The 126773-nt window shown below is 41.6% G+C and overlaps 1 protein-coding gene, 1 long non-coding RNA gene and 1 pseudogene across 6 annotated transcripts; 2 read left to right on the forward strand and 1 right to left on the reverse strand.

The window, feature by feature from the left end:
• Window positions 1–15877: 15877 nt before the first annotated feature.
• CACUL1 (CDK2 associated cullin domain 1) lies at window positions 15878–97661 on the reverse strand. Of its 3 annotated transcripts, XM_038578933.1 has the most exons (9): window positions 88179–88560; window positions 64516–64642; window positions 63304–63406; window positions 40210–40305; window positions 38149–38251; window positions 32315–32404; window positions 28798–28936; window positions 21952–21995; window positions 21346–21523 (listed from the first exon to the last, which is right to left on the reverse strand). In XM_038578933.1, exons 1-9 carry the CDS (start codon window positions 88543–88545, stop codon window positions 21483–21485), a joined length of 1110 nt encoding a protein of 369 aa, XP_038434861.1. In that variant the 5' UTR covers window positions 88546–88560; the 3' UTR covers window positions 21346–21482. The 3 variants fall into 3 exon arrangements, with proteins under 3 accessions (XP_038434862.1, XP_038434860.1, XP_038434861.1); XM_038578934.1 differs by lacking the exons at window positions 28798–28936; window positions 88179–88560 and adding an exon at window positions 97442–97661 and having other exon boundaries at window positions 15878–21523; XM_038578932.1 differs by lacking the exon at window positions 28798–28936 and having other exon boundaries at window positions 15878–21523; window positions 88179–88576.
• LOC102157249 lies at window positions 46016–46323 on the forward strand (annotated as a pseudogene).
• On the forward strand, window positions 88711–115540 carry LOC111093061. Of its 3 annotated transcripts, none has more exons than XR_005380696.1 (5): window positions 88711–88906; window positions 102503–102588; window positions 102879–103168; window positions 105990–106048; window positions 113210–115540. It is a non-coding gene; the product is annotated as an uncharacterized LOC111093061 (long non-coding RNA). The 3 variants fall into 3 exon arrangements; XR_005380698.1 differs by having other exon boundaries at window positions 102513–102588; XR_005380697.1 differs by lacking the exon at window positions 88711–88906 and adding an exon at window positions 97740–101666.
• The last annotated feature ends 11233 nt before the right edge of the window (window positions 115541–126773 follow it).

Raw genomic sequence — 126773 nt, forward strand, 5'->3', positions numbered from 1 at the left:
CACAAAAGACACACAGAGAGAGAGGCAGAGACATAGGTAGAGGGAGAACCAGCTCCCTAATGTGATCCCAGGACTCCAGGATCACGACCTGAGCCAAAGACAGATGCTCAACCACTGAGCCACCAGGGGCCCCTATCCTGCATTTAAAAAATTTTTTTCCAAATAAGAAGAAAAAAAGAGGGCCTCAGTCCATTACCAGGAAGAAAGCAATGCTGATTCCATGAAGCAAACAAACACAACGGCTCCTAAATATGTGACAAGATGCTCAGATCGGTCAGTATCAGAGAAATACAAATTACACTAGACTGAGCTCCCGTAGTTTGCCTGTTTGACTGAGAATAAGCCGGAAAGTTAGTAGCACCCGTAGGAGAGGCTGTGGGTAGACAGACTGCCGCAAATACACCAGCAGAAGTCGAAACTGGTTGTTACCCCTTCTAAGCAGGGAGAGGTGGCAATAGCAAGCCCACATTTAAATGCACATGCTGTTTTTCTCAGTGATTTCAATTCTGGAAATTAATCCTAGAGATAAATTTGTTCATGATCCAAACGGCAGACGTGCAGGACTTTCACTGCGGCCTCTATGTACCAGGCAAAGACAGGAAGCAACCCCAATGTTCAGCCAAATACATCAGTGCGGTGGACGCCAGGCAGTGGTGGGAAGGAATGAGGCCGAGGTCTCTGCCCTGTAGGGAAGAGGTGTCTGAGCAAGGCGGAGGGCAGCGTAGGGAGGGGGATGAATTAGAATGCACGTGCAGTGTGTATTTGCTTCTGTTTGCATATTTTCAATATAAAGGAATTACCCAAAGCTAATTAATGGGATTGGTTATCAGCGAACAAAGGCAAGGTGAGGAGATTCTGGGTACACCTTTTTTAGAAAGAGAGACAGAAGACAGGGTGCAGACATCCAGAGCTGGTGGGCAGGAGGAGAGGTGGGTGCTCTGAGAGGTGGGTGCTAGGTGCTGGCACCTGTGGTCCTCCTGAAGTTCCAGGAGGTAAGCATCTCCTCGAAAGCCCCCCTTGGCTCCAGGGGCCAAGCCTCAGCAGCGGTGCCCTAGTCCCTTGCCTCACCCCCACAGAAAGTTGGCACTCCTGGTTTCCCTTGGCCCCCAAGCCTTCCATCATTTCTCCGCCCAGGCAGTCTCCAGGCCAGCACTGTCCAAGAGACCCTCTGCAAGATGGAAGCCACTAGGTGGCATGTGGCTATTGACTGCTTGAAAGGTGGCTGGGACCACTGAGCAATGGGATGTTTCATTTAATTTAAATTTCATTTAATTAAACAGCCTCATGCACCTAGTGGCTACGTACTGGACAGCACTGCCCTCATGGCATCTGGCTCTTCAGTCTGTAATCATTTCTGTTCTGAATGGCAGCTAAGAATCGTTAAACCAAATTTATTTTTTTTAAACCAAATTTAAACTGTGCTGCACACGAGCTGGTGCATGGTGTCATGAGGCAGAGAAGTGTGCAAGGCATTCAGACAGGATGCCTAAAAAGATGGTCAAGTCAAAGGAAGAGAGGTGATGGGAGAGGGAGCAAGGAAGGGAGAGAGGAGAGAGGGAAGGGAGGAGGGTAGGAGGAAGAGGGAGGAGGGAGGGAAGAAGGGGCACAGTGCGCACACCAGTGTGCTCCGTGGAAGCTTGCCTCCTTGCACGGCCTTGCGGACCGGGCACTTCTGTGGGTCTGTGCGCCTGAGCAAAGGATAAGGCTGCCCTGGGGAGGGGTGAGCAAGAGCCAGTCTGAGACATGAGAGAGGGCCCACCTGCTGCCTGGGAGAGACTTAGAACCTCCACCAGGACAGGCGAGGAGACCATCCACCCTCCTCATCCACCCTCCTCTGCAGGAGCCAGGCCCGCCTCTGCTGTTTTTCCTGCTTGAAGGCCTGGCTCAGAGGGCAGGGGGTGCTGGGGCTGCGTGGAGCAGGGGAGGAGGGTGGTTAGCTCTTCCCTTGCAATTTCCCCACCTGAGCCTGACAGGAGGCTCTTGAAGACCATTCGTCTGCCGTGTTCCATGAGCTGAAGTGGGGGGCATTCGCCTCCACATGGTGGGTGCATGATACTGACCAAGGGACACTGTCAGCCTCCCTGGGGTCCTGGGTCAGAGGGGTGGGACGGGACCGACCCTGGAGTCCCCGACATAGGCTCAGAGGCTTTAGGCCTCCCCCTGGTTTCAAGGACAGGACACTCAACAAAGAATGGAAGGAACAACTAACTTAACGGGTTTGGGTTCTGGAGCCCGACCACAGGGGTCTGCACTGTGCCTGCCAGCTGTGCCACCTCGCACCTAACCTCTTTGAGCCTCACATGGCTCTGGGGAGGCAGAAACAGATCGGGAAGTGCTCAAGAAAGGGGGGCTGCTATGGTGAGGATGAGAAATGCACCTGACCCCGGAAGACTGATTTCCACCTGATGGGCCGTTGACATCAGTCTGGTCCCACTGCTCCTGCTGGGTCAGCGTTGTGTCTGAAGAGAGAATTCTGAGCAGCTGGTAGTGTGGCCTGGTGTCACTCAGTGCCACTTGCCAGGGGTCCCCCTTCCCAGAGCTCCCAGGGTCCTGCCTGGCATATCTGCAGTCCCCAGATCCTATGCTTCTTGCCTTTGGGGTTCCTCACAATAGGGGGCCCCAAGAGTAGAGAGGATAGAAGGCAGCATGGGGAGACTCCCCATAAAGACCCTGACTGCCCAATAGAGCCCCCCATCCAGTGCCAGGCAGCCAAAAAACCTCTTGGCAGGACGCATCCTGGGTCAGTGCTCCACATCCTCGAATGTCAGAACCACGGCTGCCAGCACTCATGGCCCCTGGTGATGGGCTCACTGGCCCAGGACTCGGGGAGCCTAAAAGTCCACACAAGACCCACCTTATTTCCCTGCAGAGCCTGGCCTCATACCAAGAGGCCAGTGGAGCCCCTTGGGTGACACCCTCCTCGTGCCACCCCCTGTCCTCCCCACCCCAAACTCAGAGATTGTGAAATACAAGGACAAGAGGAGGGATCCTACCAAGCTCAATCTCCTTCCCTGGATGATAAAAGGAACCAGGCCTCGTTGCCAGAGTAACCATTCAAAATCCATTTATTTGAGGAAATCAAGAATCCTGTTTATGCCCATTAATCTATATTAATACGGCCCTTGACTGCAGAGGGCTCTGGGGGACTCTGTTCCAAATTCCAACCCCCCCCCCGCCACTCCTTCCCATCCTATCCCCAGCTAGCCGGGCTGTCACACCACCCTAAGTGGGCCAGCAGACAACAGGCTCCCCTGGGCTGAGCAGCCACTGAAACGTGGTCTGTGCACGCTGAGCGGCAGCAGGGCTCACGAGGCTTGCAGGAGAGGAGGGAACCCTGGCCAAGCCCCTGTCTGGGGAAGCTCAGAACACTTGGGAAGAAAAGCACCGCCAAGTCCAGAAAACAGGACTCGTGTACCCTACATGCTGGGCCCCCATTGGAGTGTCTGGCTCCTCCTGGCTGTGGCCAACGGCTCTGTTATGAGAACCCTACAGCGGGGGGACAGGGACCACCGTGTGCCCCCGTCAGCCCCCCACCCCAGGTCCTGGCACCAGAGTGGGTATTCAGCACATGGTGACAGGTGAATGAAAAGGTCAACTAAATTGGGGATTCTAATTTTAGCCCTGGATGAGAAAAGTTGAAGGTGACTAAGAAATAGCCTTTAATTAGACCACATGGAAATTCAAATCTTAGACCCCATCAAGCCTGCGTCCCCTTCCGACATGTGGTGGGCCCCACGTGCCTTCAAGGCACCTGGAATGTGAGGCTGAAATGCAGGTGTCTGGGCCCTGCTCCAGACTTGCAGCATCAGATTCGTAGAGGGGGGAGGTCAGGGGAGTAGCAAGCCTCCTGTGTGCTAGCTGTGTGCCCCAAAGCTCAGAACCCCCTCTTCTTGCCAGGGAGAAGACAGAGGGCAGCCAGTTGGCAAGGACCCCTTGCAAGGTGATGTCAGGAGAAGGCCTGCGGCCCAGCTCTGATGAATGGGGGGCAGAGAGAGGTGGTTCCAGATCTCAGTTTGTTGGGGGGCAGGTAGACCTAAGGCTCTGGGCTTTTGCTGCAAGATAGGTCTCAGCTGCACGTGAGCGGATGGGGATCCAGCAACCCTCTTCCCAGTGGAGCAGAAGCAAGCCAGGCAGGCAGGTTCTTCCCAGTGGGGAAGAAGCACAGCTACTGGTCTGGGGTCCCCTGCCAGGTGGTGGCAGCAGAGAGGACAGTGTAGGGGACAGTTCAGGTGGGGCTCTGATTAGGGCCTGGCCATCTGGGCCAGACCTCCTTCCTGGGGTAGCTGTTGGGGGAGCCCGAGATGACCCAGGCTGCTCAGCTGTGTTTGCCTCTCGGGTCCCTTCTGGTTCCCTGCCTCCCTCTGTCATTTCTCCCTGTTTCTGTGCAAACAAGGGGGCGGAGGGCAACACAGGAGCTCCCAGACCGAACATCCCAAGTCCTTCCATCACCTCCTTCCCCGGCTCCCAGCTTCCCCAGACTCCAGGCTGCCTGCCCACATGCAGTTAAGTGCTAACTCACCCTCTGTTTCATTAATCACATCTTTAACTGCCCATCAGGGCCAATTAGACTCAAATTAGACTCCCAGGGTGGCCATGAAGAGTTCATAGTGTTACAGCTGCAGAGCGAGCCAGCTCCCACAGCATTTTCGGGGCGGGGGGGGGCGGTGGGGGGGAATGATTGGTTCCTATGAAGCATCCTGAAAAGCTGAGGTGGCTCAGAGCCCCATTCCCACTCTGGGGTCTGCAGTGTGGGCCAGGACTAGGCACAGGCTCTAGGGACAGACCCAGGTTGGACCACATCTCTATTCTCTGGTAGCTGAGGGACGTCAGCTGGGTTACTGAATTTCTCTGAAACCCACTTACCCCTCTGTAAAATGGGACTGAAAACGCTAGTGGGGCCCCTCATGGGACTCTTTTAGGGATCAAATCCCATCATGTATACAAAGTGCTTGGCTCACAGCCTGACAACAGACGCAATAACTGAAAGCTACTGTTTTTACCCAAGGACTTCCATTCTGGGACCACAGCTTAGGTATGGGTCTAATAAGATGTGTAGACGCATCGATTACCATGGAGACCGCCTAATCTAATCCGTGGGGGCTGCTCGGTGGCTGCTTATTGAGTTGAAGGAAAACAGGCATCTAATTTTAGCCCAAAGAAGAGAAAGTTAAAAAGCAACTTGAATAGTGGACTTTGGCTAGACAGTGTGATCCTAACTGCTCTCGCTCCCTGGCGTGTGATAATGACTTGCCATTAAAGGGAAGAAGCCACGCACACTCCCTGCTTTTCAGGGGACCACCACTAGCCCCACCTCCAGTCCGAGCCCCCGGTGCGGATGGGGGAGCAGCGGCCCCCAGCAACCCTGCCCTGCGAGGCAGCCCTGACATCCGCCTGCCTCCAAAGAGCCGAGCTGTTAACCGGCAGCCTGCACCGAGCGTCAGGAAGCGAACCCCACTGCAGCCAGCACAGCACCAGCTGCGTCCCGCCAGGGGGCAGGGGACACATGACGGGTGCCACACAGCGCTGCGACATCACCCCTCCAAGGCACCCCCTCCGCGCGGGCGCCGCCAGGCCAGGCGCAGGTGCACGGCCGGAGCAGGTGGAGGGGCGCTGGCCCGGGGCTGGTGCGGGGAGGCCTGGAGTTATGGCCCGCTGACTCCCCAGGACCGCAGCGCAACAGAAGCCCCCCTGGGCTCACACAGCCCTGCCCGGGGCCCCGGACCAAACCTCACGTGGAGAACAGCAGGGCCGAGGGTACGTGACACCCCGTGAAAATGCCCGATGCACGGCTTGGGACAAGAAGACTCGCCCGCTGGGCTGTTCCCTGGAATGACCTTGTTTAGAGATGGAAACTGAGGCCTGCAGCGGGCTGCCGAGCTCCGGGGGGCTCCTTCCAGGTGCCACGTGGTGGCTAATGAGGCACCCCCCGCTGTTAGAGCCCCCTTGGCGCGTCCCCTCCCTCCAGGCCCACCTGGCTCCGGCTCTCCCAGGAGGTGCCCCGCGCCCCGAGCCCCGATGGTGGCAGGTCCCCCTGGAGCTCCCGGGGCGGCGGCAGAAGGACGCCCACTGCTGCCTGGGGATTGGAAACGCGGTTTTGGCCCCGTGGGCACCAGGGCAAAAGCAATTTACAAATAATCAGCGGGAGGAGAGCGGCGGCCGGAGGTGCTTTGCGGTCGGAAAGCAGGGACCGCAGCCTGGTGACTCCCTCCTGGATGCACTATAACGGCGCCCTTTACTCCCCAGAGAGAAGATGCAGAGGAGGATATCATCGTCTCTGTATTTTAAGTGTGGTTCGGGTGTTTGTTTTTTTTTTTTTAAGATTTTATTTATTCATGAGAGACACAGGCAGAGGGAGAAGCAGGCTCCATGCGGGGAGCCTGATGCGGGACTCGATCCCGGGACCCCAGGATCACGCCCTGTGATGAAGGCAGCTGCTCAACCGCTGAGCCTCCCAGGTGCCCCTTAGACGTGTTAATGTATCTGTCCGCCACCTTGTTTCAGAAAAGCTGCAAAGTGGGTAACAAAGTCCTCCCTATGGGGAAGGGATCTCGCACAAGAAATCTTCAAGGGAGGGGGGGTCTAAGCCAGGGCACCGGGGCTGCAAGCAAGGTCACTGGCTGCCACCCCTTAAGATGGGGGAAGGGCACAGTGGGCACAGGGAGGGTGGTCACCAGGTGAAAGGAGTGCCGAGAGCCAAGCACTAGAGCCCCTGCCCCTGCCCCCCACCCCCGGGATCTCAGCGGCAGGACCCCCACCCAGTCCCTGCTGTCTCTGCTCTTGGCAAAGTTTGGCTCCTGCCCATTTCAGCTTCAGATTGCACCACACACCATCCCAACTCAGGGAAGAAAGCCCGAGTGGCTCGCGTTACCTGCCCACCCAGCACTTCACCAGCAGTGCCCCCAAGACTGTGGGGAACAGGAGAAGCAATCCCCCGAAGTGAACTACAGGAAGAAGGGAAATGGAAGGGCAGAAAATCCAAACAATGATGGTCACCACCGTGGGCCAATTTTTTGTTTTATAGTTGGAGAGACTGGAGGTCAGAGTGGTTCAGCGACTTGCCTGGTGAATTACTGGTGCAGCCAAAAATCTGCTCCAGGTTCTAAGCCGGGCTCTCCCTACAACAGGGTTCAGTCTCCCCTGCGTGTGTTTGACCTTGGCTTAGATCTCTCTCCCTCCAAAGAGCAAATAATAATCAGCCGCTCAATTTTGCGATTTCTGGCTGTGCTGGCAGGGCAATCAGTTTAGCCTCGGGAGTCTTGGCTCTGCTGAGAGAGCTGACTCGTGAACCCCTGCTGGGCACCTCTGCTTCTGTGTGCCCGAAAGTCTGGTCTTCTCTGAGGCTGGGGCACTCAGCGGGGGCTCTGTCTGCAGGCCGATCGGCCACCCAGAGCTCCGAAGGCACTGGCCAGCAGAGAATGCTGCCGGCACGAGACAGCCTGCAGGCGGAGGGCACAGCACCAAAGACAGGAGGCCGAGTTCGTGCCCCTTGGACACCTCCGCCATCCGGACAGCTGAGCCATCGAGGAGCACGGCCCCCACAAGGAAGCAAGTGAGCACCTACTGCCCTTGCCTGGCTGTGTTCTGGTTACATCTTGCAGCCCTTTACACCATCCTGTGTGTGATCGTTGAGGACCAGCTGCTATGTCACCAGCAGGTGACCTTGGACAGGTCACTTCACATCTGTGAGCACCAGCTTTGTCACCAGAAAATGTGGCTGCTGTGGCCATCATTGAGATGATGCACAGGGTGCTTGACACAGTGCCTGGCACACAGCCCACACTCGGTGATAGAACAGTGGAGTAACCCCGGTGGTAGTTGTTATCCTGAGAACTGAAGGATGAGAAGCATCTGAGCCATGGCAAAAATGAAAGCTTGAGCCCTCCGGCTTTATGGCAGGAGAAACCGAGATTCAGAGAACTGAAGTGACCTGCACAGGGACACACCAGTCATAGGCCAGGAGCTAGCGGGCCCAATGCACCTCTGTGTATATTCTTTCAACTGCACCACGCTGCCTCTCCGAGGTCCTGGTCGGAGTCCCAGCTCTGCCACTTGCTCCCCTAACCTGAGTCTCAAGCCCTGCATCCCCCACCCTGTGTCTCTGGGCCATGATGGCTCCCTGTGGGGCCCTGGCCCAGAATGGCCTGATGTGACTGGCAGTCTCAGCTCTTTTTTTTTTTTTTTTTTTTTTTTAGTCTCAGCTCTTAAAAATGCCTTTATATCTGGGGCGCCTGGATGGCTCATCAGTTAAGCGACTGACTCTTGATTTCTGCTCAGGTCACGATCTCAGGGTCGTGAGATCGAGCTCCAGGTGGGGCTCCATGCTCAACAGAGGAGTCTGCTTGAGGTTCTCTCTTCCTCCCCGCCCCACCCAGCACTGGTGCATTCTATCTCAAATAAATATTTTTTTTTAAATGCTTTTACATCCAACCTTCACTGGAGCACCTGCCTCTCACTTGAATGTTCCCATTTTTTCTCTCCAAGGCTCCCCTGTACCCCTGCTGAGATAGCGCCCCCAGTGGAAGAATCTGCTTTCCTCAATTTGATCTCCTCGCCTGTATCTGCATGAGGGGCTGGGGTCTTTAACCTTCTTGCTGAGTGTGTGCTTCTGAAGCACCTCCCCACCTCACGCTGCCACCTTGGGTCAGCTGGAGAACTCCAGGTCTGTGGGGCGTGGGGGGTATCTGACTAAACCCAGGTTATCCTTGGAAAGCCTGAAAGCAGAGGGTGTGAGTAACCCAGAAGAGAGGAACACGCCACCCCCACCCCCACCCCCGAATGCTCAGGGAAGACCCCCCAGCTACAGGAGACCTAAGCGCCAAGGACTTCGACTGCCCCTCTTTCAAAGCTTCCTCTGATGGGTTGATGGGTTACCATGTTGTTTTAGCTAAAGCTAAGCTGGTAGTACCAACATCAATCCAATTCTCCAATCCTTGATTGGGAGCCAAAAATATATTGTCGACACCAGCAAGAGGACAGGAAGAACAAAACACAACTCTTGTTAGGCTCAGACCCTTTGATTTGAAGACAAACACTGAGGTCATCTCAAAGCAGATTGTTCATGGTGGAGCTTGGAGATCAGCCATCAGGCCCCACAGCCACGTGCGCACTGGGATCATGCGGCTCCCTGCGTGGCTTCTGAAAGAGGAATTTGAAGCTCAGATTCCTTGAGAATTGTTCTTTCATATCCCTTTAGAACCCATGGGAGTTATTAAAAACTCTTTTTTGGGAAATAGTTTTTGATTTATGGAAGAGTTGCAAAGTTAGTACAGAGAGTTTCTGTTAATCCTTCCCCCAGCTTCTCAGAGGGTTAAAACCTTATGTTTGGTTTGTTTATCAAAATTAGGAAATTGTTGGTACCACACTATTAACTAAGCCGCAGGTTTTACTCAGAGTTCTCCCAGCTTTTCCACAAATGTCCTTTTTCAATCCCGGATCCCACATTATGTTTAGTCGCCATGCCTCCAGAGTCACCTTAATCTGTGACAGATTTTTTGGTCTTCCCTCATTTTTCATGACCTTGACACCTTTGACGAGGGAGCTGCAGAAAGCCCCTCACTTGGGATTTGTCTGGCGTTCTCGTGTGTAGACTGAGGTCATGGACTTTGGAGAAAACATCAGAGGTGTGAAGTGTCTTTCTCTGCATCCTATCAGGGGGTACAGGTTACCTAAGTGGACAGATGAAGTACCTGGAGGAGCAGGAAGTACTCAAGCAATATTCCAAGAGGCGTTCTTGGGCTTATGGACACCACAGCCCGTGAAGGAGCCCACACCTGAAATCTCTCGCTTCCCAAGAGCTCCACTGGACCTCATGCCAACTGATGGTGCTGCCTGAGTGGCTGGCCCCATTGAGAATTATGTGCTCCTGGCCTAGAAGATCAGGAAAATGAGGCAGCAGCCACATGGAGAGCAACCTTGCCCACAGAGACACAGACTTGGGAAACCCAGGACTTCTGACATGGAAAACAGTGAAGCCATGACAGGTGCCCCTGTGAGGGGGCCAGGGTGGGGGGCGCTGGCTTCTACATGGTCACTCAGGCCAGACCCTGCCTGCAGAAGCCCCAGTTTCCAGCCCTACAAGAATCCTCCCACAGCTGTGGGCTTTGACCACCTTCACGTAGGCCCTGCAGGACAAACCCACACTCCTGACCTCTTTTTATAGGGTGTCCTCAGCTCCACCTAACAAAGCACCAGAGAGGCAGACACGTGCAGGGAAGGGATGTTGCAGTGGTCCAAAACTTAGTGGCTTAAAACACTGCACATATCTCATCGTTTCCATGGCTCAGGAATCTGGGCACGGCTTAGCTAAGCTCTTTGCATCAGTATCTCTCACGAGGTGGTAATCAAGGTGTTGGCTAGGGTGGAAAATCATCTCAGGGTTCAGGGCAAGATCCACTTCCAAGTTCACTCAGTAGTTGGTAGAATTTGGTTCCTTGTGGGCTCACTTCTTTGCTAGCTGTTGGCCTGATGCTACACTCAGTTCCTTGCCATGTAGGCCTTTGCAATGGAGTGCACACCTGTAAGACAGAGGTCACAGTCTTTTGTAAACTAATCACAGAGGTGGCACCCATCACTTGTTGGATTAGAAGTGAGTCATTATGAGGTCCAGCTCATACTGGGTGAATGTATACCAGGCGGTGAGGATCACTGAGGGTCATGTTAGAAGCTGCCTACCACACTTCTGTAGAATGGGGCTAATAACTCCCTCATGCTCCACGAAGCACCGGCCATACAGGCAGATAGCTGGTAAACTGCAACCATTACCATAAAGTAGGTGCTTGGTTCACATCTATTTCCTTTCCCTCTTCTACACTGAGCCATCTTTTCATTGATAAATGTGTTTACCAAACACCAGCTCAACTAACATAGCCCTACTTTTATTCCCTGATGCCATCTCACCTTTACCTTGTTAAATACCATCACCCTAACTGGCTTTGTTATGGGTGAAACCAGTCATACCCAAGAGAGAACTTTCCCCAGCCAGAGACATGGTTTTCTTGGGCCTACATTCAGCTAGCTCAAGCTCTTTTTGGCTTTTTGTTAGTTTCTGGGCTATTCCAGCCAGGGGCATGCCTATATTCTTGTTGGTAATGGATTCTGGATTTGGACCATCATGACTTTGAAGCAAGAGTACATCAGTTCATTCTGAACAAGAGGTGGTACACGTTGGCACTTGTGTACTTGTGTGGAAAACAAAGTTGATGTAGAATCAGAAGGGTTGCTTTTAGCATCTCCCAGAGGCTCCCGAGTAGCAGTAGTCATTGCCCTGTGCAGGACATCCCAGTACCTAACAACTGCCAGCGGCCGTTCTTCTCTTCCGCTTCCTGGCAGGGACCTGGCTCAGTTCAGGGTCCATCTTCCTTGAGGCCAGCCACAGCCCCAGAGGCGAGACCTATTTAAGTCTACTGTGGTAGTCCCAGTCTCCTTCCCAGTTATTAGTTTGGGGATGTCTATGTATCCCAATTTTTCCTATGGGAAAAAAATACCTGGAGAACAAGGTCTTCTCGAGTGGCTGGCCTCGTGTCTGGCAGCCGTAGCAGCCAAGTGAAGACCCTGAGGCGTGCAATTACAGAATGAAGCTAACCTGAGGCTGGACGAGACCTGCCTCCCTGATGATGTGAATGAGGTGCTGTATTTATCAACCCTGGAGCTGTCCAATCTTAGGACTTCTGTGAGCTAATTTAACTCCCTTAATTTTAAGCTCGTGGTCTCTGAAGTAATAAGCGAGATGATCCACGGAGGTACAGGAAGATAACATGAGCTATATACATTTTTAAGAGTAAAGGAGCTTTACCCAAACTCCATAAACACAGTGCACATGTAAGTGGTTAGGGAGCACGCAGAAAACGTGAGGTCTGTTGCAAGAAGCAGCCAGAGCTCCACAATGCGGAGGCATTGACAATGGTGCCATCCTCATGGAGAACATAGTAGTTTGTGTGCCTCATCAAGGCAACTGGACTCCCGGATTTTATCTTACATAAGAGCACGCTTATAGTATTTCATAATATGGGGAAATTTAAATCCTAAAAAAGGTTGCTAGTTTTCTTAAAAGTATTGTCAAACTTAAAGGTGACATATTATTTATTGAGCAAAAGACAAATGCTTGCAATTTGCCGACCTTTCTTGTGGTGACAAGTGCCTGTCAGTAATATGCAATGTAAAAGGTATTTTAAAAAAGAACAGATTTTATCTGACCCTCTAAGGTAAAAATGATACTCTGACACTGAGAAAGTAGCTATCTTTTCCAAAAGAAATTCAGTTGAAAGCATTTTGAAAATGGTTACACAGGTTTCTGGCTTCATGAAAATGTATTACCAAAAACTGCCATCTGTAAAAACTTTCATAAGGACACACTTAAAACTTGGGAAATGAAACCCAAAAATGAGTTTCAGTAAGTTTTGAACCCATTTTTTTTCTTAACCAACAATAAAAATGCCACACTTGCAACTGAGCAACAAGGTACTGACAGTGAGAAAGATGGAAATTTATTATAAAGATTTCAACAAACACTTTTGAAGACTAGTAGATGGAATTGAAAATGAGCATTGTTTCTCGGTAAGCACAGTCATTTGGATCCACAGATCTTAAATGAAGTGGCTTTGTTAGCTACAATAGCCATTAAAACCCAGCATTGAAATAAACTTACCTTAGAACCAGAAATTAAGTAATTTTTATCACAAAATGTTAAAACTAGAAGTTTCAAAAATAATGAAGCATTTTTTAATCATATAGCTCTCACTATAAGAAAAAAAGATTTAGAAAGAGCAAAAGGTATTTTTACAATACACACAAAAGAGATTTTAAAACATTTTCACCTTTTTTTCTATTTTTGTCTTATGTGTATTAGTATAGTACGTAAACATTAATTTAAAAATATACATATCTATATACACATGCTGGGGAGGTGCTCTACATGACTCGGGTGACTGGTTTGGACAGCAATGTTTCATGCCGTTGCTAACATCCTTAGAACAAACTTCTCAATCCCCCCAAATATTAACTGTATTGTCTTCTTTTAGAACGTATTCTCAGAATTTTAGTCCAACTGGAATTTGTTTTGGTGAATGGTCTGATGGGAATAAATTTAATTTTCTCTACTTAAACCAGCACCTTTTATTGAGTAAAATCCATCATGGTTGGAATTATTTCAAAAAAGCCACCTTTAATGTATTCTAAATTCTTAAAAGCATTTGAATTCATTTTTAAAACTATTTTTCCGTTGAATTGCCTAATTTTATATTAAGTGTAAAAATTTAATTGCACTTGAAAGAAAAAAAATTTTTTTGGTACAGCAAGTTCCCTTTTTTCTCCCCTTTCAATGAAGATCCTCCTATTTTCATGTTATACTTCCATATGTATGAATTTTTAATTTATATTAAAAATAAATATTCTTTGGCATTTGGATTGGCTTTGCACCGAATATACATATTAACTCAAGAACTGACATATTTACAACGGTCAAATCAAAATGTTCCTATTATCAAGTGCTTATAAGCCTATGTTCCTCTCTGCTTTCCTTCTACCCCGCCCCTAAGGAAATCATGATCTGAGGTGTTAATTTTCCTTTAGTTTTACTAATCATGAATCATTCTGATGTCCTTAACAGGATTTCTGAGATTCACCTATGATGTGCAAAGCTCTACATCATACTCACTGCTCTCCAGAATTCCATTGCACCCATAGATTTCACTTACTCATTATACCGTGGATTGGCCCTCTTCCTCCTTATTATAATCAACTGTTGAGACATTCCCATGCGTTTCCTGGGTGTATACACCCACACAGGAGTTTCTCTGAGTGTAAATCCTTGCCTGTAAGATATATCTGTGGTCAACTTAACTAGATAATACTGTTTTCCAAAATGACAGTAACTGACATGCCAACAGCAGCAGATGAAAAAAGATGTGCTATTCTAATTCTCTCCAATTGTTGGTATTTCCTGACTTCTTTAGTGGTTGCCAATTTGGTGGCCAGGGAATGGTACTTACAGGTGCATTTCCTGATGACTGATCAAATTAGCCATCTTTTCAGGATTATGGGCCATTTCTGTTCCTTCTGTGAAATACTTGCACCTTTGTACATTTCTCTTCTTTTTGTTACTGATTTGCAGATAGCTCTTTAACAAGTTAGATATATTGTGAATATCTCTATCATATTCCACCTTGGGCTTATTTTTTCACTCTGTGGAATGTTCAGTAAACAAAAGTACTATCACTGTAGCCAAATTATTCATCTTTCACTGGTTTGCACCTCCTCCTTTGTTTACAAAATCCTTCCCTTCCCCAAAGTCATAAAAATATTCTTCTACATTGTCTTCTAGAAATTTTATAGCTTTAACTTTCCTATGTGAACCTTTAATCCATCTGGGATTGCTTTCTGTGCTTGGTGCAAAGCAGAGGTCCCATTCACTTTTTTCATTTGTGAAAAACTACTGAAGCCCCCATTTATTAAATAATCCATTCTTCCCTCAAAATCTGCCACGACTGCCCTTTTAAAAATTAAGTTCTCATACTAAGTGGATCAGTTTCTGAGCAGTTCATTTACTCGTAATCTCTTTACTGATTCCACATTGTTTTAATCACATTTTGATAGTTAACATTTTTTTTTTTTAACTTCTTTAAAATGTCTGAGTTTTTTTGTTTCATTTTAGAGTAAGTTTTAAAGTCTGGTAGTGCTAGTTCCCTCACACTTCATTCTTTTTAAATAATGTTTTGAATATCCTTGGCTGTTTCATCCACTTTACATTCTAGGATCAGCTTGCCAAGTACCACAGTGAAAATCATTGGGACTTTTTGTTGGAGTTGCATTAATCTATTAACCAATTTGGGCAAAGAGTTGAGACCAAGATGATCTTCTCCATCAGTCTCTCCATTTATTTAGGTCAATGAAGGTGTTGGTTTTTGTTTTTTTTTTAATCATTTTCTCACTAAAAGGTATACATGGCTCTTAAGATTTATTCTCACATACATACTTTATATTGTTTCTTCCTACTGTAAATTGTTATTTAATTACATTTAAATTTTTACGATGTTACAGCTTATAGCTGGATGCATGGAAATGTAATTGACTGCATATTGATTTTGTTCCAGCGACCTTGATAAATTTAAGTCTTTTAATTTGCCTTATAGACTCAGGATTTTCACAGACAATCTGATCATATTTTAATCCATTAACAGATGAGTCACACTGAATGATTTTATTTTTCTTTCTTTCTTTTTTTTTTGATTTTCTAATATTAACCAATTTGCTTCCTGGGATAAATCCAATATGGTCATCATCCATTATACTTTAGATACAATATGAGATTTGGTTTGCAAAAACATGCTTATTTTCTTATTTAAAGGAGCAGGGAGCAGGGGTGTTTTATATATCTCTATCAGGTCTACTTTATTAATTGTGCTCTTTAAATCTTCCATGCCCTTCATCATCATGAATTTTGACATCTTTGTGATCTATTAATTAAATGTTTAAGATGCCTATTATATTGGTAGATTAATCTATTACTCTTTGTAGTTGTGGCCATTTCCTAAATATCTTTTGGGGTATATTACTAGTCACTTAGGTACATAATTAAGGAGTTTAGAATTGTTCTATCCTTCTAGCCAATGAAACCCTTGCTCAAGGCAGAGGCTCTCTATGATGAGTAATCTGGGGAGAGAAAAGGGCTTAACATGGGGAGATGGAGATTGAGAAAATAACCTTACTAAAGAACAGACAACTCAGTTAAGCCATGACAGACTTTTGCTCTCAGATTACCTGTACAATATTCCTTCTACCAAACCATGTTCTTTGAAATCCAAAATGTTTCACAATTTTAGATTATGAAGACATAAGCCAATAGAGGAAATAAATTAAACACATATCAACACACACAAAGAAATGACTCTAGTAAAGTTTTATGCTCAGTTAAAAAAAAATCTGCTAAGAGAAGGGAGAGGATTTAAATAACTCCCTATGTGGCTGAAACAGAGAAAAAGCTGAAGGAGGAAACTGTCAAGTGATTCCAATGCAGAGAAGAAGACAAGAGAGTCACAGAATCCTGCCATGTGTGGTAATCAAAAAGAAGGTACCAGTATAACACAGCTTAGGTTTTAAAAAAGAGGAGGATGACAACTAGTATTCTGAGAACACAGTAGGAAGGGCACTCGCAAAGACAAAGCGAGACTAAAACTAAAACTAAAACTGTCAAGTGAGATTTCAAAAAACATAGGAGATAATACTAATTCCATAGCAAGAAACCACAAAGGGTTATTTTTTAAAAGCATGGTATCATCAATGCAAAAACCACAAGTCAGAAACTTTTGATAAAGGTCCACAATGTGCCTGTGTTTAAAGAAGAAAAACGACATATATATGTATATGTGTATAAATGCTACATACATACACAGACTAGGTAACTAAATGTATATAATTAAATACATACACACACACGCACACATTTTTTTTTTATCACTGGTACAGCGGTCAAGATGGACAACCACCCTGTCTCACAGAACACAGAATAGACATGTGCTGAGTGTCATTATCATTTAGGAGGCATTATGAATATACTGTAAGCAAAATCATATGTTCTGTATTATAACAAAGTTCCAGTGAACCAAGTATCAACAGAACAAGGCAAGGACATCTGTACAAGATTTATTTCATTAACCACAATGTTTTTGAGTGATGGTATACACCCTAATACACAAGGAGTGAATCCAAATCCATCAAAAGTTAAAGGTCAGAGCCAAAGTCAGTGGCTTTAATCCCCAATCAATAAGAGTTTCATCCACCATTTTGTTTTTCTTGAATAAAAGAGTTGGTATACAGAACACCCTGTTCTAAGCTCCACCATGCTTTCCAACAAATAAGCACCACCAGGGACTAGACTTGATTGCGTCATCCTTGCTCTGGCTGGGTTGGTGGGTGGCAAGAGCCTCTTGCCTGTGTTTGACTTCCCATTTATTCATAAGCATTCCTGTTTCCGCCATAGTTCCCCACAACTTCACATTTGAATAATTTCTCCTGAATTGCATGGTTGTAATATTGACAAACAGGGCTAATGAGAGCAATTAAATTGCCATCTGTTTAACAAAACATACCCTTCTAAGAGAATATCTACAATCTTATTGCATTTAGTACATCGTTACCACATTGAAATGACATGTTAGAATCAATACAAAATATTTATTTTTTTCCAAACCACAAAATTTACCCCAGAGCCACACTATAAATTCCCTAGAATTATAAACCATTAACATTTTTCTAAACAATGCAGTCCAACCAGAAATGAAGATAATTTCCAACCAGCAGGGGTACAATGCATACTGAGGTCCTCTAAGAATGTACTTCTGATGAGTATTTTGTCGAATTCTCCCACAGCCACACCATCAACATCAGCAGAAATAATATATGTACTTGTGCCACTTGGCTCTGGAAAGAAGTTCAGAATAGGGTCTTGGCCAGGGTAGAAGGGAAAGTGTCAGTGACCTGGTTTATCAATGATGGGCACAAAACAGGAATTATTACCTTTGAAAAACAACAGGGTCTCCTTTCATCAATTCTGGTGGCCAGAAACTGGGGCAAATTTCAACAAGGTAATGAAAGTAACAAGAAAGCCCTTTCTCCAAGAACTCCTATAACTTCTATTTTAACTTCTGATAAACATGAACTTCATCTTATGCAATCTTACTGAAAACTGCAACCACAACCAAAAAGGTCCTATAAACCTATTCTAGGTGTCGGTCAAGGGATTCACATCCAGATCTTACAATCTATAGTCCCCTCAAGAGGCTTAGACCTGGACTAAAGTAAACATAATACTCTAAAGTCCAATGAGACACCATAAAAAAATACAACTCAAAACTTCCAAACTGACTAGATACCTAATATAGGTTTTTTTGTTTTGCTTTTTAGTTTTGAAATCTCAGATTAGTGTATGTTCATAAAACAATGTTCAGTTATTTTTAATAGCTGCTTATTAACTGAATTTTAGCTCAAGGGCATTGCCTCTATAATAATCATGAAAATAATTAACTGCCACAAAACAGAAAAAACAGAGACAAAAATATAGCCAGTCTCAATAAGAAAAGAAGGCAAAATCTGGAAGGGCTACTCTAGAGATTAAACAGGCTTATTTAAATACTATGATACAAATGCTCCTGCTCACTTTATTCTGCAGAAACCAATCGTGTTTGCTAGATCACCATTACCTTTGCTAGTACGTGTGCACAGACCACCACTCTGAAGTTCTCCTTTTGTGCTGAAAAACCTTCAAATCCCCTGTTCGGTCAGTACAGAATATTGCAAGGCGATGCATGTGCAAACTCTTCCTGAGGAATTCTTCATGTGTGCAAATTTGCAACCCGACAGAAAGCATGGCATATATAGCAAGGGGAGTGGCAGCTTTAGGGGCTGTAGCACTGGAGACGTGCACGCAGTGTTAGTGGCCATGGACATCTATCCATTCTCTTGCAACCTCACTTAACCAATCAGTTTTCATCCTATACCCCAAAGAAAGGGAAAGGAACTGCCTCAGAATTGTGAAAGAGACAGAAAAAAAAAGTAACTTTCTCACAAAATTTAGTAATGCACAACACATGCATCCAAGTTTGTGTTTCTTCTAACTCTACCTAAGTACTAGTTGATTAAGAGTCACTATACCAGGTTTTGCTTTCTGCACCACAGAAAACAAAGTAGAAGTTTGTGTCAGGCTAGGGTGCAGCCGTGACCACAGAGAACAGGAGATGACACCATTACTTGAGCGTAAGGCCAACTTTTCAAGTAAGTACCGTCTTTCAAAACAATCGTCATTTACTATGACATGTCTTTACTCTAAGGGGACTGAACTGACTTTCTTTTGGAGAGTCTAGTTTCAGGCTGCACGTACACACCAATCAAGCTCGCCAAATCAACTACGTGTTGACTAATAAGGCAATCAATGCACAATTTTCTGTCCTCAATGATTTGAGCCTCACAAAAGCCAGTATTGAACTGAGGTGGAGAAACTAGATACTGTACTGGCAAAAAGAATACAAGTAAACATGAGAAGAAAATACTTTCTGGTCAACTGGGCTTAGTCAATACAAAATGGAGGGCAGATCTACTTCCTCTCATGCTACAAACTTAGAATTTTGTTTAGAAACCCAATTAAACAAGCAAGGCCAATTTCTACTTAAAGAAATAGGTTTTTCATCCTGCAATGTACCTCAAGGGGCCACGGTGAGTCACAAAAGTCTCATGCACTAGGAGGATGTGTGTATTCTTTCTATAGTGCCTTCCATTCACGGCTCTGCAGTGCCAAGCCCAGGCCCAGAGGGAGCTGCAGTCACTGTGCAAATATTTAGAGAAGCTAAATTCTGCAAACTTTGCCCACTTGTTAATACACACATAATAATAAAAAGACAGTATGAAATATTTCTCCATTAACTTAATAATGCAAAAGCATATGAAGATTTTAATGCCAATTCACAACATAATACAGTGCTTTTATAGAGAAAGTTCCATTGTTGGCCAAAGAATACTCTCCCAGAAAAAAAGCATTTGGGCACATTATTAGGATAATGAAGAATTCATCCACATTTAAAGAAACATCCCAATTTTATTCCTTTCAGAATTATTATTAAAACCACTCAGTAGAGACATTAGTCACAGGTGTTATATATAAGCCCACAGCAAGCATTCCATGGCAAAAAGTAAAATTTGGACTTCATGATAGAATGGAATTCTTCCTTAACCCCAGAATGTCGCTGGGGTAGCAAATCAACCTGTACAGGGCACAGTGAGAGCCTGTATATATTCTTACAGTAATTCAGTGTTTATTGATACAATCTAAGATGCTCATAGAGTTAATTCAAAGTCCTCTGCAAAATCCACCAACTCTGGTTGATAAGTACTTAAAAAATAAATCTGACAACCTTTATATGTTTACTTCTCTGAACGATAATTGTACAGAGACTTCTATTAGATGACTTACTTGCTCCTATCATCACACTTCAATTTCTCCCAACCAGCCTGTTCCCAAAAAAAAGACAAACTGAATTGGCAGAGGCCAACTTTAAACACCTGACAATCAGAAGTGTGACAGTGTCCCTGATAGATCTTGTTTTGCCCCTAAGTTCTCTGAAGAGGTAAATATAGTGTGACATCACCAAATCAAGTCAAGCATATGCTCAATTTAGATTCAAACAAAATTGAGAAGAAAAATATTTTCACCTGCCACATCTATTTCTCTTTGCCTTCCAAAAACAACTAGAATAAGCTTTAAAAGAAACTAAAAGAAACTAAACAGAACTGTGGGTGTAGAAAAAAAAAATACATAGCTGTGTCACAGCTGGAAGGAAGCTTGAAACAGCGGTGCTACTTCTCTATTATACTTGAAAATAATGCTAAAAAATATGCAGACTGCAGACTTTTTTAAAGTACCTATCTCACCCATTTAAAATGAAATGGATCAGGAATCCCACACCAATTATTATATTTGGATTTAACAACCATATCTGCTTCCTACAGCATCACAGTAACTAGCTGTCACCACTGGAAATTTCTCCACGATACTAAAAAGGGAGCTTTAGTGCTAAAACACAGCCCACCCCTACACTAGCATAATGCCAATACTACAGCAGTTGGTGAAATCATGTGAAGTGACAGAGGGAATGGATATGTTCTACAAGAGTTGGTCCCCAACATGAACACGAATATGCCATGGGGAGGCAGAGGGAAGTCTGACCAATGAGCAACATGCTTCTATCTCCCCACTTAGCATCCTGCTACAAAGTCAACTTGAACACTTAGTGGGGGTTAGTCTGTGATACCATAAACTTTTTCAGGAAGCATGTGTGAGTTGAACAACATGGTCACAGAGTTGCAAAGTGCACAAAGCTCAAGGCACAGAGTAGAAAAAAGTTGTGAACTGGTAAGGGGGAAGTTATAGCAGAAGGAGAGTTAGCATTTTCCTTTAACAAGACTTTCTAATGCTAAACAAAGACCAACTCTTTAAAAAGGGGGTTGTTTTGGTAATGGGTGAAAAACACTGTATCGTAATGATCTGTTTGATTTTAAAGCAAAAGAGATCCTGATGTGTAGAGCCAATATGCTGAAGTGCCAAGTCCACAAATGAACAAAACAAGTGCTTAAAAAAAAAAAAAATTCTTCTGCTCTTATAATTTTGGAGGAAGCTGCTGATGTTTGGCTGCTGGATTTCCCTTAGCAATGGTCACTTTTCAAGATGCTTGTTCCTCACAGAATCTGTAGATGAACTCATTAAAAGATTGTCCCATTTCAAAATCATCCCCAAGTCTAGCAGCAACTGACTGTTTTTTGTTTTTGTTAGTTTTTTGTTTTTTAAAATTACAAACCAAAGTAAGAAGTCCAACATCCTCTTCCAAAAACAACTTCGTAACAGACTCCTGAGTGTCTGCAGGCCCCCCACTGTGCTCTGAATACAGTCTCTGCAGCTCCAGTGTGTCCTCTTTTCAAGAAGGAAAGTACATTCAATACATTCACTATCTGTACCCTCTGGAACTTGCACATGCTGATGAGCTGTCTGGGAAAAAAATTGCAACAGGAAAAAGTATGAATAGCAGATGGCATTTGATAATGGTAAGAATCTGTTTATTTAACATCTATTTCTCACCCCTCTCTCAAACCCCAAAAGGAGATTAAAAAAAAAAAAAAAGACTGTAGTGAAAGGGGCTGTGTTATCAGGGACTAAGGTGGGGCCATCATCCCTTTCTAGTAGAAACTCTAGAATCTGGGAGGCTCTTGGCAGCTGCTGAAAACCATGGCCACCAACTAGACTCCAGAGCTGCCACAGCTTGTGAACAGTCTGGCCTTGGCCTTGATCACACAGAGTGCGTCATGAGGCCATCATCAACAAGACTATAGATTTCATTATACTCACCACACGGTCACCACCAGAAGCTGCCTTACATAACAAAACCATCAGAAATAATAAGGAACATCATTACTTACTATAAGCCAACTCATCCCCAGCTCTTTTCCGGGACTGGTCACCTCTGGGGATGAGAAAAGAAGAGGGGATCAACAGAACATATGGACATCTTCATATACCAAAACAGGAGACATGAAAAGACAGAACTGGTAACAGAAGTAAAACAGGTATTTCAATTCTAACAACTATCTTAAAACAGACATTAAACTTAAATAGTAGTACGGTCATTTATAAGCAGAATATTCTTATCTAAAGGGTGCTGCCTTTTAAATATAGAAAGCTATTAAACGAAGGAAGGGTTATCTATAAAAAGGCTTACACTGGGTTTTAGAAGCAGGTTGAGGCTAAAAACGTCTTTGAAGATAAATCTGGATTCTGCTACCAACATCCCTAGTGACCTGCATATGCTAGAACAAATTTCAGATATGAAATACAGGATAATCCAAAATGTTCCCCCCAAACACCCTTCTCTTAAGTAGCTCCACACCCAGTGTGAAGCCCAACATGGGGCTTGAATTCACAACCTCAAGGATCAAGACCTCAGCTGAGAACATGAATCGGACGTTCAACCAACTAAACCACCCAGGTGATCCTCCTCCAAGAAAGCCTCATTATAAGACCAAATGCTACTTACAGCTTTTGAAAAATCTCAGAATCTTTATGTATATAATATATATACCTTTCCTACAGGTGGAAAAACATGAATCTTCACATGTATTAAGCAGTTCATCTTCGATAGGAAGTTCTAGTTCCACTTTACAGATAAGGAAAATAGAGGTCCTGATTAGGTCCTAGGCTGCCTATAAATCCTAGTTTTGTCTCTCCAGTTTCTCAGACAATAATCCATGCAAATCACTAAAATGCTCAAGTAATGAGTAATAACTAATTTGCTAGCTTTTTCTTGCTCGGTCCCTTAGTAGCTTCTACACAGTTCATCTCCTCTTTCCTGAAACACTTCTGGCTCCACTCAATACTGTGCTTGGCCACTGTTTCTTCTCCGTCTATCTATTTTCCTTAGTCTAGGACAGCGATCATACCAGTCCTGTGACTTGAAATACTATCCATATGCCAATGACTTCCAGATTTCTGTCTCCAGCTCTGATTTCTTCCCTACACTTCAGACTTGTGGGTCCAACTATCTCATCACCACTGTCACTTGGAAGATTGATAAATGCTGCCAGTTTACTGTGACCAGAATGCAATCTGACTCCACTCCATCCCCATTCTTTCAGTCTTCCTCAACAAATGGCACCTCTAGCCACGAATTACTCACACCAAAATCCTACTTATTCTTGATTTCTTTCTTCCTCTCACTCTAGAGCACTCTGTAGCAAAACATAATCCAAAATCAAACACTCCCCATCAACTACATGGCTACGCTCCCAATTCACGCCGCTATCATCCCTTCCCTACACATCTCCAAGTCTTATTATTAGTCCGGACCATAGCTAGAGCAATCTTATGTAAAAGCATAAATAAGATTATTTCATGCTTCTGATTAAAGTCCTTCAGTGGCTTTCCATCACAGTTAAAAATCAATTCAAATTCATTTTCCCAGTCCTGTGAGACATGGCTTTTGCCTCTCTACCCTCATTTTATACCTCTATTCACTATGTCAGTCATGCTGGCTTTCCTTTCACCCTAGGACATGCCATCACTTTCTTACTTCCCATCTTCTCTGCCTGTAGCACTCTTACCACCAGTTAGCCATGTGGCAGTCTACTTATCACTCACTGGAATTCTCCCTCTCAGAAGACATTTCATGTTCCAGTTAGCTGGATCAGCCCATCATACATGCCCTGGTCATTCACTCACTCTTTATCCCATGCTCTGTTTCAATTTCTTCACAGCACGTTTTACTATTTGAAATAATTTATTTACATGTTTGTTATTTATCTCCCAACATTAGAACATAAGCTCCATAAAAACAGGAACTTTGCAGTCGTGTCTACCCAGTACCTAGAACAGTATCTAGCAGAAAATAAATATTTACTGATTTTACAAATCAGTGAAAAATTCATAAAAGGCCTCTAGAGACAGACTATGAAGATGCTAGCCCAAGTAATTATTTCATGCTTTGGAGTGATCTTCTAGATTAGCAAAGTTTCCCACTCCCCTTCTCTGGCTGTGTTCAAGACCATGACAGAAACCTCTTGCTGGGTGAGGTGAGGAGTCTCAATGGTCAGCAGGAAGAGAAAATACCCAATGGCCTCTGACGCGTCTTCTCTAGGCTGGGCATTTAGATAAAAACATGCACCACATTTGGTATGCACCAGCCTTAGGCAGCCTACGGAAGTCTCAACACATGTGCCTTAACACTACTTTTTAAACACCTCTCCTGTTAACGCTATGCCTACAAAACCAGCTGGTATCCTGTATTATTATTATTTACACTTACATATTATCTTATATGAGTACCATCACAGCACTATTCACCAAATATTCTGAAACAAATAAATTAATGCTGGTCAAAAAGGTAGACATAGGATTTTATTTCCAGAATCTCAACTTCTACAGAAAATCTTCATTCCCACCCCTGAAAGGTTAAATAAAAACTGAACGTGCAAAAGTAATAGAAGAAAAATACAGACGTGAAAACAACAGAGGACGGAGAGAGAGAATATAAATATGATATAGCTAGAGACTGCCAAAAATATGACCTAATGTCCCAAGTCTGGAAAGCTATGGCTGCCCTCAAAACGGGACCTGTTACTTAATGAAAAAGTGCCAATTCTAGAGTGACCCTCTAAGCTAAAAGATAACAATATCCCTATAAAGTTCTATTTTGTTCCAGAAATCCAAGTAGCAATTACCCTGCAAAATACTTGCCTTTAAAAGCTATTTGGTACAAGCTTTGAAGAGGCCCATAGGCTGGTTTGAAAGAGAATGTTCCATCTGAGGGCATGCATGTTAGAAGTTCCCAAACAAGCTTTCCTCCATAATGTAATCTCAGACACCAACTTGCACTCCCCCGCCCTCCAATAATCAATTGAATTACACATGTAACTGATAACAAAATACTGCTTTTAGCTTATATGTTAATTCTAGCTTAGAAGTAAGTATATTTCCATGTACCTAAAGATGTTGCACATAAACTTCAGTTCAAATGACAAATGCCCATTAACCGCAACTAAGGATATAATTGACAACATTCACATCATTTCAAAACACTCTGAAGACATTCGGTGCCATCTACATCAAAGCTGGGTGCTACCTTTCAGGACTATACCACGTAAACAGAACACAGTCTTAAATGAAAAAAACCAGTCTGCCAAGCTAAACAGGAATCATGTGACTGGTTAGACATAAACCATAAAATGCTCAATTGGGAGAGCCAATAACAGAATTCTTGTTAGATAGCCTGTACTATATTCTCATGGTTTTCTGCATCAGTGGGCACCATTTCTTCCAAAACAATCCTGGTCAAATAATCAAGACAGCATCAAGTCTGGCAGTGCCGAATACGGAAGGCCCTTACACAAGAGCTGGAAGTGCAGGCAACTTTCTCTTGGCTGCTAAGTACATGGTGTGTGCACATCCTTTCTGACAGTTCTGGGCCAGCTCAGCAGTGGAATGGACTAAGTCCTAGAATGTCAGGTAAGGCAGGACCAACAATGTGCAAAGTACCCGCCTAAATAATTTGTGCGACAGACTTTAATCCTCACAGTGAATGTATAATATGTTGTTAACTCAGAAATTCTAGAAATGGCCCATTTTGATTTATACAATAAAACAGTTTAGGGCAGCCCCGGTGGCACAGCGGTTTGGCGCCGCCTGCAGTCTGGGGTGTGATCCTGGAGACCAGGGATCAAGTCCCACATCAGGCTCCCTGCATGGAGCCTGCTTCTCCCTCTGCCTGTGTCTCTGCCTCTCTCTCTCTCTCTGTGTCTATGAATAAATAAATAAAATCTTTAAAAAAAAAAAAACAGTTTAACCTTATCACCTCTAGGAATACTAATGTTTAAATTTCAGGCAGAAGTTGTATGAAAGAATTCCAGCGAGAGAATTCCAATTTACACCAAAAATCCAAGGTACTTCCCTGAATATGACCAACCTGGCCTTGGCAGAAGGGTGCCATGTATCAATGTTCCACGAGCCTATTTATGGAGTCAGTTACTCATTCATCCCAAGCAAATTTTAAGAACTACTATACACTATGCAGCCCTGCACTCTGTTCTCTTCTTCCAGTTCCAAAATTAGGGTTAGGAAAATATCTCTGGATATGTTTACACAGTTCCACACTGTTCTGGAAGGTGAATTCAAGGTGTTCAGAAAAATCCACAAGAGCTATCTTCATATATTGCCTCACAGAAATAAGTTTTCGGAAGGCTGCTTACTTTTTAAAGGCATCAATAAACCCACTTCTAAAATTAAAAGCAAACATTCAAATAAAAACATGAATAAAAGCATAAAAGACTTCATTATGGTAAGCCTAGAGAAAGCCATAAAAGGTATACTCAAATTATTTTGCATTTAATTAAGAAAAAACTTTTAACTATAATTCAAAATCCTTAAGCCCTAAAGAAAAAAATCTGATAAAGTTACACAAAAATAAAAAACTTCTCCATGACTTAAAATAAAACAAAAAAACAACCATAAACAAAGTCATAGACAAACTGAGAAAATTAACTATCTTATCTTGGCCAGAGAATCAATCTCTCACCACAGACACAGCTAGAAAATTCAAGAGAAAAGGCTAGAATTCAAGAAAAAAAAAGGCTAACAAACAGAAAAGTGAGCAAAGGGCATAAACAGGCAGTTTACAGAAAAAGAAATACAAAGCTGATAATATTCTCAGCCTCATTCATAGTAAAAGAAATGCAAATTAAAACAACTCTGAGAAATTATTTTTCACCTGCCAGACCAGTGAAAATCTACAAGCGTAACATTCTCTTACAGCAAGGCCATGGAGAGGACTTCCAAACTGCTACTGGATGTGCAAATTGGCATAATGCCCTGTAGAAGAGCAATTTGGTGACATTAATCAAAGTTACAACTACATTTACTCTTGACTCAACAATCTCACTTATGGGAATTTACTCTCTAGACAGACCTGCAAGGGGTACAAAATTATGCACCTACAGGGTATTTATCCCAGCATTCTCTGTCACAGCAGGATAGGAAATAATTCAAGTTGCCAATCCACAGGGGACTGGTTAAAAAAAGTTCTATCTACACAATAGAATGAGTAAGGAAGGAGTACAAGTAAGAACATATATTGTATCTGCTTGTATCTTTCTATGAAAAAGCAGCAGTGAAAAGAATCATAATGTATACTTTCTATATCATGACTTTTGAACCACATGAATGTAACAGCACTTCAAAAATAAGTAAAATTACTATGGCATTAAACTGCCTCAGTCTGGAATGAAAGTAATTCTGCTATTAGAAATACTGCAATTAATATCAGAGAACACCTAACACTGGGCTTCAGGGAGAATAATCAGCTGCCTACTTTCCAGTATTTTCTATGGCTTTGCCTTCCCTTAACTTGACCCAAGAAAGTCAGGCCTACTAGATGGACCTACACAGCTTCCGTGAGTCTTTCCCATGTGAGCTGCCAGTGAGTAGGTAAATGACCCGTGGACTACTCAGTGCCCCCATTCTTACAGGAATACGGATGGCACCAGGACAAAATGGGAATAAATACCAAGGCGTAAGGCTGCAGAGAAGAGATTTTCTGCTTTCTTTCTTGACCTGGGCTGAGACTAGAGACAATAAAAAACGATCTTGCTCAAGACTGATACTCTGAGATTTAGCTTGACCTCAGAACCTATAAAAGAGATTGTTCATCCACAGCCCTAGTCAGATAAGCAAGTCAATGTTCAGCCTACTATTTGTGATACCTCAGGGAGAAACTCAGGTGTCTAAACTTTCCATAACTTTCTTCCTTTAATGTAAGGAATTCAAATAAGAGAAGATATGTAAAAGCGCTAAGAGTAAGGATTATGAAAATAAAAGGCCTTACTGCATCCTTCAATGATTTGGTGACACAATTGGGTGTTTTCCCATAGCATAATCTATTTCAGTTGAAAATATACACTTTGTGGGCAGCACAAGTGGCTCAGTGGTTTAGCGCCACCTTCGGCCTAGGGCGTGATCCTGGAGACCCGGGATCAAGTCCCATGTCGGGCTCCCTGCATGGAGCCTGCTTCTCCCTCTGCCTGTGTCTCTGCCTCTCTCTCTCTTTGTGTCTCTCATAAATAAATGAATAAATAAAATCTTTTTTTAAAAAAAAGAAAAGAAAATATATACTTTGCAAGATTTTCTGGGATACAGCTAGGATACCGAATTGCAAATTTTAGAAAAGTCAGCCAAATACACACACACACACACACACACACACAGTCAAAACCAAGCAAGCAAGGCAAATTTTCTGAACATATCTAAAGAGATAGTCTACTTTTTTAAGAAGAAATAAGTAGAATTTGGGGCAAAAGTAGAAATATGAAAAACAGAATCAAAAAGCTGCTTTACTAGTTTAGTCATCAACTAGTCATTTGCTAATAAGATCAGTCATAAAAGTACATTATAACTAACCATAAAATTTCACCAATCTTTTCCCAAACATTGAGAACTAATGTAGAGGATCACAACTGGAAGAGTGCTTGTAGACTTCCCAGCCTAACTAACCACCCAATGAGAACTCCTTTCTTCCAAATCCATTTTTAGTGAAGAGCAGCTTCCATTAAAACCAAATTCTAGCTTCACCATTTCCAAAGACAGGCAGCTAACCACCTCCCCCAGCAGCATCACCTTGATTGCCTGGTGGCTCTTTCCCATTCTAAGAACCCTGGCCCTAACCCCTGGACTAAGGAAATGGACATATTTTGTCAAAAAGGGGGGGCGGGGGATAAAAAGCTTGCCTCGTAAAACCATTCTGTATAAGTTCTCTTTGAAGTTTCTGATCTTCAGCAGCATATTCAGAAAGTTCAGATTCCACCGCCGGAGGGAGAATGTTTGGAATAAATTTAGAAAACAGAGTTGGAGCCATCTGAACCCACTCTGGAGGGAAGGAAAAGATTCATTAAGGAAATCATAAAGACAAAATAAATGAAAAAGGGAAAGTTTTCTTTTATTCACAGAAAGAATAAATATTAAACCAAACTTAAAATGGGGGGGGGGGGAATTAGTGCAATTCCATTCTTATAAGGAATATAAACAGGTTAAATATCCTTTCTAAAAAAGAATTTATAGTACAAAGAAAGCAGATATTTTTACATTTTGCTGATTTAACAAAACTTTATGAAAATCCCTTGAAAATTGGTGAACGGACCTACTGAAAATTCTAAATATGGGAGGGAAAACACATGAGTGAGATAACCAAAGAATTCTGAGTCGGATGGTACTTAAGAGGCAAGGACTTGGTGGAAATACGAGCCCCAATAAGCATTAATTAAATAAAACAAACAAACAAAACGACTCTTAAATACAGAGAACTAGTAGTTGCCAGATGGGAGATCGGAGGAGGAATAAGCCAAATAGATAAAGGGGATTAAGAAGTACACACTTCCACTTCTAAAACAGTCACAGAGATGAAAAGTACAGCACAGAAAACAGTAAATAATATTGTAATAAAGTAGTATGGTGACAGATGGCAGCTACGCTGATTGTGGTGAGGACTGAGTAATACAGACAGAACTGTCTAATCAATGTTGTACACCTGAAACCAATATAACATTGCTTATCAACTTTACTTCATTACAAAAAACAAAAACAAACAGACATACACATATGTATACATGTATACTGACTCAAGAATACATAATAGTACAGGTCAATAAGCAGACATACAGAAGAAGTACCACAAAAATGGGGAATGAGGTTTGAACATGTAATAAGTGGGCTGAAAGATAACCAGTTTTTTTGAAATAAAAACCTATTTTGGCCCACATTAAATTATAGCAAATTAAATATCTACTGTATTAAAAGAGAATCAAAATGGTTATCTAACTATTAAGAAAAAGATAAAATATCAAGAGAATACTACAGAAAAATAAACATTCAGCTATCAAAACAAAAAAAGGCAAAGAGAAGATGAAGGAAAACATAGGCATCATATGTGACATAGATGAGTCAGTACCCTTTTTATAAAGCATTTTTATAAATCGGTAAGACCACTTTATAAATGAGTGAAAGACAGGACTAATAATATATAAGAAAAAAACCAGAATAATAGCCTTAATATTCAGAACTCAAGGTAAAATAAACACTCTCTTCCCCTTATTCCATGAACATTAAATATAAATAACACCCACCTGTATCAAGGGCATGCTAAAACTAGCACTCTACTTCCCTGTTGCTGGTCCTAATTTAGCATTGTTACCCATTTTCGATTGTTTTAATCCTACCCTTTCAAATTTTCCCTTTTGGAAAACGTCTTAGTTGTATGAATCAAAAACCATAAAATGTCAATCTAGATTTAATCCAGTGAACTCACTTTAAAATTTGAGTAAATAATTCTAAATCTGGAAAAAAAAAAAAAACATGTTTAATGCTGTGCAATGTTGGGTCATCGGTTAAATAAAAAATGTCCAACAGAAAAGTTAGACATGACCAAAACAAAACAACAAAAAAACAAGTACCACACAAAAAAAAATACCAGAGCCAATCCACTCACGTCTTGTATAAACTCAAGGCAAACTGTTCTCAATAGTGTCCCTCCTTCCAACTCAATTCAAATGTACCTTTAGAGTCTCCATTCAGTGTCCTGGAGAACCACTGATCTGTCAGTGAGAGGTGGCAGGAGTCAAACTGATCTGCCATTTTACGAAACTCCAGGCAATCATTAAAATAAAGATGAAGAAGAAAAAAAAATAAAAAATAAAAAATAAAAAATAAAATAAAATAAAGATGAAGAAATCAAAGAAAAGTGTGTGTATTAAACAAAGAAGGGCAGGATGGGACAGCTGGCACTGTTTCTAAATTAAGCTTCTAAAGATAAGATCAGACGGAAACACACCAAAAATCCTAATAGTCATAAGAATCTCCAAGGATTAGGGCCCAGGAATTAGTTTTAAAAACTTTCCTGGGTGATTCAGATGCGTTCATTATACAAAGACCAGCACTTGAGAACCACTGCAATGAACACAACTTTTACATTTAAAATTCAACTTTTATAATATTCTAACCTTTATCTGTCAGGTGAATAAAACTACTTTAACAAACCAGGAACACAATGGGTACTAGCAAGACACGTAAATGTCAAAATATGTTTAATAGTACCTCAGAAAATGCCTAGGGCAGCAAAAGGTTAGTCTCTGATAAAATTCTCCTTTTCAAAAGGACAGCTCTCAAATACAGAATTCTCACAAGTAGTAAGAATCCTATTACAAGAGCTTAAATCTGGATAAAACAGCATTTGGATAAATATGTATCTGTAAGTTTTTCTACCTTTAGTGATTAGTTTTATTCTGCAATTTTGTTATTTATGATAAAAACCAGAGCTGATAAAGCTGCCTACTTGAGCTGATAAAGCCACCTACTTGGGAGACAGAATTTAGAAATTTGTCATACTGTACTTGGATGCCTTCCAAAATTAAAAAATAAGATCATTCACAACCTAGCACTTAAAAATTCATGAGCCATTTTCATCACATTTAGTAAAATGAACGCAAAACTGTGAGAAACTAGAAACATCAGTTTATTGGACACGTGTAATAAAATATTTTTGCTATTTATATAGGTAATTACTAAGAAAAACTTGTTTATGAAGTTATGAAGAAGAGAGGAAGACCTGATGCATATTCAAGTTAACATTACATCTGGATATTCTAGAAGACCCTAACTGCTTAAAGTAGCCTGGGAAAGAAGGTACTTTCCTTTAAATTCACAATGGCTTTTTTAAATTCTAAGACAGATACATTAAGATAATTTACAAATCATGCCTTTAAATGTAGTAATCTTTGATTTTTGGCTCTGCTATTCTCCTCCTCACAATATACTTATAAAATGACTAATTTTTCCAACACTTCTCGATGCCTTGCCAGTTACAAAACAGGCCTAGGAAGATGTAGTCATGGCAATATATGTCTATGTGTATCTGGAGTGTTGGGTATAGATGAAGGAGAAACTCCACAGCAAAAAGGACAGAGATTAATTAACACTAGACATGAGATTCAATTTTATCCTAAATGTCTGCTACCAATTATTTCTTGTATTTCCTAAACTAGTTAGTTTTCAAAATACAGAAAGAATTCCGGGTGAGTCTGGAGTTTACATTTGACAATGATGAGTGTAGTATCTACTCAATTTTTTTTGTTCTAACAAATCCAATTGCCATTAGGTCTCAAAAAACACATACGGAAACACTGCCCTCTTGGATAAGCCTGGAGCTGTCATAAACAAATAAGTCCAAGCCCAAAAGAAATGATGACTGTTTACCTGGTCTGAGAGTGTACAGGCCTTTCACAATATTTGCCATAGTTGAAGGTGTGACCTGAAATGGTGTTGACTGGGCTTCTAAGAGTAAAGCTGAAAGAAGAAGAGAAAATGGGTTATAAAGTGACAGAACACACTGATTGTCAAGGTTTCTCTATTATTATTTCTTCCAAAGACAAGAGGCAAACACGTCCAAGAACAGAACAGTCCCAAAGGACTAACCAAGTCTATACCCTAAGAATTTTTTTAAAAAATCCAATGCACTAAAGCTCAATCTAACAAGCAAATATATGCAGGTCTGTTGGAGCACTAATGGAGATAATTCAATTCATGGAGGTTCTGAAAATAAGCTTTTGGAAAGCAGTGTTATACTTAGCAAGTGAGTGAAAGTGCTTCCCATTAAGTTCATGAGTCAGAAGATTTACATTTGGAAAATAAAATGTTCTCTAAATCCCCAATCATTTCTCTTTCCCCAAATCACCATATTTGAACCCCTTGGGATTTTTCTGAAACACACATTATTGGTAATTTAAGTAACTGCAATAGGTGTCAGAAACTCACATTCCCAAATGCTACAGCTACACATACTTCTTCCTTCCTAAATGTAAAGGCAAGACGTTGTCTGGCTCTTCCTCACTTTACTGACTCTCACAACCACGTGACCCCAACTGACCACACCAAGAGTCACAGCTTTCTTTTAGGTTATCCTCTCCAACAAAAATTTTATTAAAACATTTTTAAATAAATAGGAATAATTCCTCTAGATAACATTAACAGATATGAATGTATTTCATCATCTTAGTGGATACAACAGATAACACTAATTCCAAAGAGTTCATTTTTACTTTCTCTCTCAAAGACCACCTGCAATTTACCACCCCCCAAACCCGTAAGACTTAGCATAATTTTATTCTAAGCCAGGCTTCTTTGCCTTTTCGAAAATGAAAACGCCTCCTCACTTGGCCAGCAATGATTTTATAGTTTTCAAACGTAAAATGGGAGTTACATTTGAATTTATATGATGAAAGCCAGAGGTGTATTGTTCAAGTGTATCCTTCTGATTATATCAGCAGTAGACAGTAATAACTCTGAATGGCACAGATAAATTTTAAGGATGACAAATGTTAAGCACTACAGAAAATCATGTTTTAGAATGTAATGTTTAAAAATTGCAATTTAAAATTTTAGGGTATGGGAGTCTCTTCAAATCAAGGTTACCTCTAATTTCAACATGTGCCACACACGTAGGCTCTATTTCTATTAATTCATTTTTCTACTTTTTGACCAATTGTTTTGGCCTTCGTAAGCTTTATTTCCACTAAAACTTCACATTCAATCACACATTTAATATGTAATCAAATATATATTTGTAAATGAAAAAATGATGCATTCACAGATTAAATTATACATAAAATACATTAAAATTAATTTGAGATGTATTCATAAAAAGAATTACATTCAATAACAAATAACTACAGAATTGAGAAGGTCTAACAGTTCACTAAAATCTTCTCCACCTACATTATTTTTAGGAGAATAGTGTTTAGGAGATTTTCTAGTTGGTTTCCTCTTTTAAGGAAAAAGAAGAGAATCTGGGGGTGGGGTAAGACAGCAGCTTGAGACCAGGAAGAAAATTATTTCTTGAGGATTTAATAGGTGCTATGTACTTTACAAGTATAATTCTCATAAACTTGACTTAGGATTTACTTTCTCACAAGCTTAATTATCATCTACTTTTTTTTTTAACAGATAAGGAAACTGAGGCTAAAAAGAAAATTAAAAACACTGCATAATTCATCCAAAGTTACAGAGCTATCAAGTAGCAGAGAGGTCTGAGAACCTGTGTTTCACTCTAAATTCTATATTCTTTCTAGTTTACCATGCCATCACTGAAATACAGATCGTATATGTAACAGGTACCAGTAAGGTGTCATCTTAGTGTAACAGTTTTCTCCCCAAAATCACATAATTAAAAAAAAAAAAAAAAAAAAGGATCCTCCAACAATTCCACTGACTGTCAATTTTAAGTTAACAGTTTTAAAACTAGAATAGGGCTTTAGTGAACTTCCAGGACTAATCTCTTTCTTTACAGTTCATGACATTGCAGTCTAGAGAGATTAAGTGCTGTCCTAAAAGTCACACAGCTTCTTAATAGCTGAACTGGAACCAGAACCAAGTTCCTCAACTCTTTCAATTACTCCTCAGTTATCAACTTACCAAAGACCTTCTCTTCTGTTTTAATTTGAGAATTCTTAAAATCAAAACTAAAATTAAAAATATTTTTGACTTCCAAGAAGTTCAAACTACAAGGGTCTGAACTAAAAGGCAGAATCTAAGGATAATAACTGATAATCGCAGAAGTTTTTAAAGCCCTCTGTCAAAGTATAATATAAATCTTCTACTACAACTCAATATATTACATTTTCTCAAGAAACTTCTACCATTAACTGGCCCATTTTGTCATATTTATTCTGAATCATCAATATAGAAATACTACAGATGCCCTGGCTAATGGAGATCCTAATATTTCTGTTTTCAAAGTTTAATGCAAAGTAAAAATTACTTTCAAAGGAAAACAATTTTACTACCAGCCAAAAGTAGAAGCCGTTTTATTTTGTAAGCACATGTATACAGAAAGATGGCAGAAAACAGCTTTTATTTGCAGCAAGAAGTCACTGTCTTCATTCACAAAACAATTCTTAAAACAGGGCATTAAAAACAAAAAACAAACAAACAAAAAAAAACAGGGTATTTACCAGAGAGGGTGTTCATTTTGCTTTGTTGTAAAACCAGGTCCCTAAATTCTTTCAGAAGGCCTCCCATGGAGAGGTGTGTCCACATCCACTCACCTGGAATCTGAGCTCTAGAACTACCTGCCTAACAGAACACAGTAAAAGTGACACTGCCAGTTTCCAGGCCGAGGACTTAAAGAACTGGCTGACTCCATTTCCTCTACCTTGGGACACTTGCTCTGAGTGAAACACAAGAGAGGAAAAACTGCAGCCACTATAACTCGCTAGTCATACAAGTAAGTCATCTTCAAAGTCCCCAACCCCTGGGTGAATCACATCCACCAATGCAGAGTACAGAGGAGATAAAGTGCCCTACCTACCAAGCCCTGCCCAGATTGCAGATCTGTGAGCAAAATGAAAGACTTTATAAAAAAAAACTATGTTTTGGGGATCCCTTGGTGGGTCAGCGGTTTAGCGCCTGCCTTTGGCCCAGGGCGTGGTCCTGGAGTCCCGGGATCGAATTCCGCATCAGGCTCCCTGCATGGAGCCTGCTTCTCCCCCCTCTTCCTGTGTCTGTGTCTCTGCCTCTCTCTCTCTGTGTCTCTCATGAAAAAATAAATAAATCTTTTTAAAGAAAGAAAAGAAAACTATGTTTTGGGGTAGTTTAATAGAGTTAATAATAAAATGAAACACCAGCATTTTCAAGTGTATCTAAAGCCACAAAAGGAAATTAACTGATCAGAATTTAGAATACAGATTTGGAGTGTAGTTGTTTTGTTGGCATGAGGGAGGGACAAGTATAGGAAAATGCACAACTAGAGACAAGAAATCAATTCTTCATAAGCTGTGTTTTTCCAATTTAATTAATATTAATCTTTTTATGCCTCAACTTCTCCATCTTTAAAATGGAAGTAATGATTACTATACCTTAGAGTTATGAGAAATAAATGTTAGTATCCGTAAAGTATCTAGAACAGGTCCCACTAACATAATAAGCAGTGAATATATGTATTTTTTAAAAATCTTCTTGAAGACCATCTACATAGCATTACTAAACACTTAAGAATATCCCTTGTTACAGAGGCCAAACCAATGAAGCCAGGGGTCACTGTCTGAATCTCTTACTTTAAAGGATTGCCTGGTAATTGCTCAGTAAATATGCGATAGGCTCAGTTTTATACAATTTACAAAAGTTTTGGAGTGCCTGTGGCTCAGTCGTGTCCAACTCTTGATCTCAGCTCAGGTCTTGATCTTGGGATCATGAGTTCAAGCCCTGCATTGGGCTCCATGCTGGGAGTGGAGCCTACTCAAAAAAAAAAAAAAAAAAAAAAAAAAAAAAAAAAAATTAAAAAGCTTAAAGAACTTACCAGTTTACATGGAAGAGAAAGGTGTATCTACCTTTAAGTATATTTTTGAGTGAAAATCAAACTATGTAATAAACAAGAAGAGGATTACTTTTTTTAAGAAAATAAAGTACAAATTAATTTAAGGTTTAAAAGGAAAAAAAAATTCATTTTTTTCCTGACTTTATGTGGAGAGGCCTTTATATGGAGACTTCACAGGGTGTGATCTCATAAAATGACCATGAATCTATGGAAAGCTCACATGGATCAGAAGAGAGATTTCTCTTGCCAGATTTGGACTACTATATTCTCTTTGAATATTCTCTTTGCATATGCCCAATAAAACTGATTTCCAAATTAATGACAAATATAAAAACATATTCACAGAGAAAATTAAAGCTTTTGTACTTTAGAGAAATTGTGTCATTCCTCTAAAGAATTTTAATAGGGAAGACTTCAAAATGCTGTGTTCTATCTTACAATGAAAGCAAAGACCATGTCAACATCAGAGATAATACTTAAGAGGTTATTAACAGCTGGAAAATCTCATGAGATTATGTTTAAAGATGTTTATAAATATCTGTCCAGCTTTTTTTAAAAAAGTCATGCTCCCAAGATTTTGGTCTCTATTCTGATTTTAAAATCCTTAATGCGGATGCCTGGGTGGCTCAGTGGTTGAATGTCTGTCTGCCTTCAGTTCAGGGTGTGATCCTGGGGTCCTGGGATCAAGTCCTGTACTGGGCTCCCTGCAGGAACCCTGCCTCTCCCTCTGTGTCTCTCATGAATAAATAAAATCTTGAAAAAAAAAATCTGTTGGGAAGATAATGATGAAATAAACATTACCTTCATCTACCACATTATTTGAAAACTTGGCCTTTTTAAAATACTGGACCAATGTTTAATAATTCCTTCTCTTAATTTAAACTCAAAAATAAAAAAAAGTTTATGGTCAAGCTTAGAACAATTCTTCTATAAATTCTGGTAAAAGTTCACTGTGGTAGAAACTAATTATGACAATTAGAAAAGCAAAAAATAAATAAAAATATAAATTCAAGTATGTGCCAAATTCTAAAAAATAACTTCAATGATATGTCACATAAAATATGAACTTTTAAAAGATGCTTGAGTGAGACATTAGGTTGTAGGGACTTCCTAACTCCACTAGAGAGGTATACTCTTTTAGGAAAGGTAGGATAAATGAGGGGGGTAGAGGGCCCAAGAATAATGTGAAAAGAAAAACTAACTGAATTTTTATCTGCTTACTTACAAATCTACGTTACTATGTTAAACCTTTTACAAATCCCAATTCATAGAAAAAAACTCCTGAGGCTGAGAAGCTTGCCTAAGACATAGTTAATAAATGATAGTCAGAAAAGAGAAGGGATTTTACACCAGAGAGTAAAAATCAGAGAGTTCTGTGCTACCATTTCAAAGATACAACATTGTACTCCTTCTAGAATTACCAGTAACAAAGTTAGGGGTGAATCCCTTAATAATATTTCCCCCATTGTCATGGAGGAAAAAAAGGAAGTATCAGGCCAGATATAAAGGCATTGTCCTATGACCTGGCTAAGTTGCTCCCAGCTCTCTGGGGGACTTCAAGTCACATTTTCAATTCCTCTGGGTTTCTAGAGAACTGGAATTCAACACCTCTTACTATATGATTCAGAAGATGTCAACACTGGACTGTACATGAATTCTCTGATCAAAAATCAAAAAGATCATTGCTAGTTATCTCATCCCTAAGGGTTGAATTACTTACGCATTAGGCTGTAAATGTGCTTTTCTGCAACATGTTCCGTAAACAGCTTTATAAGGTCATCTTTTAGGTCTCTGTTAAGCTTGGTTTCGATGTAAAACTTATTCTGAAAAAGAAAATAAATTATTTTTTAGTGCTTAAATTAGGGGGAAATGATTTAATGAGCTGAAGCACTTAAAAAATAAATTACTTTAGGAAACAATTCATAAAGGTATCAATTAAAACATAAAAACTCAGTATCAAAAAACAAAAGCTCTGCTACTATCAGTTCTGTCTTTCTGGCATGGGCTTAAAGCACATAAAGATAAAATGCTATGAACCATACACCTCCAAAAGAACAAAGGAAGACACTCAACATTAACTAAACAGAAATGTAGAGGCCAATGGACCACACTGTGTGACAGGCACATAATACGCCCTTTAAAAAGACTACATCACCATCAAAAAGCAACAACAGGAAACGCTAATAAAAGGTACTCCATTTATCAATAATCTAGGCTGAGAGCAGGCAGTAGACATGCACTGGTTGACTCAACATACAATCCACTTCACTGATTAGTCTAAGTTATTCAGCTTATAGCATTCTTAGGAATGGTCTTTGGTTCAAAAGCAGACACATGACCCAACATAGAGCAATCAGATTGAGAGAAGCCTAAGCTTCAGTGCAAAGAATCTTAATACTCATGGCCATGAGAACAAGATAAAACTGATGTTGTGTACATCAAGGAGACAAGAAAGAACCTGAGTTCCTAGTAACACTATTGAACCATGGGATTCAACCAACACTAGAGACTGCCGTGTTTGTGGGGTTTTATTACAAGAGATTAATACTTTTCCCTATTTACTTAAATCACTTTGAATAGGGGTTCTGTTTTTTGTAGCCAAAAGCATCCCTATCAGAATGACTGGCAAGTCAAGATTTTGTTCATGTTTAAATGTTAACTCAATGTATAGATGTGGAAAATAAAAACAACGTTAACAAGTTATTCACTGATTCTCTTAATTCTTTAACACATTGTGAAAATTATAAAAATAACATGCACATAGCAACAAAATAAAACCATTCAATAAAAACCAGTCTCCCACAGCAGACCCTCTGTTGCATTCCTAAAAGTCCCATTCGGCTGGGAAAACTTTTATATCTTTCTAAAATGCTGCTGGCATGTATATGGATATGCCTTTTTTCCCCCTAATAAAGAAAAAAAAAAAAACACTTGCTATGAAGAAATATCACATATTGCTTTGCATTTTGCTTTTTCACCTAATGTATTTGGAGAAGATTTCTCTCTAAACATATGTACATGTCATTACCTTTAACTGCTTATTTTTCTACTGTAAATATTTCCCACAAATGATTTAAGTAACAGTCCCCTGCTGATAGTACAGATTTCTTTCAATGTTCTGTTTTGTCTTTTCAGCAAAGTTTACTTTATGGAGAATAAATCATTTTGAAGATTAGTATTCCACATATAGAAATCTTTATGCTAAAGAATGTAGGATCAACCAAACATCCCATTTCCTAATCTAATAAACAGGAATTGGGATAATGTTTGCTAAGGGCCCCTGTCTTCTTAGGAGAGAGAAGGGGCTAATCAACAAAGTGAATAGTCCATAAATTATACTCGTGGCATATTTCTCCAAATGAAAGAGATCATCATAATGGAAGAAAATTTTGTTCTATTTTTTTTATGTAATGATTTATTTGGCATTTATCATATACCATGTTTTTAGATAGACATCTTAACTCTCTACTTTCTGAGGACAAGATATCTTTCTTGTATTTTATTTTCCAAGCACAGTATCTTCCATATGGCAGAAATAAAACAAATGCTGAGTACTGATTAATAATGCCTAATTGTCTATTCAGCAGTGTTATTTATGGAATTTTTAAACAGTAAAAGGGTAAACAATTCTATGTCAACACAAACATTACTGAAATAGATTAATTTTCATTTTTAACACAATACATAGAAAAGATAAACAGAACATGCTTATTAACTGGATCTATCTGTACTTAGATCAATAAACTGAGATATTTGGAAAGGGAAAACAGCTCTAACTTACCATATATATGAAAAGAGGCACAATGCTCTGCAATGCTCCCATATACTGTCCAAGAGCTATATTAAATCTTTCAATATAGAGATCTGGAGGGCTGGCCTGTGAGAAAGAACATAAATGTAATCATTCTGGGAAACCAAGGTAAAGACCTTCCATTCACCACAATCTAAAATGCAAACAGACTCAGAAGTCTGAGTTAAAATTCTTATTGAAATTCACAATAAAGAAAAGGAGAAAGCTTATATTCTGAAAGTCATTTAACACTTCTATCTTTGTTCCAAATTCTGCTATGCAAAACTAAGGTTTGGTTTAGCGGTCTTTAAAAACTGTAACTTGGGATGCCTGGGTGGCTCAGTGGTTGAACATCTGCCTTCGGCTCAGGGCATGATTCAGGGTCCTGAGATCAAGTCCCACATCAGGCTCCCTGCAGGGAGCCTGCTTCTCCCTCTACCTATTCCTCTGACTCTCTCTGTGTCTCTCATGAATAAATAAATAAAATCTTTAAAAAAAATTTTTTTTTAATTAAAAACTGTGTAACTTTACCATGTTAGTTAAAAGGCTTGCTTGGTTAATTGGTAAAAAGTTCACAAGTTGTATTTACTAAGATAAATGAGTTTAAAAATTATCACTTAACTATGGACATTTCCTATAGGAACCAAACTAGATTTGGGCCAAGAAGAAGAAGAAAAAGAAAGAAAAAAAAAAACCTCCAGGAAATGGTATAGGCTTAATATACTATTAGAATGGATGTTGAATTTTTATAATTACCTTAGGCACAGTAATGTTCTGAGTTCTCTATCAACTTAGTTGTAAGCCACTTCTATAGCTAACCAATTAGCCAGAAAGTAGGGACTTAAATGGTTCACATACATCTGTAGCTCTGGAGAACAATAAAATAAACATAATACATGTCCGGCTTTTAACTCATTGTTACCAAAAATTCAAATCATAAAGCCATCAAAAGAACACTTCCAGTTTTACTGTGTGTTATAGGCTAAATTAGGTGTCCCCCTTTCCAAATTCACATGCTGAAGCCCAAACCAGTGTGGCTGTCTTTGGAGTAAGGAAGCAATTAAGGCTAAATAAATGAAGTCGTAAGAGTGAAGCCCTGATCCTTTGCAACTAGTGTCATAAAAATTGAGACCAGGCAGTTCACTATCCCTCCTCTTCTCTTCTCTCTTTCCCTCCATCCTAACTCACCCCCTAGCACACTCAGAGGAAAGGCCATGTGAGTAGACGGCAAGCCCGTAGCTGTCTACAAGCCAGGAAGAGTTCTCATCAGAGACCAAATCAGCTGCTACCTTAATCGTAGACTCCCCAGCCCTTGAGAACAGGGAGAAGTAAATTTCTGTTGTTTAAACTACCCAGAGTCTGTGGCACTTTGTTATGGCAGCCCCAGCAGACTAAGGCACTGTGTTTTATGAAAGCACATCCATCTACTACTTCATTTTATTCTCTAAAGCTAAATTAATTAGGCACTACTTTAATACTGAAGAAACACACAACTGGACAAGTCATATGTCTAAGATTAGAGTTAAAGAGGATAGATTCAAGTCTTCCAGGTAAGAATTCATTCCAGGGCCACAGAATTTGGGAGATGGGCATGGCACAAACCATCATGCAAATGAAAGTGATTCCAACCCATGGCAGTCTCATTACCTGATAACCATACCCTGTACAGAAAGTCTTACTTTCAAACAAGGAAACCAAGGAAATGTCACACTGAGAGATTCCTAACAATGAAATTATAAAACCACTTCAGCTAACCTGTTTTAGAAATGTCCAAATGTCCCAATATTATTTTTAAAATAAGATTTAATTCATATTTTTTTCAGTTCTACTTAGATATTAGAATATGTGTAGTGAACTGTCCTTCTAATTCATCTTCCATTATTACATATTGAGAAATTTGCACATACTAAGTCCTTTACCTTTATTTTTCATAGTTCTCCTAATTACCTGCAAATTGAATGTAATTTCCATTCTACATATGAGGCTATTAGGGCTCAAAAGAGTCTACAGTGCCACAGCATATAAGCCCAAGAACTAAGACTCAAACCTTGGTCAATCTGAGTCCTTCCATCTATTTACAGTACATTCCATTTTAGCACCCTGTAACCTTTAGAAAAATTTAGGTCATGCTGTCTGTTTTCATATCCTGTTCTTCTCACATGCAGCCCAGCATAGCACACCCATGGCACTATGAACAGTTTGGTGTGCTGTTTTAGATCCCCTCAACTCTTTTCTTCCGAATGCCTTTATCATCACCCCCTAATCAGTCACCCTGGCTAACTTCTATTCACTCTTCAAAATTATGTGTCACTTCCTCAAAACTGTGTATGAGATATACGGCCCTCAGCTAGGGCATTCCACTTCTTCACTTTTCGCACTAGGTGGTCTCTGCCACTAAACTTCAAGCCCTGGAGAGCAAGACTTGTATCTTATCTTTATACCTCCAGAGCAGACCGCAGAACCTGGAACACAGCATGTACACATAAATGCATTTCTTTGCAAGGAAAAGTCCTGCTTAAATCTAAATTTGCTTAAATCTAAATCTAACCTAACCTAGCCTTGTTTCGATCTAAACGGCTTTCAAATTATATAACAAGCTTGTATTGACATTAGGCAATTCATTTAACCCTCTGAATTTCAATTTCCATAAATATAAAATAGGAAAATTGTACTACTTCCAAGATGTGCCAACAATCAAAGAAAATAATATGCATATGCTTTGACAAATGTCAAACATTATAAATGCACATGCAACTACTGAGGGTAAGTAAACTTATGAATTAACTATTTGTCTAGTACTTTGGAAAAACCTATTAACATCATTAAAGTCATTCTTTGTTAACGAAAGAAATTGGGGAAAATGGTTCTACATTGTGGGCAAACTTTTAACTATAACTAATGGACAGAATCACATGTAGTATCTTTTTCTAAACTGCTGCAAAGAACTCTGGAAATGATATTTCAGCATTCAAAGAAATAAATTTTAGAAGTATTATATGAGAAAAAGAAAATCTGAAGAATTTTTGCATTAAAATAATTTTCCCTCTTCATAAAAGGACACTTTATTCAAAAGTTAAAAGTATGAACATGATCAAAAGGGACACTTAATGGAAGAGAGAATAAATAAAATTAAATTCCTTAGTTATTCTTTTCAAGAATTCCCAAAGCCTCAAAGGTTATGAGTATTAAAAAGCACTTTTTGTACTAAATCAAATGTCAGAACATTTACTTAGCTTTTTAGTTCTACATTTCATGCAGCACTTACTCAAAACCTTTTAAATGACAGGACTATAAATTATAACAGTCTTTTAAAATAAATCCAATCTCTTTACGAGGAACTAGAAATAACTGCCATTAAAAAAAATAACAAATTGTTCCTCCTTAAAACTTAAGTTCAGTATACCCTGGGCCCCATTGGGGAAATTGCTACGTATTTGATTTATATTATTTCAACATGAATGTATTTGGCTTGGACATTAAATGAATTTTTTTACGTTAAAATAAGCAAGCTTCATTTCCTTCTTGAAAGAAAGAAAAAGAAAAAGAAAAAGAAAAAGTGCCAGAAAAATACCCATTGCTCTAAACTTGCTCCAACTTTTCATAACAGAGCTAGATTCCCTGAAATTTGTAACATAGCTGGTGGAAATGCTTCAATTTCTTGTTTTTGTTTAAATGAGTAATACATTCATCTGGTTTAAAATTCAAATGCATTCAAAAGGAAGTAAAAAGTTTACCTTTATTCCTTCCTCGCTGAACCAACACTTAATTCCTTTATATCCTTCCAGAAGAATTTTACATACATACATGAAGAAAGTCTCCCCATTTATATCCCTTTACACACAAATGCTAGCATAAAACCACACCAATCTATACTTTTCCTAACAATAGATCTTGGAGACTTTTATTCTAGTGGTTCTCAAACATTTTGGTCTCAGGAGCTCTTTATAACTCTTAAAGATTATTGATTCCAAAAAGCTTTTGTTTATTATATGGGTTATATCTAATAACATTTACTATATTAGAAATCCAAACTGAGTTTTAAAAATATGTATTAATTTATTCTAAAATGACAATAAAATGTGCATTTTAACATTTTAATGTTAAAATTCTTACATATTTTTAAGCTAGTTATATGTAAATAACTATCTTCTCAAAAAGGTAAGAAAAATAGCATCTGCCTTAATAGAAGACTGCTACATTCTCATATCTGCTACTGTATGGAATGAGTTGTGGTATGTTGTTTTAGTTGAAGTAAATGAAGAAAATCTAGCCTCACACAGTTATATAGGCAGAAAAAGAAGGTGTATTTTAATATCCTCTTCAGATAATTGTGGATATTTTTCTTTGAAACATAACAAGTTTCTTAAAGGTTAGTTGCAACAAGAAGTCTGAAACTATCAATGAGAGCTCTGTACTCACTACATTAAAACCTATTGGTCTATCTTCTACTTTGAATGGATCCTTTAATACATTTTATAACATCAGAAATTGGTCATTGTAAAATACTGAGTTGCATATATTTTCCATATGTTGACATATTTCACCACACATCAAGAAGAAAAAATTGTATTTGTTACTATCACCACCTATTTTATTTTATTTTATCCGAAAAAATTGTATTTGTTACTATCACCACCTATTTTATCACCACCTATTTTAGTCTTTTTAAGTACTGGGAAGCCATTGAGGTCATGGTAATAGATACAGGCTTTCCAAATTCTAATTTTCACTTCAAGGCTTGAATTTTATCATTGGCAACAAATACTGTCAGTTGCTTTCCTTGAAGTGATAGGCTTCATTTCTGAGAAAATATCAAATACCAAAGTCTAGTTAAATAACCATAATTTGTCAGCAGTCAGCCATTCTTCCAAATAAAAACCCAGTGAGGACTTCTCACTTTCCTACACACTTCACCTCCTTTATATGTTCTATAGGGGAAAAGAAAACCCAGGTAGTTTAATTCAAAACTCATACAACCACACAAGTGCTATATCATAAAACAATCACTGTACTTTGGTATATAGCTTCCAATTTCTTCACACAGATTATTTTTTAAAGTATACTCAAAGTCACAATAAAATGGTGAAATAAAAATAAAAATTTTCACTGTTTCATCTAGGATATTCTTAAGTAAAATGATTTTGTTTTCTACTGCAAATATGTGGAAGTGAAGATCTGTGGAAAGGCATTAACAGTCTGCCTACCATTCCTTGTGAACAGTCAGAACAAATATCAACACACAGAAAAGGGTAAATAACATCTTAGTAGTACAAGAAAGTTTCAATTTTGCAAACCCCCTGAATGGATTTCAGTGATCCTGGTGGTCCTCAAACCACATTTTAAGAAGTCTGTTCCTGGGCAGCCCAGATAGCTCAGCGGTTTAGTGCCGCCTTCAGCCCAGGGCCTGATCCTGGAGATCTGGGATCGAGTCCTGCATCGGGCTCCCTGCACGGAGCCTGCTTCTCCCTCTGCCTGTGTCTCGGCCTCTCTCTCTCTCATTAATAAATAAATAAAATATTAAAAAAAAAAAAAAAGAAGTCTGTTCCTATGGAACACCTGGGTGGTTCAGTGTTGAGTGTTCGCCTTTGGCTCAGGGCCTGATCTCAGAGTCCTGGGATCGAACCCCATATCTGGCTCCCTGCATGGAGATTCTTCCTCTGTCTGTGTCTCTGCCTCTTTCTGTGTCTCTCATGAATAAATAAATAAAATTTTTAAAAAAGAAGAAAGAAAGAAATCTGTTCCTCTAAGTCCAAAGTTTGAAATGTACTATTTAGGGAAAGGGCGCAGGGTTTGAAAAATGGCAGATGAAGTGGACCAGCAACAAACTATCAACACTGTAGAAGAGCCCCTGGATCTCATCAGGCTTAGCCTGGATGAATGAATTTATGTGAAATGAGAAATGACTGAGAGCTTCGAGGCAGATTACATGCTTATGATCAGCATTTATATATGATATTGGGAGATGTGGAAGAAACTGTGACTACTATAGAAATTGATGAAGAAACATATGAAGAGATACATAAATCAACAAAATGGAATATTCCGATGCTTTTTGTCCGGAGAGATGGTAGGGTACTAGTTGCTTCTCCATTAAGAGTTCGCTGAAACAATGAATTTATTGTGTATGGAATATAGGAGATTTTGTATGATTGCCTCTTTAAATGTAGAAGACATCCAAAAGAGAAACTTGCATATATTTTGATATTAAGAAATGACCAAGGGGGATCCCTGTGTGGCTCAGAGGTTTATTTTTATTTTTTCTTTTTTTAAAGGTTTTATTTATTTATTCATGAGACACACAGAGAGAGAGAGAGAGAGAGAGAGAGAGAAAGCAGGCTCCACACAGGGAGCCCGACGTGGGACTCGATCCCGGGTCTCCAGGATCATGCCCTGGGCCGAAGGCGGCACCAAACCGCTGAGTCACCTGGGCTGCCCCCGGCTCAGCGGTGTAGCGCCGCCTTTGGCCCAGGGCCTGATCCTGGAGTCCTGGGATTGAGTCCTGCATCGGGCTCCTGGCATGGAGCCTGCTTCTCCCTCTGCTGGTGTCTCTGCCTCTCTCTCTCTCTCTATCATGAATGAATAAATAATATCTTTAAAAGAAAATGACCAAGGATTCTTCCACTCCTGAAATGAGTTGATTTGCAGATAATTCAAAAATTCTTAAGCTAAAGGGCATTTAAATTTTTTTCCAACTCTTTCAATAAATGTGATCACCAGGATGTAGAACTCTTTCCTCAGGAATTCATTTGCTCTGCTGTTTTCTCAGACAATTTCTGATATTTTTTTTCCTTTAAATTAAATTTTTTAATTAAAAAAATGAAATTTACTATTTAACCAAGCTTGTTAATTGATAGCTTGTTGCTAATCCTCTGTTATCATAATGCTGCAATTAATAACTTCATACAGATGTTATTTTGTAGACAGTGCTTTTTAAAAAATTTTTTAAGTGAAATAAAGAACTAGATGATAACCTTATGGATCATTGCATAGAAACAAAATAATTTGACACCTAATTTTGAAGACCTACCCTGCTTAATATGACTAGCATTATATATATATATATAATATGTAACATATACATATTATATATATTTAGTTATTAAGTATATTCCTTAGAGCAAGGAGGTAAGGATCAGATTTGATATACCACGCCAAGCTTTCATAGAATGGAAGGAAAACAAATTTGTTATCCTTAATTCTGAAAGCTAGATAAGAAGATTGGGCAGTTATTCTGATTAGATGCATATTTAATTTTATAACAACATGATTTATTTAAATAATTTTCTAGCCATAGACTTGAAAATACTATGATCTGGGTCAATACTGCCCAACAGAACTTTCTGCACTCTAACTGTCCTCTATCTGCACTGTCCAATATGGTAGCCACTAACCATGTAGGTCTACTTAGCACTTAAAATGTATTTAATGAAACTAAGGAACTGAGTTTATTTCATTTTCACTTGAATACGTACATGTGGTTAGGGGCTACCAGAATGAATACAAAAGATGTAAAATACAAACAAGTTCCTCAACTTCAGATTTATATACCTCCTCTTCTACCTCTGCCTCCAGCCCCATCCTACCAAAATGAAACATGAAAAAATTTTAGGAATATGTGCTTTTTTGTTCACAAAAACATCCTAATTGTCTTCAAATAAATGACTTTTGCATGTTAAAATGAAACAGGGCAGAAGGAAGGATGAGAAGGAAGAGTAAAAAACATAACAAGGCTACTAACCTGTATCTTTACAAAAGTAATACATGTTTACTGATATTTTTAAAAGATCAAAAATACTATTATAGAAAAGCATCATCAGTAAATAACTACCAACATCAGTAAATAACTACCAACATCAGTAAATAACTACCATTAACATTTTCTTCGGTTCTTGTGTATGTGTATCTTACCAAATACAGGATTACATTATTTTATAATCTGCTTTTATCATTCAGCTATAATATCATCAACATCTGCCAAGTCAAGTATATTTCTACAACATAATAAAAATCTGGACACACCACTGTCTATTTCTGCCCCTTCTCATGAGATACTTAAACTATGCTTAACTTGCACAGTTTTTACTTTCCGGGTCTGCATGGATACTTCTAATCCAGATTAGAACTTCAGTGGTGCAAACGTGTTGAGTGGCAAAATGTGCTGAATGGCTTTAGCAACAACACAATCTTATATTTAAACATAAGATGACGCCATTCCTTGCTTAAGAGAGACCAGGTTCAGGACCATGTGCATTTCCACAATCTCAAAGAATGTTGTTCTCCTAATCATCTGAAGGGCTTGTTAATGATACAGAGTCCTTTGCCACACCCCAAAATCTTGACTCAGAAACTTTCCAGAAGGGTATATTTTGAATGAGAACTGCAGGGGACTCTTTAAACAGCCATTTCAGCAGCCATTAAACATTTAGAAAACTCAAGTTTAGACCATTTCAAAGGAAAAGAAGTTTTATGGGAAGGATATCTAGAGGATTGGAGAGAGGGCTGAGCAGTAATTATCCATGCAACATAAGGCATTTATTGCAGGACAATAGCGACAATTTAGATGCAAACTATACTGAAATTAGTAAAAATATGATACAACATATTTAACATTAGTGATAAGACCCTACATGAATCTTTCTTTTAAATTTAACAGCTTCTTGACTGCTGTCAAATTCAGTGCTTATAAAGTTATTAAAAAGTGAAGTGCCACATCCACATCAAATGCAGAAAGCTTGGAGAGTACATCAGTCCCACTCTGATGATAACAAAAGAACTTAGCTACACTACATAGTTTTCCAAGCTCAATCAGAGACTTCAGGTCTCTATGTTTTATAACAGTACTGTCCAACCAGATGAAATGAATTCTAAAGAGTGACCAGGTCTGGGGCTCCTAGCTGGCTCAGTTAGTAAAGCATGAGACTCTGGAGCTATGTGTCCAAGCCCCATGTTTGGGGACAGAGATTACTTAAAAAAATAAAATCTTTTAAAAAAATAAAAAGTGTACATCTCTTCTAAGGAAAGAATGGATAGTTTCTCCATCGGTTGGCTACCATAAAGCTGGTTAAGAAAATAGAAGCTATAATGAATCATTAAATGCCAAGTGTAAACTAACAGTACAGAATCCCCATGAGCCTCAACACAAGGGCTCGTTTGCAGTAGGTCTTTAAGAGAAAACTGAATTAAAAGTCCAGACTCTGTGATCCTGGATTCCTTTAGCTTATCCATACAACAATGACTAAGCTAGGTGACACAGCAGTTACAAAAGGTCCAAGGATTATTTAATAGACGAAAATATCTAAAGAAGTCAGATGGACTAGGACGACTTCTCACTTTCCTACACACCTCACCTCCTTTAACACTTGGCAAAAATTACCACTAACCCCTAATGTGCTTATATTTTAAAGGAAACTTTTTTATCTTTTTTTTTTTTTAAGATTTTATTTATTTATTCATGAGAGACACAGAGAGAGAGAGGCAGAGACACAGGCAGAGGGAGAAGCAGGTTCTATGCAGGGAGCCCGACAACATGGGACTCGATCCCGGGTCTCCAGAATCACACCCCGGACTGAAGGTGGCCCTAAACCACTGAGCCACCAGGGCAGCCCTCTTTATCTTTCCTAATTTAAGTACAAAACTCTATCTCAAAACAAAGTTTATTTTGAAAAGAATACAACTCATAGTGCACTCTGTGCACATGATATAAACAACCGCAAATAACTACTCTTTAAGTGATTTCATTCTCTTGCTCATCACAAATTCCATTTCCAAGATGCTGCTTTAACTTGAGTAAGTAGATGGTTCTAGTAATCTCAGCTGGTTCTAATACGCTCTTTATCAATAAGTATCTTATTGGATCTCTCTTGGATCTGGCACTATGTTAAGCCCAATGAAGACATAAGAAGAAAACACAGTCTCTATCTTGAAAAATTATAGTGAACTTATTAAAATTGTGGTCTACTAAGTTTCTCATTGGCAAATTCTATGAGACAAGTACAACTTTGCTATAACTGCTTAAACTTTTAGTTTGGATTAAAAAACGATATCCAAATAAGTTATCCAGAAAAAAAAAATCAGTAAAATACACATATGAAGAGCTACTGACCAGCTGGCAATATTTATTTTATATTGAAATCTACATAAAGATAACAGGCAATTTTCTTATTATCTAAAGTAATCCTCAATTGGTGAGGAGTGAGTAACGTATTTGGGGGAATGAAAGTTTTTCTAAAAACACACTTTGTAGATTCAACATATACAGAAATTATAGCCTTGAAAAAATATATAAATATCAAATGACCACATGCAAGACAACCAGCTGAATTATGCTGCCACCCACTGGACAGAACACAAACAGCAAAGCAAACCTTGCTCTGATTTTTAACACCAAAAGAACCTGGCTTAGTTTGTTGGCAGTTTGGCAGTAAAGCTTTTATGCACATCAGGGAAATACAAATCAAAACCACAATGAGATACTGCTGCCAAATTCAGTGCTTATAAAGTTATTAAAAAGTGAAGTGCCACATCCACATCAAATGCAGAAAGCTTGGAGAATACATCAGTACCACCCTGATGATAACAAAAGAACTTAGCTAAACTACATAGTTTTCCAAGCTTAATCAGAGACTCTTATACCAGTCAGAATGGTGAAAATAAACAAGACAGGAAACAACAGTCACACCAGTCAGAATGGTGAAAATAAACAAGACAGGAAACAACAAATGTTGAAGAGGATGTGGATAAAGAGGAACCCTCTTGTACTGCTGGGAATGTGAACTGGTGCAGCCACTCTGGAAAACAGTGTGGAGGTTCCTCAAGAAATTAAAAATAGAGCTACCCTACGACCCAACAATTGCACTACTGGGTATTTACCCCAAAAAAACAGATGCAGTGGAACATTGGGACACCTGAACCCCAATGTTTATAGCAGCAAGGTCCACAATAGCCAAACTGTAGAAGAAGCCTCAATGTCCTTCAACAGATGAATGGATACAGAAGATGTGGTCTATATGTACAATGGAATATTACTCAGCCATCAAAAAGGACAAATACCCACACCTGCTTAGACGTGGATGGAACTGGAGGGTATTATGTTAAGTGAAGTAGGTCAATCCGAGAAGGACAATCATCATATGGTTTCATTCATATGGGGAATATAAGAAATAGTAAAAGGGATTATAAGGGAAAAGAGGGCAAATGAATGGGAAATAATAGAGAGGGAGACAAACCATGAGAGACTCCTAACTCTGGGAAGCAAACAAAGGGTAGTGGAAGGAGAGGCAGGCAGGGGGATGGGGTAACTGAGTGACAGGCACTGAGGAGGGCACTTAAGGGGATGAGTACTGGGTGTTATACTATATGTTGGCAAATCGAACTTCAATAAAAAAAAAAAAAGTAAAGCTTTTATGTGTAATCTGGTGTCTGGGAAGAGCAAAACAAAGTTAATGTTGACTAATTATGGCTTAGTTTCTATTCATTTCCATTACTACTAATAAGTTTGGGAGTCAAATTATATGTACCTCAACCAAGACATCAAAACTACTCTAATCTTACTAAAATAAATGGTTAAAATGTAATTAGTTGACAAATACTCATTTAAATCGCTCCAAATTCAGTCCTATTGGGAGAATAAAACTTGCACATTTTTCTTCCACCTGTGTTTGTGGTCTCTTCTGGGGATCTGAACTCAGGTTAGTATTAGTGGTGGTATTCCTAACGCTTTAATGTTACTGGCCTGGTACGGGAACCAAGTCTGTTTCAACACTCTGTACATGTACATAATGTATAATGTAAGTTACAAATCACTGACAAACTGCTGAAAGGAACACACTTGTTAATGGGTTGATGGCTGTAAAGCTAGCAGATCAAAACATCAAAATAGTTTTTATGCAGTGAAAGTGAAAATATACTCTCAACAGGATAAAGCACATTAATACATAAATTTATCAACCTACATGGGAGAAAAATGCCTTCTGATTGCTCTAAAGGGTTCTGGATTCAGACATACATAAGAATAACCAAAATATGGAAGTGTCACTTAAGACAGTTTAAAGAGTAAAGAATGTTATATCCATTAAATTCAATTATCCAAATGGTGAGGCAAACAGGATATTCTAAATATTGTCAATTCACATACTTATCATACCAGTCAAAAAAACAATGCCTAAAGTCTCAGTGACTTAACAAAGTTTGGATAAATAAAATGTAGTACAACACAATGTTATTCATAAAAAGAAATGAAGAAAATCATGATATAAATGTGAATGAACCTTGAAAACACTGTAATTAAGCCAGACACTAAAGGTCACATATTGCTTAATTTCATTTCTATGAAATGTCCAGAATAGCCAAATCCACAGAGACAAAAAGTAGATTGGTGGTTGCCAGTGGCTGAGAGAAGGGGAAGGACAGGGAATCACTGCCAATGATGACTGGGTTTTCTACGGTAACTCAAATGTTCTGAAATTAGCAGTGATGGCTGCACAACTTCATGACTACAGTAAAAACCAGTAAGTTTGTACATTTTAAAAAGGCGAATGTTAGGGTATGTGATTGTATCTCAAAAAAAATTTTTCTAATGGATTAAAAACCAAGAAAAAAAATACATAGCAATACTTTCTTTCTCGGGTTACAGGCTCATCTTGAAAGTCTGCCCCATGTCATACTTACCCTTGGGATCCAAGATAAGGGAGCCTCTACCATCTGAAACACTTGGCAGACAAAAGAAAACAGAAAATTGGAGAGCTGATCTTTAAGAGCTTCAGATCTTTGGGTACACACTTCACCATACACACCTCACTTTATTTCACAATTCACAGGCCAAAGTCAGTTACTTGGCTAAGTCTAATTTCAATGGAACATAGACATATACTCTTTCCATGCATTCAAAAGTAAGAGAAATGCAAACATTTGGTCAATAGTAATATGATCAGCATATTTACTTAATGAGTACTTAACTAGTTCGAGATTACAATAGGCCAAAAGAAACCAACACTAGTACATCAGGATTCTGGCTCTCAAACAGTTCACAATGCTGCAAAGATGGCATCCTAAACTAGTGCCAAAGTGCTAAACTAAGGACGACAGTAGTAACACAAAGGGCTACAGAAGCAAGGAAGAGAAAGTGACTCATTAAAAGCATGCCAGAACACTGAAGTTAAAAGCTCAGCAAACCCTAACTAAGACAAGGAGAATGCCCCCTTTGCAGAAAGAGGGGAGTTGACCCTCAAACAACATGGTCAGTTTGAACTACATGGGTCCACTTATTCATGGATTTTTTTTCATACAGTATGGTATGTAAATATATTTTCTCTTCTTTATGATTTTCTTAACATATTCTTTTCTCTAGCTTACTTTATTGTAAGAATACAGTATATAACACATGCAACATACAAAATCTGTGTTAATCGACTGTTTCTGTTGTAAGGCTTCCACCAACAGTAGGCTATTAGTAAAGTTTCGGAGGAGTGAAAAGTTACACTCTGATTTTGAACTACATGGGGGTTGGTGCCCCAAGCCCCCGCATTGTTCAAAGGTCAACTATACTGGCAAAAGAAACCAAATGAGAAAATACATAAATATGAAAACACACAGCCTGTTTAAATCTTAATAGCAAAATAATGTTAGATTATCTTGCTGAGTTCAGTGTGAAGAGCCCTGAAATCCTTGCTTAGGAGTATGGTCTTTTGCTCATTAGCTAAATAGAGATTCAAAGGTTAAGAAAACAGAGGAAAAAAAAAAAAAAAAAAGAAAACAGAGGATGTGAGGGGGTGCCTGGGTGGCTCAGGTCAGGTCATGATCTTAGGTCGTGGAATGGAGCCCTTATATCAGGCTCCCTGTCAGTGACTCTGCTTGAGATTCTCTCTCCCTCTCCTTCTGCCCCTCCCTCCTCAAATAAATAAATCTTTTAAAAAAATGATGTAAGTCTGAAAAAAAAAACCAAAATGGACTGAGGCAAGGTGCACAGTCAAGGTACAAACTAGAAACTTTCTCTATTTTTCAGCTCAGTACCAATGAGGACCTAAACTAGGCATGTGGCATGGGATAAATTTGAGTTTCTTTTTAAGGGGGAAAATTATCAAGACTTGTGATTCCTTTCCAATCTCTATCCTATTACTCATCACATTCCAGTGTATTAAAATGATCATTATACCTTTCTCCTAAGCAGAATAAACTCACATCTTAATTATCTCTGCAGCCTAAGCATCTAGCACATGTGCTCGCACATGGACATTGTGTTTGCTGACCTGAACATTCTCAAACCACTGTCATCCTCCTTCTCTACACCTCAAGTCCCCTTTAGCAACAGCCAACATTTCTATGGAAACCAAATCGATCTCTCAATCCTCTCACCCTGCCTCTCTTCCAACTGGCCATGGTTTTAGCTACATACTGTTTCTCTGATCCCTGCAATGTATCCTAGAAACTTCTTTCTCCTTTCTCATTACCACCAAGTCCACAATTTCTCATCCAAGATTCCTGGGGCCAGATATGTGCCATAATTCAGAACTTTTCTGATTTAGAAGGTAATCTTGAGACTGGGAATATCAATGCATTGGTATTTCTAGGAGAAAATATAAAACACATCAAAATACCTGGAAAAGAAATATATGAATGCTCCCCTCAAGTTCCTCACGGGTTTAGACCAAGTTTTACTACCATGTGAGTTTTGACACCAAACCTACAAAAAGAAAAATCCATTTGCAAAACTTTTTTTTGGAATTGCAGATAAAGAACCACAGACCTGTAATTCACCTCGTCTACTGCAACCACTATTTTCCTACATCTCATTCCTTCCTATTCCAACCCATCTTGTAGTCTCTTGTATTTCACATCAATCTTTCTAAGAAACAACTCCTGGCATTCAAGGGTTTCTACAATTTAGCTCCAACCTGCCTTTTTTCAGCCTTATCTCCTCCCAATCTCTCTCAAATGTCAGACCACTCCTTACTACCCAAGCCTATCCAAAAACTGCCTTTACTTATGAAGTGCCCTCAGCCTAAATAGACTCCTCCCCAAACATCTACCCATTCTTCATAGCATTTCATTTTTTAAAATTTATTCATGAAAGACAGAGAGAGAGAGGTAGAGACATAGGCAGAGGGAAAAGCAGGCTCCCCATGGGGAGTCTGATGCAGGACTTGATCCCAGGACCCCAGGATCACACTTTGAGCCAAAGGCAGACACTCAACCACTGAGTCACACCCAGGTGCCCCCTCATGGTGTTTTTTTGTTTGTTTGTTTTTTTAAGATTTTATTTATTTATTCATGGGAGACACAGAGAGAGAAAGAGGCACAGACACAGGCAAAGGGAGAAGCAGGCTCCATGCAGGGAGCCGGACATGGAACTCAATCCCGGGTCTCCAGGATCACACTCTAGGCCAAAGGCAACGCTAATCCACTGGGCCACCGGGGCTACCCAGGCGTTTCACTTTTAATGCCACTTCTTCTTTATTCCTCCATCTGGCTGTGATTATTACACCTTTTCTCAGACAGGGCACTTTTCTTATTGTGCTTTGTATCACCATTCCTTGAATACTTATCATTCCAAAGGCCTACTAGCAAAGATTGTGACCTAATTCTTTGAGTTTCCTTTGCATTCGTTTTCTAATTTCTCTTTTTTTTTTTTTTTTTTTTTTTATGATAGTCACACAGAGAGAGAGAGAGAGGCAGAGACACAGGCAGAAAGAGAAGCAGGCTCCATGCACCGGGAGCCTGACGTGGGATTCGATCCCGGGTCTCCAGGATCACGCCCTGGGCCAAAGGCAGGCGCCAAACCGCTGTGCCACCCAGGGATCCCCCCGTTTTCTAATTTCTTGAGATAAATGCTACTAATGTCATTGATGCACTAACTTCTCATTATGATTGTGGACTTGTCCGTTCTTTGCGCCTGTTAATTTTTGTGGCTGTATTATTGGGTGCATACACATTTAGAAATGTTAACTTCCAGGAACTGGAACTTTTTATAAAAAGTTTTCTTTATATCCAATAATACCTCTTGCTCTGAATCTACTACTTTTTTTTTTTTTTTTTTAATCAATGTAGTTATATCATCTTTCTTTCTGGCTAATGTCTGTACATCTTCCATCATTTATTGGCAATCCTTCTGCCTAAAATTATCTAAGTACACTGCCTCATATTAGCAGCACTGAATAAGGTTGCACAATTTCATTCAGTTTGATAATCTGCTTACTTCTTTCAGTACAGTAGTCTTTGACATTTCACATAATTGATATATGAAGCTTAAATTTATTATCTTACTATTCGTTTTCTATGTTTCCCATCTGTTCTCTGTACCTTATTTTTTCTTGACTTTATTATTTTATAAATTATTCCATTTTCTCCATTATCCTATTAATTACATTTTCTTTTATCATTCTTTTAGTGGTTACCCTAAAATTATAGACTGCATCCCTGTTCTATCAGTCTAAACTAAATTAGTACTTTTACCTCTTCCTATACAATCTAAGGACCTTAGGACATTTTAAATCCATTTACTCCCTTCCAGCTTATATCCAATTATCATGTGTTTTGATTATATGTATTTTATGCCCTATAAGACATTATCATTATTATTCTACACCTGCATATGTATCTTCTCCGTTGTTCTTCATTCCTACCTGATTCTCCCAAGTTTTCATCTAGGAACACCTTCTTTCTATCTGAAGAATAGTCTTAATTTCTTTAAGGTGAGAGACTACTGGTGATGGATTCTCTCAATTCTTATCTAAAAATATATTTTACCATTTCTCTTACTTTTATGCTCATCTCCTAATATGACTAGTTATTTCTTTTTTTTTTTAAGATTTATTTATTTATGATAGACATAGAGACAGAGAGAGGCAGAGACACAGGAGGAGGGAGAAGCAGGCCCATGCTGGGAGCCCAACGTGGGACTCGATCCCGGGACTCCAGGATCGTGCCCTGGGCCAAAGGCAGATGCCAAACTGTTGAGCCACCCAGGGATCCCCTGACTAGTTATTTCTGATTGAAGGCCAGATATTGTTTATGAAAAATCAGACAACGAATTTGATGCCTAGGATAATGTTATCTTTCTCTGGAGACAATTTACTTTTGCTTCTGGTAAGCAACTAGAAGTACCAGTAAATCCAGACCATTTTAATGCAGTCAGGAATCAGGCTCCGGGGACAATGGTCTATAACTTATTATTCTTACTACTCCTGGGATGTGATCCTTCAGGTTTAATGGACCCTAAACTCTCAATTTTGATCATCCTATTCCCATAAGCCCATCAAAACGCTATTAAATTGCTCAGCCTATTAGCCTCTTTTTCCAGAATAAACAGGTGCTCCTTGTGGAGAAATGGTTCAAATGCTAGACTGCCCTCTCTGGGTTTCCTTCTTCTCAGATCCTGGTCCTTTAATTCTTTGCTTTTTATAGCAACCTTAATCATTTTCAAAATCATTAATCAGTAGGAGGGTTAGTCCAAATTATCTAGTCTTACCAATCACATATCTGCTGCTATACCTAATAGAGTTCCTTGCACACCTGAATGGAAGGCACTGGCTACATCAGGTTTCCCTCTAGTAGCCCCTGCAATAAATCAACCAGCTCAGTTCTTTATACTAACTACAAAATCAACTGTGACTGAGAAAGGCAATAGGGAGTATTTAAGGTTTTTGAACAAGAAAGTATGCCCATCAAATTAGTGTTTTTAGTTTACTCAGCCAAAAACAAAGAGTGGAGAAAAACAAACCAATTAGGAGATTACTGCAGACACGTGCCAATAATGATGTGAAGAAGGAAAAGAGACAGAGGTAAGTGAAACAACAGTGTTCTATCAACCTTAACAATTACCTGGGAACAAGAGGTAAAGGAGAAAAAAGGAGTCAAAGATAAACATGAAATCTCAAGTCTAAGAGTGAAAATGACTTGGGTGAAGAGGAATTCAGAGTTAGACATAAATATGAAGTATCCACAAGAAGAAATCCAAGTTGAAATTTCAATAGACATTTAGAGACCCTGGTCTGAGCCCTTACCAGAAGCATGATGATTGCTAAAAATTTCAACAGAATTTTCCAAAAACTAACAATATTATTCACTAAACTAGGAAACCAGTCATCTATTTCCATTCACTGGTATGTTAAAAAAAATCAGGACTGGCAATTAACGTCTGAGGCTTTGGAGACGTGAAAAAAGGAAAATATATTAACAGAGAATTTATCACATTTAAAGAAAAAGAGAAGTGCAAGGGACAGGGTCGGGGAAGAATGGTTTAAAAAAAACACTAAGGCAAAATACACTGCTTACAGTTCAAACAATCTAATCTGGTAACAGATTTTTTAAAAAGTATAGATTTACATACAACATAATAGTAAGAAGAATTCTAAGTGGGGTTAGCTATTTAAGTGATTTTAGTAACTTAATAAACTTAATAACAAAAAAGCTTTTTAAAGTTACTGAGGTGGGGATGCCTGGGTGGCTTAGCAGGTGGGCGCCTGCCTTTGGTTCAGGGCCTGATCACAGGAGCTAGGATCGAGTCCCACATTGGGCTCCCTGTGAGGAGCCTGGTTCTCCCTTTGCCTGTGTCTCTGCCTCTCAACTCTGTGTCTCTTGTGAATAAATAAATGAATCTTTAAAAAAATAAGAAAAATAAAGTTACTAAGGTGGAAAAGTCATTGTTTCTTTTAAAATGAAAGAAACAGGGATCCCTGGGTGGCGCAGCGGTTTGGCGTCTGCCTTTGGCCCAGGGCGCGATCCTGGAGACCGGGGATCAAATCCCACATCGGGCTCCCTGCATGGAGCCTGCTTCTCCCTCTGCCTATGTCTCTGCCTCTCTCTCTCTCTCTGTGTGACTATCATGAATAAATAAATAAAATCTTTAAAAAAAATAAATAAATAAAATAAAATAAAATGAAAGAAACAAAATTTTTATGAGGTGGCATGTTAGATTACACTCTTACACAAGAACATTTAGATTTAACAAATTAAAATCTTTTGAAATCTCTGAAAATAGTCTTATCAAGCTCTTAAGTCAATAACTGGAGAATATGGAATATTATTTCATATACTCTTCACTCAGTCTCACCAACAGGATATGCCTTTTGATGGAGATGAATAAATCACTCTGACATGTAAACTATACAAACCAGCAGCTATTTTAAGATGTCCTTGAAAGATAAAGGCCCATGCCCTGAAGGTCCAACTTATTGATTATCAACACCAGCACTACATTTCTGATTATCTGCCAAATGCGACTCATCCCACTCTTGTTTTAGCTCATAACAACAGTATTTTGTTTCTAAAATCAGAGCAGCAAACAAAACATTCCAACCAAAATACAACTTTTCTGGCTAATGGATCCCATTCTGTTCCATATGAAAAGTGCTCTTAAGGTCTCTATAAAAGTAGAGATCATGTGAAGATTATGCCACATATTTGTGACACTGAATAAATTAATAAATCGAATTAACTGAACTCTAAATAAATAAAATGCCCAAATGCCTAGAGAACATAAAGATTAGTAATCCTGTGAAGCTAATTATGCTACTCTTTCCGTGGTAAAGGTCAAATTTAGTTGCTGAGCAATTTACTCAACAATCATTTGCTGAGCTGTAATGGTGCCAGACATGAAGCATAAAAAGACACACATGACAGAGTCCCTGCGTTCAATGGAGGACCTGTAAGGTGGCCAGACATGTATGCAGACCTGTATACAGCACAATCACTGCTAACAGGGTTGTTACTGCCAAGATGCTATAAGTCCATGAAAGAAGAAATTCCAATGGTCTGTTTTGTTTTGAGGACAGCACGAGGACTCCAGAACACTCCACGTAGGTGGACACTAATGAGTTTAAGTCTGGGAAAACAACAGAGGATTGGCCAAGCAGGAAGTAGGAGACAAAGTATCTCAGAACTCTGCTTAAAGAAACCAGATATTTCAGTAAAGCCATTTCATTTCAGTGTTGAGAAAATTTATAAGAATATTAGCATGTTTAATCAAAAGGCACACAGCAGCTGCATAGCAGAATTAAGATGAAAACCAAGGTCCCCGTGTTTTTATCCACTTCACTAGGCCATTTAACAATGGTCAGACTTTATAATCTTACAAAAGATACCATTCTGAAGTAAGATTTTTTTTTATAGCCCATATTGCTAAATTCTAAGTAGAACATGTGTTGATTCTAAAAATCAACTAAATTCCCTGGTTTTACATCATAGGTTACCTTTACATTTATCAGGATAGTTTCCAAAATACTAACATCAAAAGAGAGAGCACTCTTATGTTTTAGTTTTTAATAAAAATTCCTACTGTGTAATGTAAAAACTATTTACTCTTATAATATAGCTGTATTAGCAAGGATATGGGAAAATAGGCACTTCACTGATAAATACATAACTGGTTGGAATGCTACTTTGGTACTACTTTTGCGAACTACGATATGGTCAGATGTAGTCAATGCTGCAACATTGTTAGTAAGTAATAGCCAAAGACTAGAAGGAATGTAAATATTCCTCAATCAAAAAACAGTTAAATAAATGAAGGTACATCAATAAAGAAAGGTGCAACAGAACAATCAGACATTCATGATAAAGAATAAAGGAACTCTAGGCACAATGACAGGGCTCATTCTCCAAAATATCCAAAACTTACTCTCTGAACCTCAGTGACTCCAAAGTACTAGTACCCCAGACAGCCCAGCTGGGCAAATTACAAGTTACCTTCATTACTGACAACTGGGCAAACAAACTCATGGCAAAAATGTAGCCAAGGGGCCTTCCAAAACTATCAGTTAGACTGAGCTATCACTGATAACACCATATTATAGTGTCCCTCGCAAAATATTTTAAAACAACATTCTAACTGTAAAAATGAAAAGAGGTCTTACAGTGCTTAGTAAAACTAAATACGAGAAAAATTCACCCAAAAACTCTAATATGATAAATTAATTTAGCAAATCACAATTCTGTTGGTCAAATTCATGATCTAATAAGAAATCAGAGCCCAAAAGTATAATAAACAGTATAAAATTTCCAATTCACATTTCATAGATACAAATAAGACAAGTTACATATTTTGTCCTGATAATTTGAAGCAAAATGATTTGCTTTCTGTTTTAGAAGATTATTTAGTATTACTTCAATAATACCAAGTCAGTGTTCATAAAACAACCCTTTTTGAGGATACTGAGTTCCTTGTTGATCTAAGGAAAGCTCTGATACTCCCTAAACCCCAAAGCCCACCTAATATTTGATGTTAAAAAACATGATCACATTCAGATTTCTACTAGAAAAATTTTATTCAAACAAGCAGTAAATTATTTACTGGTAAACATGTGATATACATTTCATTCAAAAGGTATTTAATGCCTCATATGTATCAGATACTAGGCTAGGTACTAACAACACAGTAACAAAGAAGTCAGACATGTTTCTTGCCCTCTCAGAAAATACTGGGGACAGAGGGAGGTACAGACACAGCTAAATAAGAAATTATAATACACAAACGAACTACAATAATATACGAGGTGTTACAGAGGCACAGATAAATAGTCAGCCAAAATTGTAAATTCACACTGACCAAAAAAATAAGAGGGCAGAGAAAAACAAAGAATGTTTTAGGCGGTGAAATTAACATGGTAAAAGCCAAGAAGTGAGAGAGAGTGCTAAATAACTGTTCAAGGAGCTGAAATAAATTCAGTATGCAGGAGCAGAGACGTAATATAAGAGGTCACAGAAATAAGCGGGAATCAGATCATGAAAGGCTTCCTAAAGCATATTAAAAAGTTTAAACTTCAATCTAAGAGAAAAAAGATAATCAGATTATGCTTTAGAAACAGCCACTTTGACAGAAATGTAGAATAAGCAAGAGACGTGAAGACCAGAGGCAGAGCAACCAGCGAGGATTAGCATTTCAGTAAAACACAAGAGGATGGATGGTAGCCTGGACTGCCAGTGGCAAGTGAACAGAAGCAGACAAGAGCCAAGGGAGAAATGAGGAGCAAATAAGATTCGGTAATGAACTGGATGTGAGAAATAAGGGCAAAGGGAGAGGCAAGAATTAGTAAGCAAATTAACTCAAAGCTATAATGCACAGATCTTGGGTTTCAATTACAACTTAAATACAAGCCTAGGTACTAAATATATTTGTTAAATGAGCAAAGACTGCGTATTTAAGTGGAAAAAAGATTAATAAAACAGTTTACACTCTAACAATAGGAAAAGTATACTTTTGGCTATGATAAACATAGCTCTCACTATAATTTTTTTTTCCTCTCACTATAATTTAAAAAAAAAAAAAAAAGCTGCATTAGTATAACAACTGTTTCGGGTAAACAAGACCAAGATACCTCAGAGCACAAGGTAAGTGAGGAACAATATCCAAGGCCAAAGCAGGCCCCAACAGTTGCTAGAAACTGGGTATTTCAGAATTGCTGGAACACTTCCTAAGTGTGATATGGACCCTAGTCATCTATTGCTGAATGACTTTTCTACACAACATATTATTTCTACACCAGAACTAAAATATTATCTGGCCCTGGCATAAAGACAGTCCCAGATCTTCAAGCACTGGAAATTTTACCAAGGCAGGGAGGGGCAGGGAGCAGAAGCCAAGTGCTTCCTTAAACAGAATGTTTCTACAGCTTGCCCCATCCAGATTTTACAGCTGGGATGATGTTCATCTAAAGAGGGCTTATCAACAAAATGCTGACTTCAACTGTTTTTATATTAGCAAATATCAGAAACTAGCAGGCAAACACCACTTTCCACAGAGAATACCAAAAAATGTTACAATAAAAACTTAAAATATACATATGTTTACATTATAAAAGTCATCAAAATCTGAAGTTAGCAGAAATAACAAAGTTTTAAATAAAAGAAACACTGACATGGTAATAAATGGAATCAGTTAACATCTATTCAATTTAAAAAGCTCCACAATTTATTTCTAATTTTCTACCAATTTATTCTAAAGGATAGACAGTTTGGTCAATACTCATCTAGAAAATATTTATAAATTTATACTATAATCAAATTAACAAGCCTCCAAATATGTATGCTACAGACTAATTCCAAACAGTCCAAAAATCTCAAGGAAGCAAAAATCAGTAACAATCAGTTCTTTACCTGCAGCTCCTTGGAGACTCGCTCTAGGTGATTAGTTATCTTTTTAATCAGATCACTGTACATCTGTTCTGAGTGCTGCTGGCAGACACATTTATACACACAACTGTGGGGGGAAAACCAAAACAGAAAAACCAAGTTAACGGTGAAGCATTCAACCTAAGATGAATGCATACTTCGGATACACAGTCACGGGGCAAATAATTCAGGCCTAATAAAAGTAACCAATCACAACTTTTTAATCGAAAGAGAGAAAGAGAGCAAGGAAGTGTGGTTTTTTTCTGAGAGGAGGAGGAGCAGAGGGAGAGGATCTTAAGCAGACTCTGCATTGAGCAGGGAGCCCAACGTAGGGCTCAATCTCATGACCCTAAGATCATGACCTGAGCAGAAATTAAGAATTGAACACTTAACTGACTGAGCCACACAGGCACCCCGACCAATCACAACTTTTAAACAGAAATTTACCTTGCCCCAATCAGTGTTCAGATAAAAGAGCTACTACCACTATCTGCAAATCTTTCTGAGTACTGTGTTACACATTTTGGCAGTACTAGGTAATTTAGTATTGGGTGATAATCTGAAACTGGGACTATGATAACTACTTATAAACCAGTTTCACTCTCTCATTTCAATGCATGTCAAAATAAAGGAGAGAGAGTGATAATTCACACCAAGCTTCTAACTCATAAAAATTAGGTTTGTAATGTAACCTCTTTATGCATCACTTGTGTAGAACAACACAACTATCATCACCTCCTCCTCTGTGACTGCGCTGAACTCAGGTCCCACCCCAAGTCCTCACTGCTTCCACTTACAAGGACCTGGGAAACAAAGTAACCAAAGACAGAACTGTGTGTCAATAAACATCAACAAACTAAGCTAGGGTCTCTCTGTGAGATCAAAAAATACAGATTTTTACACCAGGTACTTGTCATTCTTTTTCGCTAACCTACAAAGTTTCTTCATTATGTATAGCAGGGGTAGCAGGCTGAGATGGGAGGAAGTCTAAGTGAGTTAGGGTTAACTCTACCTTGATTTGAAAGCCAATTCTGAAGCAGAAAGTATAAACCAAACCTCTAGCCTCTAAGTGTGAAATATACAAATAACCTACAAAGTCACCTTATGAATATTATATGTATATATACTGCCATATTTCAAGGTGTCATGAACCCTATTGTACCCTCTCAAACCCAGGTAAATGAAATCTTGACTTACCTGTATATCTGTTCATAGGATATGGGGATATAGTCACCAGGACTCTGAGTTAAAAGCTGATCTATGGCACCATCCAATTTTGGCCAGTATGTGCTCTTATAATCTTCAATAGTTATAACATTCATTACTAAAAGTAAAACATAAAATAAATATTACTATATACCACATGTAAAGTAAGCACAAATCACAGCAATTCTGTGCTCTCAAATTCCTTTCACTTAATCTAATTTGATGCTCTATCACCTAAATACTACTAAATTACTAACCTATTTCAAAAAAATGAATACAGCAATCTTGTCAGGGATATTAAAGCAGCCATTAATTATGATGTAAAAAGGAATGACCATGGGTCCATCTTTAAAAATAAAAACAAAACAAGCAAGTATCATTGGTTTCCTTTTCCAGTTATCTGTTAACAGTGGCTGAGTCTCAAACACACACTCACCCTCCAAAATACATTGTCAATGATGTGACAAGATGGCCTATCCATGAGCCACAATAAAGTCCTAGGAAACTATGAACTCCAACAATCAATCTTCAGAGGCATCCCTGAACAAATTTACCTAACAATAGGACTATGGGGATTAAAGTCCAAATGCTACAGTAACAAAAGAAGTTGTCAGAAACTTGCAGGGATCTTTGGACCTCCAGTACTTCCTAGATACTACTACAGCTCTGACTCAGATTCCACCTATCTTACACTTGATAAGCCCAACAGAAAAAACATAAACGAACTGGAGACTTACAATGAGGCTTACCTCATTCCTACTGTCTGGCTCTTATTCCTTTAATCAAGGTTTCATAAAGCTTTATAACAGCTGGTCCTAACAATCCAGGGTGTCAGCTGCTTCACAACAATGAAATGCTAACGTTAAAAAGAGCTACTACCCCCGCCTCCCATGGATAAAAGAGCTATCCAAAGAACCTAAAATTTCAAGACATTTTTTTTAGATTTTACTTATTTATTCATGAGAGACACACAGAGAAAGAGAGAGAGAGAGAGAGAGGCAGAGACACAGGCAGAGGGAGAGGGAGAAGCAGGCTCCATGCAGGGAGCCCATCGCGGGACCTGATCCCGGGACTCCAGGATCAGGCCTTGGGCCAAAGGCAGGCGCTAAACCGCTAAGCCACCCAGGGATCCCCCGTTAGTTTAAGATTTTATGTTTATTTAAGAGACAGGTGACGGACAAGCAGACTCTGTGCTAAGCACACAGCCCAATGCCAGGCTTGATCCCACAACCCTGGTATCACACTCCACGCCAAAATCAGGAGTCTGAGGCTTGGGGCACTTCGGTGGCTCAGTGGTTGAATGTTTGCCCTTGGCTCAGGTTGTTATTCCGGGGGTCCTGGGATCAAGTCCCTCAGGGAGCCTGCTTCTCCCTCTGCCTATGTCTCAGCCTCTCTTTCTGTGTCTCTCATGAATAAATAAAATCTTTAAAAAACAAACAAACAAAAAAGGTCTGAGGCTTAACTGACTGAGCCACCCAGGCATCCAAAATACTCTGTGTCTTATGAAACACCACTATCTCAGGAGACAGGAGCTAACAACTACTACATCAGGTATTTTATCAAAAACTGGAGAGCAAAGAGTTGATTTCCTCAAAAGTACATGGTTAATTACTGCCAGGAGTACCAGATAAAGAAAGCCTTATCTAGCACCTGTCCATCACATTACTGATTTCCAGATTCAGGTTCAAAATGTTTCTCACATGTATATGCCATCTCTGTCATTGTTGTTCAGTATTTTCTTTAAATCAATTCACTTTTTCTTGCTTAAATTTGTTCTAAAGGACACTTGAGGAATGAACTATTGATTCATACAACACAGAATAATCTTAAATGCATTTCTGCCAACTGAAAGAATCAGACCACATATTATAAGATTATATTATATAAGACTACATATTATAAGATTCTCACTTATATGATACTAATAAAGTCAAAACTATAAAAAGGGAAAACAGACTGGAGGCTCTAAGGTAGGGAGGACTGTCTACAAAGGGCAGCATGGGATGAACTCTTACGTAGAATCGTCCTAGTGAACACAGCACTCCAGGCATTTGTCAAAACCAACATACCATAAAAACTTACTGTATGAATCTTAAAAAAAAAAAAAAAAAAAAAAAAAAAAAAAAAATTTAACCAGGATGTACTAGTAAAGATGGAATGAAAATCTTGACAAATGAATTCCTACACTGAAAGGAATGAAGAAACAAATGTTTTGACTATGTATAAGGCTAAAAACCAAAGGAACTGTATATTCATGTGCAAAGAAAGACTCATACACAAGGATGGAGACGGCCAGAGCACAGAGAGCCTTAGAAGCAATTTTATTTTTTTTACTTTTTCAAAAATTTTATTTATTTATTCATGAGAAACAGACGGAGAGAGAGAGAGAGGCACAGACACAGGCACAGGGAGAAGCAGGCTCCATGCAAGGAGCCCGACGCGGGACTTGTTCCTGGGTCTCCAGGATCACACCCTGGGCTGAAGTTGGCACTAAACCTCTGAGCCACCTGGGCGGCCCTTTAGAAGCACTTTTAAAGACTGGCTTTTACTCTGAGTAAGATGGGGACATCTGGAGGGTTTTAGATGAAGTGACGTGATCTGACTTAGGTTTTCTATGGCTCATCCAGCTGCTAAGGCATAACTGGGCAAAGTCAGGAGGTTGTGTGATGATGTAGGTTGAACCAGGTAGCAGAGCAGGGATGAGGAAAGTCAGATTTGGAATATATTTTAAAAGCTGAGCCAACCAGATTTGCTGATGGTTTACATGGAGGAAGTAACAGAAGAGTAAAGGATGACTCCAAAGTTTGTGGCCTGAGCACCAAAGGATGGGGCTGTTGTTCACCAGGACAAAGAGGACGAAAGAGAAGCTGAGCATACTTGAGAGGACAGCAGAAATTATTGGTGTCCCATCCATGCACTCTGTCCACAGAGGCCACTGTCAACACCAATGCGGTGTTGTCAGAGGTGCTCTGACTGAATGAAGGAGGGGCAGCTTGGAAGTTCTAAAGAATTAACCACCCCAGGCGGCTTCAATAACAACTACCAAGAATGGGTATATACTTGCCAGTATCTCCCTTTACTCTGGAGTATGACAAGGCTAAGGTGCCATGTCCTAGGCTGACTCCCAGAGCTCCCCACTGGGCTTACCCTCCTGTTGTCCACAGTGGTGACCTCTTTACTGGCTTCCTTACTTTTTCTGTCTCATGTCTCCACTCCCCTGCAGGTGCAGGGGAATCACCTCTTGTGCTTAAAACTATTTGTGCTTAAAAAAAGAGAGAAAAAAAAGCAATCTATCAAAAATAGAAAAGCAGTGTTGTTTTCCATTAAACAAAAGGTGATATAAAAATAAATACAGTGTTAAAAAAATAAATAAATAAATAAATAAATAAATAAATAAATAAATACATACATACATACAGTGTTATTAAATTCTAGCCATGTCCTATTGCCTGCTAAAAGGAGCTTCTGAGCCTGGAGCTTGCTTTCTCTGTGAAAAATGGAGATGGACCAATGTTGAGAAGTGTTACACACTAGCTCCAAAATACCACTTTTCTGCTTTCTGAAGGACTCAAAGAAAACTGAAAACAAAAACTGGAAAGAACATCACTTTCTAACTATGGGATTCTAGGCTACTCAATCTCCAATCAATATATCACCTAAATCGTATCACATACCAGCTCTACACCAAAAATTGAAGCTTGAAGAAGGTAGGTGACATGCTCAAAAAGAAAACTTCAAGTACAGAAGCCAAGAATTAACATAATCTCATGGGCACTCTGAGTGCTGCATTCAATGACTCCACCCCTGGCCAAGGATGGGGAGTAATCCTACTTCTCAAGCATGGGCTTTACACTTCATGAGGACTTACATGAAATAAAAATAGGATTAGTGTTACAAAGTCAAAGATACAAAGGAGGAAGAAGAATCTAAAATGTAAAGTCCTGCAGCTGTAAGTACAGAACAGAGTCCCACTAAAGAAGTGGTAATTGCTGATGCCTCTCAGGTATCTTTCATGTGGTGTGGTTGTTTCTCTTTTTTATGTTCTGCTTTTAAGTATCTCTGAAAAGAGACTTTAACACCAAAATGAAAAAGATATGATCAGGGTAAAAATCTTAAAGCCTATTTCCACATCAAAAAAAGTCATATCTATTTCTACTCTACATTTCCATATAATATGTAATAAAAAATCTATTTCTACATAGATTTTGCTTGAAAAATAAATAGGTAGCCAGTTCAGTTCACCTTAAATGCTAGCTGTAGTAGACTGAGTATTTGTATCCCTTCCCCCAAAATTCATATGGTAAAATTTTAACCTCCTCTATGATGGTACTGAGTGGGGCCTTTGGGAGGTGATTAGGTCTTGGGAGTAAGGTCCTCACAAATGGAATTACTGCCTGCAGAGAGCTTCCTCACTCCCAACACCCTGTAAGGACAAGCAAGACTAGTCTACTATGAACCAGGACACAGGCCTTCACCAGATTTGAATTTGCCAGCACCTTCATCTTGGACTTCCCAACCTTCAGAACTGTGAAAAATAAGTTTCTGCTGTTTACAAGCCACTCAGTCTCTGATACGGTTATATAAGCTTGAATGGACGAGCTAATAACTTTCTTCTATGAAACCAGCCAATCTTCACCACAGTAGCAAAAGAATAGGAAAATAAAGATGATATTAGAACTAGAGGTAGTTTGAAGAATGAACACCTGCTGGTATATATTCTTAGCCAAAGATTAGGAAGGTTTTTCATACCAATCTGCAGTCAGCACTTAAAATAACAGTCCAAAAAACTTTAAGGTATTTGTTATTTCCTTGCTAATCTCAACCCACCCCTGATTTAAAAATATATACAAATATATACAAAGCATGTATGTAAATGTGTGTGGTGTGTAGTCTTGAATTTTAAAACTAGTTCTTGTTAGAGAAGTGTGTGTAGTCAATCACTTCCAACTCTGTCCACAAAAAAGTTCAGATTGACCAAAAGAAACACAAAGCATGGAAACGAAACAAAAATGAAATTATCACTAAATTACTAAATTTTATCTAGGTTAGATTTTCCAGCTTGAAAATAATGAACTGGGCAGCCCCGGTGGCTCGGCGGTTTAGCACCGCCTTCAGCCCAGGGCGTGATCCTGGAGACCCAGGATCAAGTCCCACATCAGGCTCCCTGCATGGAGCCTGCTTCTTCCTCTGCCTGCGTCTGTGCCCCTCTCTCTCTCTCTCTCTCTCTCTCTCTCTCTCTCTCTCTCTGTCTTTCTCTCTCTCACTCGCTGTGTCTCTCATGAATAAATAAAAATAAAATCTTAAAAAAAAATAATGAACTTCTTTTCAAACAGTTTAAAGAAGATATCATAAACTCAAAAGCCAACAAGGTCCAGACCAGGAACATAGATGAGTAAAGGAAGCCTCATGTAAAGATAAAAATAAAATGAGCACCTCGAAGAACTGAACAGTGTACTGCTCTCTGGAGAGAGTTAAGTTCAAACTACGTAAAAACCCTAGTGGCAGCCTCAAAACATCATACCACAAAACCTAAACCTAGTAACACAGAAGATAAGTTCATGCAGCCTAAAACTTCCTCAGAAAGTTGTTTAATTGACCTTTACTATGATGAAATAAAGTTTAAAACACATGGAATAGCTGAAATCTAAGGTTCAGGGATTTATTAGCAGGTTACTAAGAAACCACTAAAAATATATAATTTATACCATGCAGGAGTAAATATGTTCATACTTTTTTATCTGAGTAATTTATTAAAACTTAACATTTATTACCAATCTCCCTCAAACGACACATACACCCCCTGGAGAAGAAACTTTCTGCTAGAGCCCCAACTCCAAACAGCATCTAGCTTATGATAAGTACTCAATAACATATGTCAATAACATATGTAAATTAATTTAATGAATCAAAATAATGCTTACTATAAAAACAATTGGTGGCCTACCACTAGTCATTCTGAAATTAAAGCTTAAAGTATATTTTATTTCACACAGGCTGAAGCAAATCAAGGAAGCTCTCCTATTTCTTTTGAATTTCTTTGTTACTTGTTTATAAAAGGAAAATATATTCAGAAATTATATCAGGTATTATTTTTTTTAAATAACTTTTCTTTTTTTATTTTAAAGATTTTGTTTATTCTGTATCTCTCAATACAGAGAGAGAGAGACAGAGACATAGGTAGAGGGAGAGGCAGGCTCCATGTAGGGAGCCTGATGTGGGACTTGATCCCGGTACTCCAGGATCATGGCCTGAGCCGAAGGCAGACACACCCAACCACTGAGCCACCCAGGCATCCCTATATTATTAATTTACAATTGGTGTACTGCAAAGACCTCTCATAACCTTGTATCAGTGGTTCTTAAAGTGTGAGGATACCCAGAACAGCATCAGTATCCCTTGGAAACTTGTTGTAAATGCCAAAAGCCAGGCCCTAACCCAAAACTACTAAATCAGAAACTTGGGGAGGAATGGGGAGTGACTCACAATACAGAAATCTGTTTACCAAGCCCTCCAGGTGATTCTTACACCTGCTCAAGTTTGAGAGCCACTGGACAGTCAGGGTCACAGGTGTGTTCTGTTCTCAATTGCCAGCACATGGTTAGTCTGTTCTGAACAACTTGGGAGTCAAATAAAGGTGTAAATGTACCAAAAATTTTAGGGATGCCTGGGTGGCTCAACGGTTGTCTGCCTTCAGTTCAGGGCATGATCCCAGGATCCAGATCTTATCCCTTATCGGGCTTCTTGCATGGAGCCTGCTTCTCCCTCTGCCTATGTCTCGGCCTCTCTGTCTCTCATGAATAAATAAATAAAATCTTTTAAAAAAAAGAAAAATGTAAAAGAACAGCTAGGAACTGTTTTCATATCAGATTCCTTAATGTTCTACTCTTCGACATCCCTTTTCTCCCCACCAAGAACACTGCCCTTATTCAGCACTGACTCCTAAAAAATACAGCAAAGGCAATTATGAATTATTAAGCCAAATTTAGGATGCCAAACTATGTCTCAAATGCAATGACTTTAGATTAACTGTAATCAATTACAACTAGGTAAGATGAAAGAATGAACCAGGACAAAAAGCTCTAGGTTTCTATTTAACTTTGCCTAGTATTATGTGATCTCAGGAAAAAAAAAAAAAAAATTATGACTTCTTGTTGCCGCAGTGTGTCCATCCATCTAACAATCTGGTAAGCTTATGTTGTCCAAAACATTACCACCTGGTACAATGATCTATTCTCTGCAGCACAAGGAGATGACTGAACTTTCAAGTAACGGACAGAGAGAAGCTGAAGGCCAAGAACAAAGCCTGGGCAATGAGAGGAAGCCTTTGGAATGAAGAAAAGGAATAGAGTAAAACAGGAGAATCAGAACAAGGTAGTATATTCCAATACATACACAGAAACTGGAAAAAAAAAATCCAATTATTTCTTTCTCTCCAAAGGAAATAACTCGATACTGACAAAAGAGATAGTAATACTTTGGTGTTTCTAAAAGAACTAGCAATTAAAAAAAAAAAGTAAACAGAACTAGTAATTAAAAAAAAAAAAGTAAAAAAAAAAACAAAACAGGAATTACCAAATACTTTAAATATCCTTTTCTTTATTAGAAGGAGAAAAAAAAAAAACTCACCCTACTACTCAGGTATATTTCAATTTGCCAATAAAGGAAGGGGGCTAATGTTAAGTCCTAATGAAGCAACTGTTTCTAAAGCAGGCAAAAAACCTTTTCAAAGTTGCGGATTTCAAGTATTTGTTTAGGAAGTTTCTAAGTCTTAGAGTTTGTGGTTTAAGTCAATTAAATACTATGGACAATATAAAATGTCTACTGAGATCATTAAGAAATCATTCCAGGTTAAAATGAAGTTACATTCACATAAACAATTAGATAACACTAATCTTATTCTTATTTCATGTAAGTTCTCATTAACTCATTGTTTACGGGTTCTGTTCTTCCCACTCCATCCTATCCTATCCTCCCCAAACGGAATACATTTTAGTCTACAAAAGGCTTGTTAACATACTAACTATATGAAACGATATCATCTGCTTTGCCTTACTTCAAATAACATGTTTCTATCCTCAAAACACTATAGAAGTTGTATAGGAAATACATTTCATTATTGTTTTTACTGCTTAAAAATCCACACATTTCTCAGTTTCACAAAAATCCTTCATCACTATCTCAGAAAACCAGCTACAGTGGCCTACAGCAAGACTGAAATCTACAGACCTGGGATCCCTGGGTGGCGCAGCGGTTTGGCACCTGCCTTTGGCCCAGGGCGTGATCCTGGAGACCCGGGATCGAATCCCATGTCGGGCTCCCAGTGCATGGAGCCTGCTTCTCCCTCTGCCTGTGTCTCTCCCTCTCTCTCTCTCTCTCTCTCTCTCTCTCTCTGTGACTATCATAAATTAAAAAAAAAAAAAAAAAATCTACAGACCTTCAGGAAAGTTACTACACAACATTATTCTACAATTACATCACACCTGAGACTGTGACAGACTTCCTAAAATGAACAGGTTATGATAGTACATATGAAAACATCAAGGGCGGGCAGCCCTAGTGGCTCAGCGGTTTAGCGCCGCCTTCAGCCCAGGATGTGATCCTGGAGACCCGGATCGAGTCCCAGCATGGAGCCTGTTTCTCCCTCTGCTTGTGTCTCTGCCTCTCTCCCTCTCTCTGATGAATAAATAAATAAAATCTTTAAAAAAAAAAAAAAGAAAAGAAAACATCAAGGGCTATCATCTATTATAGTTCTAACCCTAAGTAATCCAAAATCTCCTAAATTCATATAGAAAGTATCTGCTCAACTGAATACATACTTGTGTAAATCATGCTAAGTGCAGGTCTACCATAGTTTTAAAAGTCTGTTGCTTTCTTACAAGATTTAAACAAGTCAATCTGTCGGTGGCGTTAAAACCAGGAAAATTTAACTCTGAAGTAGTAGCAATAGCACAAGGCAGTTTGTGCTGACGTGGAAACACCAGTAAGCAAGTTAATCTTGCCCTGCAGGATCCTGAGAAGTACAGGGCCTGAAGACAGGATACAATGAATGTGGGTTAGAGGCAGAGAATAGGGGGTAGGGAAGGGAGAGGTGAAGACTGGTTGCAAATCTGTAGACAAAACAGTGATAAGAGAAGGATTAATCTGTGCACAACTTAAAGATACAAATCTGGGATTCCCCTTCAGATACATGGGGGGGCGGGGAGGCACATGCACAAGCATATGTATGAAGCACAGGGCTGGTGGGTTAAGTAAGAGCCAAAAGTCAACATGAAAAACACTCAACATCTAATTCTGTTCCTCTCGTAAATTGTAGAATATCATGGACCAAGAGAAATGTACTTAACTTCCTGTTCCACTTAAGCTAACCCAACCATTCTCCCAGAATGGAAGATCCTCCCCTAGAGAAAGTAAACAGTGCCAGAGAAGAGACATTCACATAATATGTGGCAGTTCCCCAACAAAACAGCAGCTCTGCATCTAACTAGCCAAAAGTGAAGGCCAATACTTATACTTGGTAAGGTCCCTTATAAACACAGAACTACCACAATTAGCCTTTTTCAGTTTTACATATGACTAGAAGGTATGGATCAAGATAATTAAGAAAAATTTTAAGACTTGAAAAAAAACCCTGTAATTACCATCCTTGGAGAGGCAGATAAAAATTAAAGACACTGCCATGAAAAAGAAGCAATCCAAATATTCTGAAAATAAAAACACAGCAGCTGTTAAAAAAAAAACAAAACAGAATATCAAGAAATTCTTCTAAAACATTAAGAGAATATAGCGATAATTGATAGAAGTCAAAAACAGGGGGGATCCCTGGGTGGCTCAGCGGTTTCGCGCCTGCCTTTGGCCCAGGGCGCAATCCTGGAGTCCCGGGATCAAGTCCCGCGTCGGGCTTCCGGCATGGAGCCAGTTTCTCCCTCTGCCTGTGTCTCTGCCTCTCTCTCTCTCTCTCTCTCATAAATAAATAAAAATAAATCTTAAAAAAAAAAAAAAGTCAAAAACAGGAAATTCAACATCTAACTATCAATAGTTCTAGAAAAAATGTAAAGGGAGAAAAATATTGACATATTTTATGAGAAAACAGCCCAGAAACCTTTTCAAAGGGAAAAAAGGTCACATACAAAAGAACCAAAATTAAAATGGCACCTGAATTCTCCAGTGTAATACTACAAGCTTAAAGTCAATGAAGCAACACTTGAAAAATTCTGAGGAAAAGTTATTTTCAGTTAATAATTCTATACTCAAACTGTCAAGAGGGAAGGCAGAATTTTCAGACACAGAAGATGTGAAACTTTATTATATACACACATTTTCTCAGGAAGCTACAAGAACATATGTTCTACACACACACACACACACACACACACACACACACACCCCTACCTATACCCATCCCAGATCTGTATCCTTCCTTTCACCCCCAAATTTTGTAGAATCTAGTCCCCAAATATTTCCAAAATCTGAAACATGATCTCTTCCAATGCTTTATTTGTTCAAGTCATCATCTCTTATCTAGACTACAATTACAACCCCCTAACTCATCTCAAGGCCCCTATTCACTCTGCTTTCTAATCTAAATTAACACAGTAAAACAAATTTTGCCAAGTTAACTCTCTGAATATCCTTCAGTGGCTCCTATCCTACAAAAGAAAATCCTACTTTAAATATTTCATGTCCCTCACTATCTAGACACCATTCTGTTTAGATTTAATTTGCACCACTCCGTTCCAAAAATGTCAACTCTGGGTTTTAGGCACAGAATGCCTCCTTTGCAAAGGAAGTCTCTTTTAGCCAATCTCACCTCCTCAAAAAAAATTTTTTTCAAAGATTTGTTTATTTATTTGAGAAAGAGAGAGAGAGTGTGTGTGTGTGTGAGAGAGAGAGAGAGAGAGAACAGGGAGGGGCAAAGGGAGAAAAAACCCTGCAGACTCCTCACGGAGCTGGATGCAGAGCCTGATCCTACCACCCAGAGATCGTAACAGGAGCTGAAACCAAGAGCCCAACGCCCAAACCACTGTGCCACCCAGAGGACCCTCTCCTGACAAACTTTGATTTTTTTAAAGATTCTTTTTCCTCTACCATGTATTTACATAACTTTACTACAGTGCTTAATTGTAACACATAATTATCTGTCCTCTCCCACACTAAACTCTATCTCATCACTAGGGGTGAAAATATTACCCTGCTATACAGAAAATCCTAAATAAGCATTTGTTGAATAAAATGCCATTCAGATGGTCAGCACGAATGCGACTACAAATTATAGATCCATAACTCTATCTATAGAGATTAGCAGCCAAATGACTACACAAGTAGAAAGAAAAATGGAAGACCAGTTTGTCCTACTAAGACACACTATCAAACAGTAATGGTGTCTAACAGTTTACCATGTGATTACATATGGGCTACAGTTTAAAGGGCAAGTAAGCATTCAATTCCTTTAGGGATTTGGGACTGAGCCTTTTATAAGCATTACAATGCCTTTCTCTTAAAGCTTCACCAATGTCACTTTGTGCAATACATGTCAAAAAAAATGGCAAGACAAGATTCCCAATGAGACCCTGAAATTCAGCCCATCAATCAATATCGTAGTGCCACTTATTGCAGCACAATTCCACTAAGCCGGAAGGCAAAAAGATACCAAATTAACCACCACAGATGCTATAAACAATGCATATTTTAAGACCTGACTGCATTAACTGACATACTGTAAAAGGATCAACCCATCTGGAAACTGGCAGATGTAAAGGGCAGGATTTATCAAAATCAGTTAAGACTTTCACTTAATTCAAAAGCCAACTTTAATACATCTTTTAATCATTATTTAAAAAAAAACAATAATTTCACTAAATTCAATTTAAAATACTGTGAAGCTTTTGTTCATCTGAGGAAGAGAAACTTTTGATGCACTGGGTTAATAATTTTCCTGAGCCCCTGGCACCCATGCAGGATCCCTCCACCCTCCTTGTCTCTATCCACTCCTTGCCTATCACCCTCATAACCCAGTCCCACATGCATCCCCAACACATCATCACAGGGAACTATTCTATTCTATTTAGTACATTTGCAATACGAGCAGATGTAACACATGTTACATCTGAGCAAAAGCTTTAAAAACCATTTAGTAAAAAAAAAAAAAAAAAAAAAAAAACATTTAGTGCTTCTGTCCACATTCTTCTGTCTGCCTCTGCCAAGGACAGGACCCAAAAAAGAGCTGCTCTAGTGAATGTGGACATGTGAAAAGCCACAGCTAACTGTCAGCCACAAATAAAACATGAGCAAGAAAAAATCTGTGTTGTTCCATAAGCTCCTGAGATTGAGGCAGTGAGGGGTGTTATTATCATAAAAAGCTAACCAATGGAGAATGGAAAGCTGAACTAAATAATTACACTTCTCAAATCAGATTCCACCAGAGACACATTTGAGGGAAATTTGGAAGGCCAAAGTGAGGCAAAGGACGTATTATTGCTGCTGGTGATTCTGGCAAGTAAAGTTAGAGATATGAGAGTCTGTGACATCCAAATTCCAAGTTCTGGTATCTGGTGATCCGCTTCAGGGAGGAGAGAGGCAGCTATGATGACATAAAGATGGTTGTGGCGCAGCAGCGGTGGGAGCCTGCCCTCAGCTGAGATGCAGAGGTCCCACTGACTCCTACACCTCCAACCTTTTTAACAATTTTGAAAGGACCTGATTTCCAGTATTAAGTCTCTTCTTGCTTTGGATATCAAGAGTGATTTCTTGCACTGAACTATAATCGATGAACTACTGGAGTAGTGAAGGACACATTCTCAAAAGCCAGGAAGCTGGCTTTGGTTTTCCAATCTAGTTGGATTTAACGGCAATGATGACAGTGCCAACATCAGATAACATAATGCAATAGTACATGGCAGGCAGCAGCAAAGAGTTATTCAAATTGTCACCTGTACATACCCAGAATAAAGTTCTTCTTGAGGAAATAACATGGCAGACTATTCTGGCAGTTACGATGGAAATGAGAAAGACTGTGAAGTGGACTGATTCTGTTAACAGGTGAGAACTTTAAGAAAATGATTAGCTCAATGAACAAAGACCAAAAGAGCATTACCACAGAAAAATAAAGCCTTACACAAATCTCTTAAGTGAAAGGGTAATGACTGTGGAACAGCAGCATCTTGAGACCTGAAACGGGACCAGTTTGGTGGAATCTGATCAATCTGGGAACCCTGACCTCACAAAAGTCATTGTGCTTTCCCTAAGCCCCCCTCCTCCACAACATGAGACTAATCTTTACCCAACTAAGACTGTCATGACAGTACCTGAAACCGACAAGGGAATGCAGATCCTCTTCATGCCTTCCATGCAAGCAGCCCACTGCCCCTAAGCATCCAATTAAGTCAGATTCCCCAGCAGAACAAGTACCAAATTTAAACCAACAGGAGTCAGCTTACATTCCAAAAAAACTAGACTTCGGAAAACTTCAAGACGGCCGAAGACTTAAAAAATTAAAAGAAAAAAAAAAAAAAAAAGACTTCCAAAGACTTTAATACCTTATGTTGACAGCAACTTAGAGAACTGCATGTGGGATCAGATTCTAGATTTACCAAGTAAGAAAGAAAACAACTTCAGATAAGATTTAAGTTATCAAAAGGAATACACTTACCAAAGATTATTTATTGTACTACCTCAAGCAACTAGATATGATTATAACAGTTTGCTCAGTTAACTGACTTGAAATCTGGGCTCAATGACAGCTTACATTAAAAACAGCTGGAACTCCTGCTGAATAAAAGCAGGATTAACAGAGCAAATTAGATACCTAGGAAGACAGAGCAATGGAAACTATCTGAACTGAGGCATGAGGCCAGGGACTGAAAAAGGTAATGAACAGAACCTTAGTGACTTTGGGTACAGTAACAACTAGTCTAACATATGTGTAAGGGGTGAATGATTTAAAACAAAATTTTTTTAATTATATATAATTATAATTAATATGTAATTATATGTATAATTTATGTTCCAAATTTGACAAACTCTAAAACCTTACAAATCCAAGCAGCTCAGTGAACAATAAAAAGAATAAACGTCAAGAAAACCCTAACCCAAGGAACCTAACAATTAAGTTGCTGAAAACTTAAGCCATAAATGAAAATCCTAAGAGCAGCCAGAAAAAAAGGACAAGTTGGAGAGAGGAACAAAGATAAGACTACACAGGCATTTCTTAGAGAAACAAGGCAGGCCAGAAGACAATGGAAAAACATCTTGAAAGTGTTGAAAAACAAAAACAAAAACAAAGATTGTCCATCTAGAATTCTATATCCAGCAAAAATATCCTTAGTAAATGAAAGTAAAATAGTTTTGCAAAGAAAAGCTGAACAAATTCAAGGCCAAAAGAACTGTGCTATAAGATATATTAATATAAGCTCTCAAAGTAGAAGAAAAGCGGCGGAAACTTGTGTCAAAACAAAGGAATAAAAAGAGTGACAGAGACAGTAACTATCTGACTAAACAAAAAAGAATTATTTTCCAGTTTTTTATTATTTAAGACATATTTCATATATGATGATACCATTTATCTGAGATGTCCAGAACGGGTGTATCCATAGACAGAAAGTTGTGGATGCCAGAGGCTTGGGGAGGGAGGAAAAGAGAAGTAACTGCTAAACAGGTACCAGACATTACTTGATGGCAATAAAAATGTTTTGGAACCAGGGACGCCTGGATGGCTCAGTGGCTGAGCATCTGCTTTTGGCTCAGGGCATGATCCCAGGGTCCTGGGATTGAGTCCCACAGCAGGCTCCCTGCAGGTAGCCTGCTTTTCCCTCTGCCTGTCTCTCTGTGTCTCTCATGAATAAATAAATATTTTTTTAAATTGTTTTGGAACCAGATAAAGGGATGACTGCAAAACAGTGTAAATGTACTAGATGCCACTGAATGGGTCATTTTAAAAAGCTTCATTCATTTTACGCTACATGAATTTCACCTCAATTTTTTTAAAAGATAAATGGATGTTTTAAGCAAAGTTAATAACTGTATATTTGATGCGTGTTTTATGTAGATGATCATGGCAATGGCAATACAGAATAAAGGATGGGAGGAAGAAATGAAGTATATTGATATAATATTGTTACATTATATGTGAAGTGGTCTGATATTTGAAAGTATATTATATGTTTATTTTTCATATTATAAATACTAAAATAAGCACTAAAAAAAGGCAAAGAAAAGCATGATAATAAGCCAAACTGAACATAAACATTAATCATAAAAAATAAGCAAAAAGACAGGAAAAGAAAATATGAAAAACAAAAGAACAGAGGGAACAAAGAAATCAAAAGATGGTGGCTTTAAACACTACCATGTTAATTACATTACATATAAATGGTCTAAATGCTCCAATTAAAAGGCAGAGGCTGGGGCACCTGGTGGTTTAGCTGATTAAGCATCTAACTCTTGATTTTACCTCAGGTCATGATCTAAGAGTCCTGGGATTGAACACCACATCAGGCTCCATACTCGGTGGGAAGCCCGCTTGAGATTTTCTCTCTCCCTCTGCCTCTGTCCCTCTCCTGACTTGCACTTTCTCTCAAAACACAGAAGACCTTTTTTTTTAAAGAAGGCAGAGAGGTTGTCATACTAGATTTAAAAAAGCAAAACAAAACCATATGCTGTATACAAGAAATGCACTTTAAATACACAGGTTAATATAAAATAGGAAAAGACATATTGTGTAAATGATCCTAAAAAATAAAATAATTGGCACGGCAATCAAAAAAAAAAAAAAAGCAGGCTTCACAGTAAGGAATATTACAAAAGATAAAGACAGATATTTTTTTTTAATTTTTATTTATTTATGATAGTCACACAGAGAGAGAGAGAGAGAGAGAGAGGCAGAGACACAGGCAGAAGGAGAAGCAGGCTCCATGCACCAGGAGCCTGACGTGGGATTCGATCCCGGGTCTCCAGGATCGCGCCCTGGGCCAAAGGCAGGCGCTAAACCGCTGCGCCACCCAGGGATCCCAAAGACAGATATTCTATAATGATCAAACAACCACTCGATTAAGAAGACTCAACAATACTAAATATGATACACCAAAGAACAGATTAATGGAATTTAAACCCATACATATATGGTCAGTTATTTTTCAACAAAGTAACTCAGAGAGGAAAGGATAATCTTTTTAATAAATGGTGCTGAGGGATCCCTGGGTGGCGCAGCGGTTTGGCGCCTGCCTTTGGCCCAGGGTGCGATCCTGGAGACCCGGATTGAATCCCACGTCGGGCTCCCGGTGCATGGAGCCTGCTTCTCCCTCTGCCTATGTCTCTGCCTCTCTCTCTCTCTCTCTCTCTGTGTGTGTGACTATCATAAATAAATAAAAATTTAAAAAATAAATAAATAAATAAATAAATAAATAAATAAATAAATGGTGCTGAAACTGGATATCCATACCAAAAAAAGAAAAAAGGAACTTCAATCCTTATCTCATACGACATACCAGGTATCAACTCATAATTTAGATCACAGATCTAAACATAAAAGCTAAAATCATAAAACATCTAAAATAAAATACAGGAAAAAAATCTCCCTGTGAGGTAAGCAAGTATTTCTTAGGATAAAAAAAGTACAACCATAGAAGAAAAATTGATGTTGGACTTCATCAAAACTTAAAACTTCTGTTCTTCACAGACTGTTGTCAAGAATAAAAAGACAAGGGATGCCTGGGTGGCTCAGCAGTTGTGCATCTGCCTTTGGCTCAGGTCATGATCCTGGGGTCCTGGGATCAAGTCCCGAATCAGGTTCCCCACAGGGAGCCTCCTTCTCCCTCTGCCTGTATCTCTGCCTCACTCTGTCTCTCTCATGTATAAATTAACAAAAATTTTTAAAACAGAAAAGCCAGAGATAACATTCTCAATACATATTACCTCACAAAAATATATATCCAAAATTAATGATGAATTATTGCAATAAAACAACCCAAGAAAAACTTAAAGAGATTCCCAAACAAAATTACATTTAAGGGCAATAAGCACATGAAAAAGCCAATGGCATGTATAAAAGAGAAATGCAAAACAAAACCACAATGAGATATTACTATTCTCCCTCTAAAAAGACTAAAATTAAAATACACAATGCTTACAATACCAAGGATGTGAAATGTACCCAATATAAATAAGTATGTGGAGCAACTGGAACTTTTACACATTCCTTATTTTTTTTAAGTTTTTTTTTTATTTGACAGAGAGAGAAAGAGCAAGTAAGCAGCTTCTCATAAAGTTAAATACACAGCTAATACCAAGCAATTCGACTTACAGGTATTTGTATGAAAACATAGGTCTATACCAAACCTACATGATGGTTCATAACAGCTTTATTCATAATGACCCAAATTGGAGAAATACAAATGATCACCAGCATATGAACAGATCAACGATTTGTGTTATACCCCTGCCAAAACAGAACTTAGTCCTAAAAAGTAACATGCAAGAATGTTTATGAATCTCAAAAACAGGGTGAAGGAAACTAGCCAAGCATAAAATAATATAGATTGTAAGATACCATTTATAAGAAAACTCAGTAACAGAAAGCAGAAGGGTAGGGGCAGGAGTACTGAAAGTAAAGAGCATAAAAAGGATTTTAGTGATGAAAATGATCTATTGATTGTTTTAGTGGTTACCGTTGGAGAGATAGTCTTCCTTGGGCTTCTTGCACTCCTGTATGTTTTCCTGAGTGTGCTAAGATTGCAAAGCCCAGACCAACTGCTCTTGAACTTGAGTCATTCTATAGCTGGTAACCTTGAAAGATGAGGTAATGTCTTCCCCTGAACAAAGAGCAAGATCGCTTACTGCTTTCTATAAAAGCAGTGGATTCCCCAAGTTCAATATTCTTCAGCTGCAACACAAACCCAATGAGGGAGCATCCACCTTGGCCATACTGTATTGCCTCTGGGAGATTTGGGGGCAGGGGAACCTATGCAAATATGCATTTTCACACTATTTGCTGGCCATGAATAACATATTTCTTTCTCTGGTTCAGAAGTCTCCTGGCAAAAAAAAAAAAAAAGTCTCCTGGCTTATTCCAGCATTCAGTAGTAACAGTAACAGGCTAGCTTTTAGCTTGCTTATATCCTAGATAAAATTTTATGCCTCAAATGAGTACAATTTATTGGATGTAAATGGACAAAGGAGAAAAGGTGTATAAGAAAGGAGGAAATGGACAAAGGAAAAAGAGGAGGAAGTGAAGGAGAATGAGGAAGAGGAAAGAAGGGGTTGGAACATCAGATATTCCTCAGTATGTAGAATGAATCAATCCAGACTTACAAAGACAATAATGTGTATTTTTATCATATTCAACACACGTACACACACACACACACACACACACACTTAAATGTCCTCCAAGAAGACCCTTCATCAAGGAATTAATAAATATACTGGTGAAGGATGTAGTGAAAACTGCTGTGGTGGCTATCCTTTGTAGTTCTAGGTTATAGATGGGCAATAGTGCCATTAAAAGGGCTCCCTGATTTCAACAGGATAGTGGGATTCCCAGAGTGACAAAGAATAAGTAGAAGCACTTAATCCTGAGATTTACAAAGTAGGCATGGTTATAATATGCAAGAGGACCAAAACTGTAATTAGAATGGTTTGGATAGCTGGCAGTACCTAACCATGGTGATCTAAAGAAAAACACATGGGCAATATTCTTGATGGGAAGGTACCACCTGATGAGAAGAAAAAAAAGAAAAGAAAACCAAAAAACTCGGGATGCCCAGGTAGCTCTGTGGTTGAGCATCTGCCTTTGGCTCTGGGCATAATCCCAGGGTCCTGGGATGGAGTCCCACATCAGGCTCCCCGCAGGTAGCCTGCTTCTCCCTCTGCCTATGTCTCTGCCTCTCTCTCTGTGTCTCATGAATAAATAAATAAAATCTTAAAAAAAAAAAAAAAAAACCCTAGCTATATCAAACTGAGGCCTGACTTAAGTGGCTACAATGTAAGAATTATAGCATGCCACCTAATATACAGGCTGAGTTTGTTCAAAGACACAGAGCCCTTGGAGAAAAGGAGACAATGGGTTCCACTAAGGAAGGACCCTACAAAATTTGCATAAAGGAGCATACTTGAAGTCTTCCTCCTAGAGGAATGGAGGTTCCAATAGAATATGGAAGTTTTCATCAAGGAGACAGTGCATGTGGGAAACAAAATCACTTGTGCTTTTTAGGGGTTACTCAACACTGGCTCTAAGCCCAAACTAACTCTTAGGGACCAGATCATCACTGTGGTAAACCAGTCAGATCAGAAGCTGTGATGTCATATCGAGAAAGACTGTTCTGGCTTCAATCCATCTTACAGTAGGCCCAGCGAATCCATGGACCCACCCTATAATTTCCCCAGTCCTTGAACACACAGTTAAAGGCTCCCTAAACTATGGAGTAAGGGTTATCATCAGTGTCAGAAGGGCCAAGTAAAATCCCCTAGCTGCGCCCCTTCCTAACAAAATAATAAACCCAAAGCCAAAGTACATCTCTGAAACTGGAGAGGACAATATCAACTTCAAAGGCTTAAAAAGATGGTGGGATGGGGATTGTCTGAACCTTGTTTCACTAACCTACTGAGCCAGTGCAGAGGACATGGATCTTAGAGAACGACTGTGGATTATAGTAAACCAAATGAAGTGGTGACTACAATCATAGTCGTTCCAGATATGGTCTCTACTAGGACAAATAAACACAATCCCTGGCACCTAGTTTGCATCCATCAAGCTAAAAAATGCTTTCTTTTTACCTATTCCAAAAACAGACCACCAGAAGCTGTTTTCATCTTACAATCCAGAAATTCACTTTGACTGTCATAGCTCAGGGCTTCATCAACACTCCAGCTTTCATTATTTGGTCCACAGAGACTGTGGGCATCTCGACACCTCATAGGGCCACTACATTGTTAGTTCAGCCAGCAAATCCTGTATCCCCACCCACACTTGGTGCCATCCAGCTCTCTACTCTTTGCCAACCTAACAGGTAGGAAGGCACTATTACTCGTTTATTTTGCAGGTCTCTGATTACTTAATAATTCCAAACATCTTTCTATGCATGTTAACATCTGCTATTCTGTAACCTACTTATTAATACCCTTTGCCTATTTTCCTACAGACGTTGCTGCCCTCTTTTTACTGATGTGTACTTCCCTGTCTGGTCTACATATTAACTCCTTATCGAGTTTGGGCACTGCAAATACCTTCTCTCATTCTTTCTTCTCTTTCACTGAGTGAAAAATCTTTAATTTGTATATAATCAGTCATTATTTTTTTTACCTTTATAAATTTTTGAAGTTTTAAGAGTCGTCCTAAGAAGTCCTCCAAAGAGCCTCTTCAACAATGTCTCCCATTAATTTTATAATTTCTCTCACGTTTAAAATTTATCCATAACCAATCCTGTCTGTAGTGTAAGATTTTTTCCCTCCATATAGTGAGCCACTCTTCCTAACATGACTCCTTTCTCCAATGATTTATGCTACCCTTATCTTAAGTTCCTGAACACATATGGGTAAAGCTCTGCTAATTTGTTCTCCAAGACTATTTTTTCTGTTCATACGCTTGCACTACAGTTTTTATTACCACAGCCTTCAAACAGTATCTTAATTTCTGATAAGGCAAGCCCCACCAAAACAAATCTTTAGGATTGCTTTAGCTCTTCACAAACTTTATTCCATCTGCCATACGGATTTTAGATTTAGGTTACAAACCAGTTTAGACACACCGACTGAAATTCTGATGGCAGTGTTAATCGAACTTTACAGATTAAAATGAAGAAAACTGACCCTCATAATAATAAACAAACATATCCCAAAACATGGGAAGTTTTTCCTTATTTAGATCCTCTTCTAGTTCCTTATCAAAGCTGTTAAAATTTTCTTCTTAAAGTTCTTACGTACTCTTGTGTTAATTCCTAGACACTTTATAATTTTGATGCTTTTACTGTATACAATATTTACTTCTGACTACCTTTACTAGTTGGTTATTGCTAGTGCAGTGAATGCTACAAATTTTTGTAGTTTGCCTTTCAATCCAGTAACCCTGCTAAACTCTTACTAGTTCTAATAGTTTCTCTGAATTCTAATGGTCCTTCTAGTTAAGTATTAAAATTCACAAATAGGGGATCCCTGGGTGGCTCAGCGGTTTGGCGCCTGCCATTGGCGGAGGGCATGATCCTGGAGTCCTGGGATCAAGTCCCACGTCGGGCTGCCGGCATGAAGCCTGCTTCTCCCTCCTCCTGTGTCTCTGCCTCTCTCCCTCCCTCCCTCCCTCCCTCTCTGTGTCTACCATGAATAAATAAATAAATAAATCTTTGAAAAAATAAAATAAAATTCACAAATAATGAGTTTTTATGCTTCCCTTCCTATCCTTTTATTATTTTTCCCCTTTGTAGTAGTAGCTAGGCGTTTTCTTACCATGTTAAACAATAATAGTGAGAGAGGACATCCTTGTTACTGATCTCAAAATGAATGTTATCTATATAATTTCTCCATTAAGTATTATTATTTGCTATAGATTTTTGGTAATGACCTTGATCTATTTATCTCATATTCCAAGCTTGCTAAGAGTTTTTATCACATACAGTTGTTGGATCTTATCTAATGTTTTTATGATATCCATGATTTTTCTCAAGTTTATTAATGAGATACAATAACAGTAAAGAGATACTCATATCTACATTCTTAAAACTCCACGGATCATGATTCCTTTAACATACTGTTAAACGTGACATATGGTTTTCATATCTATGCTAATAACCGAAGCAGATCTATAATTTTCTCATATTGTCCTTACCTAGTTTTAAAATCAAGATTTCGCTAACCTTGTAAACTGAGCTAGGCATCTTTTTATTTCCCTATTTCCTAGAAGGACTTGTAAAAAGGAATTGTTACTTAACATTCAATGCAACTCGCTGACCTCTGTCCAGTTTTCGAAAGGGGAGGTCTTTACCATTTCAGTTTGCTAAATATTTATTAGTTCAAGCTATCCACTCCTTCTGATACCAACTTTCAGTTTGTATTTTTCTAAGAATTTACACTTTTCATCTAGGCTCTCACATTTATTAACCTATAGGAGTTCATTAAGTTTTTCTGAAAAATTCTCATGCTCGTAGTTATTCCCCATTTTTTATATTTGCGTCTTCTTTTCTTGATCCATCTTATCAGAAGTCTATCTAGCTTATTAATCTCCAAAGAACAATCCTTTGGTTTAGCAAATCTTTCTTTTGTTCCTAATTTCATTGGTTTCTGCTCTCAACTTGATGGTGTTTTCTGAACTCTTTAACTGAACCCTTTAAGCACTAAAACAAGCTTCCGTCAGCATTTAGATAAGTCACCAGGCCACTTAAGGCCTGGTTTCACTTATATAGACTTCAATACACAAGCTATGTATTATTCTCACAAATGCATAATACAAAAAAAAAAAAAAGCCTATCCGAATCTTACCAACCATACGTCCACACAAATGTCTTTGACCAAAGCTTTATCCTGAAGGCAAATAAATTAGGTTATGTGCTGTTCCCACCAAAAAAACTAAAAGTGTAAAGCTGTAATTGTATATCTGAATCAAGGCAGATATTTTCTCTGCACAGCTAATTGGACAATTACTGGTACCGCTTGATAAAATTAGTAACTAGAAATGAAATCTCCAGTTGCTTTACCAGATGCCATTCAAAACCTGCAGTTATTAATAGGAGAGTAAAAATCTGGCTGCCATGGTCACTCTTCACCACTACCAGCACCTCCAGAAAACCCACTCAAAGCAAAAAAAGAAAAGAAAAAAAAAAAAGGCACTTTTTCCCCCTAGCTATAGAAGCCTACCTCTCAGGGGCAGTTTCGGATTACAAAACAAGATTTTGGTCTTCAATCTTCCTGCTGGCAACTGAACAGCTAAGACAGCTCACTAACATAAAGTTCAACCCTCAACATGATCCTGGACTTGGGACACACGCTAAAAATGGCTTTTTCTTAGGAGTGTAGGCTTTCAAGACTGATTTTATACGTTATTGGCTTCAAAACGGATGTCGCTCCCAACCACACTGGTGTGTCCCCCCCACCCCCAAGAAGCACCTCCTACATTTTTTCCCCTATCAGGACACAGAAGGGGCACACCGAAGAAGGAAAAAGAACGAGGTGTAGACATTGCTCAGGTCTCCGATTCCTGAGTTGTTTAACGCAGACTGGCTAAAAGCACAAGAATACAATTGCCAGATTTCTCTCCGGCTACCACAAAAAAAAAAAAAAAAAAAAAAAAAAAAAAAAGGACTCTTGCTAACGAAGCTCAGAGGGCCTGGTTTTCCCCCTTACGTTCAGGGCGAAACTTTCAAGGGGGAACGGAGAAGAAAAGAGCTCCTTAATGTTCGCGAGCTAGCCAGCTGTGCTAAGGCTCGCATTTGCGGGAGAGCTTGGGGCTGCGTGCGCACCAGGCCGCCTCTCTAGGCCAGGTAACACAAGGAGCCAGGGCCGCTCCGGCGCTGGCCGCAGACACCCGGGGGGGGGGGGGGGGGGGGGGGGGGGGGGGAGGGGAGGGGAGGAGAGACCCAGGCCTGAAACAAAGGAAGCAGGAGGGCTGGCCGACAAGGGTGGATTCGGCGTCCGGGCGGGGAGGAGAAAAGCCAAGGCTGCTGGGGAGAGGCTGGACTCACAGAACTTGGAGGTGGAGGTGTTGATGTTGATGGTGGAGCTGGGGGTGGGGGCGGGGGCCGCCTTGGCCACGGCGGCGGCCGTGTCGCAGCTCTTCAACATCATGATCACCCCGTTGGCCTCGGGCGGGGGCGGCGGCCCCATCGAGAGCCCCTCCTTGGGGCCTTTCCTGTCCACCGAGGCCGCGGGCACCGCCAGCAGCGGCCCCCCCGGCGGCTCTCGCGCGGGGGCCGAGATGGACGAGGGGGGCGGCGGGGGCGGCGGGGGCTGCCGGAAGCCGTCCACCGCGGCCTCCCAGTTGTTGTGGTTCTGGTCGTCCATCATCGCCACGTAGCTGCCCCACTCCTCCTCTTCCATGCTTTCCTCCATCCTGCAGGCCCCCAGCACCCGCCCGCCGCACAGGCACCTGCCGCCCGTCGCAACCCCGGGCCAGGGGGCACCGCGGCCTCCGCGAGCTCACATCGCCGGCGGCCGGCGCCGGCGCGGCGGGGCAGGCAGCGGCGCGCCGGGGCTCCCCGCGTCCGCCGGGCCGACTCTACAGAGACACGGCTGACGGCGGTGGGCGCTCCCGGGCTCTAGCCTGGGAGAGGCAGCCGTAAAGCGCAGCGCCCCTCACGACATTTTACAGCAACGTCCAACAGGCAGTTGGAAAGGGCAGCTGGGGGCGCGGCCAGGAGGGCACGTGGTGCGAGGACCGAGCCAGGAGAAAGCAGAAAAGGGGCAGGAGCTTGTGAGTCACCCCCACGCAAAAGGGCAGAGGTTTGGCCCGCCTCGGCTGGCCCCGCGCTGAGAGGGGAGGGGCCCCGGGTCCGGAGGCGCCGACGTCGATCCCCCGCCCAGGCCGGACCCACGTGACAAGAGAGTTTGCGCACGCGCGTCCTCTGCCCGGTTGCCAGGACGACCGGAGTCTGGTCGGCAGCTGAAGATGCGCCCCGAACCCGCTGGCGTTCGCGGCGGCGCCGGCCCCCGTCTCGGTGGGGTTTTTCTTACCGCCCGCCGGGTTTACCGGGTCTTCGCACACCACATGCGCGAAGGGTCTCGCCGGCCGGGCCTTTGGTTGGCGACGGGGCTCCCGAGAGGCCTGGGTCCGCACATGACAAATGGGAGGGATGCTCTGGGTGGCCCTTGATGCTCTAGCTCGTGGGCTTCAGCCCACACTACCGAAACTCTCAAAACCAAGAATAAAAACCGAAACATAGCAAGGTGACTAAAAAAAAAAAAAGGCGTTAGAGCTATTTGTGGATTTTTTTTTTTTTAAGTTCCTTAACTTCTCCATACACTGAGGCCAGGAATTTTGAATTTTTAAATGCCAAGCTTCACACAGTGTTCAACAAATGTGACTACAAATTTGAGATTACGTATGAGAGTCCTGAGGGGCAAAAAAGGAGAGGTTATGTAACTATAATTTCTTGAATTTCTCTGCATTCCCGAGCTATAGCAATAGCAGTATATTATATGAGGTTAAACGTTATAATTGTTTATTGCGGAGCTCGTCCTGGCTACTGGCTGATAAAGTTGTCAGAAAAGCCTGTTGTTACATTTTTCTCTAGCAGGTGATGAATCTGTATTTCCACAGATGTGTAATGAGTGTGAAGAATCACTTCAGCCACTGAGAAATCATGGTCTCGGATGTATTTCAATGTCCACATTTATTTCGGCTTCTCTGCATATGTTTTCCCACTATATTCTGTGCTATACTTAGTGGAACTGTTTACCAATCACTTAACGATGATTTAATTTTAGACAGTGCTTCCCACATACTAATGGCACATATTTTTTTTGAAGCAGTGCCTGTTTTTAATTCCCTGGGCCTGGAACTATACTGATTTTCTGGCCCTGGGAAATTTGGAGAATATTTTTTTTAAGTGAAAGATAATTGAGTAAAATGCTAAGGGTGGGAAAAAATGTAACCCTAGAATTCTGTGCACAGCAAAAAAGAGGATGGAAAAAGGCAAACATAATCTTTTGCAGACAAACAGCAACTGATCATTTATCATCAAGAGACTATTTAGGGGAGTGGCTTAGTGTGACTGGAGATAGAGGTCTCTACGTAATAAAATATTCAATACACAAGGAAAATACAAATCATAAATATATCTCTAATAAGACAGTCACAAAATATATGAAGCAAAAGTTGACAGGAGCACAAGAAGAAAAAAATCTACCATCACAGTAGGTTATTTTCACATCTCTCTGGATTGCAGTGGTTTGGTTTGAATAGCACCCCAAAAGATATGTCCCTGTCCTTATCCCTAGAGCCCGTGAATTTTACCGTATTTTAGAAACAGGGTCTTTGAGGATGAAATTAAAGCTCTTGAGATGAGATCTTCCTGGATTAGCAAAGTAGGCCATAAAACCAATGACAAGTGTCCTAAGAGAAAGGCAGTGGGAGATGTGAGAAGACAAAACAGGAGATAATGTGACCCTAGAAGCAGAGATTGGAGTGATAGAGCCACATTCCCACTCAAATGTCAACAGCCACCCCAATCTGGAGGAGGCAAAGAATGGATTCTCCCTCTAGAGTTTCCAGAGAATTCCATCCTACCAATGCCTTGATTCCAGACTTCTAGCTTCCAGAACTGTGAGAGAGTACATTTCTGTTGTTTACCATACCACTTGTGGTAATTTGTTACAGTACCGCAGGAAACTAATAGGTAGATCAAGGGGACAAAAAGTCTTTAAGGAGCTAGAAGAGCTGAATAACACAATTACCAAGCTTGATTTAATGAGTACAAACAGAACATTGCACTCAACAACCGTAGAACAGAAATACACAAGAATATGTGAAAAGTTGACAAAAATTGAACATACTGGGTCATAAAGCAGGTCTCTCTACAACGTCTAAGGATTGGTATCATAGCAACCACATTCTCTGACCAGTATGTATTTAAAGTAGAAATCAATAACCAACGGGCAGCTAGTAAACCTTCATATTTCTACTCTTTCTTCCAATCAACTCATGGGTCAGAAAAATCATAACGGAAATTGGAAAACATTTAGAATTTAAGGGATTGGTACTCTCTTAGGAAAGTAGCTTCCATCATAGCAAGGCCCTACTCCAGAGGTTTTTACCCAGCACACTGTTGAACACTGAACCCTTTGTATGTATACTGCCAAAATGACCAGTATAAGACATTCATTTTAGTTGTAATTAAATGCACCATTGGGGGAAAATCTAATGATGATTGGAGCTAAGCAATCACTAACAGGGTGCAATTTGCCATAAATAAGAAGAAATACCACCTACCAAAGAGAAACCAAATGAATATATTGATAACTGGTTGTTTTTATGGACATTATGAGACATTATTAAATTACACATAAAAGCATATTGTATTTTAATAGTTATTAACTTAAAATCTTAGATAATTTGTTCTAGGATATGAAGATAGGGAATAACATTACTAGCAGCCACTGACCCAACAATGGACAGTTATAACACAGGTTAATAATTACTACAAGCTCCCATAGTTGCAGGTATTAATCTATTTGTTTGGCTTTTAGGTTGGTTGATTTTTTTTTTAGATTTTATTTATTTATTCATGAGAGACAGAGAGAAAGAGAGGCAGAGACACAGGAAGAGGGAGAAGCAGGCTCCATGCAGGAAGCCTGATGTGAGACTCGATCCCGGGTCTCAGGATCACACCCTGGGCTGAAAGCAGGCACTAAACTGCTGAGCCACCCAGGGATTCCTGGTTGGTTGATTTCTATTTCCCACTAGGTTATCAGTTTCATTAAACCAGGATATGTATATATCCTGATGTGATATATATAATTTTATATATATATATATATATATATATATATATATATATATATATATATATATGGGACCTCATGGAAAAAAGCCAATATATGTATTCATATATATAAATAAAAATATATTAATTATATATATACATATATATGTATGTACATTTATAAATATATACATAAAAGGACCCCATGGGAAAAAAAGCCGTCTTTTTCTTCGCTCCTTTTCCTGCTTCTATTCTTGCTAGGGCCTGTACCCCTGCCTTATACAAGCCTTAATGTAGGTCCTTCTTGTAAAGGTCAAGGAGTTAATGATTTCTTTGGAATCTTCACCACAATACATAACATCTAAGGGGTAACAGGGCAGGGTTATAAACTTCTCCAAGACCACTGACTCCAAACACCTTTAATGCCAAGACCCCTGGTTCCAGGGCATAAGTGATTTATAGAGGACACCTGAGTACTCATCCTTGATCTACCAGTTCCTGTTCTGGATGCCTAGGAGCACATGTACACCACATCACCAGCCTTAATAAAAACTCCAGAACCCTGAGCAAAGACAAGACTCCTGCTCCCTTTACTTTCTAAGTCTTCTGAACACTCTGTGTCTGTTCTATGTCTTCAATAAACTCTGCTTTTCTTCTTGGCTTGCACTTGATTTCCATCCTGTGCAAAGCCAAGGACCCCTTGGCTGGTCATGTGGGACCTGCTCTGGGTCCTCTGACCTGGCCAACCTACATCATAAGTTTGTATACACAAAGAGAAGGCTGATTCAAAATACTAATAGCAGTTATCTAGGATAATGGGTTTATGGGTGGATTTAATCTTCTTTGTATCTTTCAATGTTTTCTACATTCTCTATAATGAATGTGTATTTTTATAATCAGAAAAAATTCTAAACCTTTAAGTTTAAAAAATAAACACAACAGGAGCACCTATGTGGCTTAGTCAGTTAAGCATCTGCCTTCAGCTCAAGTCACGATCCCAGGGGCCTGGGATTGAGCCCTGCATCAGGCTCTCCACTCAGCAGGGATTCTGTTTCTCCCTCTCCCCATGCCCCTTCCCCTGCTTGTGCTTTCACTCTCTCAAAAAAGTAAATTATTTTAGAAAATAAATAGTAAATACACAACATTTTAAAAGTATATATTGGGGGGGGGTGTATAAATCGGGATTCTATACATTAAAATGTACCTTTTGGCTCCCAGAAACACAATTCTCAAGTAAAAATTGTGTAAAAATCAAGGCTATTATTCATTGACTACCAGACTGACAAGGTCTAAGCAGGGCAAAGGAAAAGTGTAGTTCAGCCAGGGCTCCAGCTCCATTTTCTGCCATGGTCTTTGTCTTGCTCTCCTCTTTCATTAGTTCCATCCTCAGGCTATTGGTAAAATGACCGTCACAGCCCCGGGCCTCTTCAACATGGATAAAATGCCAAGAAGAAGAGGGCCTGGAGCACGTGGGTAGATAAGTCAGTTGAGCGACTGGCTCGTGATTTTGGCCCTGAGTCCAGCTCTGCGCTCCCACTTGTAGTCTGCTTGAGATTTTCTCTCTCCCTCTGCCCCACCCCCCACTTGCACTCTATCTCTTTCTCTCTCAAAATAAATGAATAAATATATAAGATCTTTTAAAAAAATAAGAGGACCCATAACTTCTGTTAGCGGTCTATTCTGAGCAAGCAAGTTCTTCCCCAGAAGCCCCCTGCAAACTTCCTCTAGTGCTGAACTGGCTCCTCTTCCACAACTGATTCACATGACATGTAGACATATTCCAGAGCCATTTACTGGAAAGGGTATGGATTTATTCCTAGAAAACAAGGCCCACACCTGGATCCTAGAGTGGAATCGGCTTCTCCTTAAGTACATTGGCTGAGAAATGAAGAATGGATACCAGAACAAAATTTGGGGCCAAGTGGAGAGGTTTAAATAGATGCTGGGTATGCAACAGTGCCCATTAGAGGCCCAAGTACCTGAGCTCCTGGAGCCTATCCACTACATAACCTCATCCAAGCCTCTCCACTCTGCCCCCTCCATTAGTACCTCCCTAATCAATATATGTATGCAAACTTGTGTACAAACTAATTAGATAAAAATATGGCTAATTGTCTAAAATAGTTAAAACTTGGAGAGGGTGGAGCACAGAGACTTTGTCATTAAGAATTAGTCTTTGTTCGGTTTTAAATACATTCATGTCACTTTTCTCGTGGAATAGTTCATTGTGATTGTTCAGTACTTTTGAATAAATACATGCGTGACTAGCTGAAGTTACCTGAAATCTTATTCATATTAACAGTTCTTCTTTCTTTAGTCAGCTCTTAAAATATTATCTGTAAGGTAAGATATATTTTCCCTAAGAGAAAGCAAAGTTTATTATTGCCATTTTTACATCTTTTTATCTATTCTACCCTCCTAATTCTTGCATTGTTAGTGGAGGAAGACATTGCTCAGAGGTGAACAAGAAGAGGAAAGAAGACAAGAAAAAATATGTGAAAAAATCCAAAGACATGCCTCATCTAGGTAGCCAAGAACTAATTGAATCAAAGAAGATGTAGTAGACAACACAGAGCATATAAATGAGTTCTTTTAATTGCGTTTTACTTTAAATTTACTATTAATTTCATGAAAACATTAGCATGGAAAACTTAAAAACATGACTTTGATAGAAATAACCTATATCAGGATAAAGAAGAATGCTCTTTTTAATCCCTAGGAGATTATAATGGACCAATACAGCATTTGACAAAGAAATGACTTGTGATGTATAATGCAATTGGAAGTCTAAATGTATAAAGCTATTGGAATGATCTTGATTAGAAGGCAAGAGGATTAGAGACATAGAAAATAACTCAAGCCTTAATAGTTTCACTGAGATTACTGCTTACAGTGAAAATGTGTAGCCACTCGGGGGAGTATTCACTATTCAGTATTTCTTTCCATGTTGAATTTTGTTCCTTCCTTTTACATCTTAGCATCTGAATCCTAAATTTCATCTTGGCAGGGAAACAGATAGTGATACAGATTCTCCCTGTAAACATGGTGAATTTAGAAGCTGAAGAAAATGGCTTAGGCTGAAGGAGGCTGCAGAATTAAAGTCCTTCATATCAGCACCTTGTTGCAGGCCTCTGCCTTTCACTCAGTCATTCACAAATCTTTCCATGTCCAGGCACATGCTGGGGCTAGGAGAGTAAACAGGCAAAAAGTGTGTCTGCCTCCCATGGAGTTTTCATTCCACCAAGATGTCAAGTATTAAACAATTAACCACATGACCCAAAGCATGACAAGGAAAATACTAGATGCAATGAGAAGACATAACAAAATTATTTTACTTTGATCAGGAGAATTTTTCTGAGAAAGCATATTTCTGCTAAGATGACAGGAGGGTGGAAGTTCATAAATCAGCAATTTAGGGAAAGAACATTCCAGATAGAAGAATCAATGTGAGAAAAGGCATTTGTCATCATCTAGGAACTTAAAGTAATGAGACTCAAGTGGAGTGAGGGAGAGGGAAGGGGATATGGCATATGGAGAAAAGGTAAAGGAGAGGATGTAATAGCTAGGTAATACAAGTCCTATTGAGGATTTTGTGTTTCTGCTTGAGTGGAAAAGGGGTAGGGAAGTGCTGTGATGTGTTTTACATTTTATAAGGATGATGGGGAGTGGGCTTATAGGAAAGGAAAGAGTGAACAGAGAGAACAATTACAGAGTTATGGCAATACTTCAGGCAAGTCATGATGCTGTCTTGGACCAGGGGGATATCAATGGGCATGGAGAGAGGTGGTGGACGGCAGATTGATTTTGGAGTTAGGCTGGACAGAACTCGATGCATTAAATGCTGAAGGGAGGGAAGGAAAGGTTTTAAGGAAGATTCAGCCACTCTGATACAGACCTTGGTAGGTGATCATGCTCATCCATAGCTGGGGTTTTATCAGATGCATGCAATGGAAGGAGAATTGAGTGAGTGATAGAAATGATGAATCAGCCAGAGACTTCAAGCTGGATGAGAAAATAAAGACCAGATGGGGCAGATGGCTAGAGAGAAGGTAAAGTTTTTTATGGATGAGAAGTCTCTGTGAGGTTGAAGAGCTACTGCAAGGATGTCTGTCCTTAATTAAGAAACCAGCAGGATAGGTCATAACCAAAAGGTAGAATGTTTGAATTAGCAATTTGGTATTGCTTCTCTACACCCTATGTCCTCAAAACAAGTGACCACTCCTGGATGCCTGCGGCTTTTGGGTGATGTCCACCACTTACATACAAGACAGAGATATATCAGGATGCAGGGAGGATTTGAGCAACAGAAGCACTTAACTGAAAGAGAAGACAAATTAATTAACTTCTGAAATCCTTTCCACTTGGCATTAATACAATGGATTCTTGCATAACGAAGTAACATTTCCCAGTTGTGCCAACTGTCCATTTTCATGCTCTTATTCACGGTCTTAGAGCTATTCGCTGTGTTAAAGAAATTTGATGTAATTTAGACAAGATATTTAAGATGCACATGAAGAGTTAAGTGAAACAGAAGATCCTTATCTATGAGTGAAGTATAGTCTTCAGTAGAAAATGTGTTTGTAGAAAGTATATTTGCACTACCCACTGCTATCTGTTCTGCGCTGTTGCTTACAAAAGAAAACCAGAGTTAAGTTTGTCTATTTCACTTTTTAAAGCATTAATTTTTAAAATTTTTATGGAAACAAAGAAGTTGACATGATTATGAAGGAAATTCATACAAAACTTCCCCCAAGCGAATTTCTTTTGAGACTATTTTGGGCCATTACAGTTCTAACTGTAATCTGGAGAAAAATTTTAACACATTAAAAACATGGTGCTGTTGGCAGTCCTGAAGAATTCATAAGGAAAATACTTTAAAATACTGTATGGACCTTGATATTTCTTTCAAGAGACAATGAATCTTGTGATATTGGTGGTTAGTGATTTATATAATGAGATCAAAATATTTTGTACTATTATCAGTGACAATAATTGCTCATATACAAATTAACCCCACCAAAAATGTTATATATATCAAATTCATGATATATCATGACCATAATATATTAAACTCATGGTCCCCTGCCAACCCGAGTATTGCCTTAAGAATTTAATTGACAATTCTAGCTGCTTCAACCTCAGCCAAACATAGTTTCTCCACTTTGAAATCAATGAAAAACACCCTAAGAACCACAATGTCCTCAGAAAGTTGTCTAATTAGTCATTACTCTCAATAGAACACAAATTATGTGAAACTCTTTATTATAACAACATAATTAGTAATTTACTTAAATGAAGGCAAGAAAATTAACTTTTATGGAATAAATATAATCTATGAATTATGTATGACTTTATTTTATCACTTATCCAAATTATAAGCTCCTCAAAAGAGTGCCCAGACATATACAAATGCAGCTCAATTCAGTCATCTTTGATATTTTATCATAACTTTACATGTATCTTTTTTTGTATCAAGAAAGGGAAAAGGATATGTGTTAAAAAAAAAAACACACACAGTTGGTTACCTGGATATATATCGTTTAAATATTGGGACATACAGATGAGCCTCCATTTGTACTCCTGCTGCAAATATTAGAATCCAGCCTGGTTGGGGGGCTAGGGATGTAAAAGTTCAGAAGACTGGAAGAGCCACCCGCATGTGTGTTGAAGTTTCCCTCATGGGAATGATGGCAGGAGTTGACGTGGAGATAAAGGTCATCCAGAAACAACAGTGAGGGATGCTAATAACCAGGAGATGGTCGCCATGCAGGAGCAGAGTGGGAAACTCCAATGCTATGTGCCTTACCAGGTGAGCTCACAAAGGGGGATAGAAGGAAGAAGAAGAGTGCTAGCACCACCTCACCATCAGAGAAATACAAAGTATGAGAAACCTGTCTCCTTAAGAGGTCGCAGAGAAGCTGCACTCCGAAAACAGCTATGTTGGTTTAAAGCAGAGACTTGAAGGGAACAGTTGAAGAAAAAAATATATAAGAGAATGTGCTAACCATGTAGCAGTGAAAGAGGTTTGTGAAGGAGAAGTGAGGTAAAGGACTGTGTGAGGGGAGCAGGTTAAAGGGAACTTTGGAGATGAAAATTCAGAAGTTTATTAAAAGTCATGGTTTGCGCATTGAGTGATGAAACAGCTTTGAAAGATCCAGTGCATCCAACCCCAGTGGAGCCCTGGGGGAAGGGAACACCTGGGCCCAACATAGTTCAGCTGTGGCCTGGAAGTGAGACCCTTCCTGTGGTTGACATTCAGGACTGGCCCTCCGCCATCAGCCAGCACTGGCAGGTGCCGTGGGCATGTCTGTGGTTGGCAGCAATGAGCACAAAACACCTGGTTCTTCATGGCCAGTCAATCTGGGCAATTCTCATTGGCATTCCAGGTGGTTGGACCAAGATGCATCATGATCATGGGGCCAGCATCCTCAGTGGATTAGCTATGGGCAAAGGCCAGGGCCTTTTAGAGACCATGCTGATCATCTGGTAGGAGTTAATAGCTATCTTGTCATATTTAAGAAGGGGCAGATACAAATGGGTCTCGACTCCATTTTTTTCACACATAATCTGCACTTTCATACATTATACCCCAAACTGCCTTTCACACTCAACCCAAACATTTCCAGCTTTGGCAAGATTGGTGCATCCTGCCAGCCATCCAGGTCAGTTTTGGCAGGTCCCTTTCATTATCTGGTCAACGGTATATGTTTATGAAAATTGCATGTTTTTGCCTTATTGTTTTGTAAAAATGGGAAAATGGAAAACTGGATGAACTGATACCAGTGATTTTTAAAAAGCTGTAAAGTTAATCCCGTTTAGACACAGATGGAAACCATTAGGAGTGCTGCAGAGACTCTAATCTCTATTGGCCATTCACTGGACTTCAGCCAGTTACTCGTGTGTTTAATTGCAAAATAAAAGAACAAAATTCATTTCAGAAGGCAACAAAATACCATTAAGGACAGTCGAAAAAGACAGTTATGATCGAGGATTTTATATTTCTACCTTTCTGAGAATGGAACAACCTTTTACAACTATGGCGATCCATTGTTCAACTTTGATGTATTCAAATGCCCCCAACATTTTGAGGAACACGATTTTTTGAAAAATGGAAGTTGCCTGAGCAGTCATTAGAGATTCAAAATGGAAACCTCTCTCCTGGAGCACATTGTCTCCAAGGCGACTGTTTAAGCATCACTCTGGAGGCTTGACAGGAGAGAATGGGAAGGCCATTGAGCTGTTTGTATAATTTTAAGACAGAAACAGCAACTAATGGTTATTGTGTACCTACTATGTGCCAGGCCCATATCAAGGGCTTTTTCCATCCACATGGGCTGCCTTTTCTCTGTGCTCAGAACTCCCCTTAACACCAAATCTGAAAAGGATTATGGGGGTCATGATGGTGAGAGCATCAACCATCTTTTCCACATGGCCCAGAATGCCATGAATAATAATAAGAGTAATATTAAGGCTACTAATAGCAGTAATAAAAATAGCAAATATTCATTGCCCATTAACTAGGTGCCAGACTCTGTGCTAAGGCATTTTCTATGTATTACCTCATTTAATCCTCACAAGAACAAACCCTATTGAGTTTTTACAGATGAAGCAGCTGAGGCTAAGAGAGCTTAAACTCCCAAGGTTAGGGATGAGAGGAACTGGAATGTGAGCACAAGGAGTCTGACTCTAGGACCTATCCATATGTCCTCCACACTCCATTGTCCACGAGTGGGCCATGCATGGCAGCAGAGGGAAGTAGGAGCTTCAGGTGACCCACCAGCAAGAGGATGGTCACTTCTGGAGGCAGCCTGGTACAACAGAACAGTAGAGTCTGGGTCAGATAATACCTCAGAGGACTGCTGAGAGCATTACCTGAGGTGTTGAAGGTCAAACCCATTCTCCCTGATGCTGTCTTTCCAAGGCAGAGCTCTCCATGTTCCCCAGAGACAACTGGGACAATTTGGCCACTCCCACAATGATGTGCACTTCTCTTTCATCTTCTAGTTGGCTTGCAGCATCTTCTAAAATATCCTCTCTCTTTCATCTTTATTCTTGCTTAACTACACCTCGTACTGCCAAAACCACCTACAAGCGATGCCAAAGCTTAGCCCTCAGGAATGGAGAGAAAGCAAATATCTGATGGAGAGTCAAGAACCCACGCTGAGTTCTGTCAGATCTGCCTAGGGTGTGGCCACACAGGCTTCCGGCAAGGACCATTGGTAGCCCAGCCAACAGCCACTCCCTGTCCCACAGCCTCTACTAATTCGCTGGGAGGCATCAGGAACCATGGACTCCAGGAAAAGCTCTACAGAATGAATCTGGATTTGCCCGTGCCTGTCAGGATGACTCCTCAGGAATGATGGTTAACCTTGGGATGGATCTGTGCTGGAGTCCTGGCCAAGGAGCCATGAGAGGGCTGCTGGAGTCTCAAGGGATGCAAGGAAGGAATGTCCCCTTCTGAGGCCATGGGAAATTTTTGCTTGGGGCTGTAGCAACCATCACATAGCCACTTAGCGACAAGCCTGAGAACAGAAGCCAGCATGCTGAAGTTGGTAGAGCAGGGACGTGAAATGAGCCTGAGTCCTCAAGGATGTTTTGAAAGCAAATTAACCAACCCTGGACCTGCAGGCCTCCATATGTCTTATCGTGTGAGACTGTAAGTCCCCTGGAGGTGTGAGCTTTTCCAGTTGGACCCTGTATTATAGGCAGCCGAAAGCACCCTGATACAGCAGCCCAGTAGCAGCTGGTGGTCCTTGCCACCAATGGGTAGCTACCAGGTCCAAATCTTCACCAGGCTGGGGTGTCCTGGGAACTTTAGTCCAGTTAATACCACCCCAGACCTGTGGACAAAAGGCAAGTGAATGAGTGGGAAGTTATATAATGAACTTTCCATGAGGCCAGGAAAAGTGTCAAAGCACTTTACAATCAAACCTAATTGAAAACAACAGCTCTTTAATCTAAATTTACAACATAATCAGCCTTCTGGTTACCTAATTATAATTAAATTAGATTGGCAGTGTATTTCATATATGCTAATTAAAAGCACCAAAAGAAAAAGCTGCGTTCGGAAACTGCTGTGTCTATTCACTCCCTGTGTGAACCAAGCAAGAGAGGGGGCTTCCCGGGCTGTACATTTGGAGACCTGGGTTCTTGTCCCACCTCTGCTCAAACTGGCTGTGTGACTTTAGGCAAACCACTCAGCCCCTCTGAGTCTTCCTGTCCCTGAGATTCCAATCAAACACAAGGTGGATTCGTTTTGCCTGTCTGGGACATCGTACAACGCAATGTACTTTTTCTGTGTCTGGTAAGAAGCCTGCTACAATTTTTATATGTTTTATTGCCAAAGAATTGACGAGGCCAAACCAGCAAATATTTTGACCATTCAAGCACTAAACAACCCCTGGGGCCCTGAGATTGCACAGGCAGGAAGTCGGCTTGTGCAAGCTGCACAGTTGCAAAGTAGGGCAAACTCTCCAACATTCACTTCAGTTGTGGCCCAGGAGATAATGATCAAGGCAAAATCTCCCAGAGGATGGAGTCAGGGCCACAAAGAACAATGGCCCAGAGAGCTCCTCCCAGGAATTAGAATAGGGTCTAATCAGGGAAATCCTCCACCCACGGTCCCTCCCACCGGCCTAGCCTCCCCAGTCCTGCAGTGCCAGGGGCCAGGGGCTGCTCTGCCAGTCTTCCCCTTTCTGCGTCTGTTTGTATCGTAGTCTGTTCTTCCTGCTCCGCATATTGGCTGTGAAGGTAGGGGATTCAGACTCCTTGTCCTTTTAGTCTATATGTCACCAAAGCAAGGGAAGCCGCACCTAAACTCAAGAGAGGACTGGACTTCCTCAGCTTGAAGCTGGAGATGGTGACCTGGGAGGTCTTGGGTAGGAGATGGGTCCTAGGGGAGGGATGGAGAAAGATGCACACAGATGCTTAGCCCGTCAGCAAGGACACCGACACCCTTCGTGGGTGTGGAGCTGTCCCTGGGATGACATTTCCCAGCCCCTTTGCATTTTTTTAAATTGAAGTGAAAATCACATTAACATGAAATTAATATGTTGAAATGTACCATTCAGCAGGGCTTCAAACACTCACGGTGTTGTACACCCACCTCCTAGACCAAGTTCCAAAACATTTCATCGTCTCAAAAGAAAACTCCATACCTATTAAGCAATTACTCCTCAAGGATGTAACCTCTCCTCAACCTCTTGAAACCACTTATTTGCTTTCTTTATAGATTTACCTATTCTGGATATTTCTTATAACAAGAGGAATTGTCCAGTATGCTTGGCTTCCTTCACCTAACCTAAGTTTTCCAGGTTCCCCATGTTGTATAGCGTATAACCATTTCATCCCTTTTTGTGACTGAATAATATTCTGTTGTTTGGATATCTGTACAATTTGCTGATCCATTCATCTGTTGATGGACACATGGGCTGTTTTCCACCTTTGGGCTATTGCCAAGTTCACAGTGCTGCTGTGAACACTCATGTATAAGCATTTGTGTGAACATTTGTGTTCAGTTCTTCTGGGTACATACCCAGGAGTGGAATTGCTGGGTCATTTGGTAATTCTGTGTTTGACTTTTTGAGGAACTGCCAGACCGTCTTCCACAGCATCAGCCCCCTTGCACTTTGGTGAGATGGTGTAACTGATGACTCATTTTCACCAATGGCAAGTGAGTAGAAGGGATCATCATCATGTCTGGGCAGGGGTGCTTCCTACAGGCTGGGCGCAGTCCTGGCTGAGCACTGGAGACTCCAGTGTTGTACGGGAGGGAGGAGTCACAGCAGGGAGGAATCTGGGTCCCTGGACAAAGCCTGCCTGACCAGGAACATGCACACACAATGGTGTAAGTAAAGCAATAAACTTCTATCGTGTTAAGCCACTAAGGTTTCAGGGTTTGTCTGTCACAGCAGCAGGCACTATCTTCAATATATTGCTCAAATTCCATCTCTTGATCTCCAGCTTCCTAATAGAGGTCGCCCTGCATGATCCCTCCCCAACATCTCAACTGGCCTGTACCGGACACCAGATTCATCATTTCTATTCTAGACAAGAATATGTTGATGGCCGGGATCAGAAACCACTCAAACTAGCAGAAGCATTTGTCAAGAGACTACTGGGATCTCATGGACTCTGGGAACAGAAAAAGTATATCCAAGCATCATGCAGACAATCAGAGGCATGGCAGGGAAGGAGGGCAGAAGGACACAGATTCCTGAGTGCCAGTCAGTGAGAGAGTTACAAAGACACAGGTAGACAACTTTTCCTGTTTCAGTTTTATTCTGAGTTATTATTTTTACATATATTGAACATGAAACCTCTAGTTTTACACTATTTGATATTTGTTTTCAGCAAACTCTGGCCCTTAGGCTCCATTTATCTCCTTCTAAGCTGGGTTGAGGGTCCAAATTGCCATAAATCACCAAGGCCAGTACTATCTCCACTTCCCATCCAGGGCCCATGTAGTGTCTCTCCTTTCTCTGGGCAATGTCCATGCTCTGCACTGCAGACACTGCTTTCTGCTTGTTTCCCTTCTCCCAGACTTAGCTCCCCACTGGGGACAGTCCAGCCCTTATTCCTCCAAATCCAGACCTCACTGGCTTCTTTGTCACCTTCAAAGTTTTAATGGTCCATTTCTATCAGTCTCTTGGAATTACCACCTTGTGTGGCTGGGTCCTGTTTTAGTGTTTATCTCATCTCTGCAGAGAGAAGGCATTACCACAGTTTCAAGCCAGGGTCACAAGCTGGCACCCCCACGTGCCATCTTGTGATCTCAAGCAAGTGACTTAACATCAATGAGCCTCAGTTTCCCCATCTGCAAAATGGGTAGAATGATAGTACCTACCTCCGAGTTCTTGCAAATATTATATCTATATCTACATAGATATATACATATAAAAGATACTACAAGCCAAGTGCTTAGCGGGGTTCCTGAGACACAGTGAGAGCTCTCAATTCTTATGGTTCCAGCTGCCTCCTCAACCCCACAGGTACATGGTGAGCAGCTGATGTGATCATTGAGTTCATCTGGTTCTCAGACCTTCGGATGATCAGAATCAGATGAGAAGCTTTCAGGACAGTTCTGGCCCATCTCCAATGTCACCAGCTTTGACACCCTTGGGGAGACCCCACCAGGCTGGCTAGACTTTCTCCAGTAGAAAACGGGGAGAAAAATTCAGATCTCAACCCCCAACAGTCACAGGTGTTCCTCCATTGCTCATTCAAGCCCTTGCTCAAGATTGCCTCCAAAGAGCCTGCTACCTCCCTCTATCTCCTTCCAAAGTCCCCCATAGCCCAGCAGTGTGGCTTTATCTTCCATCACCTGTCTCCCACAACCCCTGGTGAGTGCAAGGACCTATGCACCTGGCAATGGCTAGCAGATAGTAAATAGGTGGTAAGTACATAAGGCAGATAAAAGAATGAACTAGCCTCTGCTGAGTGCCCCTTCCCCATCCCTTAATGAGATCTTGGGCATATTTCAGAGCTTTCAGATCCCTTTCCTTATTAAAACAGCCCAGTCTGAGCAAAAAAAATTTAAATTAAATTAAAAAATAAAACAGCCCAGTCTGATTTAGAATGCTATTTTCTTGTGTGATTCCAAGGCCACCCCTTCCCTGGTCAAAACTGGGCTTGGGATCTGGGGACGAGAGTGAAGACAGGCAGTCTATTTTCTCCTCCTCCCCACACCTAGGAGTGAAGGGGAACTTGATGTGCCTTTGAAAAAACCCTTCCCTTTTCCAGCTTGTCTGGGCCTGGGGGCTGGGACTCGGTAATTCAGGGGAGAGGACAGAGGCCTCCTGCTGTCGCTGGCACATTGCAGTCTTCTCTGGATCAGTAGGTGCTGCTTGCCTGGCTAATCCTTACTGGGGGAAGCTTGTAGATGCTAGTGCGTGGGTGTAGGCTTGAGTTCTCCTGGATCCAGTGGGGTCGTCTGCTTTGGCAGTTCTCTAAGTGATTCAGTTCCACTCCACCACGCACCTAAGCTGCCCCCACTGGCATTTATACCCACAGCCTTTTACTTCTGGAGTCCTTTTTCCCAGAGGCAGCCACCTCCCACCACGTCCCCTGGACTCCTGAGAAATTCATACACGTGGGTGTTCAGAGCACACATTGGTAGACAGGTGTCTCTTTAGCCCTCTTCCCCCTTGTTCAATGAGGCTCATCTGGAGATCAGCATGTCCAGGGCCTGAGCACAATCTGATCGGGAGGCAGTGCCAGGCTCCCCCTCCCGCAGGCACCCTAGTCCCCATAATGGATTCTTTTGAAACCTTTCCCCTTCATTGGGCTCAGTAGCACAATGAGGGGAGCAACACAGTGGAACAGCTCCCCGCCCCCCGCACCCACATAGACCTTGGGAAGGAAAGGAAATCGCCCCTCACAGCCCTCCCTCACACAGCCCCATACAGATCGGCTCCCTGTCCTCACCAGTCTTGGGCGCAGAGCCATGGAGCAAGTCCTACTTTAGAGCCTGTCCAACAACAGAGCACTTCTTGATCCCCTTATCAAAGCTTGGAGGCTCTGCCAAAGGTGATGAGCCCCTGGACCTTGTGAAAGCCAGGCTCCTCACATAGCACCAGAAATAAAATTCTTCGGTAGCCAAGGAATAAAAAAATGAATTGTTGCACATGACTTCCAGGAATTTGGCCCTTAATGGATGGGGCAGGATCTTCCCATCCTTCTGATGGCTAGAAGGTGAACGTGATGGCTGGAGCCACAGCAACTACTTTAGACTATAAAGTATACTATACGTGATAAAAGTGCCAGAACCACAGAGTAGAGATCTGCGTTCCTGACAATCATAGAACCACCTTTCCCACTCTGGGCTACTTGCCTATGGTTCATTTACGTGAAAGAGAAACATACCTTATTTGTTCAATCTTTTCAAACTTTCTGCTTCTCACAGCCAAACAGCATGCTGATAGTCTGGCTCTAAGCTTGGGGTCTGCTCTTTTTTTTGGAAAAATTATCTGAGATAATCAGGATTGAAAAATACATGGAAAGGAAATGAATTTCACATTATGACTCAATATCATTTAAATGTGTTTGGGCACTAAAGTCTTTCTCCTACCACAGGTGGTACCTGCCTCATGTTTCAGAGAAACCTCACAGGCTTCAAAGTCAGGCAAGCCCAGGTTAGAATTTGGTTTATAAGATTCATTATTGTGTAATCTCAATCAAGTTACTCAGCATTTCTGAGCTTTAGTCTTCGGTTTTATTTAATAAGAATAATGTCTGTATTAAAAAAAAAAAAGAATAATGTCTGTCTTGAAGAGCCCACCCAACACATTTTTATTGTGCATCTGCTACCTATGTGCCATTATGCTGGAGATGCCATGGAGAAAAAGACAAGGCCTCAACCTTCATGGGGCTTCATATCCAACAAGGAAGAATAGATTTAAAAAGCAAATGAATAAGCAAACAAAATAATCATAGTAAACAGTTCATCGTGATGGAGAATAACACGGTGCAGGGGCGCAGGAATCTGGGAAATCATCCCCTGTAAGGACTAAAAGAATAACCTCATGTTAAAGCTCTGACCACACTTTCCAGTTACTATCACAGCCCTTGCCCAGGAGCTGCCCTACTCCCTTTAAAGGGACAACCGCCATTCACAGAGCCCAAGTGCCTCCACCCTCCCACCATGCAGCTTGTGCACAGCTCCAACCAGAGTAACTCAATCTGTGCTTTGTCCATCTGAGGATGGATGGCAAGAGGATGGACAGACAGAAGGCCTCACACAGACCACCAGTAGGGAAAGCTGTTGGCTGCAGACCCTGCCTGGCACAGACCTTCCACCAAGCTGGCTTTGTCTCTTTGCATAATGGGTACCACCTGGGTCCCAGGGAAGGCAGTTGGCATCAATTAGTTTTCAGTGAGCCCAAGCTGCAGGGGCACCCTGGCTCTCCTCCCAGGTAGTGGTGCTGGAACCTGCCAGCTCCTGGGCTGTGTGTCATCTCCCCCTACAACCTCCATTGGTGACCTCTTCTCAATCAGGCAGGGCCCACCAGGCCCACAGCTGCACCGTCATGAGAAACGGGGTTCTCGGAGCTAAGTGATCAGACCCCATCCACCACTGTATGCCTGCAGGGGCAGGATGTGTGTAGTGAACACAACATAAGCAACAGAGGGACTCTGAAACTTCTGTTTCTAGCTTTCATCAGAATTCACCCAGTGTACAAGGATAGGCAGTTTAGAATCTGCAGTGTTGCATGGGACCGAAGTGGGTACTGTGAAGGCAGACATATGGGAGAGATCGTATCCCAATGTGGCTGCTTTCAATGGTCTGGTCTTGGGCAAGTTATTTAACCTCCCTAAGCCTTGGTTGCCCCATCTTAAAATGAGTGTGGTAATCATAGTACCTACTGCATATTTGGGGTGAAGGATTAAGTAAAATCATCCATGTAAGCATCTTTAGGAAATGCTTGATGCATGTTTGCTAAGATCCATCTTCACTCAACAACTGTTGTTGAGCATCTAATATGTGCTCAATATGCGCTAACATCTGCAGAGACAAATAACAAAGCTGGAAAGACTTAGAAATGATCCCATCCGGTGACCATCCATATTTTGGACTGCAATTCTTCTAAACTGGGTGAAGACCCTATAATCTATAGGGTCTACCTACCTTATGTATCACGTAGCTTTTGCCATGTGACAAACCACCCTAAAACGTAGTGACTTCTAATGACAAACCTCTTTTTCATGACTCTGTGGGTTCTCTGGGCAGTTCTTCTGATAAGGTCCAGCTGGTCAGAACTGGGGTAGTCCAGGGTGGCCCCATGCACAGTCCCCAGGCCTCAGCAGGGATGTCCACAGCCACCCTCCTTGTGGTCTCTCAGGCTCCTGAGACTACAGAAGGCTTGTTCACTAAGTGGTGGAAGGTCCCACGTAAGAGAGGAAGCAAGCTCCAATTCACAAGCATTTTCCAAGCCTCTCCTTATGACATATTACGTATCGTTGTATTGGCCAGAGGAAGTCACAAGGCCAAGGCCAAAGTCTGTATGGGAGGGGACCATCCACAGGTAATGAACAAAGGAAACAAGATCAAACAGGAGCCATCACTGCCACTGTCAATCTTTCTAAGCCATTTCCACTTTCCAGAGGGAAAAGAATTTGGGAAGAATTAGAGAAGGAATATATAGGAACCCCATATTGTGTACTTCAGGAGTCCCCAGATATTTCTGATAACACATCCCCGTGTTAGTGAGCTTAGGCCACTGCAAGAATACCATAGACGGGGAAGCTTCCACAACAGAAACTTATTTCTCATAGTTCTAGAGGCTGGAAGTCTAAGATTAGGGTGCCAACGTGATCAGGTTCTGGTGAGGCTCTCCTCCTGGGTTATAGACAGTTGCCTTCTCAATGTAGGCTTACAAGAGATCCATCTCTCTCTTCATATATGGCCATCAATTCTATGAGATTAGGACCCCATGCTCATGACCTCATTTAACATTTATTACCTCTTTAAAGGTCTTATCTCCAAATATAATCACATTCGGGGTTAGGGCTTCAATATAAAAGACTGGGAAGGTATAATTGCTTTCTTTTTTCTTTGACCTAAAGTTCTATTTTTCCTGCAACCCAGTGGATTGTGCTGAACTCCCCGACTTGGAGACCACTGATTTGCTTTGTCAAAAACCAACATGAGAATCTCATGTTCATGTGGGTTCCCCATAGACACATATTTAAACTTGATTTTAAAAATGTACATGTGAGGGGGGCCTGGGTGGTCCAGTTGGTTGAGCATCTGATGCAGGTCATAATCTCAAGGCTGTGAGATGGAGCCCTCTGTCGGGCTCCACGCTCAGCGGGAAGTCTGGTCGGGATTCTTCTCTCCCTCTGCCCCTTCCCCGTCTCTCTAAAATAAATAAATAAATCTTTTTAAAAATGTACATCTGAAATTTTTCACATGATGTTCAAATTTAAAACAATGCCTTATAACCAATATTTGTAACAACTGAATAGCTCATATAAAGTATCTGGTTAAGAAGGGCTTGGTCTTAGATAAAATTGGAAGTCTGTGGGATCATAGGCCATTTGCTCCTAAGAAACCAAGAAAGGCTTCCTATTAGCATCAGTGTGTGGCCCTCTTGGAGGACTTCCTTAACTCCAGCCCACCAGGCTTACCTCCAGCCTTAACTCCATGCACCAGGCTTTAGGACTCTAGTCCTATGTTGTATTAGTTTCCAGCAGCTATCATAACAAAGACCATAAGCTTGATGGCTTAAAACAACAGAAACTTAGTCTCTCACAGTTCTGGAGGCTAAAAGTCAGAAATCATGGTGTCTGCAGGGCCACGCCTCCTCTGGGGGCCCCTTGGAGAGAATCCCCCACCTTGACTCTGCCCAGCCTCTGGTGGCAGCAGCATTCCTGGCTTGTGTCACCTGGCTCTGCCTTCACATTGCCTTTTCCTCCACGGGTCTCTCTTCTCCTCTCTGTCTTCTTGATCAGGACATTTGTCGTTGGATTTGGGGTCTACCCCGATAATTCAGGATGATCTTCTCATCTCAAAATCCTTAACTTAGTTACATCTGCAAACACCCCATTGCCAAATAAGGTCACATTTGCAGGTTTTGAGGGTCACCGTTCAACCCACTGTGCACATCCTCCCCACAATTTTTACAGATAAAGTGGATCCCGGAACGAGAGTCAAAGGTACAGTGTGGACCAGCTTCTGCCTTTTCCTCTCTCAGGACCAGGCAGGGCTCCTCTGAACACCATGCTTCACCACAGAAGACTTCCCCATGCAAAGAAATACTTCCTCATCATTGTTCAGGATTAACGCCTCTGTTTTCCCACGTGAAGGAAATGTGAAGCGATTTCTTGCCCTTTAAGGATCATAAGGCTCCTTCCTCCTGTCTTTCCACTACCATTTCCATGCATTTCTTCTCCTCTAGGAATCGTCAAAGCATTTTCCAGAAAACTAACAGCCTGGCTTCTGATCTCTGGGGAAGGAGCCAGCCATTTGGGGCTTTATCAGTGGGCACAATAGGAGCACAGCCTGGCCAACCCCAGGGGCAGAGTTCTGGTCCCACAGGGAAGGGAAGAGTTGGACTGGGGAGATTTCCTCTTGGCCTCAAAGTCAAACCATTTTGAAGTTTAACTAGACATTTGCCCTGTGGTCAGGGCTGCTATATTTAGCAAATAAGAAAGCAGGATGCCCAGTTGAATTTGTGTTTCCGATAAGCAATGAGTAGGTTTTTTTAGTATAAGTATGCCCCCATCCATTTTTTTCGATCAACATATAATGCCATATTTTTTTCAATTTTTAAAGATTTTATTTATTTATTCATGAGAAACACAAAGAGAGAGGCAGAGACATAGGGAGAGGAAGAAACAGGCTCCCTGTGGGGAACCCAATGTGAGACTCAATCCCAGGACCCCGGGATCACAACCGGAGCCAAAGGCTGACACTCATCCACTGAGCCACCGAGGCACCCCAAATTTTTATTAAAGATTGTATTTGTTTGAGAGAGAGAGAGAGTACATGTGCCCATGAGCAGGGGGAAGGGCAGAGGGAGACAGAAGCAGACTCCCCATTGAGCAGGGAGCCTCCTGTGGGGCTAGATCCCAGGACCCTGGGATCATGACCTGAGCCAAAAGCAGACACTTGGCCAACTGAGCCACCAAGTGCCCCATAATACAATATTTGGAACATATATTTTTAAAATTGTTTATCTGAACTTCAAATTTAACTGAGCATCCTGCATTTTCTCTATGGCCTTCTCTCCTACCCTTCCTTCCAAAAAAACTTTGTTTTGAGTCTACTCACTGGAAACTCCTTTACTAGACACAAATAAATCTGGACACTCTCTTCCAAGGTATTCTTCACAGCATAGGGAAGGAGACAAACTGTTAACAAATGCCTTTCACACAGTGTGATCCATCCCCGTTCTAATAAATGTTCCCACAAACTGTTTGGGTGACACAAAAGCAGAACAATTCATTCTTTCTTGGGGGGAAAAGAGGAAAAAAGCTTTGGAGAGGTGCAGGGGTCAGGCTCTTCAGCACAACCTGAATGGACAGACGTAAAGCGGTCATGGTATGGAGAACATACTGTACTCTGGGACCATGGAGCTGCCCCTGTGGCCAGGTAGGAGAGGTGCAAGCTGTGCATATCTCTGGGGGTGCTGATTGGTGCTGACGTCCGAAGGCAGCACAGAAAAAGTCTGGAGTCTGGAGTGAAGGACTCTTTTCACCATGCTGAGGCACTGGGGCTATCTCCCATCATTGGTCCCAAGAAACTAATATACAGCTAGACGATGGCCAGACCATGACCTCTGCAGCAACCTGCCCAGGAAGCCAGAGCACAGCCTCTGCAGCAATCCAGCCAGGAAGGCCAGTGGCTCAGTCGATGCCTGCCAGCTTCCCTATTTTTTTTTTTTTCGCCAATGCTTCCAGCTCAGGATCAATGGCACAAAAGACCTCATTTCCAGCTACCGACCTCCAGCTCCCTGAACAATCTCCAACTGGGGGCACTCTGAGCCTTCCTTCTTCCTCACTATAAAGCTTTCCCATTCCCCTGCCTGCTTTTGCATGTCTGCTCTAAGTACATGGCTTGTTTGCTCTCATATATGTGGTCTGCTTTTATTTCCTCAGTATAGGCCATAGGTACTGCTTTTTTTTTCCTTTAAGATTTTATTTATTCAGGGAAGACACACAGAGAGAGAGGCAGAGACACAGGCAGAGGGAGAAGCAGGCTCCCTGGGATCGTGACCTGAGCTGAAGGCAGATGCTCAACCACTGAGCCACCCAGGTGTCCCTAGGTACTACTTAAGAGAAGGATGGGGCAATGAGAGTAGTTAGCTCTGAGGAAACTAGTACTCTCAGATATGATGTTAATACAACCACAGATGCTGGTGATATTCAGAGCTAGAAAAATCTGCTTTTTGAGACTCTGCTATCTACACACACATAATTTTTTTAACGTTTACATTCACTTGAATATCCTTAAATTCCTTTATATTCTGAAAAGAAAACTTTGAATCTTTAAAGTGTAGTTTAGGGGCACCTGGGTGGCTTAGTTGGTTAAGCTTCTGCCTTCAGGTTAGGTCATGATCCCAGGGTTCTGGGATCCAGCCCCACGTCAGGATCCCTGCTCAGTGGGAAGCCTGCTTCTCCTCCTCTTCTCCCCCAGTTTGTCCACTCACATCTCTCTGTCAAAAAAATAAATAAAATCTTAAAAATAAAGTGCAGTTTAAAAGCAAAAATATTGTTAAAGTTACCCTTTGTTTCCTTTTTGATTTAATATTTTATTTCCCCATTAGAGATCGCATCATTGGGATCCCTGGGTGGTGCAGCGGTTTAGTGCCTGCCTTTGGCCCAGGGTGTGATCCTGGAGACCCGGGATCGAATCCCACGTCGGGCTCCCGGTGCATGGATCCTGTTTCTCCCTCTGCCTGTGTCTCTGCCTCTCTCTCTCTCTCACTGTGTGCCTATCATAAAAAAAAAAAAAAAAAAAAAAAAATCTTAAAAAAAAAAGATCGCATCATTGACTCCAATTTGTCCCCTTGTATGCATCCCGGCCCTCAGCCATCTGACTCTGAAGCACCTCCCACTAAGCAACCCCCCTTGAGGTTGCACTTGGCCAAGTGACCCGCTTTGCCCAATGGGACATTAGCTGGCATGATGCAAGAAGAGGTTTGAAACAGGCTTACACACTGGGGCTTGGGCTCTCATACCCCTGCCACCTCCATGAGAAGAATGTGCTCAAGCTAGTCACTGGTCACAGGAGGAAGGTAAGTGTCAGGTATAGAGGAGCCACCCTAGCCAAACACAGGCTAGATTCGACAACAGACCAGTGAGTTAAATAAATGGTTATTTTCTGATAGCATCTGGAATTTTGTGGTTATACAGCACATTTGTATCAGTAGTTGAGTATCACATCCCTTGTCAGAATTTCAAGAAATGTTTCATTGCCATGAATGAGTGATTAGCAAATCCTATTGATTGCCCACCCAAGTCCATGACCCCTGCTATTCTTTCCTCCTGGTAGAGCTTTGGGTTGTTTTGTTTTGTTTTGTTTTGTTTTGTTTTGTTTTTCTCCAAGATCTCACCCTTGCCCAGCCCAGACAAGTGATCAGAGAAAGTGTTCTGTGCATTCCCAGGGGATAAATCTCCACTGATCAAAGCCAATTGTAGTTTGCTGGTGATTGGTTTAAGAAAGAGCATATAACACAGTTATGGCCGGTGAAATGTTAGAAGCCTGATGAGAGGTTTTCTAGAAAGGCTTCAATCCTTTTTAAAACAAACCCATAAAGTGATGTTTCCTTTTTTTTTTTTTTTATCACTAGATTTTTGGAACCACTGCTACCATCTTGGAACCATGAGGGAAGCCACAAGAGAACAAACCAATATTCTGAGGCAGACATTGGGAAGAGCCTGAGGCTAGGGTATTGTTGAGAAGCCATCCCATTGCAAGCCCTTGGAGCAGCCCTAATTTGGAGCTACTTGTCACAACCCTTTACTGTTTAGACCACATTTCCTTGCAGTTTCTGTGCCTTACAGCTCAATTCTTCCTGATTCAGTTACTTCTTTAGAAGAAAATCCAAGTTAAGAAAAGGATGTGTTGATTATCTTTTCTTTCTTTTGGTTTTGCCAAGTGATTCACCACTGGAGCAAAGACTAACAAAATCGTTAAAGGTGGGCTTTAAAATGTTCGTTCCAATGGATGCCTCTGAGATTTGATTTTGAGGGTTTTCACCATGCTACAATCCATTATGAAATGACTTCTGGCCTCACCACTGTAACTCTATGATGCTTCGCCCAGGGATGTGGGGACCCCTTGAGGAGAACTTCAGAACCTTGGGCAGATAGAGCAAAAACAGGGAGTATTCCAACAAGCCTGGCATTCCTGGGTGATGGTTCCTCACCCAAGGAGAGACTCCTGGGCCTGTGACCCTGGTGATGCTTTACCTGGTTATAGTGAAGTTGACCCTTTTTAAGGAGTAGCAGCTAAATTATAAAAAGCAAATTCAGTCCACAAGCTCGTTCTCCAGCACAGTGAGCATGATACATTTGCTCACTATGATGCAGTTCACCTCAGTAAATAGCATCTTCAGAAAACACATTAAAATGTCATTAGACTTTATTGAAACTTGCTGATAATTTAGGTAACTTGACTGTCTCCCCCTCCTCCCATGCTGTGCTCAGCAGAAACCAGCTCTTGCCAAATTATCATTCATTTTATTAAAACAAAACTTCAGGCTGCTCTTTGGATTTGCCAGACTCTCTCCTGGCCCTGGACCACTGCCCTTGCTCTTGTCTTCCCCTGGAATGGCTGTCTCCCATCATGGCAAACTGGCAAACTGCCCGCCAAACTCCTCATCATCTGGCAATGCAAAATTCTAATGTCTAATGCCTCTCTGAAGCATCACTCGGACCCCAGAGGCAACGCAGCATGAAGGGTAGTTGAAGTCAGGCCCACATAATCTGGGATCCAGCTCTGTCCCCAATTAGCTAGGTGACCTCAGCAGAAAAGCTCAGCTTTCTTGAGCCAGGCCTCAGCTCCCTCTCCTGCAATATAGCAGTTTGATTGCCCCTGCTTTGAGCTTGTGTGGAAATGAGATGGAATCTTGGGAGAGGCCCTGGCACAGAGGAAAAGGCTCCATGTATTTTGGCTGGTGTTACTGGATGCCTTCCCACAGAATCATAAAGCTTTATAGCCAGAAGGGGCTTCAGAGTTTCTTCTCAACCTTCGATGTACAAATGAATCACCTGGGAATCCTGTCAAAACACAGGTTTTGATTCAGTAGTTCTAGGGCAATGCCTGAGCTTTGGGTGCGTTTCTTACAAGTTCCATGGTGTTGCAGAGGCTGCTGGTCCCAGAATTACACTTCGAATAGCAAGGCTATAGGAAACGTTGAGTTCCTGGAGCTTGCTTTACAGAAGAGGACAAAACCAGGTCAAGAGTAGAGAAAATCTAGAAGCAAAACTGGCAAGTCAGCTGTGTGGGCCATGAGAGGGTGGTTAGCTTTATTAAGGGACAAGAAGGAACAGATAGTGTTAGTCAGACATTAAAAGTCACATCTTCACATAAAGTAAGATGATGAGACTTTACGGAATGCACACAGCCTAACAATGGCAAGTGTGAGCCATGTGCCAGCCCTACGCTCCAGGATACATGGGACACAGAGGTGAGTTCTAGAGTGCAAGCTTCACAAAGCAGAGAATCTGCTCATCTTTTGCATTCCTATTTTCCTAGCTCCAAATAATACTAGCTCACTCTTATTTAGTGCTTGATATGTGCCAGGAAGACATTTGTCTTTGATATGTGTCTTGCTGGAAGACATTTGAAAGCAGCTTTATTGAGATATGACTCACATACCATATAAGTCACCCATTTAAAGCATAAAATTCAGTGGCTTATAGTATATTCCCAGTGTTGTGCAACCATCACCATGGTCAATTTTAGAACATTTTAATTACCCTTAAAGAAAAAGCTGTAACCCCACTAGCAATCACTCCCCATTCTCCTCTACCTCTTCCCAGGCAACTACTGATCTCCTCTCTGTCTATATAGGTTTCCCTACTCTGGACATTTCATATAAATGGAATCACAGAATATGTGGCTCTTTTTTGACTGGCTGCTTTCACTTAGCATAAAGTGCTCGAGGCTCCTCCTTACTGTAGCATTTGTCAGTACTTCATTCCTTTTTATTGCTGAATAATCTACTGTATGGACCTACCAGATTTTGTCCCAGTTATTGACTGATGGACATTTGGGTTATTTCTACTTTTTGGCTGTTAGGAACATTTGGGTACAAGCTTTGTGTGGATATACATTCCCATTTCATGTTCTCAGAAATATATATATTTCTTATATATGAAGAGGTTGAATGTGGCTGATGCCCACTGTATAAAGGAACATCTTAACCCGGGGCTGAGGCTGCAGGTGCCTCATGGGGAGAAGAGCCAGCCCTAGGGCCTAAAAGATTTGAGAAGTTGCAACTTCCTCTTCACTGAAGCAAACCGGAAATCTGCTTTTTTGTTTTGTTTTGTTTTTTGTTTTTTTTAGTGAGTAAAGTTGAAGCTTGTTTGTGTAGCTGGTAACATCTCTGCCTGAGGTCTTGGACTTTCTTTTCCATGTTCCCTGTGACAGAATGACCAGGCGTGCTAATTTGGGGGAGGGTGGCTAGACAGAGTCATCCAGAACAGCACCCACAGTGGGCAAGCATCAGAGGTGGAAATCCTCATCTCAGCTTCAGGTGAGCAGGGAGCTGATTCGCAGAAACAAAGGCCACAGCAGGCCACCCCAGCTGACCACACTGCGCAGAGCCCAGCTTGGATGCCTGGCTGCATCCTCTGCAAAGCCAGTGTCAAAGGCACTGCTCAGCCCACTCTTCCCTGTCCTCTGTGCTAGCACCTACTCCATAGACACTCTGATGTTTTGGGGAGGTGACAATGACTTTCATAAACCAGACGGTCACCAACATAAGTCTCAAATACAGTCCTGACCCTGGCTTTGTCTCATGTTCTCAGAAGTCCTGACTCTTTCGTCTCCCACCCTTAATCTTGGACTTGACAGTGCATCGGAACTTTAGGTCTCAGGGACAGGCTCTGGGCCACCACCCCGGGTGGGAAGGTGCCAGTGAAATGGGGCAATCTCATTCTCGGGGCATTGCCAAGATTCCAAGAGCATCAGTTCTTGGAATATGGAATTCACCAGAGAGTTATCCAATGTGGAGGCAACTAAAGACAAGACCTCATCACCAACCACCCCCCACCCCCCGCCCCACCCCGGCCTCCACTACAGGAGCCATACCTGGGCTCACATAGCCAGGTGACCCAAAAGCTGCATTCCTGGAGAGAGTCCAGGGAATAGGGAAAGCAGGTATTTTTTCTGGGGTAACAAGGTACTGTCTCCAGCCCCATCCAACCTCACTTTCCATTCAGGGTGACCAACTCATCCTAGCTTACCAGGAACTTTCTCAGTTTTAAACCTCAAAGTCCCACCTCCTGGCACCCCCTTGGTCCCAGGCAAATTTAACCTGCTGGTCACTCAAGGAGTGGGGGGATTTCTCCCACCACAGTGCTTCCTGGGAGTCAATGACCCCTTCTCTTCCTCCTTCCTCCTCCTCCTCCTCCTCCTCCTCCTCCTCCATCCCCTTCTTTTTCCTCCTGCTCCTCCTCCTTCCCCTCTTCCTTCTCTTATTCCTCCTCCTCCCCTCCTGGTAACAGCCAGGGAGGACACTGTAATGCTGGCAACAGGCTAAAGACGGAAGGCCAGAGCCAGCACTTGGGTCACATGAGACTGGGGGGGGGGGCCTCCCCTCTCACCCCTGGGAAGAAGGAAGTGGGTAAGTAGAGGAACTGTGGACAGCCCACGATGCCTCTGCCTCATTGGCTCCCTGGTCCGGACAGGGGGAGCTGGCTGGCTTCCAGGAAGGAAGTGAAGAGGAAAAAGCGAGAGGGCCAGAGTGACAACTGCATTCCACCAGACGGGCATGCTAGAGCCTCTGTCCTCGCCGAAGCCCCAAGCCAGCTCCCAACCTCACTGCAACTGCCACCTTTGCCCTTGTGGCCCACAGTCTGTGCCTCTGCATCGCACACCTGCCTGAGTGACAGCAGCCATCTATCTTCCCATGCAGGTGGCCAGCAGTCATTAGGCGGAATGAAGCTGGTGGAACAGAGATAGGCAGCCACAGCTGCAGGCAGAGGCCAGCACGGTCACCCCCCAACACGGCCGACCCCCAGCACGGCTGACCCCAGCACTGGGGTTTGGGAATAATAAACACCACATGTGAGAGCCACTGAGGAGTGGCCCCCCTCATCTCTCCCCATGGCTTTTTTTGTGGCTGGCCTCTCCATTTGGGATAGCCAGATCACAGTGTCAGAATTCACAATAGGCCAGGACCATAGGACAAGCACCAAGGAGGTGATGAGGGTTCCCGACCCCAGGGAGCAGGGTGGCCTACCTACATGGGTCACTTTGTACTATCAGGTGGGGCCTTTGCCTCTTCCAAAGAAGGAGCAGTCAGCTGGGAGGAAGAGGAGTCTTCCTGGATCCCAAAGGACCACACAGTCTTCATCACTTCCTCCTCTGTCCCTCCTACCCCACAGAGGTCCAGGAGGGGAGGCTGGACATGTTGGGTGCAGCTGATTTGCATCATGGACCAAAGATGAGACATCTCTTGCTGGTCCTTCCAACACAGGTTTGGGGTAGGGAGCAAATACCAGAAGTCACATCCCAGGTAAGGTGCCAGAGACAAAATGTGGGACTGGTTCTCACTGTGATTAAGTGAGAGACAGGGAAGAACGAGAACATAGAGGGTCATAAGAGGAGTGAGAAAGGGAAATTCAAGGACCTAGAACATCTGTAAAGAGCAGAGAATAGGGCTGTGGAAGGAGAAAGGTAGCCTTTCATTAGGCTACTGGTATATATGGCATCCCCCAGCTCAGTCAACACCACCACTCCTACATCATACCGACAAGGGGCCTCTTTGAGATCCTCAGTTTTTTAAAATAAGTAAATAAATAAATAGTTTTAAAAAATAAGTAGTCATCAACACTTTCGTATAAGTTCTACAATCAGATTCTCAGGTCCTTTGCTCCTAAGTCCTACGTGACACCAATCCTAAGGGTCCTTGGAGAGCAAACCCTGGGGGTCTGAGGACTCTGAACCCTGTGCACTCAGGATCCTATGGTAGGAGAGATGGGGTGCAGAGAGGTGCCACCTTTACCTCTTCTTACCTGATTTTCTCTGCCGACCCCCTGAGCTGGAATGCCCGTGCCCACCTGCAGACCCAGCACTACCCAGGTCTGCGATCACCCTAACAGGCAGCAAATGTCTCAACAGTCTTAGTAATACCAGCCTCTGGGGCTGGGATGAAGACCTACTACTGCCCATAGGCCTAAGGCTTCATGGCCCAGTCATGCTGGGAGTCAGCACCTGTATGTAGACCCCTGGGTTGGCCCAGCATGGAGGCCTCAGTTTCCCTGCCCAGCACTGTGTTGCCCCACAGACAGGGAGCCCAGCTCTGCTTAGCTGGGAACCTAACACTGCTTGAATTTTTCTATACTTTTCTCTCGAGGTAGGAGCCTGCTTTCCAGGCTGCCCAAAGCTTGCTATGGACCCTGGACAATGACCATTCAGTTGGCTTTGCCAGGACCACACCTGCCCCATTCCTGGAGCCTTTTCCCATGAGCCTACCAACCAGTGGCCCAAGTCAGTCTCACACTTGAGCTTGTCTCCTTCCTTTCTCTTCTCTTTCCACGTTCATCCAGTGAACTGGAAGGTGTGGTCCAGGGGCCAGACAAATGGCCATGGGCTAACTGAAGGTGTAAAGAATCCAAAAGGGGGCAGAGGCAAGAAGTACCCAGTCCCTACCTACCCAGGGAGGCAGGCACAGCTGCTCTGAGGAGCCAGAGGGGAAAGAGGGGTAGGAAGGGCTGTTGGGAAGAGGCCTGATGCAAATACAAACACAAATAGGACACAAAAAAGTATTTCGTGGGGGTTCAATGCCCAAGCTCTGGTATCACACTTCCCAGGTTCAAAGAGCCTCTATGGTCTTGGGTGAGTTACTTAACTTCTCTGCATCTCATCTGACCTCCTCATCTGAAAAATGGGGATAATGAAACCTTGAAGGGCTATGATAAGAATCAAGTAAGACGGCATACAGAGCATGACACAGAGCAGATCCTCTAGAAATAGGGGCCATTGTTTTATTGGAAAATAGATATCCTGCTTTGGGTATAGGAATATCACCTCCAGGAGGCCCTCTAGGCTTTCTTTCAAGTTTCTGGAATACTTTTCAGGGAAAGAAAGGACAGAAGAGGGTATACTGGGGAGCAGGGGGGCCAAACAGGCAAGGCCAGGAGGAAGCATGCATTTTGCCCCCTCCTTGGGTCCAGGCCCCTTGCAAAATCCTTGATATACTATATACTTCATCCTAACCAGCCAGCAGCAAAAAAAAAAAAAAAAAAAAAAAAAAAAGACATTCTGATTAATCCAATAAAACAATAACCCAGCCTCAGTCACTGACCAGTGAATGGCTCCTGAGGGTTTGAGGTGGGGACCTACAAGGCCCCGAAGGGAAATCGGCTCAGGACGGTGGGCATCACTCAGCAACAGCTCCAATGCAAGGACTCAGTCTCATCAGCCGGAAGCGTTGCTGTGCTTTTCTAAGGCTGAGAGGTTGTGAGCATCTGAACATTGCACCGTCTTCCCCCAGAACTGGGGGGTGAGAGGAAAGCAACCTCGGAGTCCAGAGCAGGAGCGTGGGCATGTGCCTCTCCGAGGTGAGGCCAAACACCCAGCTCACACTCAGGTTAGAGACCTCACATCTTCCAAGCATAGCCCATTCACTGTGCTGGGTCACAAGGTAGGGGGGGAAGGGGGGGCTCTGGAATGATCCGCTTGGCTCTCGGTAATGGCTGTTTGCCATGGCAACAGGCACTGCAGAGGCTCTGAGCCTGCTCAGGTGGGAATATCCCTCCGGGGACATTGCAGCCCTCCGTCTCCTCGTCGTGCAGGAGCAGGCTAGCCACTGGCTGCATCCCGGGGGACAGAGAGAGGCCCAGAGCGCCCCAACTCCCCTTCTCGGCACCAGCCGGACCTCCCTGTTTTCTCTCTCCAAGAGACTCCGATCAAGGAACAATGGATTGAAGAGGAAAGAAAACACAGCAGAGAATCTTTCTGGACCAGTGTGACAATAGAGCTGTTTTAACGTCTCTCCACATGAGATTCTTGTGCCAAACTGACGGATTCAAATACCAGTTCCAGCCCTCACTAGCCACGTAACTTTGGGCAAATTCAATAACCTCTCTGTGTCTCAATTTCCTGATCTGTACAACCAGGCATCCATCCCACAGGGCTGCTGTGACCAATTAATGAGTTATTACTTATAAAAACCCTTAGAGCCCAGGGTAAATACTAAACATAAAAAGAGATTTTTAATTTTATTTTTTTAAAGAGATTCTTTCTTCCTTCCTCTTTCTTTCTTCCTCTCTCTCTTCCTCCCTCTCTTTCTTTCTTTCCTTCTCTCTCTCTCCCTTTCTTTTTTAGAGGCAGAGGAGAGGGAGAGAGAGAGAATCTTAAATGGGCTCCATGCCCAGCACAGAGCCTGACCCTGGGCTCGGTCTCACCACCCTGGGATCACGATCTGAGCCGAAACCAAGAGTCAGGCACTTAACTGCTGAGCCAGGTGCCCCGACAGAGATTCTTTCTTGGTTCCCTCGCAAAAAGCTCCATACTCCAGAGCACACTTTCCTCCCATCGCCAATGTTGCTGGAAAGCCACCCCTCAGGCGTGTCTATGTGTCCAGCTCCACTGGCCTCAAGAGGCCTCAGTTTGTCCACAGGGGCCAGCCTCACAGGTCCCAAGGAAGAGGTCGGGCAAGGTCACAGGTACAAGGTGGGAATGAGGAGGCAGGCTTGTCCTGGGCTGCTCAGTCCACTCACAGCAGAGCTAGGGGGAGAGTTCCAGAACAGGGAGGCAGCACCATGGGAAAGAGCTTTGGCTCTGGGTCAGCTCGGGATTCCAGTCCTGATCCTGTCGCCCACAGGCATGTGTCCTTTGTCGAGCTACTTAGTTCTTATGACTCCCAGTGTCTGCATCTTTAAAGGCAGGCCAGCAGGAGTGCTTACCTCTCTGTCGTAGGAATTGAAAGAGTTCATGCCTCTGAAGTTTTTGGCAAAACGGCTGCTTAATATGTAGTAACGTCCTCTTCCCATCCCTGTATCAGTCAGTTATGGCTGCATAGCAAAGAGCCTAAAGCTTTGTCACTGAAAACAGCCACGTTTCTTATGCACATGAAGCTACGGTGTTGGCAGGGCTCGGCAGGGAGCTCACCTGCTGCATTTGACGTCCGGTGGGGGCGACATGAATGATGGGGCTGAAGGCTCACTCTCTCTCAGGTCTGATGCTCCACTGGGCTGTGGTGGCAGCTCGGGCTCCTTGAGCTTCTCTATCTGTATATGGTCTCGCCACATGCTCTCCCACATGAAGACACATGGTGTCTTCGATGTAACTAAAACCTCTCACCTGGGGGCTCAGGACTCCACAGGTACATGTCCCAAAAGAGAGAACCGGGCAGAAGCTGGATTACCCTTTATGACTAGCCTCAGAAGCCACATCACCACACTTCATTGGTGGAGACAGTCCCCAGTGCCCATCCAGGGAACATAGGCTTCACTGCATGCTGGAGGCCAATGTCACAGTGTAAGAAGAGAATGAGATGGGGGGCCTGTCGGTACGGCCACCTTTGCAAAATACAGTCTGCTCCATGCCCCACTCAGCATGCTTTGTGCTAATGCCTGTCTCCCCAGAGGCCCTGACGGAGCCTGGTGACAAACACTGCAGCAGTCTGGGCTCACCAGCAAGCCTGGCTCCTTCTCCAGCCAAAAGTGCATCCGGGCTTTATGCTCCACCTGCTTTGGCTCCGGAGGCCCTGGTCAAGCATGACCTTCACCAGCCAGAAAGCACCAAGGCGGCAGCAGGTAAGAGCCTCTGGGGCCTGCCTCCCTCCCAGCCTCCTCTGCTACAGCATGGCTAAGCAGGGCCAGGGCAAGTCCTAGGGAAGATCTTCTCCAGAACCATTGCCACCTCTGCAGGGGTCTTGGGTCAAGGACACACGGGCAGATTCTCAGCCCCACTGGTGTAAAGCTTTAAGATTCTTTGGGTTTTTAATTCCTGCCATTTACTCCCCACCTTACTCCTGTAAGACAAAATACACAGAATTGAAATATTCAAATGCCCCTGTTCCTTCTCTTGCCCAGAGGGACAGCTGGTGTCCTTTTAAAGCTCTGCCCCACCTGACAGAGCCCTGGGCTGCAGACTCCTATCCTTACCCTCAAAGCCAGAGAAGTAGACACGGGCATGTGGCTGGCAAGCTGCCAGGAAAGTGGGTCAGCGCACAGCAGAGTGAAGCCACTGTCCACCCACCGGGGCTCAAGGGCTCATTTCACTTTTCAGGAGTGGCTGTAACCCATGTGTCTCCTGGGGTTTCTCTGCCCCTTATGATCTAGACACCACTGCCTTAGACCCCGTCCTGCATCCCAACCCCGTGTCTCCCCAGAGCATTACATACATCCCCGTGGTCACTCCCGTCCTGATCCCTGCCTCCTCCGAGTTCCTGTTTCCTGCTCGATGTGCCCTGGCTGGCTCTTTGTGCTCCCATGGCCCTGTCCCACCCCAGGGCACGGACCCATCCCCAGGCCTTGAGGAGGCAGCAGTTTGCATGGGCAATGGGGGCAAAGAGGAAGGGCAGATGGAGCCACAGAACAAGCTTAAACTTAAATCTCGGATGTGGCTGCTCTCAAAAAGAACCCCAGACATTTCAACAGCCAACATCTACCAGGCTTCTCGGGTTCTTTTTTATTATGGGCACCCCTGCAACCCCAAAAAGACCCCCAACCTATTGCGCAGAACACCTCAGCCTCCTCCAGCTCCAGCCTCCTAGCAGCCCAGAAGCCCCCGACACGTCCACCATGGCATGTTTTCATAACAGCCCCCCACGGCCTGTGGTGGCCTCCTTCCTCCAGCCCACATTCACTCCCTCACACCCAGGGGAAGCTTGCCACACGCCCCCCCCCCCCCCCCCCCCCCCCAGAAACACAGGCATCCTGGAGTTGGCCTGGACTATTTTCTAAGATTTTCTCCATGATGTGGAGCTGGATCTGCCCTGACCCAGCCCTGATCTCCCATGTGGTCTCGCCCACCTGGCCCTCTGGGGATCCCAGGTGGGAGAAGAAGACACTGGCCCAGGTGGGGACAGGGCTTGTCATGAACCGGCCTCTCTAGCACAATGGGGATGCAGTGAAGGCCAGTCATAGCTCTAAGTTATGTCGAACTATTTCACCTGAACAGACCAGTGTGTGGTCTTGGAGGGGTGCACGATGAACCACCCAGATCCCAGACATGTGATGCCTGCCCTTCACCCCAGGAGAAAGGAAGGGCTCGGTCTGCCAGGACATCTGCAGTTCAGAGGACCGTAGTAGAGCAGGTGCCCTCCCAGAACCCGCTGGCCTGGGCCTGTAGACCACGCACACCCTGTAACACCTTGCCTTTGCTTGGTGTCCAACTGGCAGGTCCCTGGAGACAGTGACAAGGAAAGAAAAGGAAGGACAGTTGACAAGGGGTCAGGAATAAAAGTTGGTTGGCACAAGCAGAGGCAGGCCACACCTGGAGCCCTCCCCACAGCCGGGGTCAGGGTGCCTTCTGTTTGGCTGGCCTTCCCACACTGCTCTGTGCCCAGGCCTTCCCCGGGAGCTTTTCACCCTTCGTTAGCCACCATCTGGCGGTGTCGTTGAGAGCCTGGAAGGTGGCCAGGGGCTGGTGCAGGCAGAGTGCAGAGATTTGCTGGCCTGTGTGCTGGGCCTGGCTCTGGGGACCTCAGCCCTCTCCTGATTCAACGGTGGGGGACGTTCCAGTGGCGCACAGAGTGGTCTCCCAAGGCCGACAGATGGGCAGCCCCGGGGGGGGCGGGGGGGGAGCCACATGGCAGGGCCATGTTGTTGTTAAATGGTGCTCATTAGGTTTTATCAGCAAGATGCTGCTGGGTTGGCAGGAACACACCTGCCCCCAGCAAGAGTGGCCGCCAGAAGCACCGATGGCCCTGGGAAGACTTTGATGGGAAGGCTGGAGCCATGGGCTTGCTCTTGGAGCTTGGAGACCTACCCCTCTATACTTGGGGAGCCTCAGGGAAAACGTGGGGGGGAGCATGTTGGTACAATGAGCTGAAGGCCAAGGAAGCCCAGCATCCCACCCTCCCCAATTCTAAGACACGGGCAAAGCCAGGTCTCTCCACTGGCAGCCAACTGGCCCTGAGCCTGGACTCTAAAAACAAACCACATCATGGGCCAGAAAACTTTGTAAAGGCCGAGACAGTAAATAGTTTAGGCTTTGTAGGCCAAGAGGCAAGACTGTGTATATTATATAGGTACTTGCATAAATATTTAAAATTTAACCACTTAAAAATTTAAAAGACATTTTTATTTCATAAGCCACACAAAAACAGGTGGTGGGCCAGATTTGCCAACTCCTAGACTACAGTCCCTTAGGCAAGGAAGCCAGCAGGAGAGGCTGTCTATAGCCTTCCTACAAGGCAAAGCCCTCAAATGTGGAGGCCACAAACGTCTGGGGGATCACACAGCCCGCATGCACACCTACCCTACCTGGGGCCTGGACCTGCCCATGTGTGGGTCAGTCTCTCTCCAGTACTGGCTGGCCACCAGGTCACGCCCAGGCCTCTCTCCCCACTCAGATCCCACAGGTACCCGAGCTGCAGGTTGGCCATCCTGACATCTCACGGTCCTGACTCGCAATGCCACCCTCCATAGATAGCAGGTAGCTGAGGCCTCAAACTGCATCCAGGCTCAGGGCAGTCCCTACACGCCAGCCCCCCATGGTCAGGCCCGGGCTGAGCTGGTCTTGCTGACTCTCTCTCCCTTGGGTGACTTCTCATCCCAGCAAATTCCTTAGGCCATCAGACAAATGCACCTCCAGTGAGCCCCCATAGCCATGCCCAGCCACATCTGAATCCACTTAGCCTCATGCTGGAACCTTCGCCAACTACATTATATTACCAATCCTGCCCCCATCTCGCAGGGAAAAAGTAGCAAAAAGAGGCCTAGGTGTCATGTGTGGCCACAGAACCTTGGAACCTCATGCGGCTCCACCTTCCCATCTGCAAAATAGGGTGAACACTGTGCCCAGCTTGGGTGCCCATGAATCAGATACTGGACGTGGAAGGTCCAGTGTAGGGCATCTGTGGCCTGGAACGTGCGTGTTCTCAGTAGCTGCTTCTTGGATCTGTGTGTAAAATTGAGGTCCAGAACCAGGATGAGCTGAGGAGACGGTGGCAGAGAAACAGGCATGGGAAGGCGGAGGTGGCTGATCTGAAGCTGAGAAGGGGCAGAGGAGCCCACCTCGTCTCTCAGGGCAGTGCCCACTGCACGAAGGTGGGGAGGGAGACGGGAAAGAGGGGAAGGGGTGGGCACCTGTCACAAGCGAGACATCAGGACAGAGAATTATCCTTATAATCTCCTCCACTTTTTTTTTTTTTTTTTTTTTTTTAAGATTTTGAGAGAAAGAGAAGGAGAGGTGAAGGGGCAGAGGGAGAAGCAGACTCCCCGCTGAGCAGGGAGCCTGGCGTGGAGCTCGATCCCAGGACCCTGAGACTATGACCTGAGCCGAAGTCAGGTGCTTAACCAACTGCCTGGCCTGAGCCACCCAGGCACCCCTCCTCTACCCTTGGGTAAGAAGAGACACCTTCCCTTAGCTTCACCTGCCTAAAGGTTTCACCTCTAACCTAGCTTTGGGTGGGATGGCTTTGGCTGCAAGTGACCCCCGCAAATTGGCTTATACCTCAGTTAAGACACAACTGGAGGCAGGAAGTTCTGGGCTGGGGGGGGCAGTTCACAGCTTTGTGACATCCGGGCTTCTGGTCCATCCTCTGAGCATCTGTTCTGGCCTTCCCCTCCTGGTTGTAGGGGAGCTGCTGTGACCATCAGTTCGCCGAACTGCACCCCCCAAACCAAAGTTGGGGGGCAGGAGACTTCCCTCAAGTCCCATTGGCCAGAACTGGGTCACATGCCCAGCCCTAACACAGGACAGGAGAGAGCTGGGCTCCAGGCTGACCCCGCTGAGTACGCTGCACCCCAGACCTGAGCACCAATTGGGGGTTCTGCTGGAAAGGAAGAGAGCAGGACTGGACATTTGGTCAGAAATCAACCAAGCCGCCAGGGCTTATTGAGACTTCGTTTTTTAGCATCTGCATTATTTTTAACTGGAGATGTAAGACTGTCAAAACAAGTGAGTCACCATGCCCTTCTCACTAAAACCTGGTGGATTATTAATACTTCCATCCAAATTCCTGGGGAGACACAGATGCCTGGATGGGATAAGGCAAGGATATG

The sequence above is a fragment of the Canis lupus genome, chromosome 28, assembly GCF_011100685.1.
Source record: "Canis lupus familiaris isolate Mischka breed German Shepherd chromosome 28, alternate assembly UU_Cfam_GSD_1.0, whole genome shotgun sequence".
Taxonomy (NCBI): domain Eukaryota; kingdom Metazoa; phylum Chordata; class Mammalia; order Carnivora; family Canidae; genus Canis; species Canis lupus.

Excerpts from the sequence above, each read along its gene's own strand:
- CACUL1 (XM_038578932.1), bottom strand. The coding sequence starts at position 88,545 with ATGGAGGAAAGCATGGAAGAGGAGGAGTGGGGCAGCTACGTGGCGATG. Across the intron at positions 64,643-88,178 it reads CACCTCCACCTCCAAGTTCT|TAATGAATGTTATAACTATT; the intron begins GTGAGTCCAGCC and ends TTTTACTTTTAG. Across the intron at positions 21,524-21,951 it reads TGGGGATGAGTTGGCTTATA|ACAGCTCATCAGCATGTGCA; the intron begins GTAAGTAATGAT and ends TTTTTTTCCCAG.